This window comes from Globicephala melas, chromosome 19 (assembly GCF_963455315.2).
Source record: "Globicephala melas chromosome 19, mGloMel1.2, whole genome shotgun sequence".
Taxonomy (NCBI): Eukaryota; Metazoa; Chordata; class Mammalia; order Artiodactyla; family Delphinidae; genus Globicephala; species Globicephala melas.
The window spans coordinates 12,804,515-12,905,567 of NC_083332.1; the positions used below are offsets into that span (position 1 = coordinate 12,804,515).

A 101,053-nucleotide genomic window follows, 5' to 3' on the forward strand; every position below is an offset into this window, starting at 1 on the left:
GGATTGAGGGATTTGATGCTTGAGCTGCAACTACAAACCTGGCACATTTTTGTTAAGACAAGATAAGCATCAGACCGAGAGGTAAACTTTTGTGGTTTAGCCCTATGAGGAGGAAAGGACGTGGCAGCACATATCGAATTGGTGTGCTAAAGATGGACTTAAGAAGATGTGCTGTGTATGTGTGTGTGTATATACATGCACACATACAAATAAAATGGAATGTTACTCACCCATAAAAAAGAACGAAATATTGCCATTTGTAGCAACATGAATGGACCTAGAGAATATTATACTTAGTAAAGTTAAATCAGAGAAAGACCAATATGTTACGGATGTTACGGAAAAACCCGAATGAACTTTTTGGCCAATCCAACATGATATCATTTTTATGTGGAATCTAAAATAAAATAGAAATGAATCTATATAAAAAATAGAAACAGACTCACAGACATAGAAAATAAACTTACAGATACCAAAAGGGAAAAGGGGAGGGGGGTCATAAATTAGCAATATGCTAATAACAGATAGAAACTACTAGATGTAAAGTAGATAAGCAACAAAGATTTACTGTATAGCACAGGTAACTATATTCAATATCTTCTAATAACCTATAATGGAAAATAATCTGAAAATAAATAAGTGAAGATAGAAATACATAGTTGAATCACTTTGTTGTATACCTGAAACTAACACAATAATGTAAATCAACTAAACTTCAACTTTAAAAAGCACATGTGGCCTTCCCTGGTGGCACAGTGGTTAAGAATCCACTTGCCAGTGCAGGGGACACGGGTTCAAGCCCTGGTCCAAGAAGATCCTACATGCCACAGAGCAACTAACCCTGTGTGCCACAACTACTGAAGCCCGCATGCCTAGAGCCTGTGCTCTGCAACAAGAGAAGCGACCGCAATGAGAAGCCCGTGCACTGCAACAAAGAGTAGCCCCCGCTCGCTGCAACTAGAGAAAGCCCGCGCACAGCAACGAAGACCCAACTCAGCCAAAAATAAATAAATTTGTTTAAAAAATAGAAAGCACATGTATTAAAACTACAAAACAAGGCTTCCCTGGTGGCACAGTGGTTGAGAGTCCGCCTGCCGATGCAGGGGACACGGGTTAGTACCCCGCCCGGTCCGGGAAGACACCACGGCTGGGCCCGTGAGCCATGGCCGCTGAGCCTGCGCATGCGGAGCCTGTGTTCCGCAACGGGAGAGGCCACAACAGTGAGAGGCCCACGTACCGCAAAAAAAAAAAAATACAAAACAAAAAATTGGTGTGTTGACATCAGATCAGATCAGATCAGATCAGAGTTGGACTCTGTTTCTCCACAGCAGCCCCACCACAGCCATGGTGCTCCACGCCCCTCACCCTTAGGGCCCACACACCTGGTATTCATTCTCCAGCACCAAAAGTCGAAGCTCAAATGGCTGCCCACGGCTTCCCTGGCACAAAGGGTCAGAAGAAGCTATCTCTTCCTCTCCCCATCCCCCTTTCGTGGAGGCTGTTCATCACCATCATGTTGTTCGTGTAGACTCAGAAATGGAATGCGACGTTGCTGCCTCTCTCAGGACACATGCACAAATCCACCACAAATTCTGGGTTCTTTCTGCAAAGACAAGAGAATGGCTCCCTCATACAGGCCTTTACTGAAGAAAACAACCTCCTCAGGGACAAACACAGTCCTTCTCTCTCTCTCTTTCCCTCCCTCCCTCTCTCCTTCCCCTTCCCCCACCCTCTTTCTCAAAATATATACCTTTCTTACTTTGCCATCTCTCTCTCTCTCTCTCTCTCTCTCTCACAGGAAGGAAATTCCCGCCTGCAGTGTAATCTCACACTTTTGCATGAGCCACCTCAGCTCATTCTGGTGATTAAAGAAGACTAAAATGTTTCCAATGAGTGTTCCCCAAAATGCTAACACTCTCCCCTTGTGCTTCACCCTCCATCACACAAAAACTGGGATCTACTCACCCAGAGGGACACAGAAGATCTGCCTTGATCTTCACCGTGTAACCCACAGTAAGGGAAACAGACTGCCAGTAGGGGTTCGGCTATGGAAGAGACGGATACATGGGTGAGTGACAGGCCAGTGTTTTCTCTCCCACACTGTTGCCCAGGGAGAATCAGGATATATAAACATGGTTTTCTCTTGCAGCTCAGAGACATTAGCAGACCTCCAACAAGGAGACATTAATCTGAGTCCAGACATGCGCTCAGAGGCACAGATACACATATTACATACAAACACCTCCAAATGCAGAGAAAAAATATACAAAAGGACAATTATGCAAATCCAATGATTCCCACTGACACACATATGTACACATTCTCTTTCCCATTCTGTACCAGTACTCATTCAATGATTTGTTCCCAGGTGACCTGGCACAAGAAGCAGAGGTAACCAGATTCCTTCTTCCCATCCTTTATACCAAGGATTCCATAGTCTCCAGTTGGGTCTTTCTTCCCTATTGAAACTGTTGTGTGCGAGTCTGTCTGGAGAAGGTGCCCTATGAATGCTGTTAGGAGGTGGGTCACCCCTGATCCTTTCGCTCAGGCTATAGAGCCCTGCCTGCTATTCTTTTGAAATTTCTGACTCCAAAAGTGTATTCAGTCCACACTATCCAAAGTCCACTGTGATAATAAGAAGCAGTTTCTAACTGGAGATGCTGATATGCTTAATCTAAGTGCAGTTCTAGGTGTCTACGGATAAGCCACAATGATAAAATTATAACGAAGAGCTCCCTGGCTACCCTGCTTCATAAAATTGGTGCCTAACCCATGCTATATGCGACTGACTCTTTCTCTGACGTCAAATCTATTCCAGAATCTTTGCTGGCAATTTCCCTATTCACCCTAGACTTGGAGGAACACACCACCTGGATAAGGATCCCAGCTCTGCCACTGTGGGACCTTATTAAGGAAATTTAACCTCTGCTAGACCCATTCTTCTTATATGTAAAATATTTGATGAACATAATCCCAAATCAAAGGGTTGTTAGTAAAGCAATCAGAGGGATCCATCCATTTATCTGTTCATCCATTTATCCATTCATTTGACAATTGCTTACTGAGTGACTAACTGGCAGCAGGCTTTGTACTATTTGCATAAATGGAAAAGAACAGATAAAAATCTTGCTCCATGGAGCTTATACTCCAGTTGGAAAATATATGCAGTAACTTTTAAAATATAATACACAAGCAAAATATATAATGTATCAGAAGGGGATAAATGTCTCGAAAAAGATGTTGGTGGACTTCCCTGGTGACACAGTGGTTACGAATCCGCCTGCCAGTGCAGGGGACACGGGTTCAAGCCATGGTCCGGGAAGATCCCACATGCCGTGGAGCAGCTAAGCCCGTGCACCGCAACTACTGAGCTTGCGCTCTGGAGCCCGCGCACCACAACTACTGAGGTCCACACACCTAGAGCCTGGGCTCCACAACAAGAGAAGCCACCACAATGAGAAGCTCGCGCACCGCAACGAAGGGTAGCCCCCGCTCGCCGCAACTAAAGAAAGCCTGCGCGCAGCAATGAAGACCCAACACAGCCAAAAATAACATAAATAAAATAAATTAAATTTTTAAAAACGCTTAAGAAAAAAAGATGTTGGTAATGGAACAGAGCAGTCCACAGAGGGCTTAATTTGAAATAGGCTAGTTAAGGTAGTCCTCATTGAGGAGATGAGATTTGAGCAAAAGCTTGGAGAAGGTCAATAAAAGAGCCATGTGTATCTTGGGGAAGAACTTCCAGTCAGAGAGATCGGCTACCAATATGGACCACAATGTGAGAAGGCAACGTGAAGTTTTGAGGAACAGCAAGGATGACAGTATGACTGGAGTAAAGGGGGAGAGAGGCAGGACTTGAACTCGGGATATGGAAAAGTAGACCATAGGACGTTTGCTTTAAGTGAGATGGGAGCCCAAGGTAGAGGAGAGGGATCTGGTCTCATTTATGTATTTTTGTTTTTTTTATAAATTTATTTATTTATTTATTTTTGGCTGCGTTGGGTCTTCTTTGATACACACGGGCTTTTCTCTAGTTGCAGCGAGGGGGCTACTTTTTGTTGCAGTGTGCGGGCTTCTCATTGCGGTGGCTTCTCTTGTTGTGAAGCACAGGCTCTAGGCACGTGGGCTTCAGTAGTTGTGGCTCGCGGGCTCTAGAGTGTAGGCTCAGTAGTTGTGGTGCATGGGCTTAGTTGCTCCGCGGCATGTGGGATCCTCCCGGATCAGGGCTTGAACCCGTGTCCCCTGTATTGGCAGGAGGATTCTTAACTGCTGCGCCACGAGGAAAGCCCTCATTTATGTTTTAAAAGGATTTCCTCTGCTGCTGTGTGGAAAACAGACTGTAGGTGCACCTGGACAAAATAAGAAAGACTACTCATAAGGCTATTACAGTAATCCTGGAGAGCGGTGACGGGGACCTGGCTGAGGCTTGTGGAAATAGAGTTGGTAGAATTGTGGAGTTCAGTAAAGAGTCTCCCACCCATAGCAGTGAAGCCTGCAAGCCTTACAACACTGGACATGGCAGAGGCTCCCCATTCATCCTCTCCCTCCCCTCACAGTGATAGAGGCTATGAGTTCACCACCCCAGAAGAGCTCACCATCCCAGTGTCCCAGGCACGGAAACCAATGACACTGGCATCTGCAAGGCACCAAGAACTTTGGAGGCACGGGAAGTCATAATCAGGGCATGGAGCCTCACCTCTGACACAGACAGTGGAAGGTGGAAAGTGCTGACTCTCTATAACCAGAGGCATCTCGGGCAAGAGAAACCAAAAACGTGTGCTATAGCACCACCTACTGGAAAAGCCTCTAATTTCTAACTTGTTGAATCGATAGACTCAAGAGGAAGAGTGTTTGCTACTTCAAAAGCACAGGCAGAACAATTCATAAGGCACCATGAAGAACCATGGTAACACTGTACCACAAAAAGAAAATGCCAATTCTCCAGAAACCAAACTTAAAGTCAAGGAATACTGCAATCTAACTGAGAGCGAATTTAATACCTATCCCTCTCAAACTCTTCTAAATTATGAAGAGGAGAGAACGCTTCCTAACTCACTTTTCTTTGGCCAACGTTACCCTGATACCAACACCAGACAAAGGCAACACACACCAAAAAAAATTCAGGCCATTATTTCTTATGAACATAGGTGTAAAGATCCTCAACAAGGGAATTCCCTGGCAGTCCAGTGATTAGGACCCAACGCTTTCACTGCCGGGGCCTGGGTTCAATCCCTGGTTGGGGAACTAATATCCCACAAGCCACGTGGTGTAGCCAAAAAAAAATCCTCAACAAAATATTAGCAAGCTGAATAGAACATGTTACAGGATCATACACCATGGTCAAGTGGGCTGTATTCCAGGGATGCAAGGATGGTTCAACATCCAGATATCAATAAATGTGATACACCACATTAGAAAAATAAAGGATAAAAACCATGTGATCATCTCAATAGATACAGAAGAGTGTTTGCCAAGATTCAACCCCCAATAAGGATAAAAACTCTCAATAAATTGGGTATAGAAGAAACGCACCTCAAAATAGTAAAGGCCACATATGAAAAACCCACAGCAAACATCGTGCTCAAGGAAAGCTATCTCCCTAAAATCAGGAACGAGACAAAGATGCCCACTCTGCCACTCCTATTATACATAATACTGGAAGTCCTAGCCAGAGCAATTAGGCAAGACAAGGAAAAAACGGCATCCAAATTGGAAAGGAAAAAAGAAAACTGACACTGGTTTTGTTTGGCTTTTTGTTGCTTGGTTTTTTGTTTTTGTTTTGTTTTTTAATATTTATTTATTTATTTATTTGGCTGCATCGGGTCTTAGTTGCGGCATGTAGGATATTCGTTGTGGCATACAGGATCTTTCGTTGCAACACACGGGTTTCTCCCTAGTTGCAGTGTGTGGGCTTCTCCCTAGCTGTAGTACACGGGCTCCAGAGTGTGCGGGCTCAGTAGCAGTTGCAGCACGCAGGCGCAGTTGCCTCACAGTATGTGGGATCTTAGTTTCCCAACCAGGGATCGAACTCGCGTCCTGTGCATTGGAAGGCAGATTTTTAACCACTGGACCACCAGGGAAGTCCCTGACACTATTTTTGGATGTCATGATTTTATGTACAGAAAACTCTAACGACTCCATCAAAAATTATTAGAAATTATAAATGAATACAGTAAAGTTGCAGGGTACAAAATCAACAGACAAAAATATGTTGCATTTCTATATGCTAAAAATGAGCTAGCAGAAAGAGAAATTAAGAAAGAAATTGCAGGGAATTCCCTGGCAGTCCAGTGGGTTAGGATGCTGCACTTCCATTGCAGGGGGACGAGTTCAATGCTGTGCAGCATGGCCAAAAAATAAAAGAAAGAAAGAAAGAGAGAGAGAAAGCAATTGCCTTTATAACCACAACCAAGACAGGAATAAATTTAACCAAGGAGCTGAAAGACCTGTATGCTGAAAACTATACAACATTGAAAGAAATTGAACAAGACACAAATAAATGGAAACATAGCCCATGTTCATGGATTGGAAGAAATAACATTGTTAAAATGTCCATATTACCTATACAATTTACATGCTCAATGCAATCCCTATCAAAATCTCAAAGACATTTTTTACAAATAGAACAAAAAATTCTAAAATTTATATGGACCCACAAAAGACCCCAAAAGCCAAAGCAATCCTGAGAAAAAGCAACAAAAGTGAAGATCATACTCTCTGGTTTCAAACTATATTAAAAAGCCATGGTACTGGCAGAAAAACACGGTAATCAAAACCACATGGTATTGGCAGAAAAACAGATACATAATCAATGGAACAGAATTGAGAGCCCCAAAAGAATCCACACATATACGGATAATGAATTTATGACAAAGGAGCAAAGAACATACAATGGAGAAAGGATACTCTCTTCAATAAACATTGGAAAAATTGAACAGCCACGTGCAAAAAAAAAAAAGAAAAACAATTACCTCATACCATACACAAAAATCAACTCAAAATCGATTAAATACTTGACTCTAAGACCTGAAACCATAACACCCCAGAAGAAAACATAGCCAGTACACTGATTGACGTGTCTTAGCAATATCTTTCTAGATATGTCACCTGCCACGAGGGAAACAAAAGCAAAAATAAACAAATGGAACTACATCAAACTAAAAAGCTTCTGCACAGTAAAGGAAACCATCAACAAAATTCAAAGATAACCTACCAAATGGGAAAAGATATTTGCAAATGATATATCTGGTAAGGGGTTAATATCCAAAGTATATAAAGAACTCCTACAACTCAACAACAACAAGAAAACAAACAACCCGATTAAAAAGCGGACAGGGGGGCTTCCCTGGTGGCGCAGTGGTTGAGGGTCCGCCTGCCGATGCAGGGGACATGGGTTCGTGCCCCAGTCCGGAAGGATCCCACGTGCCGCGGAGCGGCTGCGCCCGTCAGCCATGGCCGCTGAGCCTGCGCGTCCGGAGCCTGTTGCTCCGAGGCGGGAGAGGCCACAACAGTGAGAGGCCCGCGTACCGCAAAAAAAAAAAAAAAAGAAAAGAAAAGAAGGGACAAACCAATATGGATACAGAAAGTTGTGTACAGTTTTTTAAAAAGGAGCCCTTGCACTTTCCCTGGTGGCACAGTGATTAGGAATCTGCCTGTCAAAGCAGGGGACACAGGTTCGAGCCCTGGTCCAGGAAGATCCCACATGCCGCAGAGCAGCTAAGCCCGTGTGCCACAACTACTGAGCCTGCGCTCTAGAGCCCCCCAGCCACAACTACTGAGCCCGTGTGCCACAACTACTGAAGCCCATGCACCTAGAGCCTGTGCTCCATAATGAGAGAAGCCACCGCAATGAGAGGCCCGTGCACCGCAACAAAGAGTAGCCCCCACTCTCCACAGCTAGAGAAAAGCCCGCGCACAGCAACGAAGAGCCAACGCAGCCAAAAATTAAAAAAAAAAAGGAACCCTGAAGCATCTCTTACAGAGATGTTAAACTCACTAGGATTATTCGGTATGTTAAATTATATGGGAAGAATTGTCCAATGAGTGACAAGCCTTCTTAGGTTATACTCTATGGTTAAATGTTATATACATTCTAGAACTTATATGAAATTTCTTTAAAAATCTTATATGTCCTGGTATAATGGTATTAGTCATAACTCTAGTTAAAATATTGTATATCACAGCAATAACCAAGTCTCTTTTTCAATTGCATTGTAATCAGATCTTTAAGTATGCCTTTTAAAGTCTTTTGTCATTTATAGACAGTTATTGTTTTACTGTTTTTTTCCCAAAAAAGCTTCGTCCTCAAGGTTCATAAAAAGGAATTTTTGACAAATACAGGTTTATGATATACTTCAGAAAATACTGCTGAACTAGATAAGAAACTGATTAATTCTAATGGAAACCCTGATGGCTTCATAAAACTGTTAACAGAAAGGAATTAGTTACACAGGACTGAGTGAAGTGGTGAATATGGTTGTAATTTTTATGGGTTTTATCTTAAATATTACTGGCTTTTTAAAAAATAAATTTGTTTTATTTTTGACTGTTGGGCCTTCGTTGCTGCGCGAGGGCTCCCTCTAGTTGCAGAGAGCGGGGGCTACTCTTTGTTGTGGTGAGCGGGCTTCTCATTGCGGTGGCTTCTCTTGTTGCAGAGCACGGGCTCTAGGCACACGGGCCTCAGTAGTCGTGGCACGTGGGTTCTAGAGCACAGGCTCAGTAGTTGTGGCTCACGGCTCTAAAGCACAGGCTCAGTAGTTGTGGCGCATTGGCTTAGTTGCTCCGCCGCATGTGGGATCTTCCCGGACCAGGGCTCGAACCTGTGTTCCCTGCATTAGCAGGCAGATTCTTAACCACTGCGCCACCAGGGAAGCCCTATTACTGGCTTTTAATCTGTGTTTTCCAGATATAAGGAAACCTTTAGCCTCAAGCTAATTATGATTTACTGCAACTTGGTAAATTATACCTTTGTGAGCAGAGTTGAAAGATCAGTCTTTTCTCTCTATTGATCCCTTTAGAAACTGGAAACTCTTAGGTTCCCAACAGAGTGAATAAGGAAGGTCACCTCCTGACAGGTGCAGGAATCTCAAGATATTGTGAAGACCTCAAGAAGCAAAGAATTCATCCAAATCTATAGACAGTGCAGGCAAAATCTGTGGCAAGCCCTTGTCATGGCTCTTCTGGCCTTGAGAATCCTTTTAAGAGCACAATCTGAGGTTCCTCATAAAAAAGTTAAAGCACAGCTAATTTAAAAGAGCCCGTGTCATCAACTACACTTATGTGAAAATCAGGACAAGTTTATTGAAACCAGACTTATTCTTCAAACCAGTTAGTCTTAATGTGGTTATATTTGATTAAAATGAGGATAATTTTAGAGAGAAGAACATTATGTTTCAGTGGATATTAAATTCTAGTTTTGTTAACTGAGGTCTGTATTTATTTTTTTATAGGGTCTTTTTTTAAAATTTATTTATTTAATTTATTTATTTTTGGCTGCATTGGGTCTTCGTTGCTGCACGGGCTTTCTCTAGTTACAGTGAGCAGGGGCTACTCTTTGTTGCAGTGTGTGGGCTTCTAATTGCGGTGGCTTCTTTTGTTGTGGAGCACGGGCTCTATGTGCACAGGCTTCAGTAGATGTGGTGCTCAGGCTCAGTAGTTGTGGCTCGCAGGCTCTAGAGCGCAGGCTCAGTAGAGCATGGGGTTAGCTGCTCCACGGCATGTGCAATCTTCCCTGACCAAGGCTCAAACCTGTGTCCCGTGCACTGCCAGGCAGATTCTTAACCACTGCACTACGAGGAAAGTCTGAGGTCTGTGTCTAGTATCTAAGACTCACCTCCCAGGTAGCTCCTTAGTGTTGTGTTACATTATTGTAAAGTGTAATTGAAATACTGAAAGGACACTCTAAGTTTCTTTCTGAAGTTTATCACAGCAATCTATCCTGGATAAAAATCAGATGCCTCGGGCTTCCCTGGTGGCGCAGTCCACCTGCCGATGCAGGGGACACGGGCTCGTGCCCCGGTCCAGGAAGATCCCACATGCCGTGGAGCGGCTGGGCCCGTGAGCCATGGCCGCTGAGCCTGCGCGTCCGGAGCCTGTGCTCCGCAACGGGAGAGGCCACAACAGTGAGAAGCCCACATACCGCAAAAAAAAAAAAAAATCAGATGCCTCATGACCTGCAACCACATTATGCATACTGGAAAAGGCATCATTTATGACTTTTTTTCCTTTTTTGGCCATATCATGTGGCATTCAGCATCTTAGTTTCCCGACTAGAGATCAAACCCGTGACCCCAGCAGTGGAAGCACGGAGTCCTAACCACTGGACCGCCAGGGAATTCCTGGAAAAGGTATCACTTAAAGAACTGTCGCCAACCTAGATAAAAGGACCCATACCAAGTATTCTTAACTAGCTCACACACAGCGAAACTGAAGGGAACTGACTCCTGAATTCATATTTCCCATGTAAGAAGAGCCTCTGCAGTGGACTGGTCTACAGAAAGGACTGCTGACCCCAAATTACACCCACACTAGGACGAGAAAAAGACAACAGCAGTGGTAGGCAGCTGACCCAAAAATCTGGACCCAGCCTTTAAGAGTCATTCTACTAATTTAACTGAACTCTTTACCAAATGTTTGTCTCCCTATCTACACTGAAAGTCATTGCTTTACCTCTAACCATACTATGCCCCTAATGTTTAGGATGGAAAGAAAATTCTCTGGGGAAGCTGTCAAAGACTGTAACTACTCAGGACATGTGTCACTGCTTGCTTCAGGTGTGCTGTTAAAAGCACATGTACAATGTTTGTGCAACAGTTCGATATAGTTTATAAAATGAATAGCCTATGAAAGGTTTCCCCGTTAGCATATCTCTGAGCTTGTTCACTATGTCTGATTAGTTTTCCCCCAATGTGGATAACTAGGCAAATATATATATGAAGAAAAAGGAGGCCTAGCACCAAAGGATACGGTGGACCCAGGGCCAGCAGCAACCAACCTGGCATTGAGGGACAAATATTTTGCTCTATCAAAAGATTTGCAGACAAAAGGGAAAATGATAGAGGAACTTTTCACATACTGAGGGATGGCAAAGGCATTCTGGCTTTTACATGATATAACTTGAACTGTATGCTGACCAGAGTGGCCTGTTTTGTGGCCTATTGAACATCCACTGTACATCTGCTTTGGCCACTGAACATGAAAATGCATTTTAAAAATGCATTTAAAAGTCAAAATGGAGTGACCAGGGCTTCCCTGGTGGCGCAGTGGTTGGGAGTCCGCCTGCCGATGCAGGGGACACGGGTTCGTGCCCTGGTCCGGGAAGATCCCACGTGCCGCAGAGCGGCTGGGCCCGTGAGCCATGGCCGCTGAGCCTGCGCTCCGCAACGGGAGAGGCCCGCGTACCGCCAAAAAAAAAAAAAATGGAGTGACCATGGTTCAGGCGTCCAAGATGGAGCTGGACGGCCATTGTGGATGTGATTTTAGACCCATTCCTGTTTTGCTGAGAACCTGAATTTCCTGAACTGTGTCAGACTCAGGATGACACCAGTTGTTCTCAAAGCAGTGTCTGCTGCCGGTTGTAACCTTATGGTCTCAAGGTCTCCTCTTACAGCTATTAATTTTTTTCTTACTTTGGGAATAGTAACAAACAAGAAGGCTGAAGACATAGCCTTCTAGCAGAAGGCACTAGAGTCTTTAGTCAGAGGAGGGGATGAGGGAGTGTGTGCGTAAGTGCAAGGAGGTGAGGCTGTGCATTTGTCTTCACGGCTCTGAGTGTGTGACTACAGCACACCAGTGCCTGTTACAGTGAGTAAGAATGTAGGGAGGTATGTGTGACATGACGAACTGCATGTCTTTGTGTGACTATATGTGAATGTGTGTGTGTGAGAATCTGTGACTGGGTGTCGATCGGTGAATATGTGTGTGGATTTGTCTGCATGTGAGGGTTCTCCCCTACACAGCAGTGACTGTTTAAATGACTGTGGGTCTTCCCATGTGTATCAGTGTGGATCCTGGTTGGCAGAAGTGGTGGCCTTGTGGCCTGTGAGTTACCCAGAACTCACCTCTGAGCATTGATGAGAGCAGAAGGAGTGATTCCTTAGATGCCTCTTCTCGAGAAGAGTGAGAGAAGGTGACCTCAGACTGTAGGGCGCTGCATCTCCAGTCTGGGTGCACACACAGCTCCACCTCAGGTATCCTCCCCAAGTCAGCCCTTCCCATTGCCTCACAGGAGGAGGCTGAGCAGATCCTGGACCCCAGGGGAAAGCTGTTGGGAGACTTGGTTCCAGAGAATCAAATCACCTGAAGCTGGAAGGAACACGTTCAGCCTCAGTCCAGACAGTTTACAGCAGATTTCAGTCAACAACTTGCAGATTCTCCCCAATTACTTTCCTGTCCCACACCCTTTGTACAAGTACTGACTGTGTTCTCAACAACGCTGTATACGTTCTTGAAAGGACATGCATTCCCCTTGATGATTCCGATGCGTATACATCTACATCCCACACACAGGGGTTTCCTTTTCCATTATTACGTCCCCCTCTCTTTAAACAAATGTTTTTCCCTGGAGTGAATTTTTACACTTTCATATTTTTATATCCTCAAGTCTTGTCTTCAGAGTTTCAGATGGTAGAAAATAACTGCAGGCAGTATTCCTGAAAGGGTCCTCCCCCTTCTGACAGGTCGCTCCTGTATGGACCCTGCATGTGCCAGTGATTAGGCTAAAGGTTTTGCTCATCTATTCCTGAGAACACCCTATGAAGTGGGAATTTCTGATAATCCTCCTTGTACCAAGCAAACTGAGGCAGGGAGAGTTCAAGTAACAGATCTAAGGTCTCACTGCTCGTAAGGGGCAGAATCAGGATTCGAATCCAGGCAGCCTGGCTCTTGAACCCTTGCTCTTAACTATGATCCTCTCATCTCTTCAAGGACACAGGGACCTGACTCTCGTGAAGTGGGGAGATTGGGGCCCTCAGAGTTTGTTCTTTGATGTGTAACCTGCTGCACCCCTGGGAACCGCTGTAGGAGGGGAGCCCACACCTGGCCTTGCCCCTCATCCACTCTTGTCTCCCCATGGCAGGTCCTGTACACATGGCGTGTGTCCTTGTCTATGGGTTCTTCAGTGACAATCAGAGGGAAACCTGACATATCTTTCAGGTGGGTACTCTATAGCCCATGGGTGGGGAGGTGAAGGAGAAGTGAGAATATTAGAGTATGGGGGCGGGCAGGTCACTTCATGTATGAGTGATGTTAAAACATGTAAATAGCATAATGGTAGCACAATGCATATGCAGGTCCTGGAGACCCCTGCAGTACCAGGCATTATGCCTGCAGTTGCAGAACTGTTGGCAGGTCTTGGGGTCTGAGAAAAGGGGTCAGGGCTTTGGCTCTTCATCAAGGGGCATAGGACTTCCAGCAGATAAAGAACCAGTAGCCCCAGGCCAGTGACTGCTGCTCAATTTGAATCCTGGGCCAAGGAACAGGGCATCCTGCTATCCTGGGCAGGATAAGCTGAAGGAGGCCCACAGGAACAAGGATTACAGTATCCCCCAGGAAGGCCTTCCTCCTACCAGGGAGGAATCGGGAAAGAATGTGTGTGTGTGTGTCAAATGTGGGTTCCCCCACAAGAAGAGGCCTATTCAACATGCCATGTGCTTGCCCATCAGCAAGAACACAGAAATGCAGGTGGATTTCCACACTGGGACTGACGAGAACTCAGACGTTGCCTTCCATTTCCAAGTGTACTTTGGCATATCTGTGAAGATAAACAACCGTCAGAATAGGAGCTGGAACTGTGAGGTGGCATCCTCTGGAATGCCCTTTGTGGATGGCCAACCATTTGAACTGCACATCTCGGTGCTGCAAAATGAGTACCAGGTAAGTGCACCCAGGAACCATCCATTCCATGGCCTCTACAAGCTCTCAGAGGAGGACACAGCTCTCCCTGGCCTTGCCCCAAGTGTCCTTCAGGGTCCATCTCCCATAACTACTCCTGCCCCTTTAATCACAAAGCACCCTCTGCTTGTACCGCCATCCTCAGGTCTTTTCCCAAATCGAACCAGGGTCAAGATCAGCTTACCTGCCACTTCCCTCAAGGTGGAGAATTTGCTCTGACTTCACCCATAGTTATCATTTCTACCTATGCTGTTATTATTTGAATTTTCATGTCACTAAATAGTTAAGATATGCATATGAGTAATTTTAATCCATCCAATATAAGTCTTTCTCTCACTCTCAAACCAGGACAACTGTTACTAGTTTCTTTACACTCATTCCAGAGGTAATATATGCTTATACAAGTACATCTAACTATCTACCCCTTTATATATAAAGAAAATATATACTTTTATTAATGGATAAAAATATATACTTTTATCCATTTTATATATATATATACTTTTTTTTTTAAAGAAAAGGTGTCATGAGTTTCTCTATATATCACACCATGAAGACTAGAGTTTATTTGTAATTTAAGAATATATCTTAGGGGCTTCCATGGTGGCGCAGTGGTTGAGAATCTGCCTGCTAATGCAGGGGACACGGGTTCGAGCCCTGGTCTGAGAAGATCCCACATGCTGTGGAGCAACTAGGTCCGTGAGCCACAACTACTGAGCCTGCGCGTCTGGAGCTTGTGCTCCGCAACAAGAGAGGCCGCGACAGTGAGAGGCCCGCGCACTGCGATGAAGAGTGGCTCCCGCTCGCCGCAACTAGAGAAAGCCCATGCACAGAAACGAAGACCCAACACAGCCAAAAATAAATAAATAAATAAGAATATATCTTAGATCCATGACGTTTCGTAATTTAATGTTTGCATAACATTCCAATAGAAGGATTACCAAAAATGGTTTAACTTGACCCTTATTAATGCACATTTAGGTTGTTTCCAATATTTTGCTCTCAAGAATGATGCTGCAGTAAGGTTTCTGTACCACACTTTTGTCATTATCAACCTCCCAATACTTACATTGGAGGAATAACTGGTTCAAAAACCATATGAATTTTAAATATGACAAACTAACACCCAAAAAATGACTGCTTCTGAAGAGTCTCACCAATAAAGAACATGTTCAAATATTCTGCCCTTTTTAAATGGCTAGGCAAAAATAATAATATTTTTTAAGACTGAGGTAGAGCATCTTTTCATATGTCTATAAGCTGTTAAAATAATATCTTATTTTTAAACCATCTGTACTATTCTACCTCTTTAAGACCACTTGAGTTTCATTCTTCACCACCGTCACCCCAAATCTAAGGTACTCAAAGAAAAAACTGGGTGATCAGAGTAAATGGCAGCAAAGTTTGCAGAACTGAAGTGTATGCATTCAGTGAACACTTACCAACCCCTTAGCCTGTGATGCTCTGTGCAAGAGACAGGGAGTGAAGATTCATGAGACACAGTTCTTGGCCATGAGAAGCTTCTAAGCTAGAGGAAAGGCCATGCAAATATAGACCGTGCAACAGAGAGTGGTAGAACCTCCCTGGAGGAATAAGAGAAATACAGAAAACAAAGAGAACAAGTCTCCAAAATAGTCCCAAAAGTTAGCCTATAAAAAGAAGCATATCTACTGGGTTTTGAAGTTTAAATAGGGGTTTTCTGAGTGGATAGTGTGTGTACTAGGGTAGAAGTAGAAAGGAAGACTGAAAGTTTGTTTGGTGGCATACTGTATTTCTGACCCATTTTCCCTTCCCGGTAACGGTAAATGGCCAAAAATATTATAGCCTTGCCCATCGACTCCCACCACAATCTGTGAAGTTTGTGCAAGTGTGGAGAGATGTCTCCCTGTCCTCAGTGTGTGTCTGCTAAAGAGGGATGTGACCAGGGCTTCCCTGGTGGCGCAGTGGTTGAGAGTCCGCCTGCCGATGCAGGGGACGCGGGTTCGTGCCCCGGTCCAGGAAGATCCCACATGCCGCGGAGCGGCTGGGCCGGTGAGCCATGGCCGCTGAGCCTGCGCGTCTGGAGCCTGTGCTCCGCAACGGGAGAGGCCACAGCAGTGAGAGGCCTAGCGTATCGCAAAAAAAAAAAAAGAGGGATGTGACCAGACTCCCCATTATCAAGGAGGTCCCTCCATCTAAGTGACCATGTGACTCCCAGAGTTCGCTAACAGATTGGCTCCTCCTCACCCTTCCCCAAAACTTGATCATTAAAACTTCTGAAAACTTAACAGGGTTTGGTTCTTGCTTTGGGGGAAAAAAGAGTAAGTGGTCATCACCAAGAGGGGTGTGAAAGTACTATAGAAAAGATCAAGGAATCTAAAAGCATAGCTATTTCTCTGACACAAGGAGTAAGGGACAGGGTCACTGAAATGTCTGCAAAGACATTAGTAAAAATATCCTTATATAGTACCTACTATATGCCAGACACTGAACCAAAACCCTTCCCCCATTTCAGACAACTAAACCAAGATATAAGGCATCTGTCTATATACACAAAGCTATAATTGGTGATATGGGGAAGAAACTTTGTAATTTGAGGGAAATCAGGTGAAATTCATAAAAACTACTAGAACTGATAAACAAATTCAGCAAGGTAGCAGGATACAAGATTAACATACAGAAATCGGTTGCATCTCTGTCTCCCCAGGAATAGGAGAAAATATGATAATAGTCACGTTTACATCAAGCCAGATTTACTGCTATAACTATCCTGATATCCCTATAGAAGTTGTGCTGTGGTTTTTTTTTGTTCTACTTTAATAGAAAGTTTAAAGCAAATATTTAATTGCTGACCTCAGAAATTTTGATAGTTACACACATATTTGGGAGTTTGTTGGTCTCATTTGGAGACTTCCTTTGGACCCTCCTTTATGTACCTTTTAAAAATAAAAGTGAAAATATCTTTAAAAAAAAAAAGAAAAAAAAAAAGAAATTGGTTGCATTTCTTTTTTTTTTTACATCTTTATTGAGTATAATTGCTTTACAATGGTGTGTTACTTTCTGCTTTATAACAAAGTGAATCAGTTATACATATACATATGTTCCCATATCTCTTCCCTCTTGCATCTCCCTCCCTCCCACCATCCCTATCCCACCCCTCCAGGCGGTCACAAAGCACTGAGCTGATGTTTACACTAACAATGAAATATCAGAAAGGGAATGTAAAAAAAAAATTATCCCCTTTAAAATCACATCAAAAGAAAAAAACTACTTAGGAATAAACCTGACCAAGGAGCTGAAAGACTTGTATGTTGAGAACTGTAAAACTTAATAAAGGAAACCATCCTTTCCTTAGGGAGTATTCTACTTGCCACTTCCATAGTTTTTCAGAGAGTCAGATTTATGAATAACTCTGAATCACTTTTTCTTCTTATGTGGTTCTGTTTATTTAAAGGAAGAGACATATACTTTGATTAAAAAATTAAAAAGCAGAATGTTTAAAAGATATAAAAGAAATCAAAGATGATTTAAAGAAATGGAACGATATCCCATACTCTTGGATTGGAAGAATTAATATCATTAAAATGGCCATACTACCCAAAGCAATCCACAGATTTAATGCAATCCCTATCAAATTACCCATGATATTTTTCACAGAACTAGAACAAATAATCCTAAAATTTATATGGAACCATAAAAGACCCAGAACTGCCAAAGCAATCCTGAGGAAAAAGAACAAAGCAGGAGGCATAATCCTCCCAGACTTCAGACAATACTACAAAGCTATAGTAATCAAAACACTGTGGTACTAGCATATGGATCAATGGGACAGAATAGAGAGCCCAGAAATAAACCCACACACCTACAGTCAATTAATCTTCAACAAAGGAAGCAAGAATATACAATGGAGAAAAGACAGCCTCTCCAGCAAATGGTGTTGAGAAAGTTGGACAGCCAAATGTAAATCAAGGAAGTTAGAACACATTCTCACACAATACACAAAAATAAACACAAAATGGCTTAAAGACTTAAACATAAGACATAACATCATAAAACTCCCGGAGGAGAACATAGGCAAAACACTCTCTGACATAAATTGTACCAATGTTTTCTTAGGTCAGTCTCCCAAGGCAATAGAAACAAAAGCAAAAATAAACAAATGTGACTTAATCAAACTTACAAGTTTTGCACTGCAAAGGAAACCATAAACAAAACAAAACAGCAACCTACAGACTGGGAGAAAGTATTTGCAAATGATGCAACCAACAAGGGCTTAATTTCCAAGATATACAAACAGTTCATACAACTCAATAACAAAAAACAAACAAACAACACAATTGAAAAACAGGCAGAAGACCTAAATAGACATTTCTCCAGGGACTTCCCTGGTGGCGCAGTGGTTGAGAATCCACCTGCCAATGCAGGGGACACGGGTTCGAGCACTGGTCCAGGATGATCCCACATCTGCGGAGCAACTAAGCCCATGCACCACAGCTACTGAGCCTGCACTCCAGAGCTTGCAAGCCACAACTACTGAGCCTGCACACCACAATAACCGAAGCCCATGTGCCCTAGAGCCTGCACACCGCAACTACTGAGCACATGCACTGCAACTACTGAGCACATACGCCGCAACTACTGAAGCCCACGTGCCCTAGGGCCCACATGCCACAACTACTGAGCCTGTGTGCTGCAACTACTGAAGCCCCTGCACCTAGAGCCCATGCTCTGCAACAAGAGAAGCCACCACAATGAGAAGTCCCTGCACCGTTAACAAAGAGTAGCCCCCACTCGCCACAACTAGAGAAAGCCCACGCGCAGCAATGAAGACCCAACGCAGCCCAAAAAAAAAAAGTCTACAAATAACAAATGTTGGAGAGGGTGTGGAGAAAAGGGAACCCTCTGACACTGTTGGTGGGAATGTAATTTGGTGCACCCGCTATGGAAAACCGTTTGGAGGTTCTTCAAAAAACTAAAAAAAAAGTTGCCATATGACCCAGCAATCCCATTCCTGGGCATATATCCAGATAAAAGTATAATCCAAAAAGATACATGCACCCCTATGTTCAAAGCAGCACTATTCACAATAGCCAAGATATGGAAACAACCTAAATGTCCATTGACAGATGAATAGATAAAGAAGATGTGGTACATATATACAATGGAATACTACTCAGCCATAAAAAAGAATGAAATAATGCCATTTGCAGCAACATGGATGGACCTAGAGATCATCATACTAAGTGAAGTAAGTCAGAAAAAGACAAAAAGCATATGATATCACTTACATGTGGAATCTAAAATATGACACAAATGGGACTTCCCTGGTGGTCCAGTGGTAAAGAATCCGCCTTCCAATGTGGGGGACATGGGTTTGATCCCTGGTAGGGGAACTAAGATCCCACATGCCATGGGGCAACTAAGGCCCCGTGCCAAAACTGCTGAGCTCTCGCATCTCAACCAGAGAGCCTGCGTGCCGCAAACTACAGAGCCCATGCTCTCTGGAGCCCGAGCACAACAACTAGAGAGAGAAAAACCCGCGTGTCACAACTAGAGAGAAGCCTGCATGCCACAGCTAAGACCTGACGCAGCCAAAAAAAATAAAATAATAAAAAAAAATAAAATATGACACAAATGAACTTTATCTACGAAACAGAAATAGACTCACAGACATAGAGAACAGACCTGTGATTGCCAAGTGGGAGAGGGATAGGAGAAGGATAGACTGGGAGTTTGGGATTAGCAGATGCAAACTATTATACATAGAATGGATAAACAACAAGGTCCTACTGTACAGCCCAAGGAACTATATTCAATATCCTGTGATAACCCATAATGGGAAAGAATATGAAAAAGAGTATATATGTATGTATAACTGAATCACTTTGCTGTACAGCATAAATTAACACAACATTGTAAATCAACTATATTTCAACAAAATAATTTTTTTAAAAACAACAGTGCTTCACACAGATTCTTTTAAAATCAGGTGAAATTTCTTAATTCTTCCTTCATTCTAAGGATGTTTATTGTTTTGGGTTTTTTTGTGTTTTTTTTTTTTTGGTTTTTTTTTTTTTTTTTGCGGTACGCGGACCTCTCACTGTTGTGGCCTCTCCCACTGCGGAACACAGGCTCCGGACACGCAGGCTCAGCGGCCATGGCTCACGGGCCCAGCCGCTCCGCGGCATGTGGGATCTTCCCGGACCGGGGCACGAACCCGCGTCCCCTGCATCGGCAGGCGGACTCTCAACCACTGCGCCACCAGGGAAGCCCAGGATGTTTATTGTTAATTGACACTGCCTCGCTTTGTGCAAGGTGCACTGGAGAAATTAAAGAAAGAAAATGACAAGGTCAGAATTTGAAACTTTTAATCCAAGGAAGAGTCGGGGCACAGAAAATTGCCCTCAAAGAATCCTTTCCCTTGTATCCAAAAATTGCAAGATTTTTGCAATTTATGTGGGCGGACACCTGGGGCTTACATTTTGGAAATGAATTATCAGGCTTTTAGACCAGGGAGGGAAGAATTTGTTATCGGAACAAGCAAAATTTGTAAACATGGATGCAGTGACCAGACTCTGGTCTTGATGTTGTTCCAGTTAACCACTGCAGAATAACAAATCTCCCCCAAACATATTGATTTAAAGCAATAATTTATTATCTCACCCAGTTTTGCAGGTTTACCCCCACTCATATGGGTACCGTATCATGCAGCTTTAATCAGATCATGATGGGGCGTAGAGTTTTCTGAAGGATCTCCTGGTCTGGGCTAGCAGATGGATGCTTTCCTCATGTCTGACATTTCATTTGGGGTGGCTAAAACAGCTAAGGGTAGGCTAGTTATTTCTTTCTTACAAAACCTGCATGGCTATCTTAGATGGCCTCAATCATGGAGGCCTCAGGGGTTTTGGACTCAGTGACTGGCTTCCACCAGTGAAGCAGAAAGTACAAGATATAATAGGACCTAGCCCCGGGAGTCAGGCAGTGCCACCCCCATCACATCCTATTGTTCAAAGGCAAGTCAAAGAGACAGCCAAGGGCTTCCCTGGTGGCACAGTGGTTGAGAGTCCGCCTGCCGATGCAGGGGACGCGGGTTCGTGCCCCAGTCCGGGAAGATCCCACATGCCGCGGAGCGGCTGGGCCCGTGAGCCATGGCCGCTGAGCCTGCGCATCCGGAGCCTGTGCTCCGCGACGGGAGAGGCCACAACAGTGAGAGGCCTGCGTACAGAAAAAAAAAAAAAAAGAGAGAGACAGCCAAAATAATGGATGCTTACTAAGCTAATTGTGGTAATCATTTCATGATGTATTATGTTGTACACCTGAAACTTACACAGTGCTGTGTGTCAATTATATCTCAATAAAAATGGAAGGAAAACCACCCGAGGGAAAAAAAAAAAAGAGACAGCCAAAATCATGGGGAGGAGGCTACATAGGGCATGGGTCTTCTGACTTATGGTTCTTGGGAAGTCATCCTTGGCCACTACCTACTGTTCCACCCTCAGGCCCCAGTGACTTCACACTTCCCACGTACCAAAAACACTAACGTCTCTCTAAAGAATTCCCAAGCGTCGTACAATCACAAAAAAACAGGCTCAGGAATGATGTCCAGCATCTCATTATCTCAACCAGGACCTGGTGCTCACGAAGTCGATGCGTATAAATCCTCAGGTGCAGTTCCTTTCAACGTGAGCGCTAAAGGGACATGATCTGCCTCACACACACCAAGCACACAACGCTGAAAGAGACACAGGGGAAAAACGCAGTCAACACACCCATTTTAAGAGGGGGCAGCAGGAGATGTATAGCAATCCTCGGTCCCTATCATTTCTGAAACCAGCCAGCCTCAAATCTATCATTCTCTACGGGACTCCTTCTCTGCAGCAATTGGCACCACCCTCCATTCTCAGCTTCTATGAGTTCTTGCAAGACGGTAAAACGGGAGCTCCTTCCTTCTAGAGGCTCTGATCATCTGCTCCTTAGTAAAGTCTGGAGAACCACTTAGGAGACACGAAATATTGCCTACAAATAGACCAAGACAGATTGAAGAAAGTCCTCTGTGTCCACAAGGACTATCTCAGGCATCCGTTTTGATCATTCATATCATCTCTCACCACGCCCACCGTCACAGCTTGTTCTTCAACTGTAACCTTACTAACTGGTCTGCCTCTGTCCTTAACCTTCTCAACGTAACCTCCAGATACCTTGAGGGGGCAACTCACAGCTCACCGTGCTCTTCAGGCCTTTCTTCCTGGTCTCATTCCACAGGGGAATGAAATTTCCTCCTCTCTATCTGTAAACTCTTGGGTTCTGATTTGGCACAATCTCCTTCTTACACCTGCCCTGTCTCATTCTTGGTCACTTCAGCATTTTGAAAATGGATCGTAGAACCCCATCAGTAGCCTGTAACTCATGTTTTGGGGAATTAGGCAATTCTTGGTCTAAGTGGATAAAAACTATCCTGTGGCCCACAGCCTACTGAGCAGAGCATGAGTTAGATTTTATATCAACTTGTCCCTTGGCTGGTGGCTACTTTATTTGAATAAACTACAGAACCCTGCACAGTGGCCCTGCTAAACAAACATGTAATAACTGCCCTTCCCTGAATGATATTTGTCAACCAGTCCACTTCACACAGATCGTTACATTCATCTCCATCTTAGATACTGCTCTGTGCTCAGGGTGGCCAGTAGAGGTGTTTCAGATACAAATATTTGTAAATATTTTCAGATACAAAAATTTGAAGTGCCTCTGGTGACTTCCCCAGCCCCCATTTTCCTCAATCCTTCTCAATCCCTGATCATCTCTCAGCTAACAGGGCATTTCTCAAGAAATGGAAAGCCAGTCTTGGGTCCTAAAGCCTTCCCTTCTCAGTGCCTTTTGCTCTTCCCAGTCTGTGCCAGAGTCCCCAAAAGAAGAAGTTCTGTTCTGTGATAATTCTACTCTTTTTTTTTTTAACATCTTTATTGGAGTATAGTTGCTTTACAATGTTGTGTTAGTTTCTACTGTATAACAAAGTGAATCAGTTATACATATACACATATTCCCATATCCCCTCCCTCTTGCGTCTCCCTCCCACCCTCCCTATCCCACCCCTCTAGGTGGTCACAAAGCACTGGACTGAACTCCCTGTGCTATGCAGCTGCTTCCCACTAGCTATTTATTTTACATTTGGTAGTGTATATATGTCCATGCTACTCTCTCACTTCGTCCCAGCTTACCCTTCCCCCTCCCCGTGTCCTCAAGTCCATTCTCTAACTCTGTGTCTTTATTCCTGTCCTGCCCCTAGGTTCATTAGAACCTTTTTTTTTTTTTTTTTTAGATTCCATATATATGGATAATTCTATTCTTGACGCCCAAGTCCCCAAAAGCCGTTTCCCCTCTGTGGCGTGTCCGTGGTGCTGACTAATGATGGCTCTAATGTGGAAGCACGTCTGTTTCCAAGTGAGGGGCAGGCAACACAGAATAAAAGGGCCTTTTTTTCTGATGAGTCATAGCACTAACTCTCTATGATGGACGAAACATAAATTCACTTTGGATTTTCTGTACAAAAATTTGCAGGGACTTCCCTGGCGGTCCAGTGGTTGGGACTCCCTGCTCCCACTGCAGAGGGCACGGGTTCGAACCCTGGTCAGGGAACTAGGATCCCACATGCCGTGCGGCCACACACACACACAAAAATTGCAAATTGTTTCAGATTCTTCTAACAGGAATTCTTAGGCAAGAGAGTTTAGAACTGGAGAAAAACTCAATTTTCATCAGCATTTCATATATTGATTACTCAACAACTATTAAAATATTTTACATATTCTTCCTCCCAAAGAACCAAGATGCTGTAATAGTTGCTCAAAAACAGCAAAAAATTTGCTGTTTTCATTTTCATAAAACTGCAATGGTAAAATAAACCTACATTCCATACTATGGTCTCATAAGCCATATATCAAGACGGATGGGATTTCCTCACCCTTCCCTCACAAAATAGATAAAACATTAATATAGGGATAATTCAACAAGAGTTGGCAATTACTCTGAATATTAAAGTACTAGTATGTTCTATCAATAAAGGGCTGATGTAAAAAATAAGCAGAAGTTACAATATTACCAACAAAAAAAAAGAAGAAATATACCACAGCATGTTTATGGCTCTACTTCAATACTTTATTTTTAGGGACCACAAGATGAGTTAAGAAGCTCTGGTAAATATCAGAGAGGCAGGATCCCTATCACAAGGCCTTTGAGTACCAACATAAGAGGCTTATACTTTGTCCTGAGGACATCTGTGAGCCTTAGGAAGCTACAGAGCCGGAAAGCAACAAGGTCGTCTTCTGCCATCAGACACTATTTATTAAATAGAACAATGAATGAAGACCAAGTGTCTACCAAACCTGAAGACTGTCCCATCCCCAGGGCCCCTGCTGTGAAAGTTGTCACACGGAGAGAAAGCATGGTTTGGAAATCAGGGGATGTTAATTACATGGGCCCTGTCACAGAGCAGCTACTCAAAACAGATGTGTGCAAGGAGTGCAGGAATAACCAAGTGAGTGAGCGTGCCCCAGTTCTACTCTGAATATTCAACCAGGGACACTGTTTTTTGTGGATCTCTCTGATATCTCCTCCCATCTCTCTTGGTGGTGAATGGCTGGTGCAGGACAGGAAGACAGAATCCACTGGTATAGGGAGCAATTCTGGAAAACAGCCCAGACCCTAATGGGGGCGCACCTTCAGATCTGAATGAGCTGAGTACATTAAAAGGAACTGAGAACAGAATCCAGGTTTCACTCCCTGCCTTTGTTTGACCTTTTGCAAACACAGCTAAGGCACCAACTTGGAGATTATACCCTGTGGTACTGGAGTACTGTCCCTCAAGATGCCTTATACCAACAACCACTGTATAGTATAGTTCTCAATAAGAGGTAGACATAGAATTGACCCCTCTCACCATGACTCCCATGACCCATTTTGGGGAATATGTGTTTCTGTTCCTGCGATTCCAGACCCTGCAGATCTAGAGGTCGTGGTTCCCAGGGGAGGAACCACTTCCGCCAGAGGACACAGCAAAAGCTCCATTAACCTTAAGCTTTCATTGCCACCCAATCACTTTTGGGCTCTTCATGTCAAGAGGACAGCAAGCAAAGAAATAAATTACTATACTGGCAGGAAACAGGACTGCTGCTGTGTAATAGGAACAAGGAAGAATATGTCTAGAACTCTTGATGCCTCCATGCCCAGAACTAACTGTAGATGGGGAATTGCAGCATCATCAGTGTGATGAGGGAAAAGTAACCAGGGTTCAGATTGCTCAGACAGGAAGGTATATGTTTATTTCAACAAGTAAGCAACATAGATCAAGAGAAGTACCGGTCAAGTATGAGAGGAGTCTTGAATGTTAATACACAAACAAAATTCTGACCAAGACCAACTATAGCAGTGAAGACCTCGTCCAACTGTATATCTTTAAAAACAAAACAAAACAAAACAAAAACAAGTGTGACTGGCTGCCAACTTGACAGAGCAGTGGCAGGATGGAGTGAACTTCTGTGAGGCACCAGTGGCCCTGAGTGGTGCAAGGGGTGACTCTAACAGAAACTATCAACACACTGCCCATGCTCCTTGGACCTTCAGTGTGCACCAGCAGATTTCCAACTGCCAGTATCTTCATCTGTGCATTATTATCCTCTTCTGGAACTACAGAAAGCCATACTGCCCACATATGCGTGGCAATCTGGAAACGCCAAAGAATTAACATGTACTGTACCAGGAAATAACCCTAAGCAATGACACTTAGGAGTTGCCGTATAAATAGCCCAACACCCTCAACCCTCCAGTGAGATCATTCTGAGGCGTGTTTTGCACTGCTTTCCAAAGTTTTCTCGTGGGCTTAAATTCCAGCTTTGCACTGTAGTTGCTGGCTTAATAGAGCACTCTTTATTGGCTGCCTTCCCTCCCCTGTTAACACACCCCTAACTCCCTTCTCTTCCCAAATAAATTACTTACACTTGTTCCCGGGTCTAAAGGTCTACTTCTGAAAAAACCCAAACTAAGAGAAGTCATGCAATGTTTTTCAACAGTTTCCCTTGTTTGTTGCAACTTACGGATAGTTTATCTTAAATTTGCTTATGCATAAGACTCTTCATACCTTTCCCTTTGGATTTCATTTTCCAGTCTTCTAAATACAAATGGTGCATTATTTGTTTTGTTTCAGGTGAGAAAGCTCTTGATGGGTTCCTAGAGCTTACACTTTTTATAAACATTTCCACTGCATATGTGCCAGTTATTATTCCTAGTGTTACTAAAATAACTGTAAAATATGTATCCCAAAATTCCCTAAAGGCTACAAGTTATGTAAACAGAACCCAGCTCCCAGTCTTGTGTAGCCTCAATGCTTCTTTATGGACATTTTCTAGTTTCTGAGTCATATAGGCCTGACATTCCTTATCAGTGAGAGTACACATCCCTTCTACTAGTTAAGGTCTATAATAATTTGACAATTGCAGTATTAATTCCTCCTGCTATCCAAGCAAAATCCAGAGCCATGAATTCTGTAGGACTTTAGTTCCAATAGCCACCATCTCCATAGGTATCTGATTTGAAGAAGTTATCAGCAAGATCTTTTAGCTACTGGAATATGCAACCCCACTGATGGTAGTGTTATTCTCCAAATACATTGTCCTTTTCTTATATAACTGTGGTGGACTCTGCTAGTCTTTCACTAAGTCCCTTTCTTCTTTTGTCCTCAGCACAGAGCTAAGCACACTTCCTAACCCCCCTACCAGTTAAATGTTTACATGGCTGACTTCTAGCCAATGGAATATAAGTGGTAGGCACCATGTCCAAGCCTGTCCCACAAAAACCTCCTGTGCAGGCTCCATTCTCCCTCTTCTGGCTGACTGGGATGCAAACCTCCAGGGTGACCTGGGAATCCAGGTGTTAATGATGGCAGGGCTGAAACCAACCTAGTTCCCTGAATGACAGCATAGAGAACTCCAAGTAAAAGGCAGGAATTGGTAGAATTCACTTTTTTTATGATTCAAATATATGCTATCTACAAGACACAAATTAGATTCAAAAACACAAATAGACAAAATTAAAAGGATGGAAAGACATATACCATGCAAACAGTAAACAAAAGAAAGCAGAGTGGCTATACTAATATTTGAGAAATAGTCTTCAAGATAAAAATTATTACTAGAGGGCTTCCCTGGTGGCGCAGTGGTTAAGAATCCTCCTGCCAATGCAGGGGACGCAGGTTCGAGCCTTGGTCTGGGAAGATCCCACATGCCGCAGAGCAACTAAGCCCGTGACCCACAACTGTTGAGCCCGCGTGCCACAACTACTGAGGCCTATGCACCTAGAGTCCACACTCCACAACAAGAGAGGCCACCGCAATGAGAAGCCCACGACCACAACAAAGAGTAGCCCCCGCTCGCCACAACTAGAGAAGGCCTGCACGTAGCAACGAAGACCTAATGCAGCCAAAAATAAAAACAAAGAAATAAATTTATTTAAAAAAAATTATTACTAGAGACAAAGAATGACATTTTAAAAGGGGTCATTTCATCAAGAAGATATAACAAACATATAAGCACCTAACAACAGAGCCCCAAAATACATGAAGCAAAAAGCAGACTTGAATGGAGACAATTCGACAATAATGGAAACTTCAATACTCCACTTTCAATAATGGACAGACCAACTAGACAGAAAACCAAGGAAATATAAGACTTGCACGACACTATAAACCAACTAGTCCTTACAGAAATCCACAGATCACCCAACAACAGTAGAATGCAGATTTTTCTCAAGTGCACATGGATCATTCTCCAGGAGAGATCATGTTAGGTCATAACACAATTCTCAAAATTTTTAAAGCACTGAAATCATACAAAGTATGTTGAGCGCAATGGAATTAAATTAGAAATCAATAACAGAAGGAAATTTGGGAAATTCCCAAATGTGTGGAAATTAAACAACACACTCCTAAATAACCAACTGGTCAAAGAAGAAATCATAAGAGAAATTTTCAAATATTTTGAGATAAATGAAAACAAAATCACAACATACCTAAACTTATGAGATGCAGAAAAAGCAGTGTTTGCAGGGAAATTTATAGTTGTAAATACCTATATTAACGAAAACGAAAATTTTCAAATAAATAAACTAACCTTCCACCTTAAGGAACTAGAAGAGCGAACTAAACCCAAAACAAGCAGGAGGAAATCATAAAGATTACAACAGAAATAGAGAGGAGAAAAACAATAGACAAAATCAAAAACCAAAAGTTGGTTCCTTGAAAAGATTCACAAAATTGACAAACCGTTAGGTACACTGACCAAGAAAAAAGAGAGAATGCTCAAATTATTTGCAATGGGCAAAGAAACTATTTTTTAAAGTCTGTTAGAACTTACAAACATTCAGCAAAGTTACTGGACAAAACAACGTGGGAACCGTCAGCATTCTTAAAGAGCAGCGTGAGAGTCCTTTTGCAATAAAGAGCCTATCCACACAGCAACTAAATGCTTAATGTTCCTAAAATTCAATCCAATAAAAGGCAGGAGAGATTTGTTTAAACTGTGAAATATATCATGCACATAAAACTTATAACAAACTAGAATAATTAAAATTTTAAAAAAACACAAAAAAATAGTCATGTACCCACCACCAAGCTTCAGAAATAAAAACATTAGTACCTGTGAGACAGGCTGGGACCTGGGACCCTTTGCTGCAGTGCTTGCACCTGGACAAACATCTCCTAGAGCAGTAAAATACAAAGAAACTATAAGGGACTAAAAATAACTTCGCGCTGCACAGTTGAGGCAAATTATGAACAACAAGATACAAAAAGACCAAAAACCCACCCAGCACCACCAAGGGGGTGGCCGAAGCCAAGCCCCTGGCCTAACCCCTGCACCCACCTACCCTTACCCTCACCCCCATAAAAGGAACCAGCTGGCCACTCCCTCAGAGAGCCAGCAAGAGAAACTGTTACTTGTTTTCACTCCCTCCTGCTGCAGCAGGAGCCCCGGTAAAGCCTTGCCTGAATTTGTCTGCCTCTTATCGATTTCTATTGATTAAGGAGGCCAAGAACCCTGGTCGGTAACACCTGTGAATTTCTCTCGGTGTCCCTCCCCACTGCCTCTACTTGCTCACTTTCCCAAGTAAACTCCATTTTGAATTTCTCATTTATTGTTTTTAGTTACAGTTTTACTATCTACATCTAAAAACAATTAGAAAGAAAACTATAAAACTTTTATAATGTAGTAGAAAACCTTAATAAGTGGATACATACATACATCACATTAATGCAGGAGAAGAATCCATTTTAAAGATTCCAGTTCTTCCCTGAATTAAACTAAGAAGTCATGAATTTCTAAGCAAAATCCCAATAAGATGTTAAGGAAATTCTCAAACTGACTCAAAAATTCACACACAGTGTAAAAGTCCAAGGAGAGCTAAGACAATCTTGAAGAACTAGGAGGGAGGATTCAGCCTCATCCAATGTCAATAAGTCACGTATTAAAGCGTTTGATAGTAATTATAGTAAGACGATTTGTATTGGTGCAGATAAGCACATAAATTAACAGGAAAGAACAGACATGGGACTTCCCTGGCGGTCCAGTGGTTGACTCCAGGCTTCCACTACAAGGGGCATGGGCTTCGATCCCTGGTCGGGGAACTAGGACCCTGCATGCCACACAGCTCATAAGAAGAAGAAGAAGAAGGGGAAGGGAAAAGAAAAGAGCAGAAGTCCAGAAACAGACCCAAGCAGAGAGGTGGCATTACAAGGGAGTCTGGAAGACAGTTCCCCTAGAAATTAGAAGCAGGCTGGGCTGAAAGTCTGGGACGTTACAACAGTCGGGTAGGCAGAGGAGCCTGCCAGAGACTTAGACTTAAGACGAAAGGCAAGGGGCGGGGAGAAAGAAATGGAAAGGAGGGAGGCTGGGAGAAGAAGGAAGATGAAAGGGCAGGAGGACAGAGGGAAAGAGAGAAAGGGGGAATGGAAGGAGAAGGTAGCAGGGGAAGAGATGAGGAGGAGAAGGGAAAGAGGGGGGAGGGGAGGAAAGGAAAGAGAGAAGCAGGAAAGAGAAAAGGAGGTGAGGAACGCCAAGAGGGACAAGAGTTCATAACGCAGCAGCATGCATGGGAGGGCAGTTTCAGGTTTTCAGCATCAAAAGTTGCACAGCTTTCTAAAATTAAATAGGGACCCAGGGCTTCCCTGGTGGCGCAGTGGTTGAGAATCTGCCGGTTCGAGCCCTGGTCTGGGAGGATCCCACATGCCGCGGAGCAACTGGGCCCGTGAGCCACAACTACTGAGCCTGCGCGTCTGGAGCCTGTGCTCCGCAACAAGAGAGGCCGCAATAGTGAGTGGCCCCCGCTTGCCACAACTAGAGAAAGCCCTCGCACAGAAACGAAGACCCAACACAGCAAAAATAAATTAATAAACTCCTACCCCCAACATCTTCTTTAAAAAAAAAAAAAGGGGGACCGAGACACTGATGGTGTAGGTGTGCCTTACCAAGAATTCTTGACTATGACTTCCCTGGTGGCGCAGTGGTTGAGAGTCCGCCTGCCGATGCAGGGGACACGGGCTCGTGCTTCGGTCCGGGAGGATCCCACATGCCGCGGGGCGGCTGGGCCCCTGAGCCATGGCCATTGAGCCTGCGCGTCCGGAGCCTGTGCTCCGCGACAGGAGAGGCCGCAGCAGTGAGAGGCCCGCGTACCACAAAAAAAAAAAAAGAATTCTTGACTAAAACTCAGAAGTATGAAGCAGCCCTTGTCATTCGTTGGGGACTGACAGCAACAAAAGCCTTGCCAAAACTTAGCATTATGAACCTTCTCACAGGCACGGTCACCACACAAGCATGCCAGTTAAACACACCCGCGCGACCGTACACGCTCACGTGCACGCACGCGCACAGAGATACGCACGAGCATGCGCACTCGCTCACGTGTTCGCGCGCACAGTTGTGCTGTTCCGTTGTTCGAAAGTTTCTGAGAAGCGGCCGCGCGGGCTCCGCGGTCCGAGATGCCCAAGCTGCCCGCAGGCAGCAGTGTTCCGCCGACGGGCTGGGCGAATGGCGACCGCGACGTCCCGCAGGCGGAGGTCGGCGGCGGGAGGCGGGAGCCGGCCCCTACGGGGCCTGCGGAGCCCGGGGAAGGTCGGATGACGGACGAGGACAGAGAAGGCCCGGTGGCTGGGCCACGCGGGGACGGGGGTCCCCGAGAGTCGCCCCGGCAGGGGAACGGCCCCGACCCGGCCGAATTCCCACGACCGCAACGCGAGCCCGAAAGCTTCGAGCCTGACTTGGGACAGGCGCAGCCTTGGTTGTGGGGAAGAGGTGCCCAGCGCCCACGGCAGCCGATTAAGAGGGTTTGACGAACCCAACTGGGTGTGTTACGGATGTGTGTAGAGCAAGGGAAGTAGCCCACGATTCCAGCTGGCAAACGCGTTATCCCAGCGTCTGTCTGATTATACATTTATCAAAGATCTCTTTACATCTGTGGCTCTCAGTCACCAGGCTGCAGAACTCGGGTGCGATGAGCTGAAAGACGGAATAGTTTTCACCACCAAAAAAAAAAACGTTAATTATGTGAGGTGATGAAAGTGTTAACTAACCCTATTGTAATTATTTCAAAATATATACATGTATCAAACCATCACATTGTACAACTTAAACTTATACGTTACGTGTCAATTTCATCTCAATAAAGCTGGGGGAAAACATACCTTTCCTCTAGACTTCTTTCTATTTTAAGATCAGGCTTCTGCAGGACCATGCCTGTGGGCTTCCTAGAAACCCTTTCTTCTAGCTGGGAAGCTCACCTACGCACTGCCTCACATTTTTGAACTTTTAACAAAGGGTCATAAAGCCACACCTTTAATCTGATCTATACTCACAGGCTGTTTTTCACTTTGACAATCTTTTTTTTTTTCACTGGATGTGAAAAAAGCTTTTCCTTCCCAACCTAGCAAGTCATAGTCTCTCTACATTTCCTTTAAATTCTTCTGGAAGGTCAGCCAGTTCCTTCTATCGGTCAACCCTTTCTTGCTACGCTGTATCATACTCATCAGTGAGTAATCAGCATTATGCCTGGGTATCTCCTTAGCCAAATACTTTCTATTTTCTGTTTCTATTTCTATTTCTGGGTAATCACAGGCGACAGTTTGCCAATTATTTCACTACATCATAATGAGTCATCATTTTTTCTGTTCCAATAACAATTTCCTCACTGTTTTCCCTACGTATCTTAGCCTTTTCTTAGGGCACTACCCAACACCTGATACCAATTTCTGGAGCAGTTATCTATTGCCACAATAATGTTGCATGGCAAATCACATCAAGCATTTATTTAGTCTATGAGCCTAAAAGTCAGCTGGTGGCTCAGATGGAGCTGACTGATCTTCCCCCCGACCCTGCCACGAGCCAACCACAGGTTGAACCTGGGCCCCGGCAATGAAAGCACTGACTCCTAACCACTGGACCACCAGGGAATTCCCAGGACTGACTAATCTTGAATGCCTTGTCTGAGACCACTTTTCCCAGTCCCAGGTGTCTTCCACCGTCCAGCAAGCTGGTCCAGGATTGTTCTCATGGTCGAGACAGGAGTCCGAGAGAGAGAACGGAAGCATGAAATGCCTCTTGAGGCCCAGTCTCGAAACTGATACACCATCATGTCTGCCACATCCTATCGGTCAAAGCAAGTCACAAGGCCAGTTCCGATTCAAGGGATGGAGAAAAGGAATCTACCTATTGATGAGAAGAGCTACAAACTATTATTACAAAGGGTGTAGAAACAGAGAGGATGGAGAATTGGGGCCACTTTTACAATTAATCTAGCACAGTAACAATCTTGGGGAAAGAGCCAAGGCTTGTAACATCATGTTTAGACCTCAACACAGCATTAAATATCTCAGGAGAGATAAGCAAATCTAGAAAATCCCCTTAGAGAAAGAAGCACCTATATCCACCATTAAGTCAGCTCAAGCCCATCTAGTGAGCAGAACATGTAAGGCCTAGAATAATCAGGGGTAATAAAGAGGCAAGAATGACATCATGATTTCCCCAATTGTCCTAAGCCAGGTTCAGATTCTGAGTTGTGGTTTCAACCCCTATCCATAAAAGTACTGATTTAGGTCAACATGTGTATTTATCCTTTAAAGGAAGTCTTTGTTCCCAGTAAGGATAAATATCCCACCAGTGCTATTTATTACAGGCTTTTGCAGCTTTTGGGAGAAGAAGATCCAGTCCCTTTCCTTATAAACTCTTCACCTCCTCTTTTAAAATGTTAATTGTATGACCATGGGTTTAAATTCTCTATTTTTTCCTGTAAAAATATACCAGCGTGGAGCCCCTGATATCAGCTCGCTTAATTGTTGAGTCTGCACCATGACTAAAACTGTCCTCAGATGATTCTGAAATGCTGGCGGTGAGTCAGAGACAAAGATGCTACAGCCGCTACACAGGAACAGTCTTGGGAGCAATAGCGAACCTGGAATCTATCTCAAATTTTTGCTTTCATCTCCCCACATGAGCACTTCTGTTTAATACACCATAATTTTCTCTAGAGCTATTCTTATCCCTGGATAATGGGAGGGCCTTTCAGCTTCAGCTGGAAGGTGATTTGGGGCCTCAAAAGACAGGACAGATATCTACCTCCATAGTATTATAGCAAATTACTGCAATTTCTAGTTCCCCCTCTAATAATATGTTATTACACAAGTCTGGGGATTCTTCTATTAAATATTTGTGATTTTCCAGGCAGCCTGAGGTGGCAGCAATGGACCTTTGGTCTCCAGACTAGCCTGGGAGCTGTTAAGGAGCCACACACTTAGTCATTGCCCAGATGCTGGGGTGAAGCTGTGTTTGAAGCAGCACATAGGCTGGATGTTGTGTTTTATAAATGTGGTGCTTGGACCAGGAAAACAAAAATGCAACCTCGGGGCTTCCCTGCTGGCGCAATGGTTAAGAATCCGCCTGCCAGTGCAGGGGACACGGGTTCGAGCCCTGGTCCAAGCCCTGGTCCGGGAAGATCCTACATGCCGTGGAGCAACTAAGCCTGTGAGCCACAACTACTGAGCCTGCGCTCTAGAGTCCGCGAACCACAACTACTGAAGCCCGCACGCCTAGAGCCCGTGTTCCGCAACAAGAGAAGCCACCACAATGAGAAGCCCGCGCACCACGACGAAGAGTAGCCCCCACTCGCCGCAACTAAAGAAAGCCTGTGTGCAGCAACGAAGACCCAATTTCGCCAAAAATAAATAAATAAATAAATTTATTTTAAAAAGAAAGTGCGGGCTTCCCTGGTGGCACAGTTGTTGAGAGTCCGCCTGCCGATGCAGGGGACACGGGTTCGTGGCCCTGGTCCGGGAAGATCTCACATGCCGCGGAGCGGCTGGGCCCGTGAGCCATGGCCACTGAGCCTGCGCGTCCGGAGCCTGTGCTCCGCAACGGGAAAGGCCACAGCAGTGAGAGGCCCGTGTACCGCAAAAAGAAAAATAATAATGGTAATGGATATGTAACTATCAAGAAAATTAAGTCACCTAGAGGGGTGGGATAGGGAAGGTGGGAGGGAGACGCAAGAGGGAGGAGGTATGGCGATATATATATATGTATAGCTGATTCACTTTGTTATAAAGCAGAAACTAACACACCATTGTAAAGTAATTATACTCCAATAAAGATGTTAAAAAAAGAAAGAAAGAAAATGAAGTATTTATAACCACAATGAAAAGCATAGGTGAATCTCATAAAAATAATGTTGTGGGAAAGAAACGAGACACAAGAGTATGTAAAATTCAAAAAAACAAGCAAAATTAGACTACAGTATCAGAATGCAGCTCTAGGTAGTAAAACATAAAGAAAAGCAAAGAAAAAATTACCATACATATCAGTATAGTAGTTACTTCTGGGTAGAAAGGAGACAATAGTGATAAGAAGAGGGAAAGGATTCTGGGATACTAGAAATATTCAATTCCTTGACCCAGGTGGTGGTTACATGGACATTCACTTTGCGATAAATCATTCAGCCGTATATTTATATTTTGTATATTTTTCCTGCATGTTATATTGTACGAAAAAGATTTAGAAAAATGCCAAAGTATTTTTTTTAAATAACAAGGGAACGTTATTACAAAGTTTTAGTAATTAAGAGGATTGGTATGGGTGAAGATAGGCAAATGAATAAATGGAAAAGAATAAAGAACCACACCCTACCCCCAAAATAACCCATGAATCTAAACTATCTGGATATATAATAGAGGTGGCATTATAATCACTAGAGAACAAGAAGGAAGAGGCATCCTAGGATGTAATCTTGGGAAAGCCAACAGGAAGCGATCTTGTGAGACTTTCCTTGTAAACATTAAACTGGTTGAAATGTAAAACAAGGCTCGACTCCGCCCTTAGACATTCTGGGTAACAGGGGAAGGTTTCAGGTGTGTTTGTTGGCTCTTCCGGCCGCTAGGTGGCACCTGGAAGATCGCAGGCGCGTGGGGATGACTCATGCGCAGCGCTCTTAGGTTCAGCCGCAGGCCCTACGCTCGTGCACGTGGGTTTGCCCACAGCGTTGACCCGTGTGCACAGCGCTCACGCACGCGCATTTACTTGCACACCGCTGATCGCGCTGTACCGTTATTCCCGTTTTTCTGAGAGCGGCCGAGCTGACCCCGCGGTCCGGGATGTCCGAGCTGCCCGCAGACAGCAGTGTCCCACCGAAGGGCGCGGCGAATGACAACGGCGACGTCCCGCAGGCGGAGGTAGGCGGCGGGAGGCGGGAGCCGGCCCCAGCGCAGCCTGTGGAGGCCAGGGACCGTGCAGCCTGTGGAGGCCTGGCGGCGGCCAGGGAAGGTCCAGTGGCGGATGCCAGGGAAGGTCCGATGGCGGCGGCCAGGGAAGCGCGGATTGCAGAGGTTGCCCGATTGTTGGCGGAGCCAGCAGAGGAAGAGGGTCCTGAGGGCAGACGCCGGTCCAGGCCCGGGAACAGCCCAGGCCTGGCTGCGTTGCCGAATCTCCGCCTCCGTCACCCACTTGGCGTTTTAGGAATTAATTATCAGCAGCTCCTCCGCCACTATCTGGAACACTACCCCATTGCTCCCGGCAGAATTCAGGAGCTTGAAGGACGCCGCAGGAGGTTTGTGGAAGCCTGCAGAGCAAGGGAAGCAGCGTTTGATGCCGAATATCAGCGGAATCCTCAGAGGATGGATTTTGATATTTTAACATTTAGTATAACTCTGACTGCATCTGAAATTATCAATCCTCTGATAGAAGAACTTGGTTGTGATAAGTTTATCGGTAGAGAATAATTTAGTGATGAAACTACTTCAAGAACCTCTGCGTTCAGTACAGTTATACCAATCCTGTAACTTGATTTTAAAAAGTCAAAGTATTTGAGAATAAGGCAAGGCACAGTTGAAAAAGAAAAGGAAGCTTATCAAGAAAAACCATCAGAAAAGAAATAGAAGAAAATAAAAAAGGTTATGACTCCTCTAACGTCCTTTGAGTTTGTGATTGATCCAGACTGTTTTCCCTGCATTGTGTAAATGTCTTTTAGAATTGCTTCACTAAAGTGAAGAATGGTTTTATATAATTGAGACTTGATGAAGAAAAACTGCCAATAGAGCCCATAGTGTAAGATTGATTTTGTGTTTTCTGAGGCATTTCAAATGAAAGGCAAAGTAAATACTGTATATATTACATGATAAATTATGTATTCAAGACTATCGGAAATTTCTGGATTTTTTCTTTCATTCAATTTTTAATACTTTTTTGGTAAATAATCTATTTATAAGCCCCCAAAATATAAAGTGTGCAATGAAAAGTCTTCTATCCCTTTCCCCCCGCCCACCCAGTACCTACCACAATTCCCATCTGTAACCACAATACCTCTTCTGTCTTTTCAGTTTCCCTATGTATACACAAGCAAATACAAATCTGGGTGGGTTTTTTTTTTTTTTCATTTCTTCACAAAAGTTGGCAAATTATATTTATTGATTTATGCATTGCATTTTCAGTAAGAACTTATCTTAAAGATCCTTCCAAACCACTACATTTCCTCATTCTTTTTTAGAGCTGCATTTTATTCCATTCTGTGGTTATGTTGTAATTTACTTAACCAGGAACATACTGATGGGCATTTAGGTTTTTTCCCATCATTTTCTATTGGCCAAAAAAGTTGCTATAATAGTTAATCTTGTCTGTATATCCCATGGCATGGGCACAAATACAGTATTGCTCTGATTCTAAATGCACTTTTCATATATTGACGTCTCTGAAATTGGGGTGTGTCTTACATTTGATGGTGTAATACAGCATTTTCATAAAAATAATGGTGCATATTATAATCAGCAGCTTCTTAGATTCCTTGTTATGTATAATATCTTAGTACGACTTTCCAGAGGTGAGAATTCTGAGGTGAATGCACTCATGTGAAAGTTTAGAGATATTACTAAGTTGCCTTCCATTCATGTTGTACCTCTTCACACTGCCACCAGCAACTGCTGAACATGGACATTTCCCCTGCAGCCTCACCAGCACAATAAGTCATCAAGTGTCTGGATTTTGCCAGTCTATATAGTTGGAAAATGGTATATCAGTTTTAATTTGCTTTTCTCTCATTATGAGGGAAGTTAAATATCTTTTCATTTGAGTCATACATATTCCCTTTTCCATGAACTATCTATTCAAAATCTTTTCTCCATTTCTTTCCTGAATAATTTGGTCCTTTCTTTATTGACTCTGTTAACTATTAATGAAATAGTGAGATGAGCTATGATAATAGCTTGTAATGTGAGTTCTGGGTAGTTTTTCCTAGGTTGTCATTTGTCTTTGGTTTTCCTGAAAGCCTTTTGGCATGGAGATTTTTGCTCTTGTTTCCTTTTATCTTTTAAACCTGCAAGATTTGGGGAATTCTCCGGTGGTCCAGTGATTAGGACTCAGTGCTTTCACTGCCGGGTCACGGGTTTGATCACTGGTCGGGGAACTGAGATTCTGCAAGCCGTGCAGCGTGGCCAAAAAAAAAAAAAAAGAGAAAAAACCTGCAAGATTTTGAAACTCGAGGTTTTCTCGGTGTGTGTGCATGTGTATGTATGTGTGTGGTTTTATTGTTCATATTTGAATTTTTGAACCATTCGGAATTTATCCCGATGTACAATATGAGGTAAGGATCCAAATTTTCTTTTTTAGGTGGCTACCTGGCTGCCGCAACACCAGATACTAACTAGCCCATCTTTTCCCCACTAACTTTGTTTAAAGATGCCTCTTCATCATATACTAAACTTTTTAAAGTTTTCTAACTAGTTTTACAGGTAATAATGCTAAAACCTCTCATTATACTTCATTTTCAGAGTGTTCTGGCTATCTTTATTTATATTACTACGTCAACCTCAAAGTCAGCTTACCTTATTTCAAAGTTCTTTATTAGAATCACATTATATTTAATAAATCGAAGATAACTGCCATCGCTAAGATATCTAAATTATTTTTCCACTTTTTAAAGGCTTCCTTTGTATCCTTCAGAAGAGTATTAATGTTTGTCCTTAAATTAGTGTTCCTAAAGTAGGTCTTTTACAGGTCTAATCATTTATTCCTAGACATTTTATCTTTTATGTTTTTTCTATAGTAAATGAGGATTATCGCTGTTATATTTTCTAAAAGCTTGCCTATGTATTTGAAAATAATTCATTTCTGCATATTTATTTGATAGCCTGTTAACATACTGAATTCTCTTACTGTTTTACAGTAGTTTTTCATTTGAATCTCCTAGATTGGGGAACAAGTCATATGCAAATAGTGACAGTATTGCCTCTTTTATAATGTTTATACTTCTGACTTCTTTCTCTTTATTTATACATTAGACAGAAGGTACTTTATTGGTACCTTCTTTCTAATGTAAAATAATATGAATGATAGTGAAGCATCATTAACTTGTCCTAATTTTGTAGAAATTCTTCACATATCCATCTCTCACTATTTGTATATGTGTGTGTTTTATCTAGAGTGGTTACAGAATTTTGTCAAAGGCCTTTTCATAATCCATGAAGGTGTTATTTTTATATCCACCACCATGATTGCATTCTTCAAATGATCCTTATTTACAAATGAGATATAATCCTTTTTTTTTTTTTTGCCTCGCCAAGTGACTTGCAGGATCTTGGTTCCCCGACCAGGGATCGAACCTGGGCCCGGCAGTGAAAGCGCCAAGTCCTAACCACTGGACCGCCAGGGAATTCCCTTGGCCACTTCTTAGATCCCATTTCTATGAGACCTCCATGCGCATGAACTAAATTTTGTTTCTTTTTCTCCTGTTAATCTGTCTTGTGTCAATTTTATTATTAGTCCAGCCACAAGACCTCAAGATGGGTCCAAGGGAAAATTTCCCCCTCCCTGACAGTTCCTTCATACGTTTCCAATCAAATCCACTCACACGACCGACCCCTTCACTTTGGTAGACTTGAGTGAAAATCTGGTGGGTCGCAGGGCTGGGGTCATCCCTTGAAGGACAAGCCTCCCCACCTGGCTGGTTCCTTTCAACTTCTCCCCTTCCCTCCTCTTCACCTTTCATCTCAGGAGCAAAATCAAGTCCTCTTCTTGTCTCTCAAAGCATTTTAAGGAGCCACTTCTCTTGCTTGAACAGTTTCAGCTGCAGTGTCAGCACGTACAGTGGCTTCTTCCCCAGAGTTTAGCCAAACTCCCCAGGTCAGGGACACAGTCCTCTGTTACAGACACCATAGCTCTAAGTTCAGGGGTCCCCAGGCCACTCCCACGTCTGACCAGCAGGCTACAAGTTTGAGGATTCCCAGTTCCCATGCAGTTTCAATAATTTGCTAAAAAAAAGACTCACAGAACTCAAGAAAGCATTACAGTTATGGTTACAATTTCATGATAGCAAAGGATACAAATCATAACCAGTTAAAGGGAAAGACGAGTAGGACCAAGTCTGGGAGAGTCCCAAACATGATATTACTGCCATCCTCAGGGATGCATCATCCTCCGGCACGTGCAGAGCATTTACCAACCAGGGACGCTCAACGAGCCCTGAAATTAGGCCGAAATCGCGAGGCTTAAACCCTCTAAGACTCCCAGGGATGGCCCAAGGGGTTCCCCCCACACACCAGTAACAAAGACACTCCTATTGTAATGGGGATGGGGCGGCCGTTACTGCGCGACAGTTACCGGGCAACCGTTGCTCTGTAACGAACAGGTCCTTCGCATAGCTGCCTCTGGCGCTACAGTTACCAGGCAACCGTTACCGGGAGACCGCTAATGCGGGACCTTTAGAGCGAGACCGCTAGCCTGGCCGGTTAGAGGGCCCCTTCTGCCAGTCAGGCGGTTGGTGGTTCTCTGGGGAAAAGTGAGGTAAGAGGCGGATCCCGGCCTTCTCCCGGGTGCCCTCCAGGCACTCTGGCCTTGGGCCAGCAGGTGAGCTGGGGGGCTGGGGATAGGCTGGGGGCTGTGTCCTGCAGGGCTCCAGAGCCCTCGCCAAGGCCCCCCACTGGCCGGGCCCAGGCCTTGAGGCTGCGGTGAACCTCGCGACCTAATGGCAGCGGCAGTCTGCGTGGGACGCAGTTTGCGGGACCTGGCCCCCGCCGTTTGGGCGGCCTGAGGAGCCTGAGGGCCGGCTGGGTCCTAGGCGTCTGGCTCCCTCAGTGATGACAGCTGTGCAGGGTCTGGGGACCTGGTCCTGAGGGCACTGCCAGCTGGGATCTGCCTCTTCAGCCGGGAGGACCCAGACTGGGTGCCGGACGAACGCTCCTGGGCAGGGTAACTGGCCCCCGCAGGGACCCCCTCCTCTTAGCCAGGACCTGGACCTCGGAGGGTGAAAGTTGAGCCTTAGGACCTTGCCCTTTCTTGTCAGAACAGAGAATAACATTTGTTGGGTGGAGATTTACAGGAACGTCATTACCTGACCGTGACCTGACCTCAAGGACAAAGGATCTGACACCAAGAAATTTACAACTGACCACGCCCCTCCCTCACCATTGCTATAAAAGGGCTTTGCTGAAAGCTTTCAGGGAGTTTAGGGTTTTTCAGGCATGAACCACCCATCTCCTTGCATGGCCCTGCGATAAACCTTTCTCTGCTCCAAACTCGGACGTTTTGGTATCGTTTGGCCTCACTGTGCGTCGGGCACACAGACTTGCATTCGGTAACGCTATCGCTGGAAATTCCAAAGATTTGGAATTTGGAATTTGGTTACCTTCTGGGAATTAGGGACAAAGTCCAATCAAATTAACATGATGGTTCTTCCAAACCAATACTGGCCTCTCTTTACGAATTCTGGGGGAAATTAGTCTCTGTCCCCTAATACTGATGTTCCAGTTATCTCTTGCTGTGTAACTAACCACCCTAAAACTTAATGGCTTTAAGCAACAACCATTTTATCACTGCTCACTCTTCTGTAGGTTGACCGAAATCAGCTCAGCAGTTCTGCTCCACGTGATGGTGGCCAGGAGCTCAGCTGGGCTGGAATGTCCTGGACGGGTCACTCACGTGCCTGTCATATTGGTGGGAAAAGGCTGGAAGGCTGGGCCTCTCCCTGTATGCAGTTTCAAATCCTCTTCCTCTCCACCTTGCTCTCCAATAGTGTAGCCAGATTTCTTATGTGGCCGCCTCAGGGCTTCCAAAAGTGCAAAGGTGGGAAGCTGCCGGGCCTTCAGACTCAGGCCCAGAGCTAGCACACATCCGCCTCATTCTGTGGGTTACACAGGCCCAGCCCATTTCAGGGAGGAGAGGCAATACCCAAGGAAGTGAATCCTGAGCACTGCGGTTTATGGGGAGCCATCTTTGGAAACCGGTCACCACAGATGATATAACCACCATCGCCATTGGTTGAGAGTTTATGGTGATCCAGGCACAGATCTCGGTGCTTTATTTATGGCATCTCACAGAATTCTCACCATGGTGTGAGGTAAAGAGTATTAGCATATCCATTTTATAGATGAGAAAACTGAGGCTTACTAGCTGTATCAGTCAGGGTTCTTCTGAGAAATAGAACCAATAGGAAAGCCATGATCTAGGCACATGGGCTTCTTTCTGTGTGTGTGTGTGTGTGTGTGTCTTTCTGTGTGTGTGTGTGTGTGTGTGTGTAATGTATATTGTATATGTATACATATATATTGTATATACAGAGAGAGAAAGAGATCTTAAGGAATTCATTCACAGGATTGTGGAGGCTGGCAAGTGCAAAATCTGTGGGGCAGGCCAGCAGCCTGGAGATTTAGGTAAAGTTAATGTTGTGGTCCTGAATGTGAAGGCTGGAAATTCAGGGAGAATATCTATGTTGCAATCTAGAGGAGAATTCCACTTTTTCAGGAAACTTTAGTTTTTGCTCTTACGGAACTAAGATCCCACAAGATCTTTTTGGCTCTGCACGGCCAAAAAAAAATATATATATATATATATATATATATATATATATATACACATATATATATATGTGTATATATATATATACATACCTTCAAGTGATTAGATGAGGCAAGTCTGCTTTATTTAGAGCCAACTGTTGATAAATCTTAATCACTTCTAGGAAATATCTTTACAGCAACATCTTAGACTAGTGTTTGACCAAACAGCTGGTCATCATAGTCTAGCCAAGTGGACACAGAATTTATCATCACACTTACCCAAGTTCACACAGCTAAGAAGCAGTAGAATTAGGGCTCAAACCCAGCTTTCTTGCCTCCAAAACTCATACTAATAATCAATTCATCAGTGATTGCCAAAATGGACCACCTTTAGAAATGAACTGGAGTGCTGACCAGAAAATTTTTTCCCAGGACTCCACTCTGACTCTAGAAGACACTTCTTGAGATGGCTACCCACTACGTCCTCCTTTCTCTAGGAATCTCACCCCACCCTCTTAATGCTATTTGACCTTTGTGACTTCACTTCCCCTCCAACTGTAGTTGATTTGATCAACGGTGGCACTTCAACTAGGCTGGGCCAATGAGATACTCGAATACTGGAGCTGGACTGTCAAGGTTCAAATCCCTATTCCACTTCTGACCAGCAGTGAGCTCTAAGGTGAATTACTCTACTTCTCTGGATCAGTCTTTCATCTGTAAAATGGGGGTAATGTTAACAATATCGACAGTTACATTATGAAAAATTATCCAAAGCCTACAAGTAAGACAAGTGATGACTTCATGTCCTTTCTTTTCTTTTTTTTTTTTTTTTAATTAATTTATTTTTGGCTGCATTGGGTCCTCATTGCTGTGCGCGGGCTTTTCCCTAGCTGTGGGGAGCGGGGGCTACTCTTAGTTGCGGTGCTCGGACTTCTCACTGCGGTGGCTTCTCTTGTTGCAGAGCACAGGCTCTAGGTGCGCGGGCTTCAGTAGTTGTGGATCGTAGGCTCTAGAGCGCAGGCTCAGTAGTTGTGATGCATGGGCTTAGTTGCTCCGCGGCATGTGGAGCCCCGACCAGGGCTCAAACCCGTGTCCCCTGCATTGACAGGCAGATTCTTAACCACTGCGCCACCAGGGAAGCCCTTCATTTTTTAATATTTTTAAAAATCATTAGGGATGTCCCTGGCGGTCTAGTGGTTAGGACTCCAAGCTCTCACTGCCGAGGGCCCGGGTTTGATCCCTGGTCAGGGAACTAAAATCCCACAGGCCTGTAAGGCACAGACACCCAAAAAAAAAAGTTACATGTTAACAGTTTTATGAAAAATAACTGTTTCAGAAGAATGATGTCAGCAACATGGCAGATGAAAAACTGTCTCTTCAATCTACAACCGCTAAAACATCCACAACACAAACACCATGTGTCCAGAGAATTCACACATCTGAACAGCTACAGCGGGATGTACAGGGACACACAGAGGAGGCGGAACTGAGGGAACAGGGAGGTGGTTCCTGCAAACCCAGCTCTCCTGCCATGGCAGCTGAGGCCGCAGTCCCAGAGAGCCAGTAACAATAGCAGAGGAAGCGGCACACACGACTCTAACCTCCCAGCGGCAGCGGTGCCCACAGTCACCGGTAGCAGTGGAGCCTGAGATCCCATCCCTCCAGCTGCTGAGGCATCCACAGTTCTGACCCCTGGCCACCCACTCGCAGCGGTGGAGCCGGCAAACCTTACAATACTGGCAGAGGCGCCAGGTGCAGCACCATTCGCCCGCCACCATCGCCCTCCCCCAGGGGCGGAGTCTGCAAGGGGTGGGGATCCCGAATGTAAGAGAAGAGCACATCATCTCCGAGCCCCAGGCGGAAACACCTACTGGTGTTTCCAGCAGGAAACAAGGCACCAATGACCACGGAGGCACAAGGAGCAATAAAGAGGGCTTGAAGCAACGATAAAGGTAGTGGAGTGTGGAAAATGCAGACTCTCAAACATAACCGGAGGCAGCGCAGGGAAGAGAAACCCAAACCTTGTGCCATATCTCCACCTACTGGAAAACAGAAGAAACGCCTCATTTTTTTTTTTTTTTTTTTTTTTCTCTCTTTTTCTCTTTCTTTTTGGCCGTGGCCCTTGGCTTGCCGGATCTTAGTTCCCCCACCAGGGACTGAACCGGGGCTATGGAAGTGAAAGCGCCGAGTGCTAACCATTGCACCGCCAGGGAACTCCCTGAAACGCCTCAGTTTCTAACTTGTTAAATCGTTAGCATCAAGCAGAAAGGTGTCCCCTACTTCAGATGCATGGGCAGAGGAGCAACTCATCAAGCACCATGAAGAACCACGGTAACACTGTAACACGAAAGGAAATGACAATTCTCCAGAAACCAAACTTAAAGTCGCAGACTACTGAGATCTCACTGATGGAGAATTTAAAATAGCTCTATGAAGAAACTCAAGGAGCTACAAGAAAACTCAGAAAGGTAGTTCAATGAGCTCGGGAATAAAATTAATGTACAGAAGAAATACTTTACCAAAGAGATTGAAACTCTAAAGAAGAATCAAACAGAAATTCTGGAGCGGAAGAGCAAAATAAACGAGATGAAGAATGCATTAGAAAGCATTGGAAATAGAGCACACTATATGGAAAAGAGAATTAGCAAGCTTGAAGATAGAACTCTGTGATACAAGTAGAAGAGGAAAGAGAAATAAGATTTTTTAAATGAGGAAACCTAGCAAGGCTCACATTCAGATTTGATGGAGAAATTAAAAGCTTTACAGACAGGCAAAAGCTAAAAGAATTCAGCACCATCAAACCAGCTTCACAACAAATGTTAAAGGAACTTCTCTACGCGAAAAAAAAAAAAGGCCACAACTAGAAAAAAGAATACTACGGAAAGAAAAGGCTCACTGGCGAAGTCAAACATACAGCAAAGGTGGGAAATCATCCACACACAAAGCTAGTAGGGAGGTTAAAAGACAAAAGTAGTAAAATCTGTATCCACAATCTGTATGCACAATCTGTATCCACAATAAGCAGTTAAGGCATACACAAAACAATTAGATGTAAAATATGATGTCAAAAAACAGTAATTGTGGGACTTCCCTGGTGGCACAGTGGTTGGGAATCCGCCTGCCGGTGCAGGGGACACGGGTTCCAGCCCTGGTCTGGGAGGGTCCCGCATGCCGCGGAGCAACTAAGCCCGTGCGCCACAACTACTGAAGCCTGCGCGCCTAGAGCCCGTGCACCACAACGAAGAGTAGCCCCCGCTCGCCGCAGCTAGAGAAAGCCCGCGTGCAGCGGTGAAGACCCAGTGCAGCCAAAAATTAATTAATTAATTACATATTAAAAAAAAAAAAAAAGTAGTGCTTCCCTGGTGGCGCAGTGGTTGAGAGTCCGCCTGCCGATGCAGGGGACACGGGTTCGTGCCCCGGTCCAGGAAGATCCCACATGCCGCGGAGCGGCTGGGCCCGTGAGCCATGGCCGCTGAGCCTGTGCATCCGGAGCCTGTGCTCCGCAACGGGAGAGGCCACAACAGTGAGAGGCCCGCGTACGGCAATAAAATAAAAATAATTAATTAATTACCTTAAATATAAAGGGACTAAATGCTCCAAGATTTGCAAAAAATGTAAAACAATGTCACTTTTCTCACTGAATTATTTTTTTGGGGAAATGATTATATTTTCATAAAAAATATTATTTATGTTAACATGTAATGGGCTTATTGTTTTAAATTGGTTTTAGGATTTCTCAGTTTTAATTCCTAAGATATGAATAACAGTAGATGAATACACATAAACAAAAGCTGTTTGGGACGATCAATAACTTTTACAAGTGTAGGTGGGCCTGAGACCAAACAATTTGAGCATTGCTGCTCTGAGCTTGGCAATCCATTCCTATTTGCTAGGGACTGATTGGCCTGAGATGGACATTTGACCCCAGTATGGCCAATCAGATTTAAGAGCATATCTGCTAAACCTCTGGAAAGGACTTTTCTCCTTGAAAATGCAGATTTTATTTTATAATCAATTAATAAACATATTTTTTAACTTCTCAATTTATTTATTTATTTTTGGCTGTGCTGGGTCTTCATTGCTGCGCGCGGGCTTTCTCTAGTTGCGGCGTGTGGCTCAGTAGTTGTGGCACACAGGCTTAGTTGCCCTAAGGCATGTGGGATCTTCTCGGACCAGGGATCAAACCCATGTCCCCTGCACTGACAAGTGGATTCTTAAGCTGGACCACCAGGGAAGTCCAGTCCAATACTATTAGGTCAGGTACAGACCTTATTCAGATTAATGGAAGGGTTTCAAACAGAAGTCCACTGTGCTTCCCAACCCCTGAGAGCCCCTCCTGTGCTAAACCTTGGGCCTGGGTCCCCGAAACCAGGAAGATCAAGAAAGACACTGAATTTTCTGTGCGATTCTAGGCAAGCGTCTCCCCCTCTCTGGGCTTCACTTTGCCCCTCTGTGAAATGAACTTCAAATGGGCTTTCCTCTTATAGCATATTGAGAAGTAATATTCACTGAGCATCTATTGCATGCCATCCTCTGTTGTAAAATGCTTTGTACTTATTAACTCATTTAATACTCACAAACTTGTGAAGCAGATTCTACTACTAGTTTCATTTTACAGATAAGGAAATTAAGGCACCGAGAGGTAAAGTGACTTGTCTGAATACATGGCAGAACCAGGTCTGAACCAAAGCAGTCTGATTTCTGTGCATTTGTAGGCTTTTTGGTTTTTTGTCTTGGTTTGTGTTTTTTTGGAGTGATCATTTAGGTTGCTTTATTTGCTACTGCCATTGTGCTAAATGCAATAAGTGTATGCCTGATTTAAAGATTTAAAGCTCTGTCAAAAGAGAAAAAAAAATGACAAGTTTCTCCTTGGTGTGCAATGCCTTCCACCTTACTCCTCTGGGGCCCTGCTTCCTTTCACCTTTAAACTGAAGGATTTGGACCAGAGAATAACTTTCTCTTCCCTGCAAGCTCTGATCATCTGAGATAGTCTTCCTTGCCCCAGAGGCTACGACCTTAGGCTGAGCCTGCAGCAGCCTATGAGACAAAGCGATAGAACAGAGCCTGCACTTTAAAAGGCCTCCAGACTTGGGTGTGGGACTCTTCCCTTGTGGTGGTGAATCAGAGGACTCTGGTCATCACTCTTTGATAATCCAGCCAGTACTGTTCCTGTGATGACTCACCGACATGTACAGTGATGGTGCCAAGACTCTGAGATAGGTGAGGCATCCTTGACACCAGAAGTGCATCAAAGGGGGGAATCCATGGGATTCAGCTGCCTGCCTTCAGCTTGCATGCAGTCACTGATCAAAAATACACGATGAAGGGACTTCCCTGGTGGCGCAGTGGTTAAGAATCCACCTGCCAATGCAGGGAACACGAGTTCGACCCCTGGTCCGGGAAGATCCCACATGCCGCAGAGCGACTAAGCCCATGCACCACTGCTACTGAGCCTGCGCTCTAGAGCCTGTGAGCCACAATTACTGAGCCCACATGCCGCAACTACTGAAGCCCGCGCACCTACAGCCCTGCTCTGTAACGAGACAAGCCACCTCAATGAGAAGCCCGTGCACCGCAATGAAGAGTAGCCCACGCTCACCGCAAGTAGAGAAAGCCCACACGCAGCAACGAGGACCCAACGCAGCTAAAAATAAATACATAAAATAAATAAATTTTTTAAAAAATACGTGATGAATGTAACACAGTTTCCCATCTTTGCTTTTAAATTGAGTTCTGCTCTCTCGGCAGGTGGTACAATTTGTTCAAGGCAGCAAAGACTCGGCCTCTGAATATCGTGTTGTCTTTGAAGGAACAATGGGCTGGTGTTGATGTCTGCCTTTAATCTCAATTTAAATATCATTTGATAGTACACTTTTGTTTCAATGTCCATATTCCTTAATGGTACAGTTAAATCTCATGACACAGAAATTCAATATAGCGAAACTTGAAAGGAGAATTTGTATGTATAAGTATTTATTCAATATATGGTATTGTTGACTGAATTAAAATATGTGGATCCCTTGGCTGATGTTCTAATAAAAGGACTCCTTCATTTGTTCATTTGTTGCTATATTCCATTTGTTACTTTTCTCTGTTCTCTCATCTTCAGTTCCTATGATTTTGCTCATTTCCACAAGTGCTTGGGCACTGTTCCAGCCTACTCCCCACTAGAAAATATGGGGAAGGATGATTGGCAGAAATTGGCTGATGCAGGCTTTTTATATTTTCAGTGGTAGAAGCAGTATTAGATGTGTGATGAACTGTCTTAGGATAGTCCCCAAATTTAGGAAGCTTACCCCTCTCTGCTAGATCTTACCTAGATTTGTTCCATCTCATCAGGAAGGAGCTGCAGCGGTTACTCCACTCTCTGAGCCTCCCATTCCCCTGTAAAATAGTTACTTTCTGCTCTCACTGACTGGTTCTGTCCGTTTGCCTGCCAGGTACAGTACTTATATCTAGTAACAAATGCTGATTTTTGATACAGAAAGGGACACTCCTTTGCCCACATATTCCATGTGGTTTGGACAGGCTGACCTTAATCCCTGCCACGCACTAGACAGACGGCCAAGCCTGGCCAATCAAAATAAGCCATACTGCCTGGCCCCTAGTTTGAGCAAGGCCATGTGACAAGCCAGGGCCAATGAAAGCCTGTCTACATATGAAGTCATCCTAGAGACAACTGGAGGAAAACACTGAGCCCCTGAATCCAGCCCTGCTAAAGCTACACCTGCCACAGGATTTTCACTTTTATAAACTAATAAATTCTCTTGTTTATTTAAACTACTTTGAGTTGTTTCTGACCCCTGCAGTAGAGTCCTATTATTCTTCTCAGGAGACAAAATCTCTCCCCTCAGCCCCAAAACCACATACAAAGCACACAACTTGATGAGTCAAAGCTGATCAAACTAAGAGCCTTTATAGATGTCTCTGGAGAGATGGGGAAAGAAAAAGATAGGATATAAATAACCATTATGTACAACGTCCAATGGTAAAACCCTCCCCTTCACCTCTTCCAGCTTGAACTCCAAAGTGTCTGAAGCAGAGAATACAAAAATATCCATGTTCTGTCCCCAGGTGCTGATGGAGAAGGGGCAGCTCAGGCCTAGAAACAAAGTAGGAAGCATTAGAAAGGTCTGCCCCTCCACCTCCCCTCCCTCTCCCCAGTGAGTGGAAATCAGTGGAGAAGCTCTGGCTGAGGCTCCCCACTGTGACCTCTTGAGGCCCAAAGGTCATCCAAAGAGAAGATGCCAAGTAGCTCAAAACGATAGCAAAAGGCATGCAAGATAGAACTAAATTAAGTCAAAACTGAAAAATGGGCAGAGGACCTTCCAGAGACACTACCCTCTTCATTTTACAGATAAAGGAGAGCTACAGGAAAAGCAGGAGCTGCCTCTGCCCAACATGCCCAACGTGCGCAGGGTGGGGAAAGGTGGGTAACTACCTCCCGAGCATAGATACAAGGAGCAGATATGACGTAAACCGAACGAGCGTCTCCATCTTCAGGGCGATTCCAATCTGAGGACGGGCTGCGGGAGGAAAAGAGTAAGATCCAGACACATTAAATTCTCATATCTTGTTTTCCCACCCACCAAGGAAGGGAACCCAAAGCCAACCAGAGGAATTGTGAAACGACCCAACCAGAAAAAGGTTGGAGCTGGGATAAGAGAAAGGGACCAATCAAGGAAGGCCCATCAAGGAATCAGGCCAATTGCACTACGGAGATTGATGCAAGAAGCCGAGAGGGACAAGGCTTACGTCTGCGGCCAAGCCCCTCACCTCGGGCCATCCCCGGCACCTTCCCGCGTCCTCATGTTGTTGAGTGCATCAGGGAGCGCGTGGACCGATGGCTCCGGTGTCCCCGCCAGCAAGCGAGATCCAGTATCCCGGCCAGGGCCACGGCGTCGCACGTGGACCAGCAAGAGCGCAGAGCCGGCCAAGCCTGCGGCCACCAGCAGTCCTAAAGCCGGTGGCAAAAGGAAACGCTGCGGGTCCCCGGACCTCAGACCCGGCGGAGCCACGGGCAACGCGCCTGCGCCGTCGGGGTGAACCGGGAACTCGCATCGCGCGCCCATGTAGCCGGGCGCGCAGGCGCAGACGAGACCGGAGAAATGCGCGTAGCAGCGCCCGCCGTGGGCGCAGGGGCGCGCGGCGCATGGGTCGGCGCGCTCGCGGCAGTCGCGGCCACCGAAGCCCAGCGCGCAGGAGCAGCGGCGCGCGCCGCCGCCCTCCAGGCAGGTGCCGCCGTTGGCGCAGGCGCGGCTGGCGCAGTCATCCAGGTCGTGTTCGCAGCGTGGCCCCGCGAAGCCCGCGCGGCAGCGGCAGCGCAGGGCGTGGCCCAGATCCAGGCAGAGCCCGCCTGTGGGGAAGAGGGCGTCAGGGGCGCGGCTCGATTGAGGGGAGTCCCCCAGGCCCGCCGCTCGAAGCCTGCCCGCGATTTCTTCTCAGCTCGGTGATCCCCGCCCTCATTTTTTCTCTGGGCGCCCCTCTACCGTCTAACTCTAGGGCCAGCCTCTGGGAGTTTGCCTGTAAAACCGACCCGCCTCTTTTCCCCCGGTGAAGTCTTGGATTAACTCGGCCTCACACCTCTTTGATTCTCTGGGTCTCTTTCTCTTTTTCTCTCGGCTTTAACCGTACTGAAATAGTTTCAACAGTTCTGGAACGACGGGTTTGAACCACCTGGCCTTTGCCCGTGCCTTCTTCTCCCTTTTCCCTTCCTCCTTTTCTCTCATTCTTTTCACCTGTTCTCTTCTCGAGCTCATCCTCCAGGTCTGTGCTCAGGTGTCCCCTCCTCCAGAAAGCCATCCGATTCTTCCTCCATCCCAACCCTCCTCTGGCTCCATCTCAGGGTAACACCAGAATCCTCCCCATAACCCATGAAGCCCTACAGGATCTGTCCCAGTCACCTCCCTGACCTCATCTCTCACCAGCCTACCCTCACTCCCTCTGCTCCAACCACACTGGCTTCCCTGCGATGCTGAACACACCAGGCATATTCCTACCTCAGGGTCTTTGCACTTGTTCATCCCTCTGCCTGGAACATACTCTTCCCTCATATCCCCCCACGGCTGCCTCCCTACCTGCAGCATGGTCTTCCTTACCCACTCTAGCTAAAATGTCAACCTGCCACCCCATACACACTACTTCTCATCCCCCTTCTGGCTTTTTTTTTTTTTCATTTTTTTTGTTTGTTTGTTTTATTTTTGGCGGCACCTCACGGCTTTTGGGATCTTAGCTCCCCGACCAGGGATTGAACCCATGCCCCCTGCAGTGGAACCACAGAGTCCTAACCACCAGGGGATTCCCTATTCTTAGTTTTTATCACCACAAAACCTCCTATATTTACTCATTGATCTTCTTTATTGTCTCTCTGCTCCATCAGCTCTGTGAGGGTGGGGGTTTTCATCTCATTCCCTACTGTATCCCCGGAACAGGGCCTGGCACACAGTAGATGCTCAATAAATACTTATGAGATAGGAATGTCACCTCGCCCATTTTACAGAAGAACAAACTGAGGCTGGGCAGAGGGGAGCCCAGCCGCAGACCGAGAGGAGGCAAAGTCAGGATCCCCACCCGGGACTGTGTGAGCCAAGCCCTGCTCTTGCCCACTGACCATGCAGGGACCCCCACTCCCCACCCTCACCGCTCTGTGCTCCCCACCTCACCATTCCGGCATGGCTGCAGGCTGCACCGGTCTACCCTCTTCTCACAATTGGAGCCTTGGAAACCAGGCGGGCAACGGCAGATGTAGGCAGAGTCGGGGTCCGCACCTCCCACACACAAGCCGCCATTGAAGCAAGGTCCATCCGCACATGTCACCCCGCTCACCTCACACCGCAACCCGTAGAACCCACGGGGACAGGTGCATTCGAAGGACCCCGGGGTCTCCTGAGCACAGGCAAGAGGACTTTGGATCAGCATCTCCTTAGAAATCCCATCCCTGTCCTTAGTCTTTTTTCTTTTTTTTTGGCCGCCCAGTGCGGCATGAGGGATTTTAGTTCCCTGACCAGAGATTGAACCCATGCCTCCTGCGGTGAAAGCATGGAGTCTTAACCACTGGACTGCCAGGGAAGTCCCCCCTTCCTCAGTCTTGACCACTGGGGGGCTGCTCCTGGTCTAGTCCCACCTCCTAGGGTGTAGGGGCCTCACCGAGGAAGTCCCTGAGGCCGAGACAAACTCTCTGTTCCATGTTTCTGGGTCTGCACATCCAACCCCACAGAGGGGAGGCTCTGGAGGCCCGGAGAGATCCCGTTCCCACCTCTACACCTTTGCTGCCAAATGCTGCCCGCCTTGTTTGCCCTCCCCGATGCTGTCCTCATGGCCCAGGCCTAATTCCAGGTCTCAGCTCTAAGCCCACCTCCTCCATGGAGCCTTCCCTGGATCTCCCCTTCTCAGGCCCTCCCCCTAACTTGAACGCTGAGTGTTTCTCACTGTCCCGTGGTGGCAGTGTCCAGGTGGCCCACACCAGGCTCTGCTTCATCCCAGGCTCACTCCCACCACCACACCTTCGCTTCCCCCAGGCCACTCGTCCGGTCTAGCTTCTCCAGTCGCCTCCTGTCTGCCAAATGGGGCTTACTTCAGAAGCCCCAGCCCGGGTCCATCTTCAGAAGCCTTCTCTGATGCCCGCCCTTCCCTAATCCTCAACCCACTCGGCCCCACCACCCCTACCTTGAGCTCTGACTTGTTCTCTACCCCATAGGCAGGGCAGTTTGTGGCCCGATAGGATCCCTCATCATTCCCACATCTACACCTTTAGGTGCCACCCACTGGGGCTGCTCTCCCCAACATGTCATCCTACTTCAAGGCCCCAGATGCAGGCTGGACACCTCCAGGAAGCCCTCCCTGATAGCTGTCCCAGCCGCCCCCCCCCCCCCGCAAGGCTGTTGTCTCATGGAGCCCCGGACAGGGGACTCCCTGGGAAAAGTATTACCCAGGATCGGGGGGTGGGGGTGTGTGTGATACTGACACTACAGCTGCCTCCGTTGGCACACGGATTCCCATCACAGGGCCCAGGCCCGGGTACGAGGCATCCAGTGGTAGCAGAGGATGGGCCCCTGGGGCTGAGGCAGCTGCTGGTGGAGACAGGGATTGTGCAGAGGGGCCCAGTCCAGCCCTCCAGGCATCGACATTCATCGGGCTGCTCACAGAAGCCGTGCTCTGGGCTGCAGCCTGCTCGACATGCCGCTATGGGGGAAGGAGAGGCAGAGGGAAGAGGAATATTGATGAAGGGAGGATAGGAAATCAGAGAAATTTCTGAGCACTTTCCGGGCATCACTTGTTTCATCTTTGTGACTGTCAACCCAATGGGCTAGATGGTATTGCGACTCTCAGTTTACAGACAGGGAAACTGAGGCCCTGAGAGCAGGGTGATTTACCCAGCTAGGAAGTGGCACAGCTAGGATCTGAACCCAGACCAATGAGTTCCAGAGTCTGTGCTCTTGGAAGGAGAATGGAGTGGAGATTCCCAGGTCTGAGCTTGGAGAGAGGAGAATGAAGGAAGAGGATTGAGGAGGGACCCTTGGCCTTTCAGGGGAAATGGGAGGGCCTTGGATTAGGGGAGGTCTGGGAGGATCTGGATAAGCCTGGGGGTCCTAGGGGATTCAGTGGGGCTCAGACATTGGGATATCTAGGGTGGGTTGGGGGACCCCAAGCTTTAGAACGCAGTTGGGTCTAGAGTGTAATCACAGGGAGGGAGGATGGTGGAACCCCTGGGGGGGATGGGAGGAGCTTCCAAAGCTCCTGAGTGGGGGTAGGCAGGGCCCCAGAATTAGAACAGCTTTGGGGTCCGAGCATCTGGAAAGGGGTGTGGGTATGGATTAGGGGAGGAACTGGGGGTACAAGGGTGGGAAATGGGTGTGCGGTTCTTATTGGGGAGACAAGTGTGCTGGGAAGAGGGAAGGGGGCTGGAGTGCCCAGGCAGGGCTGGAGAGAAGTCTAGGGTCCTTAGCTTCCCAGAAAGTGGTAGCTGGATCATGGGAGCAGGCTGAAGACCATGAGTGAAGCTGGCGAGGGGTTCTCGGGTCCCCAGTTCCCTGAAGAGGGTAACTAGGTTGTGAAAGGAGCCGGAGGGGCCGTGACGGGATGGGGTGGGGTTGAACGCAGGACTCACGCGGTGCCTCGCATTTGTCCTCAATCTGCGGGCAGGGGCGCAGTTCCGGGCCACACCGCGAGGGGGCGCCGCGCGAGCGGCAGAGGCGCGCGCACGCGGCCCCAACGGCCGGCGGCTCGCAGCGCGCGCGGTAGGAGAAGCGCAGCTCCCAGGCGCCTGCGCGCTGCACGTCCCAGGCCCACGGGCTCCCGGCCGCCAGGCGACGCCGGCCCGCCACGCGCGCCAGCAGGCTCCAAGCGGGCCCTGAGGTGAGAAGGGAGATGTGCTAGGCTGCGGCCCGCCGCGGTCTCGGGATGGAGACGGAGCGCGCAGGCTCGCACTCTCCCTTCCCATCTTAAGAAGCCAAAACACCCCTTTTGAGTTCTGAGAATGGCAGTTACTTAGCAAGGCTGCAAACTCCCCTAATGCGCCCTGGGATCTTCGATGACGCGAACCCTATGACCATCATGATGATAACAGTTCTCCCAGAGAAGCCGAAGTGCCCCTATATTTTGCCCCAGAATTTTTGTATATTAAAGTAGCTATGAGACCCCTAACACCCTGGGACATATGATATCCCTAATATGGCCAAAGGGCAATGACAGGTCTTTGAAGTGAGGTCAAAAACACCCCCAAATTGTGTCTCAGGATTTTCCTATACCAAAATGGTGACAGAACCCCCCCTCTGGGCCTTATATAGCATCAAATTCCCCCTCGAATTAAGGTTAAGATCATCCCATATCCCTCCCTGAAACCTCTCTGGTGAAACTGCAACGTCCCAAAGGGGTCCTGAGGCCCTCTGTATGGACAAGGTGACAGAGCTTTGCCTACAAGAACCAGAAAGTAACTCATATTGTACCCTGGGTTCTCAAAATCAGATGGTGACAGAGCAGGATTGTGAAACGCTGCTGCTTCGACTCCAAGATAGTAAGAGAGCTTCTTCCCGCCTCTCCCTGCCCCCACCCCGCTTTGCCTGGTATCAGGACATTTCTGTGTCGACATACCAAGAGCCCTGGGGCTGTCAACACCCAGCACCACACTCCGGGAGCTGTGATGACATCATGGGTCCAGCAATCCCATGAATGCCCCACCCTACAGACAGCCCCATGTCACCCTCCTGGACCTCACATCGGGCCCCAACTCCCTGGCTCTCCCACACTCTACACTGAAATCCCAGAATTGAAGATACTCACCTCCAATCTGTTCTCCTAACTCCTCTCTCCAGGTTTCAATGATGAGAGAGAAGGTGCCCTGGTTGGGTGGAGGAAGGTGGAGAGGGAAGAATGAAGACAGTGGTCAGGGCAGGTAGGTACTCAATGAAGCCCAGATTTTAAGAGGTAAAGAGTGATGACCATTCCAGGGACCAGACAGGCAAGGGACAATTCCCAGAGGCTGGCCCAGGCAAGGAATGACTGTTTTGGCTTTCTTTATTGAGCACTTACTATGTGGTAAGCACTATACTCAAGATACCTGGTTGAATCTCTCAAAAGGGACCACTGTAATGTACCATGATGATCCCATTTTACAGATGAGGATACTGAGGCTGGAAAAGGGAAAGTCACTTGCCCAAAAGCATAAGCATCTAGAATTCAAAAACAATTCTGTTCACCTTTATGCTTTTGGGGTTGTGGGATGGGAAGTAGGATTTTGGAGGTGAAAAAGTCATGGATACAGGCCCCAACTGGAAAGTCTGAGAAGAGATAAGGTGAGAGGATATTGGGGGTCCCCAAGACAGAGTGTGAAAGTCTCCCTAGGTGCAAGGAAATTTGGGGACAAAGATGAGGATACCAGTGTTTAAGGATCCCCAAGGAACAGGGGTAGGGTCCTGTGAATTGAGGATTTCTAGAAGGTGAGTTTGGGGTTCTGGGAATTCAGGGTTCCAGGCATGCAAGGCTGTGATCTGGGATTCCCTAGAGGGAAATTCGGAATCAGAAAATTTGGGTTTATGGGTAGGGTTTATGGGTCTGAGAATGTGAGATTCCAGATGATGGAGTTACTGGGAATTTGGGGTCCCCAGGGGGCAGAGTCTTGGAAGTTGGAGGGCAGATGGCAGTCGAGGTTTGGGTAAGGCCCCCAGCACGAGCGTGCCCCGGGGCTGGGTCTCACCGGCCAGGCGTCCCGGAAGGGCACGCGCATGAGGCCGTCTGGCAGCGGCAAGTCAGGCGCTGGCGCTCCGGGCTGCGCAGTGTAGACCGGTCCGCGCGCACTCAGCGCCGCGCCCAGGGTGCACGGAGACTCGGCGGCCTCCTCGGAGATCCCTGGCTTCAGGCAAACCCTGAAGAAGAGGCGGCAGGTGTCCCCGGCCTTGCAGGGGGACCGCGGGGCGCCCGGGCCTGATCCCGGCCCAAAAGAGTGGATCTGCAGCTCGAAGACGCCGGCCGGCCGTGTCTGGGGCGGAAAGGGGTACAGGGTGAGGGGACTACGGGGACCCAGACGTCTCATCCGCCCCGCGCCCCCCTCCCCAAGACCCCCGGGTCGCACACCCTCCCATCCACCCTTTCCACTCGGGCTCCGACCTGGGGAAGGAAAAAGAGCGCCAGGATCACCGTCGGGGAGAGGAGCTGGGGCATCTGCGGGGAGACCATGGCCTTCCGGAGGTCTTGGGAGCTGCAGCTGCTGGCTCCGGAGCCTTATATCTGAGAGGACAGCTCCGCCCCTTCGGGCAGCCGCCGGCTCCAGGGGACCCTAGGGGAGGAGGTCGCAGGGGAAGGAGAGCGTGCTGGAGCAGCCGTGAGACTGTGTCGTGGCCACAGGCAACGCAGTGAGTGTACATCTTATATGCGGTTGTGGGCATGATTTGTGTGGCTGAGGATAGGGTGGGGTGGGGGGGGTTAAGCTTGTGTGTGAGGTTGGATATGATTTTAAAACTCTGTGTGTGGTGTGTGAGCCAGAGCTACTGGAGGGTGTACATGACTGTGATTGTGTGTCTAGGTCAGATTGTGTGGCTCCACATGTGCTTGAAATTGTATATGGTTAAGCCTCTTTGTGAGGTTGTAAATAATTCTAAGATTCTGTCTGTGTGTGTGTGTGTGTGTGTATGTATACACGCACACACACACCTGCATGGGAGAATGGAGATGTACATGATTTCATGGTTGTGTGACTTTTGAGATTCTGTGGCTGTGTAGATGCTTCTCTGTTCAGGTGTACAAAAATGTGTTAGCTCCTGGGCCACTGTGTGTAGTCATAGGAACCTGTGACTTTGTGGTCTGTGCAGGTGCCTCTAGGTGGCTGTGTGTGTTTGTGTGTGTGGTAAGGTCTGTGCAAGGTTGTGAATGGCTGAGGGTTTGTGTGTGAAGGAGGCTGGGTGTGGGAGGTCCATGAGTGTAGCCCTGTGTGGATACGATGACGATCCAGTGTTCTTTGTGGACCCGTGTGTGTGTGTGTGTGTGTGTGTGTGTGTGTGTGAGCACGCGCGCATGCTCGAGTGTGTTTCCCCTCCCCAAAACAAAGCCACCCTCCCCAAACCCGCATCACGGATGCACCAGACGCTAGGGCGAGCAGCCCCCGCCTCAGAGGGGGCTCCCAGCTGTATGTAAATGCTGCCATCTGCTGGGCGGCCGCGCCCCTCCCCCTTTGGGCCGCAGCTGGGCTGCCCGTTTGGCCTCCGGAAGGTGTGAGCAGCAAATGGGCAGGAAATTCGGTCCTCACAGATCAGGGGCCCGCTCCCTCACTCCAGGATGAATGGGGGGCGGGGGCACCCGGCGCCCTCCAGAAGCTCCTTAGTATTCCAGGACCACCGCAAGGAAAGCCAGTTAGAGCAGATGTTCCAGCCCTCCGGTCCCAATCATTTACTCTGCCAGGTGCTGAGCAAAGCCCTTTAGATGGAGTAAACTTTTTTTTTTCCAGAAGAAAAAAATTTAACACTTAGAAGCTAATAATTATAGGGGGAGATACAGGTTCAATTATATACGTACATATTTTTCTTTTGGAGAAGGTGCTCAATAAAGCACAGCCCAGTAGAGCCAGGCATACAGTAAGTGCTCAGTCATTTTTAATGAATGAAAGAACTCAATCTAAACAGTTTTGTCATAATCCTGAGGACGGGAGTCATGGAAGGGTTTTGAACAGGGGAGGGCCATGGTCAATTGTGCAGAACATCCCAGGTTCCTTTGCACAGGTTTTTCTTCTACTTGATATATTCTTTCCACTTCCTTCTTTTTAAATTGTTACCAGACTTCACCTCCTATAGGAGGCCTTCCCTAACACCCCCCAAGGGGGTCAGGCACCTCTTCTGAGTTCCCACAGCCCCTGGGGACTCCTCTATCCCAGCCCCAACCACTCTGGCCTATGAGGTCTTTCTAAGCACAAATCTGACCATGTCCCTCTCCTACATAGACTCTTCCATGGCTCCCCAGTGCCTCCCAGCTTCTGAAATTCTAAGGTTGACATTTAAGGCCCTCCTTCCACATCCCCCTACTCAAACAGGTTCTGTGGCCCCAAAGCACAGAGCCAGACCTTGTGGACCCCAGTTAATGGGAGGCAAATTAGGGCCTGTACTGGGGTAGGTAAAGGAGTGAGCCTCCCATTACAGGAACTATTCAAATGAGATCTGGACAGTTATTAGAAGCTGTGGGAGAAGGCAAATTCCTGCCGTGGATAATAACTGGGGAGGTAACAGTTTCCACGTCTGAGATAGCTCAAAATTTTTAAAGATTGTAAAAATAGCCAGCGTTTATTGAGGGTTTCTGCCAGGCACGATAGTGTTTCATGTGAATTCTCTCAAGTCTGTACATGTACTTTAAGGGATTTCCAAGCATCTTTTTGGCTATCTAGGACTTTTCCTTATGTGCCCACCTTAGAGCCCACAGAAGGCTATGCTGAGGTGACATCTGCAAAGAACTGAAGGAGGGGAGGGAGTGAGCTATATGGATCCTGGGGAAAAAACATTCCTGGCAGAGGGCAGAGAAAGTGCAAAGGCCCTGGGGTGACCATGCCCGGCACACCCAGATATCCCCATGGTTTGTCTCACTTCATTCTGGTCTCTGCTCAAATACACCCTCCCAAGAGGCCTTCTCTGACTGTCCCATTCAATCTAAAACAGCACTCCTGTTCCCAAACCACTCTATCTCCTTACCATGCTTTCCTGTATGCATTTATTTTACCCCAAGAAATATCTGACCACTTTCTGTCTCCTCCATGAGAACATCAGCTCCTTTTTTTCTAGAGCTTTTCCTCTAGTTTGTTCACCAGTACACCCTTGTGCCTAAAATGAGGGCTGGCAGTCAGTACTTAGGATATATTTGTTGAGTAAGCAAATGAGAAGTACTATTATTAACCTCTTATGAATGAGTAAACTGAGATGCTTGAGACCTTGCCCAGGGTCACAGGGCTTGCAAGTGGCGTGCAACCTGGGAATTCAGCCCCTGCTGGGATATGCCTCAACACTGGCCCAATCCTGCCCACTGGATGACGCCCTAATGCAGCCCTAGCACCGAGCATTTGATATAAACATCCTACGCCATGTCACGTAAGCAGCGTCTCAGAGGCCACCTGGCACAAGTCAAACCTTCTCCTCCCATCCAGCTTTAAGCAGGTGTGACCTGACAGACAGCACCATCCCTGAACCAGCATCAATGTCGGGGAGAGGCCTTGGAGGAACCCACTGGACACTGAAGCATGTGCCACCCAGAGTGCTAACCTTAACCCCCAGGGCCACGGGCCAATGGACAAACGTACTTCCTCCTTTCATGCCCCGTGGATGGACAGATCTGAGTCACATTTCAAAAGCTTCTCAGAAGGTCCCATGGGTCACCCCGTGGTCGGCGAGCACTCACTTGCAGTGGCTCCCTCCGTCCACAAACCCTCTCCCCAGGATCATGTTCCCCAAATACCTTGCTTTCAGTTAGGAGTTTCCAACACTCAAAGCCACCTGCAAAGGAAACACAGGCCCTCCCTCAATCCTGCAGATGCTCACAAGCTAGGGAATCCTGAGGATATCGAGGAAACTCTCTCCTGGATTACAAATGGTACACCTCAGGGTGGGGGTGGAGGGCTGCAAATGTTACTTATTTGTAGACATCTGTGAGCCTTGCTTAAAAATCTAGAGTTCAAGTTCAATCTGGCCCACACAGTTTCAAATACATTTTAATTCTTTTCACAAATACCAGGGAAGGGTTTTTAAAAGTATCTAACTGGTACAAGCACTAAATGCTGGCTAGAGCAGGAGAGGCTGAGACAGCCGGGGGGCAGGCAACTGCCAAAATGGTACAGGACATTTCAGTCTGGGAAGAACCAGCATGGCCTGGTAACAATAAGCCCCACTGAATATACATGCAGCCTGCGCATGAGCTGTCCCATTTACTCCTCGCAGCCACTCTATTACAATGGGTACTATCATCGCCCCCATTTTAGAGATGAGGCAAGGGAGGCAGAAAGGTGCTCCCAAGGTGCATACAGCTGCCATCTGAGTGCCTACCTGGGGGACCTCACTGAGCCTTCAAGCCTAGCCTATGAGGTAGGGACTATTATTTCACAGACATGGAAACTGAGGCACCGAGAGGGGAAGTAACTTGCTCATTTGCTTGTGATCACACAAGTCAGGACGTGGCATAGAGCTTGGATCCAAACTTGGATTTGGGTTTATAAAAGTCTGGAGGGACTTCTCTGGCGGTCCAGTGGTTAAGACTCCGTGTTTCCACTGCAGCAGGCTTTGATCCCTGGTCAGGGAACTAAGATCCCATATGCTGCGCTGCTGCGCGGCCAATAACAACCAGTCTGGAACTCAACACTCCTAGATAATACCCAAATGTGCTGTCCATTGCAGGAGCCAGTAGTCACACGCGGCTATTTAATTAAAATGAAACAAAATTAAAAATCTCATCCCTCAGTTACCCTTGCCACATCTCAAGTACTCAATGGCCCCATGAGGCCACTGGCTGCTCTACCGGACAGTGGAGATACATGACACGGGGTACACATCACGGAAAGCTCCACTGCAGAGTGCTGCTACAGTCTGTTTTAGTTAGGAGCCAACATTTTTAAATTGGGAGATTTAATATAACAACCCCTTTCCTGGCTTCTACTGAAAAACCAGAAGATCAAGCAACTCTAGGCCCACCTTCCCACAGGGCCATGGTTGGCAGAGCTGAGCAGCAGCTGCCCTCGTGAGATGGGGCGGGGCAGCCTCTGGTCCACCGAAGCCCCACGCGCCCACACTTCACACATTTACACAGCAGCCTGGCGGCTACCTGTATTTCAACCCACAGTGCCGTCCTCTCTTCTCTTTTCCATAGGGAATCTGGGGCCAAAGAGGGAGATGCACTTTCACAGACCACGTGGCACATGGGAAGACACGGCTAGGGCAGGGCCCTACACAGGTTTTCGGATTCCCAGGCCAGAGTTAAAACCAACCATCACCCCCCAGAGCGCCCTTGCTGCTCAGCAGCCGATCAGCCACTGTGGGACGACCCCCGAAGAGTCCCACACTGCACCCTGATGCCCCCATCTGGACACTCTCCGGACACAGCAGTGTGGCGTCTGGGATGAACTTTATTGGACATGTGGTTGGCCAAGCCGTGGTCTGGGAGCACTGGGCCTGGGGCCCAGAACCCAGGCACTGAGTTTGAGGAGGCCCAGAGGTCAGGGCTGTTTGGAGCGAGGCCACAAGCGGCTGGTAAGGGAGCCAAAGAAGAGGTTCTGCTTGCTGGATTTGGAGAGCTCAGCCAGGCGCTGCTGTTCCTCCTGGAGTTGGGGGCAGACAGAGTGGGAGAGTCAGCCCAGGGGCCACCTTCCTTAAACCTTTGCCCAGCCCAGACACAGGATGCACCCAGAACCTAAGGACCCAGTTCAGACACTGGCAAAAGCCAGCTTTGAGCCACAGAAGCCCAGACTCAAATCCCAGGGGGCCTGTCCCCTGAACCCTGGGAACCTAACCCAGGCCCTACACTGGACTACAACATGTTGCTCCCTAAGCCCCCAGTGCCCAGTCTTGAGCCCTAAGACCCCTGTCTGGATGCTGAGGGACCCCAGGCCCAAATCTCCAGGGATTCCTCCTTTGGGTACTCAGGAGCTCTAGCCAGGAACACAACCCCAAACTCGATCAACCTCAGCCTAGACTCCTCGGAATCTCTTTCTCAGACTCAATTCATATTCTTATCCCCACTTAAAAATTAGAGGATCACAGGTCATCAGAACTCCTTGCCCAAACCCTTGGGCCAAGTGTCCAAGGATCCCTCTTCCCAGACCTGATCCAAACCCCCACCCCACAAAATACGAGGACCCCCAGACCATCAAGGCCTCTGGACCTATCTCAAATGCTTAGCGTTTCCTGCCTCCTGTGCTCAGCGCAGGCTGCAGAATCAATTCGCCCCTCATTAAACGGCCCCCTGGGACGGGTGGTGTGAAAGAGAAGGCAGTTGCTCAAGGTCACACAGCCAGAGTGGAGACAAGCTGCTCCAGGGCTCCGCCTTCAAGAGCCTGGGGAACTGACGGTGACACCCTCCATCCACGCTGGGAAGCTGAGGACTCACCTGCTCCAGCCGGCTTTGCCGCTGCTTGAAAGCCTCCAGTGGGTCTTCCTCCAGGGCGTAGTGCTCCAGCACAGTTCGGACATCCTCCACACCATTCAGAGCAATGGCTGTGGGGATAGCAGGTGGGGGTCAGCCAGCTGACGGTCAGAGGGAGGCAGGGCCCGCAAGGGTAAAGGTCAGACCGGGGTGGGGTCAGAGCTACGTGGAACATTTCTCAGCATTCGAAAAGGGATTCCCCTGAATATTCCCAGGCATCCACTAAACATTTCAGAGAAGCATCCCAAACATTCTAAGAAGCTTCTAAAGACTGCAAGATGCTCATGGATCTCCTGCATCGCAAGTCCCTGGTTTCATATAAAAAACAAGCCAGAATCAAGCATCTTATCATTCCTCTTGAATGTCAAAGGCTCCAGGGTCAGAGGCCAGGAGGTCAGGGGTCAGCCTTACTCTTCAGGAAGGCAGATAGGTCCAATAAGACCCGGTCATCGGAGTTGCCATTCCAGGGCCGCAGGGCGACACCGTTGTAGGGCTGTAGGCGGAAGGCTTCCTTCTTGCAGTCCACGACTACTACTCGGGCTGGATCCCGATTCAGACACGAAATGTCCTGGAAGTGGATGACAGGTCAGGTCAAGGCCTGTGCTCCTTCCCTTCCCACCAGGAACCCCCAGAGGGAGAGAGAGGTGGACAGACTACACATGCACTTGGTATCACACACTGGGATCATCACGACACGGCCTCCCGAAGACCAGGCTGGGATGAAGACATCAAACCTAGCAGGGAGCAGAGGAGCTAGTCACACAGATTCCTAGACCCAGGGCCTGGTGCTCAGGCAGGCTGACTTGGAGGTTCCCTGGGGAGGGAGGTGGCACTTGTGTATTTAACCACTGCCCCAGGTGATTGTGACAAGCTGCACGTTTGTAAACTTCTCACAGATAGAGGTGCTGACTGATCCACAGCAACACACAGGGAGTCACACAAAGACAGGTACCCAGACAGACCCTTCAAGACCCTCAATCACAGCCCATGTCCTTCCGAACCCTGAAAAACTACACAGACCCCCAGACCCAAGACACAGTGAGAAACCCAACAGACACCAAGACCCATGGATACCTGGACAAAGACCCACAAAGAGGCCCATTCACAGCCCCACAGACTCCTGGACCCCTGGATATATCATTGGTCACAGCAACAGACCCCAAGTCAAATTCCAACACAGTCTCATTTAAACTATTATAATTACATAGTCCCAGAGACACTCAGCTCCAGATACAGAGACAAAAATCCACTTCCAAATGTCATGTCCCTACCCCGTACTCCCAACTGTTTTCTTTGGAGAGACCCCATTTTCCCCTGCTCCCACTCCCAGATTCTGGGACAGAGAAAAGGGCGTAGAGGCCCAGCCCAGGCTGGCGTCAGGCTAGTGTCCTACCAGATTCAGACCTGGGGCAGAACCAGAAGCAGCCGGTTGCTTCTCAACCAGAAACAGATTGAGGCTGGGGTCAGAGCTAGGTCCTCTTTCCTTTGGGAAGTGCCAGCCCTCCCCCAAATCCCAGAGCCCCACCATGGCCCCCACATGGCACCTTAACGTGGTGCCCATCCATGTATCTCGTGGCGTCCCGGAACAGGCGGTAGGAGATGAAGCCGTGGGGGTCCACGCTGTCGATGAGTGGAAAGGCAGTCTGGGGGGTGGGGTCGGGGGGAGAACAAGGTCAGGCTGAGCCTTGGCCCTGCAGCTCTCCCTCACCTCCTGCCACATCGACCATCCCGCCCCTGCCCCGGGGGCCTCACCATGCCAGTCTCTGATGTAAAGATGACGATTTCATACAAAGGGGCAAGCTGCTGGAATAAGGTCTCGATGCCTGGACGCTTCTTAAACCTCCAGCCAGTGGCCAGCTGGAAAGGCAGTGAGAAGAGTGAAACACTGAGACCCAGAGGTCCCTGTAGCCCCAAGAGGACAAAGACCCAGTCTCGGGGGATTCCCGGAACCAGAATGCTCTCTCCATCTCTGTGGCTCTTGGAGGGGTGCAGGAGCACATGGCTGTGGCTGAGGGCCCAGGAGTATGGAGGACGTGACTCCCCTATGGCACTTACTGTGTGCCAAGGCACATTTACAACTACCTCCGGGCTGCGGAGTAGCACAGTTGAGGGAAGCAAGGCAATGAGGGGTGATACCTCTTCCCCTGGATCACAGAGTGGAACTGGGGCCTCCAGAGTCTATGCTCTTAACCACAGCATCATAAGCCGGCCACCCAGCCCTATCTGGTGTCCCTAACCCGCTGCCTTCCCCAGGACACACCGACCACTCAGGGTGCAAGAGGACACCAGTGAGCTCCAAGACCAGTGTGTATGGTGGTTGGTAGTACGGCTCCCGCAGAGGGTCTGGGAGAAGGCAGGGGCTGGTGGGCTCGATGATCATCTGTGAAAGAGAGATGTAATGGGGGCACTCAGACAAGGAGGCAGGAGGCTGGGGGTGAAGGGATAGGGACTGAGCCCAGGGCTCCTGCTCACCTGTCTATAATCTTTGAAATATTTGTATGTCCGGCGCAACTGCTGTACCAGAATTGGATCTAGGAGAACACCAGGGCACAAAGGGATTCCAAGATAAGCCACTGCTCAACCTCCTGGACAAACCAGGGGTTTATTTATCTACCAGATACAAACAGGTCTACATACCCACCTGGTTTGAAACAGCTCATTTCCGAGTACAAAGATAAAAAGCAATGACATATCTAACTGCCAGGTATGAACAAATGTTTTTATTCACCTGTCAAGTTTTAATCTGAATACTTATATCCACACACCACCCCAGATATAAAACAGAATACTTATACATCTGCCCACTTAAATCCCACATACATATAAATAAATCTGCTGACATCATGCCAGTATATTTAGTCCATTTTGAACCTCTAGGTTTCTAGATGTGCCCACTTTAATCAAGTATGTGAAATCTAGTTAAGCCACAATAAACATACACACATCTATACACTTTAAACTAGTGGTTCTCAACTAGAAGCAGTTTTGTTCCTCGCTTCCCAGAAAATTCTGCGATGTCTGGAGACATTTTTGACCGTCACAATACTGGCATCTAGTGGATAGAGGCCCAGGATGCTGCTAAACATCCTACAATGCATAGGACACTCCCCTACAACAAAGAATTACATGATCTATAGCATCAGAATGGCTGAGGCTGACAAATTTTGGATAAGTGAATACACCAAATCCAGTTTAAAACAGAAATCTTACATGACTACCTTCTTCAATACAATATTTTTAGTGCAGTTAAACTACTGTCTGTGGGCCTGCCTTTTTGAAACCAAAATATCGAAACACCACTTAAGCTAATAAACACACACACTTTAAAACTACAAGTTTACCTGCCCAACTTAAATCAGTATACTGCCTTGTTTAAACCAGTATGATTCTACATCTGCCCAGTTAAACCAGCATACTTACCTACCTGCCTAGTTTAAAACAATCAATGTACTAACATGCCAGTTTGCAAACATCCCTACCACAAGTGGCTTTCTGGACCTACCAATTTTATATTTCTCTTGGGAGGGACCAGATGTGATAAAATTAACAACTACTCTCTACTATCCAACTTGTCAGAAGCTCCCTAAGAGCTGGTTAATCATAAGGGGGAGGAAGGAAGGAGGCATTGTTTCGGAAATGAGGAGTTGGATGGGGTAGGGACCTGGTGGGAAAAAAAGAAGCTGTCATAAAGAAGGGGGTGAGGGGCTGCAGATGCTCAGATCTAAGGCACAGGAAGTCATGTGTCTGGCGATAGAAAGCCCAGTTCTCCCCAAGCACTCCCACCCACCTAGGATTCCCCTCCCCCATCTATCTGTCCCTGACCATCTGCTCTTGGGCTGAGGGGCCAGGGAAGGGGGCTGGAGTTTTGTATGCCCCTCCCCCCAAGCCATCCAGCTGCTGACTCCCCTACCTCCCAATGGAGGGGTGGGGGAGCACCAAATGGGGAGGGCACAGTAGAGAGGGTCAGGGGACCCCAGAATCTGTGCTTGTTTACTCACCGTTGTCGAATTCATCGGGAATCTGGGAGGTAGAGAGAAAAATGGAGGGTTTGGGATGGCAGAGGCAGAACCCCATCACACCCAGAAAAGGAATCTCCAGGGCCCTGGGAAGAGTAGGCAAAGGTCCCTGGGAGGGAGAGGTTCACCCCAGACCAGAAAGAGCCTGAACAGGCCAAATGGGAGGAGACCCACAGGATGGGACCCCTGGTAAGGCTCTGGGTCTCTCTCCAGCTCACCTTGGCACCATTTTCATCCACAGAGTTGTTTCCTGTAAGGCAGATAGTGATGAATGAGAGGACTGAGGATCCAGTCTCCTGGGTTTTACAGAAGGAAAAGGGCAGGGGGCCTAGCCTCCTGGGTCTGAGGGAAGCGGGCTAGAACATCATGGCCTCCTGAGAGAGAGGAAGGGGCTGGTAGCCAGGATACCTGGGCCTCTGAGACAAGAAGGGCTGGGGCAGAGTCTCCTGGGTCTCTGAGGAATGAAGGGACTAGGGGGACGGTTGGAGTTTTGGGTGCTGAGGGAAGAGGTAGCTTAGGGGGGTGGGCCCAGCCTATCCTTCCTTCTCTTCCAATTGACTCCCCCCATAGCTTAGTGCAGGAACCAACTAGAAAGAGTAGAACGTTGAGTAGAGAGGCAGTAGGGAGACTTCCCTCATTTCCAAATTCTAGTTGGCTGCCCTATTGAGGGAGGAGCCAGGGAATGAAGACGGGTGAAGCCCTTAGCGGAAAGAGGGGGAAGTTCCCAAGCAGAATAGCGGGCCAACAGAACAAAACTGGTGGGCAAGGGTACGTTCCTCACCAAAAATATAGATGACGCTCACGGTCCCACCAGCCCCGAGCAGCCCAGCAAGCCAGAGTGCAACTTTTTTGGCATAGCTGGGACCCTCCGAGTTCCTCTGCTGCTGTGGCCCCTGGGTCTGGGCCTTAGCGCCTGCTCGGCTCCCAATCTCTGTAGCCTGCAACTGAAAGGGGGTAGGTTGGCCAAGAGAGGAGAGAAAGAAGGTCAGGGTGATTTGGGCACCCTGGTCTGAGAAGAATCGAGGTTGGGAGCCAGGAAGCAACCACCCACATGGCCTCCAGGTGTTGTGTGCCTGGAGGGGCAGGCAGGAGACTGGGTCTCTCAGAAGGGTCAAGAACTAAACTGTCTGGCGCCAGGATCCCAGGGGTTCAAGAGTTGACAAGCTCTGGTGCCCGGGATCCCAAAAGCAAAAGATTGAAGGGCCTGGAGCCGGAAAAAGCTGGGCAGGGAGATAAGATGAGGGAACCTAGCTGAACACTGGGATTCCTGGAGCAAGACAATGAAGGACACTCAAGGGGATAGGACGGAGAGTTAAGTCCTCCGGACGCCTGGGGCTCACAGTAGCGGGGTATGGAGGGGGAGAGAATGGGAGCGGGGCCGGAGGGGCAATCGCTTGCTGCGGCTTAGGGCACGGAAGTAATGGACCCGGAGGTCAGAATGACTGGGTCTCTGTCAAGATGGAGGCAGGTCAAATCAGAAGCCCGAACATCTACCTTACCACCACCACCACCACCACCGCGGGGGAAATACCCGCAAGGCCAGGCTGGGACTCCAGCGTCCCCAGATCCTCCCCTTCAAGTATTACCTGAACAGTCACTGAGATGGGGGAACAGATGACTCCCCTCCCCCGGCGCCCACGTGCGGTCGAGGAGGTGGGGTCCAGAGGACGCACTTGAGCCCCCAAGCATCTAGCCCGGGACGCAAGCGCTGCCTACCCCGGGAAGCGGGGAAGAGACCCAAAATGCTGGCGGTGTTCCATTCAGCACCCTGAGGTGCTGCGTCCCAGAACCTCCGGGCGGCGGCGGTCCGCCTGGAACTCCAGGAAGGAGCCCCAGCACCCGGAGGCCACCCCCACCCCCACCCCGCTCACCTGGTCCGGGGCCCGAGGGGGCGGCGTCGCGAGCCTCGCGCACAGCCCCCGCGCGCCTTGCCGGAGCCCGCTCCGCAATCGCAGGAACGGCGCCGCTGAGGCCGCCATCTTGCGCTGACGCCACGCTACCCCGCCCCCTCACTCTCTCCCCGCCCCGGGCCGGGGCCGCGGCCAATGGGTGGTGCAGGAGAGGGGCGGGTGGACGGGAGCCCGAGAGGGACAAAGGGCTGCGGGCGCACTGCCGCGGGCACTCCAACTAGCACTGGGAGACAGACGGCACCACGCCCCCCTCGCGCCGGACGGCGTTCCACCGCCCACGCCCCAGGTCGGCGCCGGCCACCCACTGCTCCGAGGTGAAGCGGAAGCCCTAACGGAGGGAACCTGTGGCTGCGTGATTTGTCCTAAAACCTGAAAGCCACCTTCACACACCTTCTTACTCACGTGCGGCCCAGAGGCCTCATCCGTCTTCCTTCCCATTCTCCGAACCCTTTCTTGCCCCTCCTCCCGTAAGCTTCTTAAAATGGGTCTGGAAAACCAGCCAGTTTCATGGAGGTTCAGCCAAAAGAACAGCTGCCCGTATCTGGCGGACTCGGGGTATTAAGAGGAAGTCCATGAATTAGAGGCTACAGGAACCACGATGAATCTTCCTCAAATTATTTTGAGAGGAAAACAAGTCATACTGTTTATGTAAACTTTAAAAACATGTAAATCACCACACAACATTTAGGGACATTTACTAAGGTAGTAAATGTACAAAGTCAGGAAAAGACAGGATTCAGGGTGCGGTTACTTCTGGAGGGGAATGGACTGGGTGTGCTGCTCGAGTGGGTCCTTACTATCCGGTACACATATGGTTCCTATGCTGGGTGGTGGGGACATGGGTGCTCCTGACATACCTTTTTAAACATTGGAACTATTTTATAATACAGTTTATATTACATTTGTAAAGAGACATGTGAATATCAAATGAGGAAAGTGAAGAAAGGTCAAGTACTAAGCCCACTCTCCACACTGCTCCCCATCCCCACGCCCTTACACAAGCTACAGCAGTTCTGGGGTCACTGCTATGTGGGCTCAAGAGAAAAAACTATCAAATGCTGTAACCTGCACCAAAGGAGCAATACAGGCTTCCTGAGGGATACTCACTGATTTTCACTTAACTCGAGCATGAGTAAGATGTAACTTTGTCAATCACATGGCAGGCTCTGTTCTAATAATCTCTTTCCAATGTCTTAAACATTCAACAGCCCTCTGGGGTAGGGAGTATCATTTTCTAGATGGGGAAACAGGCTTTTGTAGGACTGTTATTTGCCTAAGACCACACAGCGTGGAAGTAAGTGGGGTCTGCAAATGACCCCACTTACAAACCAGAACACACACACACACACACACACACACACACACACACACACACACACACACACACACACACACACACACACACACACACACACACACACACACACACACACGACTTTTGACCAAACAGCTTTTTATTGAAAGACCGTAACACAAAAGAAAGCTGGGGAAGGTGGGGACTGTCCCTGTCGACTCTACTCTGATTCCCATGAATATCAGGGAGGGAGACAGGAACCCAGAAAGGAAAATAAAAGAAATCCTGATCAACCCGGCTAGCCCTGCTCCAGGGCCCAGATCCTGTGTCAGAGCCAAGGGCCAGGAAAGGAAGGAGGGACACTCTCCATCTACCAGATTCATCTGCCAAAGTCCACCCTGCCTGCCTCAGGCCTCCAGGAGCTTCCCCAGGAAGCGGAGGTTGAGGATCTTGAGCTGTTCATCAAGGTCCATGCGGACTATGCCATCCTCGCCATCAATGCTCAGCAGGACACCTGTGGCTTCCCGATCCTCACCCAGGATCACCTTCACCTGGGGGGGGGGGCGGGGACAACACGACACATGGGGTCACGGTCCTTGGCAGCAGCCCAATGCCCCCACATCCCTTTGTCCTCCCTTACCTTGTTGTTCTTGGTCGGGGTGATGGGCTCCAGGTGCTCACTGGAGATGCTGACAACCTTCTCGCTGTCCTTCAGGTATACGGAGCACATGCCTCCCTGGGGGTGGGGACAGCCTGGTCAGCCTGGCCTGCTCCCAACACAGGACTGATATCGCCCCCCCCCCAAGGGACATAGGATCAGGGCTTATTCTAAGAAGTCACTTTCCCAAAGTGACACAGGGGCAGGAAAGGTGAAGGCTGGGCCTGGTTCCAAGGCCTGGGGTCTGTGGTGTATGGGGACAGGGTGATCAGATCAGCAAGGGAAGCTCCAGCATGAAGCTAACTTAGGCCAAAAGGGAGACTGTTTCTCAGGCTCTTGACTCATCGTGTCCCAAACTGGCCTCAGTTTCTTCCCCACACTCGCTTCTCATCCTGGGTCTCCGTCTCAAGGATGGCCCAATGGTCCCCGGCACCAGCCAGAGCTCTAGACTTCGTTTTAGTCAGCAACTTCACCAACAACCTCCAGCTCTGAGGCCTGTCCATTCAGCCTCCTGAGGGTCTCTCCCACCTCCCTCTTTCCTCTCCTCCCCACAGCCCTGTAGTACAGCCTGACCTCCCTCTGGGCTCCCAGCCCCGATCCAACTATGACAGAGCAACATAGTGAATTGATTCCAAACCACGGATCTGATCCCACCACTCCCCTGCTTAGATTCCTCCACCACCTACCAGTGCCCTCAGGACACAATCCAAGTTCCCCAGGCTGGCATGTGACCAGCTCCAGCCACTCCTCTGGCCTCATCACTCACCTTCCCCCTTGAATCTTTATGTTCCAGCCACAATGAAGAGACTTCAACCCCCCAATTTGTGCCAGGCTTTCCCTCACCTCCAGGCCTTTGCACGTGCACTCTATCTAGAACACACTCAACCCCTTCCCCAGCCATTTCTCTCGGCTTACTCATGTTCATTCTTCAGGTCTCAGCACAGATGTCACCTTCTGCCGGAAGCCATCCCTGATCCCTTCCAAAGTTGGATAAGGTGCCTCCCTGGGTTCACATAGCTCCCCTTGCCCTCTGGGCTTCCTATATCCCAGCTCTGGCCACTTGGGCTGTCACTGTCTGGAGACGTGTCTGTCTCCCCCACTGGAATGTGAAATCTGTGAGGGTAGGGCCTGGAGCTGTCTTCCTCTCTGGTGTTTAATTAATTCAATTAATATTTACTGAGGGGCCAACAAGGTGTCAGTCCCTCATCTAGGAACTGGGGCTACTTGGGAAGAAAATATAGGCTTGGTAATCAAAGAACCACACCAGGGTAAACTTTAAGCTTTTAAACAGGTAGATAACATGAAAAAGAATTACATGGACCCATAAGAGACAGATCTGAGACAGCCCAAGTGCTTTCTTGAAGGATGAGTAGGAGTTAACTAGACAAAGAATGGCAGGAAGAGAGTTCTAGACAGAGGAAAGTAATAAGCAAAGGCCCTGAGGCTGCTGAGAATTCAGTGACTGAGAAGAATGGAGAGAGGCCAGCAGAGCTGGAGCTGGGAATGCCCGGGGGGCGTGGGTGCCTGGCGCTAAGCCGAAGCCTGGCACAGAGGAGCACTTAGTCCATGTTACTGAACTGATCTTAGAAGAGTATGTCAAAAAGTAACCACACTCCTGGGTGCCAGTCACTGTCCCAGGCCGCTGGGGGCCCAGCCATGAGCACAAAAGGCAGAAGTCCCTGGCCTGTAGAGCTTACATGCCAAACCTTTCCACATCTGTTTTTCCAGCTATAAATGAGTACTGGAAAATGGGGATAGACAGTTAAAAAGAAAACAGAAAACAGTAACCAGAGAGACTGGGGACCCCAAAGGAAGGGATGCCCGCCCACCCACCAGCCTGGGCGCTTACCGTGACACTGCGGATGACGCCTGTCTGCCCCACCACTTGTGTATCCAGGTAGGTGTCCCGCACCTTCACCTGGATGTCAGTGGTCACCCAGTCGCTGGAGTTCTGCTCAATGCCTGAGCCCGGTGTGTGTGGGTTGTAGCCACCAGGGGAGGGAGCTCCAGGTGTCATCGGACTATAGCCAACAGGGCTTGGGCTGGGGCTGGCCTGTAGGGAAAAAGGGATGGGGTCATTGGGAACAGGTTATTTGGCCTGGTTGTCCCTATAGGCCCAAGGCCCATCCTAGCCCACCACCCTCAAGGGCGTGCCAAGTGAGCAGTACCTGATAGGCCATGGGCGAGGGGGTGGGGTGGTAGCTGGCTGGGGAGTGGGTGTTCTGGTAGCCTGCTGGGCTTGGCGCCACCTGGTGGTAGCTCTGGGGGCTGGGGCTGGGCTGGTAGGAGCCTTGCGGGGAGGGGGCTGCATAGGGGGAGAACTGGTCTGTGTTGTACCTGCAGAGACAAGGAGAGGTGGGGGGCATTAGCTGGGGGCATTAGAAGGGGAGAGAAGGAGGTGGTGGCAGTGGGGAGGGTTTGGACAGCGGTTGATAAGGCCTAGCCCCAGTGGACTCACATGGCTGGCGTCCCTGGCGTCTGCGGGTTGTACTGTGGGTTGACCTGCGGGGACGAGGGGTCTGGGTAGCCAGGTGTTTGGGGATTGGGGGTGCCCCCATAGGCCTGTGGGGATGGTGTAGGCTCATCATCGAACGCGTACTCATATTCTTCCTCAGCCCTGTTGGGGAGAGACGTCTGTTGAGAATGACTGTGGTGATCGCAATGATATAGCAAATGCTTCCAGAACAGCGCTGAACACCAGGCAAAACCAAGGCAACTTCATCCTCACAAACAGCCCCACCCAGAGGCCTCCATTTCACAGGTGAGGAGACTTGGGAAATAGAGATGAGGTTGCCCAAAGTCACATGACCAAGATCACACAATTTGTCTCCAAGCCCAGGTCTTGACCACAGCATGCTACTACGATGGGAGCTGGAAAGATTACTTTGCCCCCAGCCCCAGCCTTGCCTACCCCTTCACATAACCAGCCTGGGGCTGAGCAGAGAACACAGGGTGGACCACACAGACCGGTCCATCACACAGAAACACAGCAGAACCATTCACGCACATGGGCACACACACCCAGTGGCTCAGGGAACCCCGCCCCAGCCCCCAAGCTCCTGGCCCTCACCGTGACGGTGTGTTAGGATTGTTGGGGTCCCAGGCCCCACTCTGGGCAGGAGTGCGGCTGCCATCATGCAGGGGCGTCTGAGAGCCATAATGCGGGGTGCGACTACCTGGAACGGGAGAGATGTGTGTCCATCAGTTCTGTCCTGGCTCCAGATTCCCCCACATTGCCCCTCATCCCCGTCCCGTGGGAGTGCTCACCATCCTGGAGAGGCGTCTGAGAGCCGTACATGGGCGTGCGGGAGCCAGAGCCGTACATGGGCGTCTGGGAGCCATACATGGGTGTCCGCCCATAGGTCGAGGTCATGCCGCCCGGGCGCCGTGAGCCCCTGTAGACACAGAGAACAAGTGGGGTGAGTAGGGCTCTTGCACCACCCAACAACCTCCCTCCCAGCCCTGCCCTGGCCCGTACACTGTGGTGAGGCGCTGACGGTCCACTGAGATGGTCTGGCAGGTGGAGTGCAGCTCCACACGGGCTGTGGACTCCGTGGCATCTTTTACCACGCCAATGTAGCCTGGTGGGGAGGCAGGAGGTCAGGCTGGGTGGGCTCTCCTTCACCGTGCCCCTCCCCAGGCCTCCACACAGTCTTGCAGGTCACCTTTGTAAGGCCCCTGGGAGATGCGCACAGTCTGGCCGATGAGCTCGTTGTCTCTCCGCCCCCGGCCCCTGCTCATGCCGCCGCTGCCACCACCCGGGCTGCCAAAGCCACCACGCTGACCTGGGGAAGAAGACTGTCACCAGTCCCTGGGGCCATCCTCTCATGTGCTGTGCCCACAGTCAGGGTACCCTCCAGCCCCCTCTTCACCTGACTCCCTCCACTCTTGGGTTAGGAGGCTCCTCTGGGGGCCCACCACCAGAGCCCTGGGCTTTCCCATCACAGCCCTAGCCACCCTGAGCTGCACTGTGGTAGGGGGTCGGGTCTTCCCTGGGCTGTGAGCCCCATCATGGTCGGGCCAGCCCAGAGCAGACACTCAGTGAGTGTGGGCTGAACAGCCTCTCTCTTCCACCCCCCAGACATATCCCCACCCCAAATTCCCCTCACCTCCAGCACTGGGGTGCATGGGGCTGCTGATCCGGGGGCTCATAGGGGCAAAGCCACCTACTGTGAAGTTGGTCACATCTCGCGGCTGGGGAAAGGGCAAGAAGTGAACAGGAAGGCAGGGCCTGGATGACAGGCTCCCAGCCCCTGCACCACACTGCCTGCTGCCATTTGGGAACAGTTCCTGATTGAACCTGCCCAGCAGCCTTGCCTCCCTCCTTCTGGTCACAATGCCTCAATTTCCCTTTGGGAAAACAGTCACCCCTATGCCATTGTGGGCCTGTCAATCAAGAGGCCCAGGCCTCCCTTGGGCAAGGAGATTAAAATGTGGTAGTCAGGAATTTAAACCCCCAGTGACACAGAAACTGCAAGCCATGGGAATTCAGCATTCCACCTGCAGGGCCTGAGAAAACCATCTCCTGGTCCCAGCTCCCCAGATCCCAGGTTTGATTTCCTTTCTGATACCTGGTTCTGTACAACTTCCCTACAAATCCCACCTCAGGAACTCTGCTTTCCCCTGAGACATTCAGGTGGCTCTCTGACCCTTCCTTCAGGTCTCTGCTCAAATGCCACCTGCAGCAGCGCCCATCATTCTCTGTCTCCTTATCCCGTTTTATTTTTCTTCATAGTGCTTGCCATCAGTCCCAATTGTATTATGCATGTATTTATTTATCTGTTCATCTCCAGAGCAGCAGCACTAGAAAGGCAGAGATTTTTCTGTCTTGTTCACTGCCGTACCCCCAGTGTCAAGCACCTAACAGGTGCACAATAAAACTGAATGAACAAATTATTTGGTAAATAGCTCAATATCCCAATAACCCTTTTTTTCCATACTTTGCCAAGGATCTGACACTGACACTTGCCCTCCTAATCCTCCACAAGCCCATTCTTGTCACTCCTGGGGCCAGGGTAGGTCAGAGAGCCGAGTCAGGTGGCCAACAGACAGGGTGCCACCATGCCTGTCTCACCTTCGAGCCCCCTGCCAGCACCAGATGGCGGGTCTTGCAGACAAACATGCCCCCGTTCTCTACCAGTTTCTTGCAATGCAGGAAGGCGAAGCTGCGGAAGAGATGGCGAATCTCGCCCTCCCGGCCCTGGATGGGGAAGGACAGTCACTCTCGTGGCCATGCCCCACCCCAACTCTTTCAGATGTGACAGACAGGCAGGAGCTTATACTCACTGAGTGGGGGCCATCAATGACCTTGACAATGTCTTTCACATGGATGTTGTTCTGTTCTGAGTCCAGGGCCACGGCAAAGCGGTTGTCCTTCTTCCGGGTCACAGCCTGGTGCCTGACAGTCACCACCTTCCCATACATGTTCAGCACCTACGGAGGGAGGGGAGGGGATACTGAGGGGATGAGAGTAGAAAGGGGTGAGGTGGAGCAGGGCTTCCCTACAGTGGGATGATTATTCCTGTAGGAGACTGTCCCAAGCTCTGCAGGACATCTAGACTCCCTGACTCTGGGGCAGGTAATGTCAGAGAACCACCCCCCAGGCACTGGGTCAACCGAAAATGTCCCCAGTCATATTCCAAAACACCCTCTGGGAGGAGCCTCCATTCCAACTGAGCATCAGGGACCTGAGAGATGAGCAGAGGCATAGATGTTAACATAACAGCTAATGTCTACCCATCACTCTGTGCCAGACCCATGCTAAATTCTTCACACAAGATTTCACTGAGGCCTCAAAATTTCCCTCTGAGATGGGTGCTGTCACAATTCCCATTTTATAGAGGGGAAATCTCAGGCCCAGAGAGGGCAAGTTACTAGCCCAGGGTCATACAGCACAGAGCAACAGAGCTGAGATGTGAATCCAGAGCCCAGGGTCCTAAGCATTTACGCTCTGTGGCTCCCACATGCACGGTGAAGGGGAGGAAGGCACCAGCAGTACCCAGCCCTTGAGAAAGCACCGAATGCCTGGGTACGTATCTGATGTCATGGATTCAGTCACAACTAACGAAGTATATGCTGCTGCTACCTTCTTTTTACAGGGTGTGATACTGAGGCACCGAGAGGGTAAATGACACGCACTTGCCTGATATCACACAGCTGGCCATGGGTGACAGAGCCAGGTCTGCAACCCTGAGCAGTCTGGGATCTTAGCCACCATGTGCGGCCACCTCCCAGGATGAGGAGCTGGAGGGAGAGGAAGCCCCTAGAGTAAGCCTGCCTCTGCGTGCAGCACACACACCTGGAAGGTCTCCCGCTCCAGTCGCACGATGACACCCACGGTCTGGGGGTCCAGCTGCACCAGCTCCCCCCATTCATGCTGGCCCCCGACATCCACACCTGATGCCGTCTCCGAGCAGAGCTGCAGGTCCCGGGGGAGCACCTTCAGCTGTGGGAGACGGGAAAGGGTGAAGCAGGGTCCACGTGGCTCATCGGCCTCGGTCTCCTCCTGGCACATTCACCCCACTCCCAGCCCTCCACTAGCTACCTCGTGCATGGTGAGGTCCGAGAAGAGGATGACGAAGTTCTCCTCCACCCGCACAATGAGGCCTGTGTCGCCCTCGAACCGGCCAGCAATCACCTTCACGTGGTCCCCCATCTTGAAGTACTTCCGAAGTTCCTGGGCCGGGAACTCCAGCATGTCCTAGGGATCGGGTGTGAGGACAACAAGCAAGTCAGGGGAAGTCACCACAACCCATCTGTCTCCCCATCTTCAGATTCCACTCGTGGTCTCACAAAGACCCTGGCCAAAACCCACTCCAGGCTCACCCCCAACCACAGACTACCCCAGGCCACCTGGACCAACCTCAGCCTGCCCCGGAGACTCAGGATATCAGCCTGGACAACCCTTTACCCCGCACAGAGACAGCCTGTCCCCAAGACATATGACACCAGACTAGACACCTCCTCAGACCCACCTGGAGACAGCCTCACCCCAGACACACCATGTTGGACCTAAACAAGCCTCAGACACAACCACCCCTAAGCAAACTAAAACCAGTGACCTCAAGATTACTCCATGGTTTCGTCATGCCCTCAACCCACCACGTACACACGGGCAGCATGGTACCCACCTTGAGGTCCTCGTGCTTGGGCATTATGGTGATCTTGTTGCCATCCACGCTGAGGATCTTGCCCTGCAGGTTGATGAGCTCACCCTCACACACCTCCACGTTGTCCCCAGGTTGGAAGTTGTGTTCCCGCTCCTTCCCTGTGGGGGCAGGCACAGGGCTAACTTGAGGGCTGCTCACCATGGGCCGCCCCCTCCTTGGCCTGGGTTACTGACCAGGACCAAATACCTGTGCTTTCAGTCACCACCTCGAGGTCGATGCCCTCTGGCTGGTCCTCAAATTTCTCCAGCTCAGAGAGTGTGGGCTTCACACCCTCCGTGATCTGAGCCCCAAGAGACAACAGGAAGAGAAGGAAGTGGATGGAAGTCAGTGTCACAGCCCGGCTGAGCGGACTGGAGAGATGGTGAGATTAATCCCCTGGGGATACTCCTAACTTGAGGATCCAAGACAAGCCCAGATAACCCACTGTTCTGGGGCCTGGACTGCAGGAGGGAGAAAGCTTGGCCTCCCCGCTTCCCACCGCCATTAGCACGACCCCCTCTCGGACCCTCACCACAGCAGACATGGCAAAGCTCTTGAACAGAAAGCCCTTCCGGCTGTAACGGTTCCCCTCGAAGATGAGGAAGTCACCATCAGAGGCAACATCACCCCCCAGGGACCTGCGAGTTTGTGGGGGAGAGAACATTGGAAGTGGAGGTTAAGAGGAGAATCTTGCTGTACCTCAGTCTCCTCTGCTGGCAAAGGGGGAAAAGGGCACAGGATGCCTGAGCCATCCCCCCCCAAAACACACACCCCTTGGCGAGAGTGACCTCTCACAAAGCCCGAAGGCCCCGCCTCAACAGAAGGGCGCACAGCACCCACCTTCTTGCACCCTGCTGCCCCCCGTCCCTGCTTTATTTTCCACTACAGCAAGTTTGACCCATCTTCCTAACTAGAATGGCAGCTCCAGAAGGGGGGGACTTAGCATCTTTTATTCACTATTTCCCCTATAACAGGGCCTGGCACACAGCAGGCACTCAGTGAGTACTAGCTAGACAAAGTATCAGACACTGCTAACAGTTAACACTCACGGACACATATGACCTCACCGACTCCTCCCCAAAGCCCATGACATCAGTAATATGAGCCTTGTTTCCAGGGAAATGAGAGAAGGAGGCTCAGGGAGGGCACACCACATGGCCAACATGGCCGAGCCCTTGAGTCTGAGAGTCAAGATTCAAATGCAGGGCGGTGGGACTCCCAAGCCTGTGCTTAACTCTAATGGCCCTGCATGTGGGACAGGGGGACCTTAGTTCCTGCCCATGCTTCTAGAGTGGGGAGGGAAAGCCTGCCCCGCTCTCAAAAACGGAGCGCTAGGGAGCAGGCTGAGCTCCTCCTGCCAACTGCTCAATCATCTTCTCATTCCCACGCTACATTTGGCAAGAGGCGAGACTGCTCAGCTGCGCATGTCTGGGCACTGCGTCAGACCGGCTACTGGGGGGCAGGGAAGGGTCACTCTAGTTTGTGCTCAGCAGGGGATGTCCAGATGAGTGGAGACCACTGGTGTAAATGAGTCCAATTCAGGCATGTGAAGTATTAATCTGGCCTGGCCTGGAGGTATTAGCCCAGGCTGGCAAATCAAAAGGCTCATTCTACAGTCCAGCCTTTAAGAGAATGAAAAACTGGCTGCTCATGATGTGTTTCCGGAACAGGACCAGAGGAAAAGTGTCACTGGCTCTTGTTTCTCCAACTCCTCCTCTCCTGCCCTCCCGCTGGAGCCCCCGGCAGCCCTGGAACACTGGAAACCCTGGACTGCTCCAATGCTCTATCCAGCGGGGAGGGGGAGGGAGACACCCTGAGTGGAAGAGGCTCTGTACCCACAACTGAGGTGTCCAGGCATCAGGAGATGAGGGTAAGAGACTTTATAAAGCCTGATGTGTCGATAAATCTCATTGCAATATGTGATACCATTAATCACACTTACTAGGTGTCAAGTGTTGTTCTGGGTACACACACATATTAAATCATTTGAGTCTCAATACAATCCTAGGAAGTGGGGGTTACTATTATAATCTTTGCAGCAAAGGAAACCAAGGCACAAGGATGTTAAATAACATAGCTAAGGCTATACTGCCAAGTTAACCACTCACAAACCACGGATGGCTCCGGGAGCCCAGCCCTGTGGGGGAACCTGCAAAGGCATATCCTACACCACAGCTCTGGGCACCCGGCCTGGCCCAGCCCAAGGACACTCACCTGATCTTTTCTGCATCAAATAGCCTCTGTGGAGGCCGCTTAAACTTCTTCCTTTTGGCAAACCAGTCTTTCTGTGTAGGAAAAGGGGCATGAGTAGGAAGGGTGAGGGACGAGGGCTTGGCCACCAGCAGGGGTATCAAGCACCCCCTCTCCCCACTGGCAGCACATCCCCACGATACCAAGCTCATTCGGGCCTTGATGCGGTCGTAGTCAATGCGTGGGATCATCTTTAGGGAGATGGTGTTTTGGCTGGGCTCCACGTAATCCACCTGAGAAGGCCAGACAGGTGGTCAGCAGGGGCCCAGCCCTCCCCTCCTGACCCCGGACACAGAAAGGGAAAGGAGATGCCAGGAAGGGCAAGGGACAGAGGGTGATGGGGAAGAAATGAAACTGCTGACAAGTCCCCCAAATTCACTCTCTAGCCTGTCTTCCCTCCATTCTGAAACTGAGTATCCACTACCATCCTGACATCTCCACCTGGATGTCTAGAAGGTCCCGCACACCCAGCGTAACTGCAACTAACCTCCTGATTGCCCCAAACCCACTCCTCTCCCCATCTTGTCCCTCTCCATCCTTCCTTCTTCTCAGGCACACAACGTGGGAGGCATTCTTCACTCTTTTTCTCTTACACCCATATCCAACCTGGTAGCAAAACTGTCAGCTCTGCCTTCAAAAATTCTGACCTCTCCCCCCTCCTCTACTACTGCAGCCTCAGTCCTGTCCTACCATCACCTGCCACCTAGGCTGTGGCAGCAGTCTCCTCACTGGTCTCCCTGCTCCCGTGGCCCATCCAGTCTATTGCAGGGTTTCTCATCTGGGTAAGCCTTTGTCGTGGCGGCCGTCCCGCGCCTTGACGGATGTTAGCAGCACCCCTGGCTTCTAGCCCCTAGATATCAGACTCAACTCCCTCCCCAGGTGAAACAACCAGAAATGTCTCCATTCATTGTGCAAGGTCCCCTGGGGGTACCCCTGCTTGAGAACCAGTGGTCTAGTCCCAATACAGTCAGCAGCGTAATCCTATCAAAATCCAAGCCACACTGTATCCCTTAGAACCCTCCCATCTGACTCCAGTAAAAGCCAAAGCTCTAGGATGAGTCACAGGCCCCGTTGCCTTCCTGAACTCATCTCCTGCCACTCTCACCCTCATTCACTCTGCTTCGGCCAGTGACGGTCCTAGCTCATGGGCTGCCTTCTGCCACATCCCTTCCCCGAGAATTCCGCGTGGCTCACTCCCTCACCACCTTCAGATCTTTACTCAACACGCATAGAACATGCACAGAAGATGGTTATCCCTTTCCTGTGTGCTCACAACAAAGTCCAGACTCTGCTTCACCTGATCCTTGTGGGGTTCTGCTCTCTGCACTAGTCAGGGGGCTGGAAAGGACAAAGAGAAAGGAGGGGAGGACAGAACAGAGAGCCCTGGCCTCCTCGGCCACCCCAGCCCAGCCCAGCCCCAGACACCTGAGCGATGTCGTCCTTATAGATGCCCCGCTTGAGGCGGACCCAGGATTTTGGTTTCAGGTTGGCCACCTCCTTCACCACTTTGAGCACATCTGTCATCTCCTTGATGGGCACCATCTGCTGGTTCCAGTAGCCAAGCCGCAGGTTGCCCACGCCCTCGATGGCCTGCTTCACATGGGTCTGCTTGTAGGCCTCCACGTAGATGTAGCCCTTCACATGCTCTGGTGCCACTACCGACTTAATCTGCAGGGGCTGGAGGGCCAAGCCAGTGAAAAGAGACAGTGAGACACGACTGCTGGTACCAGTAATGACCGCCACCTCAGCAGTCTCTCTTCTAGGAATTTATCCCACAGAAACACGTTTGTGCAATGACCCCCACACAGGGACATTCACTGCAGAGCCATTTAGCATAGAAAACAAACAAGACTGGAAATTTTTAAATGCCCCCAAAGAAAGACTTGTTAAGTTATGGAATAACCATATAGACATAACTCGTTTTACTGCTCTTTGGCTTTATAGCACTTTGTAGCTATTGTGTTTTTTACAACTGAAGATTTGTGACAGCCCTGCAGGGAGCAAGTCTATCGGTGCCATTTTCCCAACAGCAATTACTTTTTAGCTAAGGTCTGTACATTGTTTTTTTTAGACATAATGCTATGACACACTTAATAGAATACAGTATAGTGTAAACATAAGTGTTGCATGCAGTGGGGAACAAAAAAATTCATGTGACTTGCTTTACTATGATATTCACTTTATTGTGAGGGTCTGGAACCAGTATCTCCGAGGTCTGCCTGTACCATGAAATACAATGTAGTACTTAAAAAAAACAATGAGATGGATCTATATGTAGTGACACAGAAAGACATCCAACATATGTTCTGTGGAAAAAGCAACTAGAACCAAAGAGAGCTGGAGTGACTATACTAACAGCAGAGCAGACTTAAAGACAAAAATTGTTACCAGAGACAGAGGACATTTAATAATGATAAAAAGTTCAATCCATCAAGAAGATATAAGAATTATAAATATATATGAACCTAACAACAGAGCCTCAAAATACAGGAAGCAAAACCCAACAGTAATGAAGAGAGAAATTGGTAATTCACCAATAATAACTGGCGACTACAATACCCCACCTTCGACAATGGACAGAACAATTAGACAAAAGATCAACAAGAAAACAGAACACTTGAGCAACTCTACAAACCAACAAGACCTATCAGACATCTATAGCTAGAACAGTCTGTCAAACAGCAGTGGAATTCTCAGGGGCACAATGAACACTCTCCAGGATAAACCATATGTTAGGCCACAACACAAGTCTCAAATGTAAAAGGATTGAAATCATATGAAGTATAATATATTCTTCAACCACACAGAATGAAGTCAGAAATCAAAGGAAATTTACAAGGTTCACAAATATGCGGAACACACTTCTAAGTAACCAGTGGGTCAAAGAAGAAATAGTAAGGGAAATTTTAAAATATTTTGAGATGATGAAAACAAAAACACAACATACTAAATTTATGGGATGCAGAAAAAGCCGTGCTTAGAGATAAATTTACAGCTGTAAACACCAACTGAAAAAAAATTTTTTTTCAAATCAATAACCTAACCTTCCACCTTAAGAAACTAGAAGAGAAAGAGGAAATTAATCCCAAAGCAAGCAGAAGGAAGAAATAATGAAGATCAGAGTGGAAATAAGTAAAATAGAGGTTAGAAAAACAATAGAGAAGACCATCAAAACCAAAAGTTGGTTCTTTGAAAAGATCAACAAATTTGACAAACCTTTAGCCAGACTGACCAAGAAAAAAAAGAAAAAACTCAAATTACCAAAATCAGGAATGAAAGAAAGGACATTACTACCAACCAAACTTACAGAATTTTAAGGCATACTATGAATAACTGCATGACAATAAATTAGATAACCTAAAGGAAATGAATGTTTTGTAGAAAGACATAAATTACTACAACTGACTCAAAAAGAAATAGAAAATGTGAATCGACTTATAAGAGGTAAAAATATTGAATTAATAAGCAAAAAACATACACACACACACACTCTCTCTCTCACAGACACACACACATACCCAAAGCCCAGGATTAGACGGCTTCACTGGTGAAATCTACCAAACATCTAAAAAATTAATACCACTCCTTCACAAATTCTTCCAAAAAATAGAAGAGGGGGGAACATTCCCAATTAATCCTATGAATCCATTATTACCCTGATACCAAAACCAGACAGAGACATCATAAGAAAACTACAGACCAACATCCCTTATAAATATAGATGCAAAAATCTGTAATGAAATAGTAGAAGACCAAATCCAGCAACATGTTTTCATACAGTACGTGAATTATATTTCAATTTTTTAAAAAGCACCTAGTTTGTTTCCGTATTCGCTGTGATAGTGAAAAATGGAAACCACCTTATGTTTACTGTCATGGAAAGATGACTATGGTATTGACAAAAGGCTCTCTGCAGAATGATACGTATATAATACCATTTTTTTTTAATACCTATTTTTCAATATGCAGAGAAGACAGTCTGGAAAGACACACAAAGCAACAGTAATTACTTCTGAAAAATGGGACTTGGGTATGGAGAGATTTTGGCTTTCATGATATACATGTACCACTTCAGTCCCATCTCAAATGGGGTCACTAGAATCTCGCCCAGGGCATAGGGTAGAAGTTTGAGCACATTCAAAATCATGATTTGCAAATCCTGCAACTGTCCACTTGGTCCCACTGACACACACCCACTGTTTTGGCAGGTAAAAGCTATGCACTCAGCCTAACACAAATCATATTCAGTGAGAAAGTTACCAACCAGCACGTCCTGGTTCCAAAACTAACAATTACGCCTATGATAACAATTACACTTACTGAACACAAGCTGCAGAACAAGTCCCGGCTAAGGATTGGACATATTCAAATATACTTAATCCTAACGATGCTGAGGGGCAAGCAAGGGGCGCAACGAGGGGAAGCGGCTTGATAGAGGTCACACAGTGAGGAAGCAGCAGGGGCAGGATTCAAAACCAAGGAGTCTAAAGAAAAATCTGTGCCCTTAATGCAGCATCTGCTGCCTTGCACGCAGCCGGCATTACTTCATGTTTTGTGTGTTGTGTGTGAATGAGCCCTGAAGGGGCAGGGACCAGCTCTGGCATGGTCACAGCTGTATCCTCAGCATCTCCCAATGCCGGGACCAGCCCAGAGGAGGGGCTCAGTGGATTTTGGTAACTGAGTGAAAGGAGAAGGAAGGAATTCTCCTCCCCAAAGGCCTGTTCTGTGATGCACTTAGCCACACTGCCCTATGGTGGGACTCGCAACCAAACAGTAAGAGGGTGACAGCTGCCCACCAGGGTTGGTGAACAGGCAGAACTCGTTCTCAGGCAGAAAAGGCTCAGGGAGCTAGATGGTTGACTTCCAGAGGGGTGCAGAGGCTGGGGAATCCTGCCAGAAATGCAGAGAGAATAAAGACAGTACCTCTATAAGGCATGAAGAACACTTTGATCCAGAAAGTGGTCATTTTCTAGCTGAAGCAGCTCACCTACCAGGCAGTGCTGCTCAGTGCAAGGGGTATCTGGTACCCCTGAACCTGTACTGTCCCTCACTCTGGGCTTTACCTGTCTCTCACCCACAAGTTGCTTGCCTACCCAACTTACCGTGTCTGTAAACTGGTATGCAATGAACTTGCGCATCAAGGAAATGGCTGTGGCCCGTTCCTCCCCAATCTGGAAGAAGAAAGGCAGACTTAAGAGAAATGACAAGATGGAGAACAGGACATAGAAAAGGGGGCAGGAGACAGCAGCAAGAAAGACAGAGTCAGGGGAGGGCAAGATAAGGGTAGGGGATTAAGAGGTACAAACTACTATGTATAAAATAAAATAAAGCTTTAAGAATATATTGTACAACACAGGGGACATAGCCAATATTTTCTAATAACTATAAATGGAGTATCTTTAAAATATTGTGAATCACTATGTTGTGCACCTGAAATTTACATAATATTGTAAGCCAATTATACCTCAATGAAAAAAAGAAAGAAAGAATCATCAAGCAAAAAAGATAAAGTAAGACAGTGGGAATTCCCTGGCGGTCCAGTGGTTGGACTTGGCACTCTCACTGCCAGGGGCCTGGGTTCGATCCCTGGTTGAGGAACTAAGATCCTGCAAGCCACGTGGCGTGGCCAAAAAAAAGATAAAGTAGGAGAGAGGGAGGAGCAAGAGAGATGGAGAGATTACAGAGCAAGAGTAATGGACAGCAAGAAAAACAGGGAGGAGACACTGAGTGAGGGAGGGAGAGGGGAGGGGAGGAGGAGGGTGGGGGGAGAGAGACGGATGTAGAGGCAGACAGAAGGAAGAGAGTGACAGATCAAGAAGACCCAGGAAAGACAGAAGGAGAGTTCCCCCCAATGAGGCTGCCTCTCCCATTCCCCTGCCTCCCCCAAGCCATGAGGCCAGAGCACATACCTTACATTTGACAGTCCACAGATTGGGATCCCTGACAGGAGAGGAAAAGGAAGCCTTTTAGTGAAACTGTCTCCTGATCATGAAACATACAAATCACCACACCCATCCTTCTTCCTCTCCCTCCACACCCTCTCCCTTCTCCATCCTTCCATCCATAAGCAGACAGGAGAACAGTGCCAATCTGCCCTTCCCCTCTTTTCCCACCATCCACCACTCTGTGTGACACTGTGACCTGATTTATTTCAGGGAGTGAGCCGTGTGGGCACATCACCCCAGTAAAAATTCCCACCTCGGCCCTCCTGTCCCACCCCCTTACTTGACTCCCGGGAGCAGCTGCTGCTGGGTGATGTCATCCGAGAGCTCATCGGATCCTCCATATACCCTGGAGAGAGAAGGGCCGTCAGGAAGGAAGGGGTCTGTCAGACCCCTGACCCTTCTCGGAAAGGAACCGCCTGCTCCCAGCCTCCCATCAGCCCAGCCCACACCCTTACGTCTCTCCCACAGATGACTTTGCGTATTTCTTCATGTAATACTCGCCCAGTTCTTCTTCTCGCTGGTCCCTGGGGTGTGAGGGGGAAAGTAAACAAGAATTGAAGGTTGAGGAGAGGAGGGTGGGCTGACCTGCCCCCAAACCTCCCTTTCCCCTCACTGCTTACCTCCAGAGGTTTTGTAGGCGGCGAGCCCCGGAACGGTCTTCATCCAAGACAACATTGTCGATATTGGAGGCTGCAAAAAAAATGGGCAGATGGGGTGAGTAAGGGGAGATGAAGAGCAAGCAGGGGCCTGGAGAAAGCAGTGCGGGTTAAGGGGGTCAGAGGTGGGTCCTGGGGCAACAGATGCCTCACTGAGGAAACCCCTAACCCTCACCTTCCTATTCTGGCCTACTCAACATCCTGCTTCTCAGTGTCCTCCTTGGGGATGGGGCCCAGCAGTTGGGGACATCCAGCTGTTCCCCATCTCATCGCCACTGCCTAACCACATCCTGAACTCCATCCCAGCCCCCCAACCCCTTCACCCTGCTACCGGCAATGCTCACACTCACACGCACACATAAACACATACACGCTTTCCCAGGCCAACAACTGCTGGAGACCTGGCCCCAGACCCCCTGCCTCTGGACCCTACGTGAGTCAGAGCCCCCGGGGCCGGGGAGGGGTCAGGGGTGAGGGAGGGTGCCACAGGCAGGAAGGAGGAGATGTCAGGATATGGGAGGAGGGTCGGGGAAGCACACTTTTCAGGTTCTTACCTTCAATCTCTTCTACTTGGAGGAAGAGGAGGTGGTGGTGGTGGTGGTGGTGGTAGTGGTGGTGGTGGTGGTGGGCGAGGGCAGACAAAGTATGAGCCAAATTATAGCAGCGAAATCAACCAATGGGTTGGGGGAAGGGGAAGGGAGGGACACAAGAAGGTTGAAAATCAAAAGTAAAGGCCAGGCACCAGGTGGTGGGGGGAGAAGCCGAAATGTATGAGGCGCACAGAACGGAAAATAACAGGGAAGGGGTGGCACTGGCCCAGGAAGTGGGGGGTATCTTGGGATAGAGCCTGTCCCACCCCCACAGCCCCCAGAAGGGATTCACTGGGGCCCTAGGAGCCCAGAGTCCTCTCCCCACAGCCCCCATCCCCCCAACTCATGGGCCTAAAAGGAAAAGGGTGCGGAGCTGGCCTCTCTGGCAACGACAGAAAGAAGCAAGGTGAGGAGGGTGTGGGTTGGGGTGGCTCCGGGCATGGGGGTGGGGGTGGGCTCTCAAGGCCCTCTCGGCCACACCCCCAGTGGTCTCCCAGAGGTGGGGCCCACACACACCTTTCTCCAGGATGTCCTCTGCTCCATCCTCCCACTGGTCCTCATCCTCATACTCATCGTCCACATCTGAAACGGAAACGCCAGGTGATCAGGGGGGCATCCAGGGAAAAGACGACCTCATGACAACAGCTCCCAGGAAACATCTCCTCTGGGCAACAGGCACTACAAATCCCCACCTCACAGGTCAGGACACTGAGGCTTGGACAGGTGAGGCTCTCACCCAAAGCCTCAGAACTGCCTCAAGCAGTAGGGTCAGGTCTAATGTGCAGATCCGCCTGACTCTAGAAGTCATCCCTCCCCCTACCATCCACAGATCCATTTTAAAAATATGATAAAAATAAGCAAGCAGAAAAGTTCCCTCCCAACTATCAAGGGAAGGGAAAATTGGTATATAGTTTTATTTGTTTGTTTTTTTAAAGATAGGATTTGTGGTTTGTTGGTTTTATTATTATTCGCTTACATTTGTAACAGCCAACCCTTATTGAGAGCGTACTGTGTGCCCTGCCCTCCTCTGAGTACTTCCCAAATTCCTCATTGAATCATCCTGGCAACCCTAAGGGAAGTACCACCATTGTTCTCATTTTACAGTAAGGGCTCTGAAACCCAGAGAGGTCACCTAACTTGCCTAAAGACTCTCAGCTGATACCTGAGAGGCAGTCTGGCTCCAGGGTCCATGCGCTTAACCTCTCCACTACATAACATATACTCTTGTATGTATTGAATATTACACTAAAAACTGAAACAACACACAACGAAAAAATCCAAAGTGTACAGAGGATGTAAGTGTACAGTGAGTCTCCCTCCCATTTCTAACCCCTTTCAATCCCCTTTCTCAGATGCAACTGTGTGACCAGCTTCTAGTCTAGAGGTAATCTGACCTTATACAAGAAATGCATATAAATCCCCCACCACTATTTTCCCTTCACACAATTTTTTTTTCCTATAAACTTATTTATTATTTATTTATTTATAGCTGCATTGGGTCTTTGTTGCTGCACGCGGGCTTTCTCTAGCTGTGGTGAGCGGGGGCTACTCTTCACTGTGGTTGCGTGCTTCTTACTGCGGTGGCTTCTCTTGTTGCGGAGCACGGGCTCTAGGCACGCAGGCTTCAGGAGTTGTGGCATGCGGGCTCAGTAGTTGTGGCTCGCGGGCTCTAGAACGCAGGCTCAGTAGTTGTGGCGCATGGGCTTAGTTGCTCCACGGCATGTGGGATCTTCCCGGACCGGGACTCAAACCCGTGTCCCCTGCATTGGCAGGTGGATTCTTAACCACTGTGCCACCAAGGAAGTCCCCTTCCACACACCTTTTTAACACACTGTTCTGTCCCACCCTCTTTTTTAAAGCAGTACTAGTAGCTTGGAGTTCTTCCATAGCAGCACACGCCTCATTATCTGTCCTATAGTTCATTATACCAGGCTCTTATCATCGATGGGCATTTAGATCACCAAACATTTGCAACTGCAAACAGGACCGCAGCAAGTGTCTTTGTTCTTGTATCCTTATGTACCTGTGGGGTGATCTCCTAAAAGGGAATTGCTGGATCTAGGGTCCTGATGTGGTAGATGTTAATGGGCATCGCCACAGGCAGTGCTGAATGTCACTCCCACCACCACCAAGTAGGTGTCCCTAGTGGCCCACATCTTTGTCACATGGCATGTTATCCGTTCTCTTGATCTGAGCCCATCTGCTGTCTAAGACTTTCTCTCTAAGCAAGGACTCCCTCCCTTTCAGCCTTTCAGAAAAGGGCCGAAGCTCTCTGAGAACCAGGAACACCTAGAGCATCTCCTGCCCCTCTGTTCCCTGGTTTCCTCTCAGGTAAGAAGGTCCCAAGAAAATGAAGGGTGGTGTTTCAAGTCGCTTCTCTTTACCTGCGTGTGGGAAACAAGCATTCTCATGTATGGATGGTGGGAGTATCAAGTAGCAACATTTTCAGGAGCTGATATTTGGCCAAAGATATCAAAAAGCTTTAAAAACATATGCATCGGGCTTCCCTAGTGGCGCAGTGGTTGAGAGTCCGCCTGCCGACGCAGGGGACACGGGTTCGTGCCCCAGTCCGGGAAGATCCCACATGCTGCAGAGCGGCTGGGCCCGTGAGCCATGGCCGCTAAGCCTGCGCGTCCGGAGCCTGTGTTCCACGACGGCAGAGGCCACAACAGTGAGAGACCCGCGTACCGCAAAAAAAAAAAAAAAAAAAAGCATCCCATTTGTCCAGCAATTTGACTTATAGGGATTTACCATGTAAAAAATCTGCCACGTCTGTGTTAGTTGAAAAAACTACATCTTCATTTTCACTAATCTCTAAGTGAAATTTAGTATTTACATCAATTATGCGCAATGGCAACAAACCACAGTAGTGTTAGCCATGAAATCTGATAATTTTCATAGCACAGTACAGCTATAAATATCTTAAAATATTACTCACAATCAGTGTTACTTCAAAATTAGATTCTTAACAGATCCTCCACTAAATCTTGTTATTTCAATGTGCTAAAAAAGAAGCACATACATCACAATGTTCTCTTAATATTTAGATACTGTATTTCAATATAATTGTTTTCTTTGGAATCCTGTGTATTTTTTTAAATGCATTTCAGAACATGATTCTGAGAAGGGTCAGGGAATCACACTTCCATAGGTTTCACCAGACTCGAAAAGGGGTCACAGTACAAAAAAGATTAAGAATGCCTGATCTAGGTAATAACTTGCATATGTGAGTCTAAATGTTATATGAAGATGCTCAAGGCAATGCTGCTTATACTACTGAAAACTACAAACAACATCAATGTCCCACAAGAGACTGGTTCAATAAAGCACATCACAGAATGGAACAATGTGCAGCCACTGGAAAAAAACAGATATTTCAACAGTGATGATGATGATGATGAGAGCAGCTAAAACTTACAGAGTACTTGCCAAATGTTCAGAAAACTTTCCTTACAAGAATTAACTCATTTAACCTAAACTATCTATGTTATATCTACCTCCACAAGCACTGAACAGAAAAGCAGTTACAGAACAGCAGAGACATTGTGGGTCTATGTAACATAAATAATAACCCTGTTTTCTGAGGGCCTACTGCAGGCTGGGCATTATACTTTGGGCTGCCATCAGCTTGACGTGCTTTACATGCATAGTCCCCCAAATCCCCAAAATATCCCTGCTGAAGTCGGCAGAACTGCCTGTCCCCCTGTACAAGGGGGAAAAGAGGCTCAGACAGACAGGCAGCAACTTGCCCAGGGCCACGTGGAGAAAAGAGCAGAGCGAGGCCAGAAGGGACCTGCATCTGTCAGCCTCCACTACCCTGTCCAGCTGCCTACTTCTAGGTAATCTGAGCTTTTCACGATTAGTAGTTTTTTAAAGGAGGATAATGGCATTGTAACTGGGTTTTAAAAGGATCTATCTTATAGGAATACATATGAAATATTTTGGGGTTAAATTGTGTATTTGGGATTGGCTTCAACATCATCCAGTGGTGGGTGGGAGTGAGCAGGAATAAGCAAAACAGGGCAGCACTGAGCTGTTCACTACTGATGCTACGTGATGGCACACGGGGGCTCCGTAAACTACCCTACGATTGTGTGTTTGACATTTACCAAAAGAAAATGTTTAAAAAGTACATTGGAGAAATAGAACTGAAGGTGGAAGTCCAGCCTCTGCTCAGCACTCGCCAGCCCTGTCACATACCAGCCTCATCCAGAATGAAGCCGCCGTGGCGGGGTTTCTTGGGGGGCCGGTCATCATCTTCCTCCTCCTCTTCCTCATCATATTCCTCCTCCTCTTCCTCCTCCTCTTCTTCCTCAGGCTCTTCCTCCTTCTCACTACCTGCTGCACTCCGCCGCTCCTCCTCTACCTGCAGGGTCAGGTAGGGTTGGGGCACCAGTGTACTGAAACCCCCAAATCCAGACACCATGCTCTCCACCCCTAAATCTGACCTCAGCTCTGCCTGGACGATCACAGCCCCCTCTGCTCTGCATACATGTCCTTCCACCCTGGCCAGGCCGCCCTGGTAGCCATCCTATCTCAGTGACAGCACCGCCATCCACCCAACCAATATCTGGGAGCTGACCCCACCCCCCAAACTAGAACTCCTTGCTAGCCTCCACCGAGCCTTTAAATGTTATCACTCCACTAGGTTTGGTCCTTGGCTCTTGTCTCTCTCCATGCTACAACTCCCCTGGGCCATCTCATCCACTCCCTTGGCTGTGGTGGACATCTCTGTGATGACTCCCACGTCTGTTTCCAGTCCACACTGCTGCCAAGGCCACTGACCGCCTCTCACAGCTGTTCTATGGACATTCTTTGGTCCTTACCTATAAGACCTCTCACACCACCGACCACTCTTCATGCAGGGAAACGCTCTTCCCTTGGTGTCTGCCACATCGCACTCTCCTGGCTTTTCTCCAACCTCTCCGCCTGCTCCTCTGCAGGCTCCCTTTACTGTGCTCACCTCTCAAATACTGGCTTCAATCACCAGGGTTCAACCAAGGGCCCACTTTCCTTCTCCCTCCATGCACCCTCTTCCTGGCCATTTTACCTACCACGATCTCACTTACTGTCTCTGTAGATGACATCCCATCGGTCTCCAGTCCCCTACTTTTTTCCAGAACTAGAGACCCTCCTGTGCCAGCAGCCTCCTGGATACCTTCCTCAGATGTCCTCTGAGCCCTTCACAACCACCACACCCCAAACTGGCCTCTGTGTCTTCCCCTAGACCTGTGCTTGCCTCCTCTAGCTCCCATCAGGCACCAAATTCTTGACCTTTCTGCTTTTTGAGCATCGTCTCTTCAATCCGTCCCTTATTCCCCATCTGCACAGCCCCTAGCCTAGGCTAGAACATTGCCCTCTAAATCTGAATCCTTGCCCCAGCTTCCTTTCTTGTCTCTTGGCCTCCAATCCCTCTTTTTCATACAAACCACAAAAGGAAATGACCCACACAAAACAGTGTTCCCCAAACTTCAACCTTTCGCTCATTAACTTCATGACTTTTTGCCATGTCCACATCGGTACAACCCATTTATCTAATATTTTCTTTAAATTCACTAAAATTTTTACTTCTGAGGCAAACTTTTTTGTTTTGAAATGTTTCAGAAGTTAAAACTCTTTAAAGGTTAGCTAGTTATAGACAGAAAGTAACCATAAAGATAAAAGTAATGTTACTAAGTCCCAACATGATATTGTTGCCTGCTGCAGGCTAAGTCTAAGGCCTGTTCTCCCTGCCAAACACAGAGACTAGCAAATTTCAGAAAGGTGTTCAAGACACAGTAGCACTAAAGTGAAACTTTCTCCATGACCCAATTAAAAGATAGGGTGTACAACTAAAAAGAAAATAACTTTCTCACTAAATGAGTCAATGTGGCTTCAGGTCTTATTCTTATTCCACCTAAAAGCACTTCTCATTACTCCCCACCTGGAAAACATCCTACAGTCTTGGGAAACTATGACCTAAAACACGAATCTGGGGGACTCCCTTGGTGGTCCAGTGGTTAAGACTCCACACTTCTGCAGGGGGAATGGGTTCAATCCCTGGTCAGGGAACTAAGATCCCACACGCGCACCATGCGGCCAAAAAACAAAAACAAACCAAACCAAACCAAAACAAAAAAACACGAATCTGATCATTTGGTGCCCTGCTTAAAACACAGCCACGGCTCCCTACTGCCCTCAGGCAAAGAACCAGCTCCCTAGCAGCCTGGTCTGGGAGTGCACACTATGCCCTCTGCCTCTCCCTCTCATCCGCCTCGCTGGGCTCCCCCTCCTAAATGCTAGGTTTGAGCCACACTGAACCACTTGCAGCATGCTCTCATAGCACTGTCCATCATCCATGCCAGTCCTCAGCATAAAAAGCCTTTCTCTTCTGCCTCTTGTTCATACTTCAATCAAAATACCCTCTCCTTTTTATTATTTCTCATAACTTACATACAATTAAATATATTCTTTTGTATATTATCTAATAATATTTAAAAAATCAAAATCCATTGTCTACCAAAGATAACCCCTAGACATGAATTATAGAGTCCACTTGGAAACAACATACAAAGTTACTCATAAATCTTCTGTAGGTCAAAGCTTTTAGCTATGAAATTCTTCCCCCTTCATATGAGGACTTTATGTTCCATAATGAAGGTAAATTGTTCCTACTTTGGGACAATTTGCCTTCTTTATTTAAGTGATACTAGTTAGTCCTTTGGCTGCCTAGAAATTTTAAAAACAACTGATAACTACATCTACTGCCTGCAAGAGAATAAAGGAAAAGGAGCATATGAGGCAATCTCATACATTATTGATAAACACATACAAAGACAATATTGGTACAAAGCTATTTCTCCATATAGCAACTCTGAATTTTATTAATAAATACATATATATATCAAAGATTAATAAAAGAATAAAATTATCCAAAAAAAAAAAATACCCTCTCTTCCAGGAAGTGACGCCTGCCCTCTCCCCACCAGGGAAAGTCAGGCACATTCTCTGGGCTCACAACTCTCTGGGCTTCCTCCATCACAGCCCTGACCACCGAGAGCTAGCTCCCTAAGTGAAAGGCCCATGCTAGCTCAGGCATTGCTGGGTCCCTAACACACCACCCAGCCTGGGGCTGGGAACAGAAAATGACTTTAAAAAAATAAGGCTGACCCTTGAATAACATGGAAGTCAAGGGCTTCAACCCTCTGTGTAGTCAAAAATCCACACATAACTTATGGCCAGCCCTCCGAATACAAGGTTCCTCCGTATCCACGGTTCTGCATCTCAGGATTCAACCAATCTTGGATCATGCAGTACAATTTACTATTGAACAAAAATCCACATATAAGTGGACCCGAGCAGTTCAAATCCATCGTGTTCAAGGGTCAATTCTATTTGCTTAATACAGAATCCTAACTAGCCCACAACGTCCCTTACTTTAACAACTCACACTACAAGAGGACCACAGCCTGACTTCTAGGAACCTTGTCATCATCCCCCTGGCTCAGTCCCAGCAGTCTTCTTTCCAAACCTGGCTCCGCATCTTCTGAGGAGATAGCTCTCACTACTATCTCTATGTTACCTCAGGGCTTGAACGTGCTCTTACACAGTCCATCCTCAGCATCCCCTGGAGTAACCATCTGCTTATAAAACTACCTCCACCTCAAGACAGAGAGCTCATGAGGGTCTCATTACCATCAGGCTTTAACCACAAGCAAAGTGTCTTGAAGCCATGAGTCAGAGACCAAGGACTCAATGAGACAGCTTCAAGTAAAGGCCCTTCGTGTCATCTTCCCTCTTGTCCCATTCCCACCATGGCAAGCTGAGGACTCCCCAAAGGACGCAACAAGGATTGACAATCAAATGCCTGCAGAGGGCAGACAGGAAACGTAAATAAGTAGGGCAGCTCAAGGGAAACCTATGGCACTCTTCACCTACCTGATGTTTTCCAGAACACAGATTTATGAAATCTTTCCTTTTCTTAAATCTGCATGATGACAAATGGCAACTAATATATCCCGGGAACTGGAGAAAATTCCTAACTTTAAAGAAGGGATGCCACTTCTTGAGAAAAGGGCTGGGGTGTCACTCAGATTGCTGGCTCCTCCCATTGTCCCAGAAAAGCAAGAGAGCTTGATTTTTACATGAAATTTCTACAAGTGTTGGCAACTAACTTAAGCAATAAGTTAACGTTTCTATAATCATACTGCCATCTCTTTGTCTGTAATTGTTGCCTACTAACTGTAAACTCTGTGAAGGCAGAAATTTGCCTTGCTCCACTCTCTCCAACGCCTAGGAAGTGTCTGGAACATAGCAATAGATGCTCAAACATTTACCTGTTCAACAAACGAGTAAATGAGAAATAAATAAAACAGGCTAATAGCTAATAAAATAATATCTGAAATCAGCTATGTCCCAGGAAATGTTTATTTGGTTCCTAAAACAGTGACATTCAACAGACCCCTTTGGGTTGAAGCTAAAGTGATCCTTTCAAAATATTAGATCACATGCTTCCTTTGCTCAAAACCTTCTCATGGCTTCATCTCACTCAGTTAAGGACAAATTCCTCACCACAGCCTTTAAGATTCGACAAGATCTGGCTCCTGTTACTTCTATGTTGCACTCACTCTGATCCAGCCAAACTGAACTTCTTGTTACTTTCTGAACACCACAGACATGCTCCCAACTTTGCACTTGCAGTTCCCCATTACTGGAACACCCTTCTTCCACATGACATGACTCACTCACTCACCTCACAAATCTTTTTCCAAATGTCACCCTCCCAGACTCACCAGGATCACCCTACCCAAAGTGCAACCAGCACTCCCTATTCCCCTTCTCTACTCTACTTTTCTCCAGAGTGCCTTCTAGCTCACTAAGTGATTTACTTCTCAGTTACGTTTGTTTACCCTCATCAGAGCAAAGAAAGATTCTAAAAATCTGTTTTGTTTACTGGCGTAGCCCAAGGGTAAAGAAGTGTGTCTAGCATGTAGTAGACGCTAGAAGTATATTTCTGGAATGACTGAGCACACCTAAATACAAAAACTAATAGTGAGTTCTTACTATATGCCAAGTCCTTCAAACACATCACTTGTTAAATCACTGGACCTGGAACATCCCGGGTCTCCAGCACCCGAGCCTCTGCTTGACTTGGGCTTGCCTACTTCCCTATCTCTCCCGACAACCTGGAAGCTCCCAGAGGCCAGAGATCCTTCTGATCCCCGCTAAGCTTCCACATGGGCCGTTCTGCCCTGGTCCTGTCCCCAAGCGCAACGCCTCCCCCAGCGTCCCAGCCACAGACCTCGGCCTCCTCGCCGTCACTGCTGCGCTCGCTGTCCTCCTCCTCGGAGAAGTTGCTGTCTTCGCTGTCCGACATCTTCTGCTCGCAGGAAAAGACGGCGGCCTCAGCGCTTCCCCCAGTTCCGAGCCCCAGTCCGAACCTCAGTTTCCCCTCGGGTTCCCGGGGAGAAGAAAAAGCGCACTTCCGGCAGCCTTGATCCGGCAACCGTGATCCCAAAATGGGACCACCCCCCGACACACGCCACCCGCTATACCTCCCGAGTCCCCTAATCTGGTCTCTACACCTCCTTGGCCCCCGGCGACTCCCGGGCCTGCCACCACGGCCTCCAACCCAACCGCTCACCGTTCAGGTGCCACCTCCGCCTTCGGCACCAGCTGCTGTTCACACGACGCCTGGCTGACACTGACGTGACTCTCGCGAGAACCTACCACTTGGCCCCGCCTAACGCGAGATTTCTGGGGCTCATCCCCGGTGACGCACTTCCAGGACGCCATCTTGAGAGTGGCAGAGATGTCTTAAAGTAGAGCGTGGAGCAGACATCTTGGGATGGTCAAATCGGAGTGTTATAACACCCTGGGATCGGCCTTTTCTAGCCAGAAATAAGTGCTTGCTTGAATTTAGTCCAGATCACTAACGTGGTGTGCCAAGCCGTGAGGAAGCATGAGATTAGCAAATAATAACAAATTTGCAAATAAATCAGACTTTATCTCACAGCCTCTGAAACATTCCTAGGAGGTAGATACCCCTAGTTTGTATACAAGGTAACCAAAGCTCAAAAATAAACTATGTAGGGACTTCCCTGGTGGCGCAGTGGTTGAGAATCCGCCTGCCGATGCAGGGGATACGGGTTCGTGACCCGGTCCGGGAAGATCCCACATGCCGCGGAGCGGCTGGGCCCGTGAGCCATGGTCGCTGAGCCTGTGCGTCCGGAGCCTGTGCTCCGCAACGGGAGAGGCCACAACAGTGAGAGGCCCGCGTACCGCAAAAAAAGAATCCACCTGCCGGGCTTCCCTGGTGCCACAGTGGTTGAGAGTCCGCCTGCCAATGCAGGGGACGCGGGTTCGTGCCCCGGTCCGGGCAGATCCCGCATGCTGTGGAGCGGCTAGGCCCATGAGCCATGGCCGCTGAGCCTGTGCATCTGGAGCCTACGCTCCGCAACGGGAGAGGCCACACCAGTGAGAGGCCCGAGTACCGCAAAAAAAAATAATAATAATAATAATCCACCTGCCAATGTAGGCGACACGGGTTTAAGCCCTGGTCCGGGAAGATTCCACATGCCGCAGAGCAACTAAGCCCATGCACCACAACCACTGAGCCTGCGCTCTAGAGCCCGCGAGCCACAACTACTGAGCCGGCGTGCCACAACTACCAAAGCCTGCATGCCTAGAGCCCATGCTTGGCAACAAGAGAAGCCACCGCAATGAGAAGCCCGCGCACCTCAATGAAGAGTAGCCCCCCGCTCACCGCAACTAGAGAAAGCCTGCGCGCAGCAACAAAGACCCAACGCAGCCAAAACTAAATAAATGAATAAATAAATTTATATTTTAAAAAATGTATGTAAATTATGTCTCAATAAAGTTGATTTTAAAAATATAGATGTTCAGCAAATATCGTATATTAACGCATATATGTGGAACCTAGAAAAATGGTACAGATGAACCGGTTTGCAGGGCAGAAATAGAGACACAGATGTAGAGAACAAACGTATGGACACCAAGGGGGGAAAGCGGCAGGGGGTGGGGGGGCGGTGGGATGAACTGGGATTGACATATATACACTAATATGTATAAAATAGATAACTAACAAGAACCTGCTGTATAAAAAAATAAATAAAATTCAAATATTCAAAAAATACATATATAGATGTTCAGGATTCACCAGAGACCAATTGTCAAATTCTCTGGGCTGGGACCTGGCCATCAGCATCACTTAAAAGTTTTCCAGGGCTTCCCTGGTGGCGCAGTGGCTGAGAGTCTGCCTGCCGATGCAGGGGACACGGGTTCGTGCCGCGGTCCGGGAAGATCCCACATGCCGCGGAGCGGCTGGGTCCGTGGGGCATGGCTGCTGAGTCTGCGCATCCGGAGCCTGTGCTCCGCAATGGGAGAGGCCACAACAGTGAGAGGCCCGCTTACCGCAAAAAAAAAAAAAAAAAGTTTTCCACGTGGTGACTATTTGCAGCCAGGAATGTGAGCCACAAGACTCTTCCTGTCCTCAAGGGATGGGGATGAGTTTGGAGGACAGGTGTGCAATTCTCGGTCCCTTCCTGGAAGAGGAGAGAGGAGGGAGTATCTGTAAGAGAGGGAGAACAACGGGGACAGGTGTGGGCAATTTATCCAACCCTCTGCCCCAGTAGGTCAGAGACTTCAGGCTTCAGATCTCACCTTACATTTTACTTTCTCTCCTCTTCCCCTGGCTTCTGGGGCTCTGGGTGAGATCCTCTGGCCTAGAAGGAGAAGGCTTGGGGTTTGGGAACTGGGGCTGAAGACCGAATCTCCTCTCCCTCTCTCCACGCAGCCTCTCCGGGAGTACCAGGGAGTCTGTATCCTTCCCACGAACCTCCCAGGTTCGTGCTGAGGGCAGATGCTGAGCACAAGCACCCTGTAATAACTCCAAGAGTTTGGCCAGAAAAAGATGGACAGGTCTCTGAGGGTGTCCTCCACAGGGTGGACAAGGGCCCCAGCCAGTCACCCACAGCCAGGACCTGAGGGCATCCAATAGGCGTTGTAGCCGGAACACAGCAGTCTCCATGGATGGGCCCTCCTCAAACCCAATCACAGACAGCTCCAGCCAGAAGCAGCCTAGAGCCTCAGCAGGACACACCTGTGGGGACAGAATGATCTGGTGTCTCTGGGCAAGGACTGATCCCAAGTCCTCACCCCCACAATTTCTGACTTGTGGCCTGGGACAAGCCCCTTCACTTCTCTGAGCCTCAGTTTCCTCGTCTGTAAAGTGGAGCTCTGAATAATCCCTACCTTCTACCTTCACTGGAACTGCACCTGTGTAAGTTAGAAAAAGACACTCCTTCCTTAAAGTACTTCTAAGTGCTGATTTTGTTAGAACAAGATACTTTACTGCCGTCTGCTGGAAATTGACAAATATATCCAAGATGAGAATACTGTCCTTGTAGATGTGGGATTCTTGTGCAGTGTACACCTTCACATCCATACATGATGGCCTTGTTTACTTCATAGGGTCAGTGTGAAGAGTAATTAAGCTAATATGCTGACGAGTACCTGGCACAGGGTAAGCACTATATGAGAATAGCTGTAATCATCACCATCATCCTTTGTTGTGATTATGTGCCAGTCACTGTAGTAGGTGTTGGAGACCGCAGTGAATAAAATATATTTGTTGATGTCCCTGGTGGCGCAGTGGTTAAGAATCCACCTGCCAATGAAGGGGACACGGGTTTGAGCCCTGGTCCGGGAAGATCCCACATGCCACGGAGCAACTAAGCCCATGTGCCACAACTACTGAGCCCAAGTGCCACAGCCACTAAAGCCTACAGGCCTAGAGCCCGTGCTGTGCATCAAGAGAAGCCACCGCAATGAGAAGCCCGCGCTCCGCAACGAAGAGTAGCCCCAGCTCCCTGCAACTAGAGAAAGCCTGCGCGCAGCAATGAAGACACAATGCAGGCCATATATATTTGTCAAGGCTGGGGTGGGTCAGGAGCTGGACAACCAGAATACCAGCCTGCCTGTCTCCTGGCCTTAACATGTGCGTGTTCTGAGCCTAGTGGGCTCTCCCTAAACTTCCAACTTCAGTAAGGAGCTAATGAGATACCCACCAAAAGATCATCTGCGGTGTAAAGAGTACCATCATTTTTGCTTCCCTACAATGGCGAGGTAGGGAGTAAAATCAGATTTTGGTGGGGGGGAGACACTGGCCTTTCCTCAACATGCCCCCCACCCACTCCCTAACTAGCCTGCCCCTGTCTGCTGGCTCTTCCCTCCCTACTCACCAGCAACTTCATGATGGCAATGAGGAAGCAGAAAGTCTCCCTTGGGCAGAAGGGTGGTCCTAGGCCTCCCAAGGGCAGCACCAGCAGGAGGATGGTCCAGAGAGGCCACATGGGCACCCTGCCCACCCCCAGACTTTCTCTGGTTCCGGCCTGGGGTCCTGGAAACAAGAGGTACAGAGAGTGGGAGCAAGTTGGAAAACTGGAATAGGTGAGGGAATTGCCCCCTTTCCCTCCCTTCCAGCTTTACTCAATCCACAGATACCCAGGAAATGTACTCCAAGAAGTTGGGGGAGATGGTGACCCTAGAGTAGGGAGGACCTAGGTCAGGGGACTCCCAGACCCACTTCTTTCCCCCCACCCAAGATACCAGACTTAGCAAGGCTACGAGGATCACCGTGGAGAGACTGGAGAGTTTGGAAGCTTCCCCTGCCCCCCAAACAGGCCCATAAGGCAGTACAGAGTGTGTGAAAGCATGTGCATTCTGTGGCCTGTCTTCTCACTGGAAAACACCAGGGTTAGGCTTTATCTGTGTCTGCAGGTACATATTT

At 48.2% G+C, this 101,053-nt stretch overlaps 5 protein-coding genes across 8 annotated transcripts; 2 read left to right on the top strand and 3 right to left on the bottom strand.

Moving 5' to 3' along the window:
• Positions 1 to 1,934: 1,934 nt before the first annotated feature.
• On the top strand, positions 1,935 to 33,700 carry LOC115862556 (galectin-10-like). 3 transcript variants are annotated; one of them, XM_060289597.1, is made up of 4 exons: positions 1,935 to 2,068; positions 13,076 to 13,152; positions 13,662 to 13,872; positions 33,621 to 33,700. In XM_060289597.1, exons 1-4 carry the CDS (start codon positions 2,048 to 2,050, stop codon positions 33,627 to 33,629), a joined length of 318 nt encoding a protein of 105 aa, XP_060145580.1. In that variant the 5' UTR covers positions 1,935 to 2,047; the 3' UTR covers positions 33,630 to 33,700. The 3 variants fall into 3 exon arrangements, with proteins under 3 accessions (XP_060145580.1, XP_060145579.1, XP_060145578.1); XM_060289596.1 differs by lacking the exon at positions 33,621 to 33,700 and adding an exon at positions 14,483 to 14,671; XM_060289595.1 differs by lacking the exon at positions 33,621 to 33,700 and adding an exon at positions 14,530 to 14,671.
• Positions 33,701 to 35,358: 1,658 nt separating this feature from the next.
• LOC115862444 (EP300-interacting inhibitor of differentiation 2-like) lies at positions 35,359 to 36,580 on the top strand. Its single transcript, XM_030874264.2, has one exon. The coding sequence runs from the start codon at positions 35,540 to 35,542 to the stop codon at positions 36,161 to 36,163; it is 624 nt and encodes a 207-aa protein (XP_030730124.2). The 5' UTR covers positions 35,359 to 35,539; the 3' UTR covers positions 36,164 to 36,580.
• A 12,515-nt stretch (positions 36,581 to 49,095) lies between these two features.
• DLL3 (delta like canonical Notch ligand 3) lies at positions 49,096 to 62,868 on the bottom strand. Its single transcript, XM_030874269.2, has 10 exons — positions 62,762 to 62,868; positions 56,807 to 56,975; positions 56,397 to 56,678; positions 55,484 to 55,541; positions 54,312 to 54,554; positions 53,169 to 53,386; positions 51,868 to 52,090; positions 49,982 to 50,561; positions 49,647 to 49,731; positions 49,096 to 49,307 (listed from the first exon to the last, which is right to left on the bottom strand). Exons 2-10 carry the CDS (start codon positions 56,873 to 56,875, stop codon positions 49,302 to 49,304), a joined length of 1,764 nt encoding a protein of 587 aa, XP_030730129.1. The 5' UTR covers positions 56,876 to 56,975; positions 62,762 to 62,868; the 3' UTR covers positions 49,096 to 49,301.
• TIMM50 (translocase of inner mitochondrial membrane 50) lies at positions 61,764 to 70,066 on the bottom strand. The gene is made up of 12 exons (XM_030874271.2): positions 68,685 to 70,066; positions 68,400 to 68,525; positions 67,595 to 67,757; positions 67,032 to 67,063; positions 66,796 to 66,817; positions 65,270 to 65,328; positions 65,058 to 65,177; positions 64,550 to 64,654; positions 64,342 to 64,440; positions 63,209 to 63,365; positions 62,762 to 62,868; positions 61,764 to 61,973 (listed from the first exon to the last, which is right to left on the bottom strand). Exons 1-12 carry the CDS (start codon positions 68,790 to 68,792, stop codon positions 61,872 to 61,874), a joined length of 1,200 nt encoding a protein of 399 aa, XP_030730131.1. The 5' UTR covers positions 68,793 to 70,066; the 3' UTR covers positions 61,764 to 61,871.
• A 70-nt stretch (positions 70,067 to 70,136) lies between these two features.
• Positions 70,137 to 96,968, bottom strand: SUPT5H (SPT5 homolog, DSIF elongation factor subunit). 2 transcript variants are annotated; one of them, XM_030874265.2, is made up of 30 exons: positions 96,887 to 96,968; positions 96,545 to 96,622; positions 91,465 to 91,630; positions 87,781 to 87,846; positions 87,229 to 87,240; positions 86,639 to 86,708; positions 86,474 to 86,542; positions 86,299 to 86,364; positions 85,983 to 86,013; positions 85,176 to 85,244; positions 81,499 to 81,750; positions 80,217 to 80,306; positions 80,038 to 80,108; positions 78,356 to 78,461; positions 78,031 to 78,124; positions 77,806 to 77,942; positions 77,220 to 77,375; positions 76,974 to 77,120; positions 75,962 to 76,108; positions 75,750 to 75,875; positions 74,785 to 74,869; positions 74,341 to 74,460; positions 74,154 to 74,256; positions 73,943 to 74,070; positions 73,746 to 73,851; positions 73,134 to 73,292; positions 72,844 to 73,012; positions 72,525 to 72,728; positions 70,658 to 70,753; positions 70,137 to 70,568 (listed from the first exon to the last, which is right to left on the bottom strand). In XM_030874265.2, the coding sequence occupies exons 2-30, from the start codon at positions 96,617 to 96,619 to the stop codon at positions 70,425 to 70,427; spliced, it is 3,264 nt and encodes a 1,087-aa protein (XP_030730125.1). In that variant the 5' UTR covers positions 96,620 to 96,622; positions 96,887 to 96,968; the 3' UTR covers positions 70,137 to 70,424. The 2 variants fall into 2 exon arrangements, with proteins under 2 accessions (XP_030730125.1, XP_060144964.1); XM_060288981.1 differs by lacking the exon at positions 87,229 to 87,240.
• Between the last annotated feature and the right edge of the window lie 4,085 nt (positions 96,969 to 101,053).

Coding starts and splice junctions, on each gene's coding strand:
- SUPT5H (XM_030874265.2), bottom strand. CDS start 96,619: ATGTCGGACAGCGAAGACAGCAACTTCTCCGAGGAGGAGGACAGCGAG. Junction 80,109..80,216: donor TCAAGGCCCGAATGAGCTTG/GTATCGTGGGGA, acceptor TTTCCTACACAG/AAAGACTGGTTTGCCAAAAG. Junction 72,729..72,843: donor CCTCGCCCATGGCCTATCAG/GTACTGCTCACT, acceptor TTTTCCCTACAG/GCCAGCCCCAGCCCAAGCCC.
- LOC115862444 (XM_030874264.2), top strand. CDS start 35,540: ATGTCCGAGCTGCCCGCAGACAGCAGTGTCCCACCGAAGGGCGCGGCG.
- TIMM50 (XM_030874271.2), bottom strand. CDS start 68,792: ATGGCGGCCTCAGCGGCGCCGTTCCTGCGATTGCGGAGCGGGCTCCGG. Junction 67,064..67,594: donor GAGCGTCATCTATATTTTTG/GTGAGGAACGTA, acceptor TCTGCCTTACAG/GAAACAACTCTGTGGATGAA. Junction 66,818..67,031: donor TGGATGAAAATGGTGCCAAG/GTGAGCTGGAGA, acceptor TCTACCTCCCAG/ATTCCCGATGAATTCGACAA.
- DLL3 (XM_030874269.2), bottom strand. CDS start 56,875: ATGGTCTCCCCGCAGATGCCCCAGCTCCTCTCCCCGACGGTGATCCTG. Junction 55,542..56,396: donor CCTTCCGGGACGCCTGGCCG/GTGAGACCCAGC, acceptor CCACCCAACCAG/GGCACCTTCTCTCTCATCAT. Junction 52,091..53,168: donor CCAACGGAGGCAGCTGTAGT/GTCAGTATCACA, acceptor GCCTGTGCTCAG/GAGACCCCGGGGTCCTTCGA.
- LOC115862556 (XM_060289596.1), top strand. CDS start 2,048: ATGGAAGAGACGGATACATGG. Junction 13,153..13,661: donor AAACCTGACATATCTTTCAG/GTGGGTACTCTA, acceptor CTTGCCCATCAG/CAAGAACACAGAAATGCAGG. Junction 13,873..14,482: donor TGCTGCAAAATGAGTACCAG/GTAAGTGCACCC, acceptor AATATATCTTAG/GGGCTTCCATGGTGGCGCAG.